General features: G+C 36.8%; 3 protein-coding genes and 2 long non-coding RNA genes across 13 annotated transcripts; 1 reads left to right on the top strand and 4 right to left on the bottom strand.

Annotated features, from left to right (window-relative positions):
* Positions 1–6,326: 6,326 nt before the first annotated feature.
* On the bottom strand, positions 6,327–86,646 carry LOC120427924 (CD81 antigen). Its single transcript, XM_039592865.2, has 3 exons — positions 86,461–86,646; positions 25,998–26,192; positions 6,327–6,596 (listed from the first exon to the last, which is right to left on the bottom strand). The coding sequence occupies exons 1-3, from the start codon at positions 86,524–86,526 to the stop codon at positions 6,342–6,344; spliced, it is 516 nt and encodes a 171-aa protein (XP_039448799.1). The 5' UTR covers positions 86,527–86,646; the 3' UTR covers positions 6,327–6,341.
* Positions 9,176–12,066, top strand: LOC120427927 (uncharacterized). 3 transcript variants are annotated; one of them, XR_005607012.2, is made up of 5 exons: positions 9,176–10,059; positions 10,131–10,365; positions 10,516–10,602; positions 10,662–10,776; positions 10,840–12,066. It is a non-coding gene; the product is annotated as an uncharacterized LOC120427927 (long non-coding RNA). The 3 variants fall into 3 exon arrangements; XR_005607011.2 differs by having other exon boundaries at positions 9,179–10,059; positions 10,131–10,322; XR_005607010.2 differs by having other exon boundaries at positions 10,131–10,602.
* Positions 41,712–43,760, bottom strand: LOC120427925 (uncharacterized). Of its 6 annotated transcripts, none has more exons than XR_008211690.1 (4): positions 43,315–43,756; positions 42,841–42,980; positions 42,583–42,784; positions 41,713–42,519 (listed from the first exon to the last, which is right to left on the bottom strand). XR_008211690.1 is itself a non-coding variant. In XM_039592868.2 (4 exons), the coding sequence occupies exons 2-4, from the start codon at positions 43,353–43,355 to the stop codon at positions 42,699–42,701; spliced, it is 267 nt and encodes an 88-aa protein (XP_039448802.1). In that variant the 5' UTR covers positions 43,356–43,391; positions 43,524–43,758; the 3' UTR covers positions 41,713–42,698. The 6 variants fall into 6 exon arrangements, 4 of the variants coding, with proteins under 4 accessions (XP_039448803.1, XP_039448802.1, XP_039448801.1 ...); XM_039592868.2 differs by having other exon boundaries at positions 41,713–42,784; positions 43,315–43,391; positions 43,524–43,758; XM_039592867.2 differs by having other exon boundaries at positions 41,713–42,784; positions 43,315–43,412; positions 43,524–43,757.
* Positions 56,114–61,852, bottom strand: LOC128092405 (uncharacterized protein K02A2.6-like). Its single transcript, XM_052706159.1, has 3 exons — positions 61,823–61,852; positions 61,114–61,286; positions 56,114–60,860 (listed from the first exon to the last, which is right to left on the bottom strand). Exons 1-3 carry the CDS (start codon positions 61,850–61,852, stop codon positions 57,671–57,673), a joined length of 3,393 nt encoding a protein of 1,130 aa, XP_052562119.1. The 3' UTR covers positions 56,114–57,670.
* A 31,068-nt stretch (positions 86,647–117,714) lies between the features above and the next one.
* LOC128093824 (uncharacterized) lies at positions 117,715–120,433 on the bottom strand. Of its 2 annotated transcripts, XR_008212774.1 has the most exons (4): positions 120,112–120,433; positions 119,906–120,040; positions 119,703–119,838; positions 117,715–119,388 (listed from the first exon to the last, which is right to left on the bottom strand). It is a non-coding gene; the product is annotated as an uncharacterized LOC128093824 (long non-coding RNA). The 2 variants fall into 2 exon arrangements; XR_008212773.1 differs by having other exon boundaries at positions 119,906–120,433.
* Between the last annotated feature and the right edge of the window lie 7,199 nt (positions 120,434–127,632).

The raw sequence follows: 127,632 nt of genomic DNA, 5'->3' as shown, positions 1-127,632 counted from the left end.
CAACTTATCTCAGTCCTGGGTATTAGGTGGTGATAGCCCTCGCGCTGCTTCCAACGATCCATTTCAGAATGGCAGAGATCCTAGCAGCCCAATTCCGAGGTCGTTGGGCATTGTCCGGCCCCGCCTTTACATAGAAGCAAGCACCAGACGGATCCTTGATCTATCTTAAGACTCCCAATCCCTTCTGGCAAATCAGGGATCAGAGCGTATTTAATATGAGAAGAATACAACATGTTTTATAACCTTCAGATGGCCGACTGGTTAGAGTCCCAGACCATCAATCCAGAGGTGTGAGTTCGAATCCCACCTGATTCAGTTTCGTTTTTGTTCAATTCCTGATTCCAAATTTCAAAGGTACCGACCGGGATTTGATCCCTGAACCTTCTGCTTATGAGGCAGAAGCCGTAACCATTAAGCCACGGAGCCGGTTCTGTCAAAAGCTTAAAACCACGTGCTCGAAAATTATCGAACAATAGAGGAGAAAAGCAACTCGCGACAAAAATTTGAGGCTAGGAATTTTGACAGGTATGATTTTCATAAAGTATTCGCCTCCTTTTCTCTCCCACAGAAAACTGGGGACAATGTAGCTGTCAAACTAGGCCAAACTGTTAAAGTTCATTTCAGACGTCACGATTTTCTCCTCAATAGAAATGAAGAGATTCGTTTTTTTAAGAATAAAATTTGATTTTCAATTGCAATGATGTCAGTTCTTTGGCAATGCGATGCAAAAATGGTGGTAAAACAAATCATATAACAAATCAACATATATGTTGATTAAAAATAATTTTCAAAACGAAGTTTAAAAGCGCTGTGAATGTTAAGAACCATAGAAAAATATAGCAGCAGACTTTCCATACTGCCCCTTTGTCTGCGTGTTTCACTCCCGGTTTGTTGATGCTAAGAATAAAACAAATTTTAATTAAATTCTTCCGAATAAAAATCAATAATGGTGTTGTTGCCACCTTTAGCAACACTTTCTTGAAATTATGCCAGAGTAGTGCATCACTCAAAAAAACATTCACATTGAAGTTACGTGAAAAGCTATGTGGTATTTTTCCACTAGAGTTTTCACGTAACTTCTACGAAGTGACGCTAGTAGAAATGAAATTTGTTTGGCCAGATCATTTCACGTTGTTTCTACGTGTTTCACACGTAAAAGCTATACGAATCATCCGATGATTTGTACATGTTTGTTGTAGTAAACGTTATATGATTTTTTTTTGTTTTAGGAGGTTATTTCATTATTTTTTCGAATATAAATAAGAAGAAAGTGAGTTCACTTCTGTTTTAAATTATTTTACTCAAACTTATTATATTTATCAATACATAATTTATTTCTGAACAATCTCACCGATGCAACGCAGAACACTTCTTATGCTTCCAAACAAAAAATGTCACGACGATGGGTTTGACCTTGGTCTTCTCACCGTTGATCTACGATTGGTCGAGTCCTTGGCCTTGTGGACGACGTTTAACTGCTGCTCCTGCTCTCTAGCGTTACAAGCGAGGGCATCAAACTTGTCATGGCCGGCATGAGGGTGACCGCAAAGCACCCAGTGTAGATTATCAGATTTAGGACGAACACTAGCTCCATTACCACTTCTCCAGGACACACTCGTCGATGCCTACGTCCGTGGCAGTTCCGGTGGTGTCACCACGGTAGCTCCGACCTTGATTGCCATTCCGTCTGAAGAAACCGGGATTGCCTTTGAGGAGTCTTTCAGGTCGCTAATGTTGGCACCGGCCCGAATTTCAGAGGCCACAGAGAAAGGATGTTGTTCTACCAGAGACCGGTTTCTAAAATAACATTAATTATTCAAAAAAAGAACCAAATTAAACATAATATTACTTACCAACTTTTACATTTTTAAAGAAACTTTACAGGAACATTCCGGCAGCAGGTCTTCACCGTACGCCGTCAATTTTCATACTAACATAATCACGTAGAAATTTGGCCCACTCGAGTGAGTTCGTTGGAGTTACATTTCAAAACACATCAAAGCTACATGAATAAACCTAGTGGAAAAATACTATAAGGTTTTTCACGTAACATCAACGTGAAGTATTTTTTTTTGCCGGTACACTTTCACATTATTTTTACGTGTGTCACGTAAAACGGACCTATGGATTGGAAAATTGGGGTTACGTGATTTTTCACGTAGCATCTACGTGTGGATTTTTTTTGAGTAAGTAGTATACCATCGCCCACTGAGAATTTTGGCTCGAGCCTCGACTCGATTCAGGCTCGATCTCGAGCCAGATCGACTCGAGACTCGAGCCAAAATTCTCAGTGGGCGCCGATACGCGGCGCTACTTCCCAGTCAAATCAATCCGAATTCTTAAACGGAATCTAATTAGAATCGTATACAAATTCCGTTTCAAACGCAACAACCGGTTCCGTGTTCGAACCGGTTGTTGCGTTTGAAACGGAATTTGTATATGATTCTAATTAGATTCCGTTTCAGGATTCGGATTGATTTGACTGGGTTGTTCTTGAGAAAAAAGTGATATAACTTGTTTTTGACAGTTGGACTTCTATTCTATGCTAAAATGCAAATATCTCGGCTTTGCGTGGACATGAATTGAATGTTAAAAAAAAGCAAAATGATCTCCGTTAAATTTCCTATAAGCTGAATGCACTAGTTTTGGCTGCAAATTTTTTTGGCTCGCTTTGGGGAGTGATTTTTGAAATTTTTTGGCTAAAAAATACAATTTTTTCTCCATAAAACACCGTACCATGCCCAACAACAAGCTTTTATGGACCATGGCTGTACAGGAATTTGTCCAGGGGACATTAAACTATAACTTGAAGCCCAAGGCAACCAAATTTGAATGACTTTAGTATGATTGTTACTCGCATTTCTGAAAATGCACTTTTTTCATTCAAGCTCCGCGCGCGAGTTGTAAACCATTTTTGGGAATTTTTCGTTGAATGAAAACATTGTTCCTGACATCCTAATCTATCATTCTTGGGGTGAGCACCGAGCATTTGACAACTTTTAATTTTTTTGGGACGGCCTACGAGTCAATCAACAGATTATTGAATTTTGGTTAATTTCAATCCAGTTTCATTTTAATAGTACTTATTTTTCAATCTTGTTATTTTTTACGGCACAGGCCGTTCATCAATGACAAATGCATTCGATGTGGTGAAGAATATCACTAAGAACAACATGGAATCATCAGGTGAGTAGATTTGGCTGTTGCATATGGATCATTTCCGTTTTTTCACTAACTGTAACTGCTGCACTAAAAATGGTATGAATATACCAAATTTTGGTATTACTTGAGCAAATACCAGCGACCAAAATGTGCTCTCGGTTGCCCAGTAATAGATGGTAAAATATGAAATCATACCAAAATCATGTATGTGGAAGACCACAGGAATACCAAAATCTTATTTTCCAAGGGCGCGGGAATACCTTAAATTAAAACCATGGCAATACCAAGTTTTGGTATTCAAGTAATGTTGAAAAATCCTGAAAAAACCTGAAAATTTCTGAAAAGTTGGCATTTAATGTCCTCTAAAACATATCAAAAAAATAAAAAAAAAATAAAAAAAATAGTGACAGAAAGTGAAATTAAGAATCATCAAAAAAAATTTACCATTCATCATTTTTTTCAGTGTAGTCCGTATCCATACCTACAACTTTGCCGAAGACTCCAAATCGATCAAAAAATTCCTTCGAAAGATACAGATTTTTGAATTTTCATACATCATTTTTGTATGGACCGCTGCCAAATTTGTATGGAAAATTATATGGACAAACTAATGATGCAAAATAGCTTCTCTGGGCATACCGAAGGCAGCTAAAAAGTTTCAGTCGGATTAAAAAATACAAAAAAATCGAATGACCGAAATCTGAGAGAACTGCTCAGATGTAAAAATGATAGAATTTGTTCTAGGAAGTAGATTTTTTCAGCTAATTCATTTTAAGATGTCCCCTATACAACCCTTTTAACAGAATTTAACAGAAATCACTGAGAAGAACCTCAGAAATGGTAATATCAGTAAAAAAATCACTTTGAAAGGAACACCGGATTCGAGTGGTATACATGATAGTTCGCCCGTAAGAAATACATTGTAGAAAAAGCCAAAACCGCGCAAGCATCTCTGATTAAATATAAATAAATAATTGAATAAATTTACGATGGTTCACTAACATCAGAATTTGAGGCTTAATTTTAGACCCCTGAACCAAATCATACACCCAAAATTCCGAGTCGAAAGAATCGTTCCTTCAAAATTTATTGAGGACTCAGCGCCAAAATCGAGAGAATAATGCTACCAACTCGAAAACGAAACTATTGGCACTACGCCCCCCGGGGCATGGCCTTCCTCTAACGTGGGATTTCTGCTCCAGCGCCTCTGACGAGACAGGAGAAACCGGGACCGACGTTTTACTTCACCATCCGATAGAAGCTCAGTGGATAAGGCGGGAATCGAACCCGCGTCTCATAGCATCATCGGGATCTACCAACTCACACCACCATAATAAACAAATGAGTTCATTCGTAAATTGAAACTAAAATCTCCAGCAAGTGTCATACATCGACATCTGACCACACCTTGTTCACCAATCTGTGGTGGCCGAGGCGTCATTGCGTTAGAATCTATGACATTTCCCCGAAACCCACATTCCCAAAGAGACATTTTTACCGAATGCCACATCTCCGAAAAGACACTTTCCCGAGATGTCATTTACCCGAAAATCATTTTCCCCGGTCAGGCGGGTACGGCCGTTGCCCAGAACCGCGCGCGACTGGGTTCGGGGAAGTAGGGATTATTATGTCCACAATTGAACGTTCAAAAAATTCCGAGCTTCACTTTAATTTTGAATATTTTCCTAGTCTGCAGAGTTAAAGGATTCGGACTCCGGATTCTGAGATTTAGTTACTCTAACTGCCTTCAAAATAGAACTGACTCCACCGAATCCAACAAAAAACTCCGACTATGTCAAATGATGTAGATAAGGAGAACATCTTGAGCAGAGTACATATTTTTAATGAACAGATCTAAATGAGCCAAATTGAGTTAAGAACGCCAATTTTTGTAGCTCACAGTGCCCTACACAGATACCCAAAATTCGATTTCAATCCTGAGATATTCAATAAAAATCGAAAATACTCCGTGCATTGTTGCCGCTCTTCATATGAAAGAAGTCTCAATCTTGTTGTGCTAACTTGACACACCCTGTAAATTGATGTAAGTGCGACAACTGGCCAAAGGGATTTCAGGTCTAAAGTGTTTGACACACGTACATGCCTGACTACCGCAAACATTTGTAAAACTTCGGGACAATGCACAGAATGGTCAACCAAACAAAACCTGTTTGTTATTGTTTACATTGCGTGCTCTCGTTTATTCAAGGCCAAACATTAAAACGCGATTTTCTCGGAACGTCAAAAAGCGACAAACGACAAGATAGCACAACAGCGTCGATTTAATACATTGATCATTTCGCAAAAAAATGCATTTAGTCGAAAATCACTCGATTATCCGAAGGCCTTATCAAAAGTTCATTTTGGATTATCGAATAACAAACATTTTTTTAGTCGTCCTTTTTTTATGCTGTCGAGCTTAAATATAGCCCCTAAGTTACTTTTAAGTATTTGAGTATTTTTTAATTTAAATAGCGGTGATGAAATATTCAAAAAAAGCATTTTGTAATTCAATAATTAACTACATAATTAGATTTGACTAAAAGGGTTGGTCGCAGAACTCGAATTGGACGTGAAAAATAATATTTTGTTTTCAAAGCCTTCACAAAACCAGCCAAAGTTCATAAAGACAAATCAGTTCAGTTAAACAAAATCTAGAACAAACCGAATCTTGCGCATCGAGTCGTCGCATAAAGCTATCGTTGCTGTTCAATCCTTACCACGTGGATAACCCGTTTTGGAAAATTGTCCTTTGCTGAAAATTGCCCCTACAAAAAAAATCTTTTTTTTATGGAACGTGGATGATCTCAATACCCCGAACTCTTTAAGTGTCCGCGTGGTTTATGAATAGCCTTCTACGGTTGTTTTTTCTTTTTTCATCTTAAAAAACACACGTAGGACGTAGGAGAATTTAGTTTAAGGTCATACTTTTATAAAAAAAAATCCCTAAATAACATTTTAGTTTATATCAAGGTAATCATTCGGGAAAATTGATTTTTCGTAAAGTAACCATTCGGGTATATGTAAATTCGAGAAAACGATAGTTCGGTAAAATGGCCGTTCAGGAAAATGATTTTCAGGGATGTGGAATTTTCGGAAAAATGATTTTCAGGGAAGTGGCACTTTCGGGGATGTGGAATTTTCGGGGAAATGATTTTCGGTACCAATCAATGGTACCACTATTCTCTCGTCTCGAGGCCATTATTCGCTCGGACCAGCGCTGCCCAGTTTTGGGTGTAGAAACTAATCATAATACTTACATATTTTTGAATCGAATCTAACGTAGCCGTTCTGGTAGGCAAAACAGAGTATTCATCTTGAACGGCATTCTTTACAGCGGATCGAACATACGTATCCAGTTTTGATGAGTTGTGATATGCCCAAGCACCAGCTGCTAACTCCGCTACCAACACAATCAACAAACAACTGAAAAACTGAAAAAAGTGTTCAAATGTATTTTATTAGTAGAATCATGTTTTAAAGAAGCTCCATTTTTGGGAGCGTTCTTTTATTACGTAACGCAGCTAGAGAAAATGGGGTGGACAACTGTGTTACACACAGAAAAAAATATGTGAATTTACATGACACGGAAAAAATGAATTACATGTAAACTCAGTTGATGTTAACGTAAGATTCGACGTAAACGGTTGAATCACACGTAAAATCATGTTTTTACGTATAATTTGTTGCAAATTTACATCAAATTGCATTTAAATTTAAATGTTTAATGACGAGCAAAAGTGTTACATCATAAATGATGTAACATTCGGAAATATTTTTTTGTGTGCAGTTACATGAAAAAAACAAATAGTTTTGCATGAGAAATGAAATGGGTAGGGAGGGGGTATGGAGAAGGTTTGGAAATCCCACAAGTAAACGCTTCAGTTTCGTCAAGGTATGATAGGTTTGGGCTCCCTGAACACGCTCTAAGCTACACAGAAAAAAAGTGTGAATTTACACGACACTGAATTCATGTTTCAAACGTAAACATGCTCGATGTAAATTTGAAAACCGATGTAAATCGTTGCATTCCATTTAAAGAGGTGTCTTGTAAACTGAAATTACACGTAACCCTCAAATCTCATGTAAATGATTATTATTTTGTTGATGAAACTAAAATTTGAAAGTATGAAAAACATGTAATTTTGAAACCATGTAAAATAAATCCAATTCCGGCACGTAAATTTCAACTTTGCAAATATGCTTGTTGTTGTTAATGACAGCTCGTTATTATTATCGAGTTGCGGGTGAGGTGCGGATGTTGTGAGCTAATATTTAAGTTAAATTTTAGTGTTGCAAGGTAAACATTAACATCAATTGAATGTGATTGGTTGCGTGGGTTTGTAAACAAAGAGTGTGTCCTGCTAGCGCTAGAGGATGTTTACATCTGGCACTGTTTGTTTACAAACCCACAACGGCTGTTTTGCATTGTTTGCTAGATTTGTTATGCTTTTCAATAGTTAAATAGTGGATTCAGGTAAACAAAAACAATAATTTGATTGAATGGTAATGTAACAAGCGATGTCCCGGTTAAATGGTTAACATTTGAGGTAAAGAATTATTGTTTACATTACAGATCGTCTGAAAAAGCAATCCCAAATCGAACTTGAAAGATCCCTTGACTCATCAGAAGGGGGTAATTCTGCTACTGGTTTTGGCAGCGGTTTAGCTGACACTTACCACACACTGCAGCAGGACTCTCCCGGTCATTGTTGCTGTCCATTTTGATGATCGGACGCACCTAAAATCCGTTGGAATTTGTTTGTTCATGTTGTCCGGATCCTCAAATTGCAGTTCTTAGGGTGTATCGGGAGTGCTAGAAGCGTCGACTGAGACCCGATCCATGCTGACCATCTGAAGTCGGCATGCGGACGGCTTCGGTGTGCAACACTTTGGTCGTGATTTGAGATTGCCGTGGAAGATTCCGTGATCTCTCCTTGTTGGTCTGGCCGGATACGAATTTTCTCCGAGATGAGACAATTTTTCACTTATTGTCTTAAAACGGAAAATTTGCACGTTCTGCTGAAATGATGCTATCGGTAAGTAAGTAGCACTTGTTGACTTTTACCAATTTCTCACTATTTTTTATTTGTTTTAGCAGGAGATACAGTTTTCAAACTAAATTGAATTTCATTAAAATGCAATCAGCTGTTTGGATAGAATTCGTTTGACAGACGGGACCTCAACTCTGAAGCGGTAAAAAATGTCGGAGTTTACACGGTAATGTTAGCATACCAAGAATTGTTATAAGTCTTAACTCCGACAAAAAGACTACGCCCATTCTTATCCAAAAGTGGGTACTGCTCGGCAGTTAGTGTTATTTGTTTTGTTTTGTAAAAATAATAATACTTATGATGAACACAATTGATAGAGTCTAAGAAGCCAATGCTAAAACCTTTTAATACGTTATAGAGTAAACTATTTTTTCGAATGTTTCTGTCTCTGAATTTGGCGTAATTTGCCGATCATCCGTATTCGTAAGGATGATTGAGTTTAAAATAACGTAACATTTTAAGCAAAACAATGTAAATGGGCAAATAAGGGTTGTACACACGCAGTGTATCTTGCACACATCAATGAATGTTTACATTTAAGGGTGCACAGCAACCAAGGAAGTTGTTGTCTTCTTATTCCAAAATTGTCAAACTTACGAACCCAATCCTGCAAGAATCTGATTGTAAAAATAGTCAAACTTTGTTGTCAATAACTACGAAGACAGTAATTTAGGGGATGAATTAAAAAATATATCGATAGTTCTCGTAGTTTTGAAGATACTAAAATTTCTGTAACAGAAATCTGGGTGCAAAAGCTATGGTTGATGTGTACCGTTAACAAATGAAGAATAATCTATATTGACTCATTTACAGCAAAAAGCAATTAAAATATTAAAATTAAAATTGCAAGCCAGAACTTCAATATTTCAATAAAATAGTTATTGCAGAATGCATTTTACACCCGAACAGTAAGTTTGCATTCATCAGCTTTAGAAAAAATCAAACCGTCTTCACGAAAAAAAAAATTTCGGCACAAAAAAAAACTTTTTGTGGTACTGTACATTTAAAAACACTTAAATTGAAAATATTTTTAAACGAACCTAAACATGTTAAAAATGATTTTAAATTCGGGCCGATTTCAAATGGAAGGGGGAGACAAAAACTTTAAAAAAATATATTTTTGCAACAGCCCAATTTTTCTGGCAAATATTTTTTTTTAAATCAAAATTAAAAAAAATCAGATTGTTCATATCATTCGAACTTCAAATAGGTTAGATTTTGGTAGAAAACAATCAATTAATCAATTGGTAGTGTTTTCAAACCAAAATGTATTGCAGTGCTCCAAAAAATATATTTCGAAGATAAAAGAGCAGCCTAATTATTCTGGCAAATATTTTTTTAAATCAAAATTTAAAAAAAAATCAGATTGTCCATATCATTCGAACTTCCAATAGGTTAGACTTTGGTAGAAAACAATTAATGTTTGGTAGTGTTTTCAAGCCAAAATGTATTTCTGTGCTCCAAAAAATATATTTCGAAGATAAAAAAAGTCACCTCAGAAAAGACAAAACATTAGATGTCAGCTACCCAGCGTTTCATATATTCTCTTTCATAATACATCAGAATCTAAAAAAAAAATTGTAGTTCCCATTCAAAATTTTACTTTTGTGCTTACAATATACATCCATGTGAGCATACCTGGTTTCTATAATGACGTTGCAAAGGTAAACTCCGACAGTCGGCATTCAGCGATAAGTCGACATCGATTTGAGTTTGGTGAGAAACGTCAAAGTTGAATCAAAACAAACGAAAATAAAAATGATAAAAAAGTGTGGGATCGAACGAATGAATTTTTAAAATTTTGTGTAACCGGCAGAGCAAAAATAGGAGAAAATTATGAATTGTATGTACAAAGAAGCAAGTTTGTAAGACAAAACATAATGATATTATTTACGCTTTATTTTTCTTTCAAAGGTACCGGTGTGTAAGATAAAGTTTGATTGATTGAATGATTTATGATCCTGGATGGACAGGGTCAAGCAGGCAGCGGATTAGGAAGAGCGCAGTTGGATGAGATGATGGCGGAACTCATGGACCCGAACGTTTCGTCGAGAATATTGAGCGCCTCAATACGGTTTTGGAGGCCGGAAATTGTTTCACCCCCAGGTTGTGCGAGATCTTTTGGCGTTGATTCCCTCCTTTTTCAATAGTTAGTGAGATCATTTCCCATTTCAATAAGCTGAAAATACACACATGCTTCATTCAAAGTTTAGTTTCCTAAAAATGCTCTTTGCTCTCATTCACACGCCTGTAGCATTATAGATCATTGATAGATACATTTTGCCATGTTGTGTTTCAGCAATTTCCTCAGCCAGTCAGCGGTGACGACGTCAAGTCTAATTCTTCTCAGAAGCTGATAAAAGATACTGCCTTGTTGTAGAAAAAGGTAAGTTAAAGTTCTCAAACAATGGTTTTATCTTGATCAACTTATTTATTTAACCGCAGATAAAAGCCTACACCTTATCCAAAGACCAAACTGACCAAGTCAAAAGCAACTTCCGGTGGGCTCGGGTGATAGCTGCAAAAGGCTTCCGTTGGCTCGACCTGATTTCTCATTTATGTGAGTTTTTATTTAGTTTAAATTTAAAGAAAAAGTTTCTAATGTGAGACCTTTCCATTTTAGGATTCACTCTGCCGTTGTCGGGCATTCTACAATTCAATCAACGAAAACCCATGACAATGGTTTGCCGGTCATCTTGAGTAAGCAATAATCAACAAGAATTGTGGCTTCCGAGATGTTTTGCGAGATTGGTCATATGATTACAGGTTTAGTAGACTTCAAGTGAGTAAGTTTCAGTTTAAAGTATAACAAAGTCATAGAAATCACAAATTCGCTTTCAGAGTAAAGTTTAATACTCCGTTCAATTTAGCATTTGATAAAGTTTCATTTTCTTTATTTGCCTTACGCAGTTTGGAATGGTAAACTAATGTAGAAAAAAGTGAGCCGTTCCAAACCAGGCTATAAAAGCATTTGAAATTTACATCATTTTCTGAATTCAACGGAGCAAAAAAAAATTTGGCTTTGGTAAAATTACATCGATTTCATCGGAAATTTACAAGTTTCTAAAGCAAAGTTCGTCCGCACGATTACGTCGGATGGCACTTAATTTTACAATGAAGTTCATGTAAATTAGCATCATTAATGACGTGCACTTTTGGTACATCATTAATTATGTAAATTTACCGAATTATTTTTTTCTGTGTACACTAGGGTGCCCAGAAAAAATTACCCCCTGCTCCACAAGCGGAAAACGGTTTTTTGGGTTGTTTTAAGCATCTGTGTAAATTTTGAGCGAAATTGGATGAGATTAATCCATTGAAACCCGAGCCCAAAGTTGGCGAAAAAAATGTTTTTCATACAAAAATGACTTTTTTGAATCGCTAATAACTTTTCAGGATCGAGTTTTACAGCTTTGGTATGTTCTACAAAGTTGTAGAGCATTAAATTTTCAATAAGAATCTCACTTTTGAGAATATTTGGATAGAAGTACCGCACCGTGCAGACCAAACCGTAAGAAACTTGGGTTTTCCATACATTTTTCCATACAAACTTCACCTCAGAGTATCAATGGGTAAATGATGACCGATTTTGCTCATTTTTTTTTTTTTTTTTTTTTTAATTAAATATACTTTATTGAATCTTTCTTATAATAATTACATTTGGTTTACATAATAAGTGGTCAGCTGTGGCTCTTCAGCTTTAATTTGCTTTTCGTGATTTAAACACTGTTCATTTTCATAACTTTAAAAATATATGATTTATCATTTTTGTAACACTAGGTACAATGAGGAAAAAAAAAATGTTAAGAAAACATAACCTAACCTAAAACTAACTTAAACTTACAATAAACTAAACCAATCCTTGAATCAAGGGGTATTCAGAAATAGCACATTTTTCCCTGAATTTCAAACATTTTTCTTGAATCTTCTGATCCAACATTTTTACTTCTGCTAATTCATGAACCTCACTTGATCTTGTCCAGCCAGGAACATTCAAAACCATTTTGAGTACCTTGTTTTGGACACGCTGGAGCTTCAATTTATGAGTTCTAGCGCAACACTCCCAAACAGGTACTGCATACTCAATAACGGGGTAAATTATTTGTTTGTAAACTGCTAGCTTATTTTTCAAAGAAAGCTTTGATTTTCTGTTAATTAAAGGGTACAAGCACCTGATGAGAATGCTGCACTTGTTCAATATTTTGTCTACATGCTGCCGAAACAAAAGTTTCGAGTCAAGTATGAGACCTAAGTAGACAACTTCCTTTGACCAGGGTATCGAAACATCATTCATTTTTATCAAAACATCATCCTTTGGGACAAATCTGGCCGATTTGGAAAGAGGAAAAATGATGGTTTGAGTTTTTGCTGCATTTATACGAATTTTCCAGTCGCCAAAGTATTCGGAAAGAACGTCAAGACCCTTCTGAAGACGGCCAACTAAATATCTGGTTATTTTACCCTTATAAATAACGGCAGTGTCATCAGCAAAAAGTGACAACACACCATTACCAGGAAGAGTAGGCAAATCAGATGTAAAAATATTGTACAGAAGTGGGCCAAGAATACTTCCTTGGGGAACCCCAGCATCAATGTTGAATAATCCAGAAGCAATCCCATTCAGAAAAACCCTGAACGATCTCTCCGAAAGATAGTGCTGGATAATTTTGATAAGATACATTGGAAAACCGTACAAATACAGTTTATGTATCAAACCATCATGCCAAACATTGTCAAAAGCCTTCTCAACATCCAACAAAGCCATAGCAGTTGATTTAGACTCAAGCTTGTTCTGCTTGATGATTTTGGTTACTCTCGTAAGCTGATGAGCAGTATTATGTCCCTTACGGAAGCCAAACTGCTCATTCAAAATTATATTATTATCGTTGGTAAAATCCAAAAGCCTTGAATAGATGACCTTCTCAAAGAGTTTGGACAGACTACTCAAAAGACTAATGGGACGATAACTTGTTGGCGATGTTGGATCTTTTTGAGGCTTCAAAATTGGTATGACTTTGCCCAGTTTCCAATTGGTGGGGAAGTAACCAAGTTGCAAACATTTATTGAAAATATTGGCTAGATGTTGAAAGAACTGATCACTCTGTTTTTTCAACACTAGATTAAAAATGTTATCAAAGCCAGGAGCTTTCATATTTTTCATTTGTTTTACTGCAACTTTGACTTCCTCACCAGAAACATGGGAATCTGCAGGAAATTCAAAGGTAGAGTTATTAATTGTTGAAATACTATTGGCAACTGATGTTTCTTTACGGCTGGTCATGGAAGCGCCAAGATTATGAGAACTAACAAAATGAAGCCCAAGTGCATTTGCCTTTTCCTCGGATGTAATCAAGGGAGAATCCTCAACAATAAGAGGAGGAATAGGCTTTGGTTTGTTTTTAAGAACTTTAGAAAGTTTCCAAAATGGTTTTGAATAATTCCCAAGCTGGCTTACATGTTTTGAAAATTCTTGATTTCTGATATTGTCAAGTCGGTCTTGTATGATTTTGTTCAAATTGTTCACTGAAATCTTTTTGTCATAGTCCCCAGTCCGTTGATATTGTCTCCTATAAACATTCCTTAGTCTTATCAAGTGTTTAGTATCTACGTCAATATCAGTTACCTTAAAATTAACAGGAACCTCCCGAACGTTGGCAGCCTCTGCTTGGTTGATAGCCTGCTGGATCACCTCCAGCGAACGATCAATATCGGCAGAAGTTTCCGGGTGTTGATCATAGTCGATGTTGCTGTCGACCACTTGCTGAAACTGCTGCCAGTCAACGTTGTGGTAATCTTTCCGGGTTGGTTGCCGCTGCGGAGTAACGGATGCTCCAACCTCCACAACCACCGGATAGTGATCAGAACTCAACTCTTCAAACACCTCAGGATGAGCCACGTTCTCAGCCATATTGGTAATGAAGAAGTCGATGATTGAGTGATTCCCAGACCGAGCCACCCTCGTTGGACGATCTGGACTCACAACGTTGTAGTATCCGTTTTGCAGATCGTTGTGCAGAATCACTCCGTTCCGATTCCTCCTGCTGTTGCCCCAAACTTCATGCTTCGCGTTGAGGTCACCAGCGATGATGTACTTTGCGCTCCGCCGTGTCAGCTTCTGGATATCGCTCTTCAGTTTTGCTGCTGAACCATCTCTGGAATTCACCTGACGTGGGCAGTATGCAGCAATGAAGAGTACTGGGCCAACCGAAGTGGGAATTTCCACCCCAACGGCCTCGATGATGTCCAGCTTGAAGTGTGGCAGCCGGCGTGGCTTGAGATCACGATGAACAGCGACAAGCACACCTCCTCCTCCAGAGGTGGTCCTGTCGAGCTGCGTCGCGATCTTGTAGTTTTGCAGATAAACTTTTTCACCGGGCTTCAGATGAGTTTCCGTGATGGCAGCTACGTCGATCTCCTTCTCGCGAAGAAAATCCACCAGCTCTAAATTCTTCCTCCTAATGGAGCAAGCGTTCCAATTCAGCAGCTTGAGGGACCTACGATCCATACTGGATGACGAACGAGGTCAGCACTTCAATCTGCTGGGTCTTGGTTTTGCATCCACGCAGTGCAGCGGACATCTGTTTGAAAATATTGAGGAGTTCGGTTGAGGTGTAAAGATCATTACCATTTTCCTCAACTGCTGGTTCTTGGGTTGGTCTTGGCTCCTGGCTGAAGCCCGGTGGTGACGGTCTCGGCTCCTGGCTGGAACCCGGCCGCGGTTGATTCATCTCAGCTCTCTTCCTGGGATCCAACGGCAACGGTGCCAAGTTCGGGACCTGGCGTCGCGGTTGAAGAGGTGGAAAGTTTTGCTCCACCAGGGCTGGAGGAGTTCTACGACGCTGAGGCTGATTCTTCGTCGATGCTTGCTGCCGAATTTTCACGAACTCAGCTCTCTTGGGGCACTTTCGGTCGGTTGACGAGTGCTCACCGTTGCAGTTGAGGCACTTAACCAGCGAATCTTGGATGCACTGGGATGTGATGTGCGCATCGGTACCACATTTGGCGCAACGACGCTTTAGGTGGCAGTTCTTACCTCCGTGCCCGAAACCCAGGCAGTTGAAGCATTGTGTGACGTCACGGTGCACTGGTCGGTATCGCTCCCACGACACGATAATGTTGAAAACCGCTCGGATTGCCTTCAGCTCAGGAAGCGTCGTCGATCCCTTAGCCAAATGCAGCAGGTAGAGCTGGTCACGGTACTTGATGTCTTTGTTGCGTCGGCTCATTTTGTGCACGGCCAACACATCCAGTTTCAAAACTTTTAGCTCGGCAGCTAATTCCTCCACTGGCATGTCGTACAGACCTCTGACGACGATTTTGTACGGCTTATCCATGGCGACATCATGGGTAAAGTACTCCGCCTCGTTTTCGGTCAAGTATTCCTTGACCAGTTGATAGTGCTGCCTGGATTGCACCAGCACCTTAAATCCGTCCTGACACAGACGAATGTTGCCTTGGACTTTCCCAGACTTGATGAGTTCAACCAGCCCCGCTCGAAAGTCGATCGTTGCTGCTGATTGCCGCACATAAAAAGGAGGCAGTTTCTCCTTTCGCTGTTTCACTTCATTCTCCTTTGCTTTCGCTACCTGGTCCTCGTCAGGCAGTCCAGCGAACTTGTTGTTCTTCAAAAGCTGCTCCTCGTGCGACGAAGAGTTCTCCTCCTCCTCATCCATCGGTACAGTACCGTCGCTCTTTTTCGTCTTTTTGCTGTTCGATGTCACTTCCAAAAGCACCTTCCTCTTGGAAATCCCAGGTTTTTGGCCATCAGTTGAGGCCTCAACCTTCCTTTTGGAAATTCCCACTTTTTTGCCTGCTTGAGCCGCAGGTAGGGCGATATTGCCGGCGTTTTGCGCCGGGACGCGACGAGTCATGTTGAATCAGACAACCTTCTCCAACGAATGCTCGGATAACAATGACCGATTTTGCTCATATTTGGCCCAGAGTCCTAAAATAGGTCAAGGAACAATATTCAGCTTGTGGAGCGAGGTTTTGAAAAAAAGTCCCATATTCTGGGCACCCTAGTGTACACTCAGAGTTGAAATTTAGTGATTTCCCAGCGAATAAATAAAATTTTAAAAATTTAGGGTATAAATGCTATGAAATTATCTTAAGTACACAGAAAAAAAAATCATGGTAATATTACATCTGGGAAGGGGTACATCTTTTATGTCACAAAAAAGATGTAATTTTACCTCTGGAAATGTGTAATTTTACCACTTTTCTGTTGTAATGTCTCTTTTTCAGTCTAAATTGAGGTAAAATTACATCATAAAAGAGGTAATATTCAACCTTCCAAAATTACAGCTTCCAAATTTACATTATTTTTTACTGTGTAACCACTAGGGAGGACCAAATCCGTGCTTCTTCGAGACTATCCCCTAAAATCAAAGATTTACCCGACGGGGGCGTCACTCCGCGATAATTAACTAAAACGCACAAAAACGAGCTCGAAAATCATTAACGCTACTCATCGTGCCGAGTTTTCACCAAACGCTACCTTAAAGCACACAGCAAAAAATTGTGTAAAAATGGAAGCTTTAAAATGGAATGTTTAAAAAAGGAAGGTTTAATATTACATCTGTTTTAGATGAATTGCAACTCAAAATTTTGCCAAACACATTTTACTCTCGAAATGCTTAATATTACCATGGAAGTTGTAATTTTTTGTCTACTTTGATGCGATATTGCACACAACAGTTTTCGAACATGAGCTTTGAACTTTGACAAATGTCAAATGTTGTTTGTTGTGGCAAGGCCAAGGAGACAAGTTTTTAAGTTTGCTTTTTTGACTACCGTTTTGATTTCTGCTGTCTTTCTGCGGTCTGGGTCAGTCTGGGAGGATTTTTGAACTCTCAGAAAAGGTAAAGAGTGTGTAAAATTCCGTGGCCACCCTGTTTGAAAAATGTCGCACGTCGTACAACTTGTCGCACGCTTTTGATTTTACCGTTTCGATATCGATTGGTCGAAAGTACGAAAACGGACGACAAACGTTCGACATGCATGACATCGGTTTTTCAATCAATTGACAGATTGACGATGTCGACGGAAGTTATCTGACAAGCAAAAACAAGTTCTGACTGGATCCAAGAATTAGATAAAAGTGTTGAAAAATACAAAATCAAATAAGAGCAAAACAAAGTAGGGGAGTGTGGGGTAATTTGGACACCCTAAGGAAATTGCTCTGTCGTGGGCTGTATGGATATTTTAAAGGAATGTGGATGACACCAGAGGATAATAGAGACCATATTTGATGGAAAAATGTCATTCATTTCGATAAATTTTGATGAAAAACCCATTTTTATCGCAAAAATCAAAAGGTGTTCAAATTACCCCCACATTTTTGTGTGGGGGTAATTTTGACATGCCTTGTGGGGTAATTTGGACATGCCTTGTGGGGTAATATGGACATACTTTGTTTTGTTTTGTTTTTTTATTTGGAGGTGGGGAAAAGCCCCTTTGAGTTGTGTCAGAGGACACTCTCTCAGAGAGGCACAAAACCACCTCGTCTTAACGCATCAACAAGTTTACAAACTCCAATGATACAAGACGAGCATACTTAAATCTAACAATTATTACAATTAACGATTAACATTTATGTCACTTTCCTTATAAATAATATCACAGATTTTCGGTACAAATTCCTAAGATGATTGAGGACTCGATTTTTGATAGTGTTGCGAGGGAGAGAGAAATCAAAAAAATCAGAACAGGAATTGAAAATACGACACATGCTGGATAGTGGCTCATGATGTCCGTAATTCGTAAGTGCTCGGGGAACACTCAGAAAGTAGTGGGTGCGGAGAGTGCGCCGGCGTATGTTGAAGTCGATGAGTTCCAAAACTGATGGGCAATCGATTGAGGACTGGAGAAGGTCGGTAACGAATGTTACTTTAGCCACATCACGTCGAGTAGAGAGAAGTTGTAACATTTTGCAGCGCTCGACGTAACATGGAGGATTCAACGGGTCGGCCCATAAAACGTGCCGTTGTGCATAACGAACAAATTTCCGTTGAACAGACTCGATCCGCTGGATACTGTTCTGATAAAAGGGCGACCACTCAACCGAGCAGTACTCCAAAGTGGAACGGACATAGGGAACAGTACAATGCCTTGAGGCAGCTTATTTGGCGAAATTTTTTAGCGATTCTAAAAATAAACCCTAGAGTTTTTGAAGCCTTCGCTGTGGTGTATGCTAGGTAATCAGAAAATGTTAATTTGCTATCTAGCATTACGCCGAGATCCTTAACGCAAGATGTCCTTGACAAGAGTGTGTTAGTAAGTTTGTAGTCGAATGCAATAGCGGAGCGTTTCCGAGTGAAAGTGATTACAGCGCATTTGGAAGCGTTCAACAACATCCTGTTGTCCATGCACCAGTTGGCGAAAATGTTAAGCTGGTCCTGCAGGAATAATGCGTCACACGCCATGGCGGAAGGCAATTATTATTGAAATTGAATGTACCTAAAATGTTTTTTCGTGGAAAGGTAGCTAAGGGGGTCCCTTTTCGATATCTGTGATCTAGAAAATATTTCACCTAGGGATTTTCGATTTTTTGTCATTTTCAGTTTTTTAACTGTATAAATGGAGGCGCACGATACTTTTGGTTAATTTGCGGTTGCACAGCACCTCCCAAATGCTTTTAATTGCAATGGATACTGATCAAAGAGGTCGTCCATGAAATATTTGACAATATTTAAGGCCCCACCCACCCTTAAACCCCCCCCCCCCGTCATCCCCCTTATTTATTTAACAAAGATAATAACATTATTTTTAGTATGAGGCGTCCATAAAGTATGGCACACTAAAATCAGCAAAAAATAACCCCCTCCCCCCTATGCCACACATTGTCACGCACCCCCCCCCCCTTGAAAAGTCCGGCACGTTATGTAATTTGTTTTTTTTTTACATTTTTACTTTTTTTAGTTCTGAGTTCAATCAATGCCTTGTATCATGTTTGTATTTATGAGTTAAGCTTATCAAACATCAAATAACTTTTTTGTAGATATTTTAAGCCTAAATTTTAATTTTTTTTCTATTTCCAGTACCCTTGGTATCCTTACACAGTTAGTTGCACATACCTAGCTCGACTAATTTCAGCACAACCGATTAGCAGAAAAAGAAACAAAATTTACGGTTGATTTGGCTGACGAGTGTTAGGTAGTGCGATTCTCGGCATACTGCAAAATAAGTTCATTGTGTTTTTACTGGATAAGGTACAACAAGTGCATTATTTATATAAAACATTTGAAAAATCAGGCCTAAATAAATTAAATTGTTCGCTCTACAGCATTGCCTTGACGTTGTCGATTGCGAGATTCCTACTCAAAACTAGGTGCCCGAAGGCTTAATTGTTAAGGCAATTGCAAACCTCTTTTTACACCTTGGCTTCCATCCACTCCGGGATTCGAACTGACGACCTTTAGATTGTGAGTCCAACTGCCTACAAGCGACTCCACCGAGACAGGACCCAGGGAGACGACTTCTACACCTGGACTGAGCTAACGACATAACCTTTAGGTTATACCGGGACCAACATTTACTTCCCCGTCCGACGGAAGGCGTGATCGGACAAATCTCGTCTCGAAATATGCCACCGGGACCATCTGGGATCGAACCCAGGCCGACTGGGTGAGAGGCAACCACGCTTAGCCCTACACCACGGTTGTAAAATATTTACATAAAGTAATTCGATGTTTAATAAACGTAACTCATAAATCAAACATGATACAAGGCATTAAGAAACAGAGTTGTTAATGATACTTACTTACTTACTTACTTACTTGAATCATTAATCGTGATTTCAACAATAACAAAAATTAAAAACATATCCTATAAAAATGATAAGCTGTAAAATTGATCTCAGAATTATAAAATAAATAAAAATGTACAAAAAAAAGTGGCATTGGGGGGAGGGGGTTATTTTTTGCTGATTTTAGTGTGCCATACTTGATGGATGACGCCTCATACTAAAAATAATGTTATTGTCTTTGTTAAATAAATAAGGGGGATGACGGGGGGGGGGGGTTTGTAAGGGTGGGTGGGGCCTTAAATATTGTGAAATATTTCATGGACGACCCCTTTGATCATCGAACACGGAACCGGTTGTTTCGTTCGAAACGGAATTTGTATACGATTCTAATTAGATTCCGTTTCAGAATTCGGATTGAGTTAACTGGGTACAGCTTCAACTTCTTCAGCCCACTGAGAATTCTGGCTCGAGCCTCGACTCGATTCAGGCTCGATCTCGAGCCAGATCGACTCGAGGCTCGAGCCAAAATTCTCAGTGGGAGGTCGAGGCTCAGGCAGTGGGCCAGCGAAGAATGATAGCGATAGAAAGAGAACCAAATATAACTATTTTTAGTTCGGGTTGTTTTGAAGTCAATGTTTGGCAGAAATACATTGGATATATGATTTACATTAAAAGAGAATTTACCGGAAGCTGAACCCGGGTAAAAATTCATCAGATTTGAGTTTCCATGCTCAACGTTTCCATTAGATTCATGATTTACATTAGATTTAGATTTACATTAGACTCATTAGAGGGGGGGTCTCGTGGCGCAGGGGTAGCGGCTTCGGCTGCCGATCCCGATGATGCTATGAGACGCGGGTTCGATTCCCGCCTTATCCACTGAGCTTCTATCGGATGGTGAAGTAAAACGTCGGTCCCGTTTTCTCCTGTCTCGTCAGAGGCGCTGGAGCAGAAATCCCACGTTAGAGGAAGGCCATGCCCCGGGGGGCGTAGTGCCAATAGTTTCGTTTCGTTTTCATTAGAGTAATTTCCATGACTTTTTGCTCTTTAATTAGTTTATTGTTTATTCGTCAAGCTTATGTAGACTACTTACAATTTTCTTACATACTAGATATTATTTCTATTGTACAGATTTTTTCGTAGTTCCGGTTTAGACATGTCGAAATGTATGTACTGTGAATTTTCATTATAAAAGCGCATCATTTGATTTAATGGCGAATTTTTTAAATAATTTGTCGTGTATGCAGTTATTCTAAAAAGTGGTGAATGTCTAAGAGTACGGCTTGGTTCATGAATACTATTGCGTATTACTGAAAATAATGCTGCTGACTGTATGCGTTGAGAAATAATGTCGTTGATGAAAGAGAGCATGGCAAATTTACGACGTTCTTGTAATGATTGTATGTTTATGAGCATGCAGCGTGCTTCATACGATGGGAGAGGAAATGCAGTCCAGTTAAGTTTACGTAGTGCGTACAGTAAGAATTGTTTTTGGACAGATTCAATACGTGCTTGGTGTACGGCATAGTATGGATTCCAGACGATACTACAGTATTCCAAGAGTGGCCTGACATACGTTATATAGAGTAATTTAATAGTATACGGGTCCTGGAAGTTGAATGCAAAGCGCTTTATAAAGCCTAATGTACTTTTTGCCTTGTTTATTATTGTGTTATAGTGTTCTACAAAAGTTAGTTGTGAGTCTAGGATGACACCTAGATCACGTACTACTTTGCATTTTTCTACTGGTTGGTTTCCTAATAATACTGTTATGTTTGGTGTTTCATGTTTTCTGCTGAAGGCAATGGAATTACATTTCTTTACATTCAATTGGAGTAGGCTTTTACTACACCATGTGTAGAAAAGATTAATTTCGTTTTGGAATACATGACTGTCATTGGCATTTCCTATTTCCATATACAATTTCATGTCGTCTGCATATACAAGTACGTTAATTTTTTTAAGAATGAAGGAAATGTCGTTTACATACAAGATGAAAAGAAGAGGTCCTAGATGGGATCCTTGCGGAACCCCAGAGGTGACGTGAATTGATTCCGATAGTACATTTTGGAAGCGAACAATTTGTTCGCGCTTAGTCAAATATGACTTAAGCCATTCCAAAAGATTCGGTTGAATTCCAATTTTCTGCAGTTTGAAGATTAATAATGGTATGTCGATTCTGTCAAATGCCTTACTAAAGTCTGTGTAAATTGCTTCTACGAAATTGCGATTATGCATTGCATTCAGTGTAAAATTTACAAATTCTAAAAGGTTGGTGCTAGTAGAGCGGCCTTTAAAAAAGCCGTTCTGTTTACATGTGATGCGGTTTTTTACTTGCTGAAAGATTTTTTCATTTATAATAGATTCGAAAAGTTTTGGAATGCAAGACAAAAGGGCAATTCCGCGATAATTACGTATGTCTGATTTTGGGCCTGACTTGAAAATAGGCACCAAAAAAGACTTTTTCCATGTTTGTGGGAATTTTCCAGTATTTATTGACATGTTGAAAAGATGATGCAGTGGATATGTCAATTCTTCTGCAAGGTTCTTTAGGAATGCAGGTGCTATTCCGTCGGGTCCTGGTCCTTTTGATGAGTCTAAGTCCTTCAATGCCTGGCGTACTTCCGTTTCTGACAAAGAATTGACTGAGACGTCATTTGGAAATTCCGGTATATATGAAAAGTAGTCGCGGTCGCGGTCTTCTTCGGAAAATGAGGTGTATACTTCTTTGAAAAATTTTGAAAAAAGATTGCAAATTTCTTTTGAGTTACTGCCTACATTTTCGTCCAGTTGCATTTGCGATGGGAAGTTACTACTTTTGGATTTGGATTTTACGTAATTAAAGAAATTTTTCGGGCATGATTTGACTTCAGATTCGACTTTACTATTATATTCTTCGTTGGCAGAATTGAGTGCCGAAAAAAAATGGTCGGAAATATTCAGATAGTTCAGAAGATTTGTGTCATTTGTATTGTTTCTGTATAGTTTGTAGGCTTTTTGTTTTCTATTTTTTAAATTTCTTAGTTGTGGAGTGAACCACACTGGGTAATCATTGCCTGTGTTATTACGTCGTCTTCTTCTAGTAGGTACGGTTTCAGATGTAATAGTGTTAATTTCCGTATAGAATTTTCCTACTAATTCGTCGACATTTCCTTCATTATTAAATAAATTTTGCCAGTCAATTGCAAGTAGTTTACGTTTGGCTTCTACAAAGTTTGTTTTATTGTATTCCAGGACTTCTTCATATTCCCAGTCAATGGGCAAAGTGTTTTATGGACATAAATTGAATATTCAATTGCTGTATGGAAGACTTCATTCTTCCAAAGGGGGGTTACAGATTCTTGTACATGAAAGTCTTCAATACAGTTAGTGAATAAAAGGTCTAAAAATGAATTTCTTTGGTTTTTTACATGATTGATTTGGAAAAGTCCATAATTTGCAATATTGTCAAAGAGAAAATGCAAAGTTTCATTTTCCCCAATGACTGGGAGAAGAATTGCTTCATTTTCTTGGTCAGATATAAATTCGACTTTGCTTTGATTAAAGTCGCCATAAATGTGAAGTTTTACTTCCGGTTCCATTTTTGATGTTATGATTTCTACTGTTTTAAAGAATAGTTCATACGACTGTTTATTTGCATGGTCCGGCGGAAAGTATACTGATGCAAAAATGTGTACTTGGCCTGCAATAGTGGCTTTGGCCCAGACTTGTTCAAATTGAATATGTTTTTCAGTTACAATTTCTTTTGGATTAAGTCTGGCATTTATGGCTAAGAGGACGCCGCCTCCTGACTTTTTCTGACTGAGATTTAAATTTCTATTGCCTAGGAATACAAAATAATTGTTTCCAAAAATTTCTTCAGGGTGGACGCTTTCGTCCCAGTTAGTTTCAGTTCCAAGAATAATGTCGAAAGAATGTGAGAGAATGTTTAAAGAAATTTCCTTCATTTTGCCTGGGCTTTTCATGCGATTGAAATTCTGACAATAAATTAGAATTTCATTCGCATTCTGTTGTTCCGTTGAAGAAATTTTTGGAGACATACTTAAATTATTAATAGTACTTACTGCCTCTTGCGAGGGTGTCATTTCTTCTTCCGTGTTAGAAGGCGTCAATGCTTGTAAAAATTCGACGATGTAGTCGGCAGGTAAAATTTGTTGGCGGCTTCGCGCGAATGCTGCAGGTATTGAAGTCTTCTAGTTGTTACATATTTCCTGTAGGTTTCCAGGTCGGTGAGGGTTTGCTTAGGTGAAATTCCAATTGTTGAGTTGTATTCCATGAAGATGTTCATAAGATGTTCAGGTTCAGTAGGCAGGCCATTGGATGCAAAAAAGACATGCATGCTGGTTAGTGTTAGTCCGTCTATGCAGACGTCCGGTTTTTGGTCCTTCAGATACGCCAAGTATAGTCTGAGATTGTCATAGACTTTAATTTCGCGGAGTCTGGCCAGCAGGAAACGGCCATCGCCGACTGCAGACTGTTCAGTTAGGCGTACTATGGGCGGCTTCATTGGGTCCAGACAGAACATACTGTCTGTTACTTCAGGAGTTTGTGATGACGTTTTTGCTGGCTGCGGCGTGGTGGCGTTTAGAGGTGGGACGATTGGCGTTTTTTCCTTCCGGTAGGGGTTGATGGTTTCCCCTTTTCGGAAGTTGATGAAGTTTGAATTCGATGTAGTTGGAGGTTGGCCAGAAAATTCGACCCTTGCCTGGTCTAGAAGTTCCTTGTCGGACAATTTGGTTGACGAATGAGTGAAAAAGTTGCTGCTACTTGCGTTGTCCTGGTCGAATTGATTGTCCTTTAAGTTAAAATGTGGCGTACTTGGGTTTCGGCCTGCGTCAGAGTTGCAGTTGGTCTGGTGCTGTTGCCGACGAAGATGTTGATGTGATTGTTGTTGCTGCAGGTGTTGCTGTTGCCGGCGTTGCTGATGATGTTGTTGTGATTGTTGTTGTTGCTGGTGCTGAATTTGTTGACGATGTTTTCGGTTGCGGCGACGTGCTTTTTCGGCTTCCTTTTCCTGAAGACGGCGAGTCCGCTGCCTGGCGTCGAAGTCGGTCCAGTCTGGCTTCCAAATTTTTTTGCTGCCGATAAGTCGCCAGCCAGATTCGATTTCCAGTACGGTTTGTTCGTTTAATTCTTCTGCCAGTGATTTTTGCCGGACTTCAATTTCATTGTCTTGCAGTTTATTGATGGATGAAGTGAGGGCCCTCACTTCATCGTGGACTGCTAAAATTATGTCCGAGGGGCATTTTTCTGCTGAGGCAATTGTTTTAATTATGTCATCCCGGTGGGATGACGTAATTTCCTGGATACGGCAGAATGATTCAGCGAGTTTTTGATTCTGGTCCGAGGTGGTGTCTTCAAATGCTTTTCTGACTTCGTTTAAGGGGAAGTCCATTGCCGGTGCCTGTGTTAATACTGCCGAAAGTATTCGACTTGCGATTTCTGCAGATTTCTTAATTTCTTCCTGCAGGCCTATGATTTTATTATGCAGTTCATTAAGGGCTTCTTGGTTTGTCTTGTCATTGGTCTTGATGTGAGTCAAGATCATATGACTGCCTTCTAAATGATGCTGCATTATTTTTCTAATGTCAATTTCCATATGTAGGTTATTTCGACAAAGGCTGCATATAGGAAGTACATGTAGTTGCAAGTCGTCTTCGGAGCCACGCTTGACCCCAATACAGGCTGCGTGAAATTTTCGATTACAAATGCCCGTACAGTTCCAGAGGTATTGTTGGTCGAAGGGTGAAGAGCACGTCGGCACATAGCACTGCATTTTGCTTACGTTTGTTAATAAGTGCACACGCGACGCGCGACAAAAAAATAAATATGTTTACGTTTACGTTTGTGGACTGGGTCAGTGAAGGTAAGTAAAAATAAAGTGTAGAGCGAATTAAAAAACGCGTCCGTCCGGTAAAAAGACTCAACTGCAACTCCATATTTCAATATTACATTGAGTGAGTTTATATCAGAAACAGCAATTACGTGTTGTGTAAATTTACATTTCTTTTTCTGTCAAGTTGAATAATACTTACAGACAATAACATGCACCTAGATTCTTTAAATGCTCCACAGCAGCCAAGGAATGCAACAGTTAGCATAAGTCCACCGACGACTAGTAAAATGTATAGACCAATGAAGTAATTGCTCTCATTCTGTGTCATTGAAATCAAAAACGAGGGATCTGTCAGCATCCAAATTGCCAGCAACACAATAGAAAATCCAACAAACTGTAATAAAGTAAAGTATTATGAATAAAACATTCAATTCCATTCCATTTTTAAGACTTCGGCACAAGTAGACTTTAGATTATGGTAGCGTCAAGATTTGAAATCCATACACTTAGTAACGGGTCCATCCATAAATCACGTGGGCACTTTTTCAAATCTCATACCACCCCTCCTACCCCTCGTGGACAATGTCCATACAAAACAAATATTTTTATAGGGATCATGGACAATCGCTAACAATCGATACTTGAAGGGGGAGGGGGGGGGGAGGGCGGGGCTAAATTATTCACGTGTTTTATGGATGGTCCCAACATACACACAAAAAAATATTTCCGAATGTTACATCATTTATTATGTAACACTTTTGCACATCATTAAACATTTAAAATTAAATGCAAGTTGATGTAAATTTGAAACAAATTATACTTAAAATCATGATTTTACGTGTGATTCAACCGTTTACGTCGAATCTCAAGTTTACATCAGCTAAGTTTACATGTGATTCATTTTTTCCGTGTCCAGTAAACTCACATTTTTTTTCTGTGTAACATACCGAACTGCTGCAATGTCGCAAACGCTTTTTTTGTTTTATTTTAAATTTTTTTGACTTAGGACTTACAGTATGGCCCATAAAATAATGCGACATGTGCATTTTTTCACAGAAAAAGTGGTGCCATTCTTAAATTTATTTCACAATATGATTTTTATGTATAATGGTGTTAGTTTAGTATGTTTTGAAGATATCGTCATGATAGATTTTGCAGTTCACCAAAACTGTGTACAGGCGGTCTACAATTATGAATGTATTTTTCGAACAATATTTACCCTAATTAAATAATTTATATTTCAAAAACGAAACAGTTTAAAATATCCAACTATGTGCCAAAAGCATAATTAGAAAAGTCCTTCTTGAATACGCCCAATCAACGAAGTTTTTTAATTTTGTTAAAATTGGTAATTTGTGTGAAAAATGCCATTTTGGTTATTATTTTGTGTGATTCTGTCAAAATAAATCAATAACTTAAAACCGTTTTCGATGGCTCAAAAGCGTGCCCAGCGGCTCAATATTGTTAAAAGTCACATCAGAGCATCTGTTAGCATCAATTACCATCATTAATAGCATTTGTTTTTTTTTGGTTGAAACATTGCAGACTCCAAAAAATCCCAAAAATTTATGCATTTCCAGAATCGGGATATTTTTGAAAAGTTCACTATTTTACAATAACTGGTAAATAGAATGCGTAAATTTCGGTGAAACTAACTCTTACAACTCTCAAAAACAGTAACCTTGAAGGCTGTATACTTTTTAGTCCATAAAAATACCATAATAGGCTATCCAGATCGACCAACATGAAAAATGTTTTTTTTTATATGGCCTGGGCGTAGAGCAAATTGGAAAATTTTAATTTTCAATGAGCTGTAACTTATTTTATGCTAAGGGAATGGTTTTAATGGCATTGATTGTTTGTTTTGAACCTATTTAACATGCACACATGCTTTTTTTCTGTTTGAGAATTAAGCCACTTAATCCTGATTACGAGAACTATTGTAGCGTGTTACCCATTTTAACTGTTATTAAGCATTTCCAGATCTATAACACAGTCCCTATTGAGAGGGAAAGTGCTGTTTCATCCAGATGCTGTAAATTCCTTTCCTTGTGCCTAGTGCGCTATGTATCGCTAGAACCGCGGTGACAATTTTTTCGTGTCATTTTTCAAGCTCTTCCCAGCAGCTATTATTTGCCGCGCGGGGTCTTATAAAGACAATTGTCTTTTGTGGTGCTATATTTGCGGTGTTCCCTTTGCTCTGATCTGGACAATGCGACTGGACTGCAGTGCAATACCGATCGGCTGGGCATTATTTACATGCGAAAACACGAGGAAAGTATTTTGGGAAAGAGGCGCAAAGGAATATCCCAAGATCAATCACATGCTTGAAGAGCACGTGAAGCAACCGTTTTATACTCATGCGGTTGCTGCTACCTCTGAACTTAAACCTAAGGCTGCCACCCTGAGAAGAACCCATGACATTCCGCTTATGAGATGAAACCCGTAACCATTCGGCCATTGAACGTTGGCACACATGCTACATACATCATAAATAGTAAAAATAGTCCCGATTTACACCTAATAACAATGTCGCATTTTTTTATGGGCCATACTGTATGTCTTACTCAAAGGTACTGGGGTGCCATTCCAAAAAACTTGTAAGATTTCAAACGCTTATATATTCCTTCCCTCAAATCTAATCGGCACGATTTTGGTTCCATTCGGTTCAAAAATTATCAAGCAATTTTCTATTAAATTTTCAATGTTGGCAAAATAGTTTTACTATTGAAACAATTCAATGTTATAAAAAGTTTTCAAAATGCTGAGATTTTGTAAGCAGAATGAGCGCTTCCCAAACACGGACGGGAATGTCAAGTACCTATTTTGAGGGGAAAATCGCCCGAGCACCGAGACGCGGTGTCGGTCGCGAAAAAGGAGGAAAAGTTGCGGGCCGAAAACATATATACAGCAATTCCATTTGAAAAGAGCCTAAACCGAAAAAAAAATTCTCCAATCGGGCTCAAAATTTTTCTGGGGGTTCCTCGGCCAAAATAATTAGACCCGTATTTTTTTGTTTGGCCATTAGGGTGACCTACATCTTGCTAGGGTGGTTCGAAAAATGGCCATTTTCGTCATTTTTCGCAAAAATCACTTTTTTCGAAAAATCATATCTCCGCGCCATTTCATCCGATTTTAGCTGTCTTAGACGCAAAAGAAAGATGATGAGTTTGGCTATTTGAGAAAAATAGTAAGAAGTTCCAAAAATCGAGCTTAACTATTGAAAAAGTCGTATGAAAACTTAAAATGGCGTTTTGACCGTGTCTGGACCAAAAAGCCTATATCTGAAAATATTTTTATCAGATTCCTCGGAAAATTTCACATAATATTTCAAAAAATTGGCGATGTCGAACCGTACGTTTCCAAGATATTTTTTTTTTTAAATAAAAACTGAGTTTTTCGACGCGACACGCGCGAAACCAAGAAAATTACGAAATCGGCAAAAAATCAACTTTTTTCACTAAAACTGCGATAACTTAAAAATTTCAGCGTTGACCTATACATGTCTGGGTATGTACCAAAAGTTGCGTCTTTCAATTACGAAAATTTTGATACTCAGACATGTATAGCCATTCCACTCAAACAGGAAGTCTCCAAATCAAAAGTGCTCCGATTTGGCTCAAATTTGGAGTGGGGGTTCCTTGGCCCAAATAATTAGACCCGTATTTTTTTGTTTGCCGATTAGGGTGGTCCTATCCGAAATATGGTGGTCCTAAAAATTGCATTTTTCGTCGATTTTCGCAAAAACCACATTTTTCAAAAAATCATATCTTTGGAACGGCTTAACCAATTTTAAAGCGCCACAATTCAAAAGAAAGGTTATTAGTTGGGCTTTCAAGGAAAAATATGTTGAGGTTCAAAAAAACTAGCTGTATAATTGAAAAGGTCTCATGAAAATTTCATTTGTCGATTTCAAGGTCACGGGACCAAAGAGCCCATGTCTGAAAATATTTTTCCCTGATTCCTTGTAATATTTTACATAACATATCAAAAAATTGCGGATATCCATTAACACGTTTCGGAGATGAGTGGTGAGGTGGTTGGACTTCTATTCTAGGCCAGAGTGTAACGCGGTCGGGCACGCGAGTGGTGGCGGCAATAAATATGTTTATTAGCCGCCAGTGATTGTTTCATTTCTATCCGGTGTATTTCCCTGGCTCGGTGTCTACATTGGCGACGAGGAGAAAACATATTCTGGTATGTAAACGCAATTTTATGTCTGGAGCGCAAAAAGCAGGAAACATTTTTTTTAATTGAGCAGGAGGAGGAGAAGGTAAGGGGAGCAGGGCCGAGCGTGTGTGTGTTTGTTGTTTGATTGTGAAATGCCCTCTGGTTTTCCACGGAGTGAACGTGTTTGTATGTGTGCTGCACGAGCGCACACTCAAGAAGGTTTGTTTACATGATACACGATTAAGGGGGTTCAGATTCAAGTTGTCAATAATAAGATTACCCAAAATTGGGTTAACGGGAGTTTTAATAGAAGTTTTAGTTAATGTTTAGTTGCGGTGATTAACAGTTAAAAATGTGGAAGATAATAGAGTTCTCTAATTGCGCAGGTATTGTGTGTAATTGTTATTGTAATGGATTGTTTATTTGCGACGAGAGCCTGTTAGTTTGTAACTTTTTTATCAGGTTAAGGAGTATGTATGTACATGAAAAGAAAGTGAGGTTAAATCTAGTTCGGCCAGCACAATTAAATGTGCGTTCGCGAAACGTCAAAAAGCTCTATTGACGTTTAGCAGTTAATTTCTATTAAATATTTGTTAAAAGGAAATGTTGTGGATCTTAACTGTATGACTTGAGTGTGTTAGTATTTTGCCGTTGAGGTTTAGTGCCGGATATTGGCTTAGAGCCGCGGGATGGCTTAGTGCCGGATATTGGCTTAGTGCCGGGGGATGGCTTAGTGCCGGGGGATGGCTTAGTGCCGGGGGTTGGCTTAGTGCCGTTCGGAGACTTGTGGATGATTACATGGAAGCCTGAAGAAGAGGAGGCTAGTGGATGTTCGCTCATGCCTGGTGGAGAGATGGCTTGTGAATATCCCGAGCATGGGTAAATAACAAGGGAAATGCGTAATAATACCTTTCTCTGGTATCAATACCAAATTTTGGTATTCCTGGACCCTTAAAAATTTGTCTTAAGGATTATGCAAGAGCAAAATGTGGTATCATACCAATTTAAGGTATTATTTTGATATTGCAAAATTGCAGAATTTGTCAATGGTCGAACACCACATTTTGGTATTATTTTGGTATTAAAGTGTTTTACCAAATTCCTCTGAAACTATGGGAAAATTTTGACCAATTTTGACAAAATAATTAATTTTGCGCTAAAATGATTTCTCAAAGCGAATGCTTTCATTGAAAACCGGAAATTTCAAACTTGATTTTAAACATTTTTGATATACCCCCTACAGAAATGACTTAAAATTGTGGAAAATTTTCTAAGTCAGGATGGCACATTTTGGTATTATTTTGGTATTAAGGTGTTTTATCAATTTCCTCTGAAACTATGGGAAAATGTTGACCAATTTTGACAAAATAATTAATTTTGCGCTAAAATGATGTCTAAAAGCGAATGCTTTCATTGAAAACCGAAAATTTCAGACTTGATTTTAAACATTTTTGATATACCCCCTACAGAAATGACTTGAAATTGTGGAAAATTTTCTAAGTCAGGATGGCACATTTTGGTATTATTTTGGTATTAAAGTGTTTTATCAAATTCCTCTCAAACTATGGGAAAATTTTGACCAATTTTGACAAAATAATTAATTTTGCGCTAAAACGAGGTCTCAAAGCGAATGCTTTCATTGAAAACCGGAAATTTCAAACTTGATTTTAAACATTTTTGATATACCCCCTACAGAAATGACTTGACATTGTGGAAAAATTTCTAAGTCAGGATGCCACATTTTGGTATTATTTTGGTATTGAAAGGTTTCATCAATTTTCTCTGAAACTATGGATTTTTTTAAATTTTTGACGAGATAATTAATTTTGCGCTAACTTGACTTGAAACCCAAAAATGTTAAAGCTGATTTAAATTTTTTTTTGTGATATACCCACTAATATTTTTTTCAAAAACGTTGAAATTTTTCTAAGTTGGGATAACCAAATACTTTGAAAAACGAGTCAATCAACAGATTATTGAATTTTGGTGAATTTCAATCCAGTTTCATTTTAATAATACTTATTTTTCAATCTTGTTAATTTTCAGAAGCTTCAAGAACTTCAAGTACAGCCGTTCATCAATGACAAATGCATTCGGTGTGGTGAAGAATATCACTAAAAACAACATGGAATCATCAGGTGAGTAGATTTCGTTGTTGCATAAGGATCATTTACGTTTTTTTCACTAACTGCAACTGCTGCACTAAAAATGGTATGAAAATAACAAATTTTGGTATTACTTGTGCAAATACCAGCGACCAAAATGTGCTCTTGGTTGCCCAGTAATAGATGGTAAAATACCATGAAATCAAACCAATATCATGTTTGTGGAAGACCACAGGAATACCAAAATATGATTTTCCAAGGGCGCGGGAATACCTAAAATTAAAACCATGACAATACCAAGTTTTGGTATTCAAGCAATGTTCAAAAATCCAGAAGACCTCAACTTGGTATTGAAATGATTTTATTTTGTGGTATTATTTTACCTTTGGAATAACATGGTATGGTATTGTTGTGCCCTTCCACATACAAGCTTTTGGTATGATTTCATGGTATTTTACCATCTATTACTGGGCAACCAAGGGCACATTTTGGTCGCTGTCATTTGCCCAAGTAATACCAAAATTTGGTATTCCCGTGTTATTTACCCCTGCTCGGGATCGACTGTAAGGCCTGAGGCTGTCCACTCATGCCTGGTGGAGAGATGGCTTGTGAATATCGACTGTAAGGCCTGAGGGAGAAGAGGCTTGTGATTGTCCACTCATGCCTGGTGGAGAGATGGCTTGTGGATGATTACATGGAAGCCTGGTGAAGAGGAAGCTGGTGGATGTTTGCTCATGCCTGGTGGAGAGATGGCTTGTGAATATCGACTGTAAGGCCTGATGGAGAAGAGGCTTGTGATTGTCCACTCATGCCTGGTGGAGAGATGGCTTGTGGATGATTACATGGAAGCCTGGTGAAGAAGAGGCTGGTGGATGTTCGCTCATGCCTGGTGGAGAGATGGCTTGTGAATATCGACTGTAAGGCCTGAGGGAGAAGAGGCTTGTGATTGTCCACTCATGCCTGGTGGAGAGATGGCTTGTGGATGATTACATGGAAGCCTGGTGAAGAGGAGGCTGGTGGATGTTCGCTCATGCCTCGTGGAGAGATGGCTTGTGGATGATTACATGGAAGCCTGGTGAAGAGGTGGCTTGGAGATGTTCGCTTTGCCTAGCATAGAGATGTCTTGTTAATATTCACTGTAAAGCCTGAGGTAGGGGCTGCAGGCTTGTATAGGATCATCAAAAAGTGAAAATAGTAAGATCTGTAATTCGTCATAAAATTACCGTAAGTAACAGTTACTGTTAAAGTTAGGAATTCAAGGACTACAAACTACAAGGATATTTCTAAGAAATTTTAATAGTGTCATTAGGGATCAATTTTTGCACAAGCAAATAGTTCAAAGAAACGATTGAAAAGTAGCAGGATATTGTAGAATATGCTTGATTTCGTTTGGGGCATGCGTGGTCTCTCTAGTATAAGAACAAACAACACCAAGCCTGCTCCGGTAGAGTCGCTGGTCGGCGACTGGACTTGCAAGCCAAAGGTCGTCAGTTCGTATCCTTGGGTGGAAGGAGCAAAAAGATGGTTGCGTGCTCTTCTCATTGAAGCCGTGAGAATCCTAGGTTCGAGCAGAAACTTGCAATAGACAACACAAAAGACCTGGGGGTCGTTAAAGGGGGTGGTTTGTTTTGTTATTTGGTTATTTGGTTTTAATTCTCAAAACTCAAAACTCATGAAACGAATACAAGAGGCAAGAAATGGAGTTTTAATGATGCAGAAGTTGTAAAGCCAAATCATAACCTGGTCTAAAATACCATAACGCAAACAGTGATTAAACCTACAAAATATCTTCTTTTTTTATTACTGAGTTTCATTAACAACAGGCCACGGGAGTAGGAAGATCTGCACGCACACGTAGTTTCGTTTGGAGAGATCTTACTGCGTATGGCCGACATTCACGTGAACAAAACACAGAGGAGAAGGATGAACCACTAACTATTGCAGCTCAGCGGCATACCGAGTATCCAGAGAGTCCCCTAGGTTGACCGGATCCTGTGGGTCGTGCGCGTTGCAAGATAGCCAGGCGGGCGGGGTGCCGACCTGGAAGGAGTTTGTGCGGCCCGGAGCCGAGTGGGCTGACGGCTCACCTGGAGACTGCTGATGAGCTGGGGGATTTCCGTGAGATAGGAAGGAGGATAGTTGCAAGGGGGATTGTTGTCTTCGTATTCAAGAATTGACATGCTTACGGACCCAGTTGCACTACAATTTGATTGTAGAAATAGTTTAGTGTTGCTCTAAGAGATTTTGCTGCTTTATGGAATTAATTAAAATCTTGAGTATGTGTAACAGGAGTCTTGGTGCAGGGGCTCTGGTCCCAGTCACGACGATCTAGCAGGATTCTGTCAGAACTAGCTCTGTTAGAATGTTTCGTGACAGGGTTGATTTGCACCCTGAAATTGTTTAATAATCGGTAACTCCCTAAGACAATCAATGAGAAATAACTCATATTGAGCAACTGGTTTTGGTATGCCATGTTTAAGTCATAGAATTGTGAAACGATAGTTGAGGATTATCTTTGTTCATTTATATGTGCCGGACTCGAAACAAAGGGAAGGAAATGCAACTAATTTTTTTAAACAGAGGCTGAAGCAAGTGTCTTATAAAATCCAATATTAATTGTATTCAAATTCTCATATAAAAATAATTTATCTGGAAAATTACTGCTTACAAGATTTTAGACTAATTAATATATTTAGTGAATTTGTTAGAGATGTAAAAAAAAAATAGGGAAAGGGGCAGCATTCTACTAACTTTCAATTAAATTGTTTTAAGTAAAGGAGGAGGTAGTACTGGATCGTTAGGAAAGCGGTTAACTGTAGTGAATTATACATTTTACAATTTCTAGATAAATGAATGTGTCGAAGCAACAATTGATTTGATAAGCTAAGAAAGAGGATTGAAATGACAAAATTACATTGAGTGGAATGACTTAGTTCAAAGTTCAAAGGACGTGACAAGAGATTATACTGTTAACATAAAGGCTCGTTTGACTCAACAGAAGATATAAGATTGTAATACTTTTGTTATAAAAAATACTACATTAAAAATAAATCCACTCGTGCGTTCAGATCAGGGCAGATATTAGGACAACTTAGTTTGCTACACTGTTAAATTCTCAATTGTAAAGTATCGATCATTTTCAAGGAAGAGAGGAATGTAGGAATCTAACCCCGGTCAACACTGGCTGACGGATCAACTATGGTTGACGTCGACAGATGAGTGGTGAGGTGGTTGGACTTCTATTCTAGGCCAGAGTGTAACGCGGTCGGGCACGCGAGTGGTGGCGGCAATAAATATGTTTATTAGCCGCCAGTGATTGTTTCATTTCTATCCGGTGTATTTCCCTGGCTCGGTGTCTACAGCCGGGACCGACATTTTACTTCCTCATCCGATGGAAGGTTGGAGCAGATGAGAATCGAACCCTATAACATATAAACTGGGTTTTTCGACGCGCCTCGCGCAAAAATGGGAAAATAACGAAAACGGGTAAAAAACAACTTTTTTTTTACTAAAACTGCGATAACTTGAAAATTTCAGCGATGACCTATACATGTACCAAAAGTTGCGTCAATTCAATTATGAAAATTTTGGTACCCAGACATGTATAGGTCATCGCTGAAATTTTCAAGTTATCGCAGTTTTAGTGAAAAAAGTTGATTTTTACCCGTTTTCGTCATTTTCCCATTTTTGCGCGCGGCGCGTCGAAAAACCCAGTTTTTATGTTTAAAAAAAATCATATCTCCGAAACGTGTTAATGGATATCCGCAATTTTTTGATATGTTATGTAAAATATTACAAGGAATCGGGGAAGAATATTTTCAGACATGGGCTTTTTGGTCCCGAGACCTTGAAATCGGCAAATGAAATTTTCATATGACCTTTTCAAATATTCAGCTTGTTTTTTTGGACCTCAACATATTTTTGCTTAAAAGCCCAACTAATAACCTTTCTTTTGAATTGTGGCGCTTTAAAATTGGTTCAGCCGTTCCGGAGATATGATTTTTCGTAAAATGTGGTTTTTGCGAAAATCGACGAAAAATGCCATTTTTTGAACCACCCTATTTCGGATAGGACCACCCTAATCGCCATACAAAAAAATACGGGTCTAATTATTTGGGCCAACCCTGTTTGAAAAATGTCGCACGTCGTACGAGCTGTTGCGCGGTTTTGATTTTACCGTTTCGATATCGATTGGTCGAAAGGACGACAAACGCATAGCATAGCATAGCATAGCATTGGTGTCTACCCGTAGCTGCTACTTCGTTATTGACCAGGACCCCCAAACATTGCTCCGTGGACCACAGATGAAAAGTAGGAACCAATCATCACCCCTTCGCAATTTTCAAAGGTCCCTATCATGCTGATCAATACCGACGCCGGCCACGACCAGAGGTAAGACACGGGGAAGTGGATGGGAATGTTAGTCCGATACTTGAGTGATGGGACCGCCAAATCGACTGCGTCTCCGACAAAGTATCACATGAGTTTTGAGGGGTTAGTAAGATGGGTATGAGGTCAGGATTCACTGTGGTAGGTGATGCGACCATAAGCAATTTGTTTATCGGTTGAAATTTTAAAAATCTTAGGCAGCCGGCTGCGGAAAGATAGCTATCTAGGGATTTAAATATAGTATTAATTCGACCGCGATTCTCCAGAAATTCTCCGTCGGCGTGCCTTCCGATCAACGGTGATGTAGGAAGGGCTTCATTTATTGAAATGATTATTGAAATGAAATAGAAAGGGCTTAATCCAGCAATACGACTTGCTAGTCTCAAAAAAATAGGTACGTTTTTATAGAAAACTATAAATAGAGAACAACACAAAAAAACTCATCGGCCAACGAACGCGAGTGGAAAAAAAAACAATGAAAAAAAGAAGGTAAAAAAAACAGAACTGCGCGTCCCGTAAAGCAGCACACTACTGATGCCATTATTTAATTATAATAGCCAATCACCCCATGCACTCGAACAGCGACACAAAAGAGACGGAAAATAACACGAAAAAATAACAGGACTGCGCGTCCACACAGGCACCGCACTACTGATGCCATTATTTAATTATAATAGCCAATCACCCCATGCACTCGAACAGCGACACAAAAGAGACGGAAAATAATACGAAAAAAACAGGACTGCGCGTCCACACAGGCACCGCACTACTGATGCCATTATTTAATTATAATAGCCAATCACCCCATGCACTCGAACAGCGACACAAAAGATACGGAAAATAACACGAAAAAAAACAGGACTGCGCGTCCACACAGGCACCGCACTACTGATGCCATTATTTAATTATAATAGCCAATCACCCAATGCACTCGAACAGCGACACAAAAGAGACGGAAAATAACACGAAAAAAAAACAGGACTGCGCGTCCACACAGGCACCGCACTACTGATGCCATTATTTAATTATAATAGCCAATCACCCCATGCACTCGAACAGCGACACAAAAGAGACGGAAAATAACACGAAAAAAAACAGGACTGCGCGTCCACACAGGCACCGCACTACTGATGCCATTATTTAATTATAATAGCCAATCACCCCATGCACTCGAACAGCGACACAAAAGAGACGGAAAATAACACGAAAAAAAAAACAGGACTGCGCGTCCACACAGGCACCGCACTACTGATGCCATTATTTAATTATAATAGCCAATCACCCCATGCACTCGAACAGCGACACAAAAGAGACGGAAAATAACACGAAAAAAAAACAGGACTGCGCGTCCACACAGGCACCGCACTACTGATGCCATTATTTAATTATAATAGCCAATCACCCCATGCACTCGAACAGCGACACAAAAGAGACGGAAAATAACACGAAAAAAAAAACAGGACTGCGCGTCCACACAGGCACCGCACTACTCCGATTGGTCGAAAGGACGACAAACGTACGACAAACACTTGACATGACCGACATTGTTTTTCCATCGATTTTCCTTCAATTTGAAGTCATGATTTTCGTCGACGCAGTTTGACAGTTCTCTCCAGTTGGACTTGTTTGGACTTGATCAAATCAGAAAAACTTTGAATCGATTCGAACCAGTTTTACGTTGCAGTAACCCAGTCAAATCAATCCGAATTCTGAAACGGAATCTAATTAGAATCGTATACAAATTCCGTTTCAAACGCAACAACCGATTCCGTGTTCGAACCGGTTGTTGCGTTTGAAACGGAATTTGTATACGATTCTAATTAGACTCCGTTTCAGAATTCGGATTGATTTGACTGGGAAGGTTTCGTGTGGATTTTGGCCGGTTGATTGGTATGTTCCCGAGCATGGGTAAATAACAAGGGAAATGCGTAATAATACCTTTCTCTAGTATCAATACCAAATTTTGGTATTCCTGGACCCTTTAAAATTTGTCTTAAGGATTATGCAAGGCAAAATGTGGTATCATACCAATTTAAGGTATTGTTTTGATATTGAGCAATTCTCTGAGATTTCGGTCATTCGATTTTTTCTGTATTTTTTAATCCGGCTGAAACTTTTTTGGTGCCTTCGGTATGCCCAAAGAAGCCATTTTGCATCATTAGTTTGTCCATATAATTTTCCATACAAATTTGGCAGCTGTCCATACAAAAATGATATGTAAAAATTCAAAAATCTGTATCTTTTGAAGGATTTTTTTGATCGATTTGGTGTCTTGGGCAAAGTTGTAGGTATGGATATGGACTACACTGAAAAAAAATGATACACGGTAAAAAAAAATTGGTGATTTTTAATTTAACTTTTTGTCACTAAAACTTGATTTGCAAAAAAACACTATTTTTAATTTTTTTTATTTTTTGATATGTTTTAGAGGACATAAAATGCCAACTTTTCAGAAATTTCCAGAATGGGCAAAAAATCTTTGACCGAGTTATGATTTTTTGAATCAATACAGATTTTTTCAAAAATCGAAATATTGGTCGCAAAAATTTTTCAACTTCATTTTTCGATGTAAAATCGAATTTGCAATCAAAAAGTACATTAGTGAATTTTTGATAAAGTGCACCGTTTTCAAGTTATAACCATTTTTAGGTAACTTTTTTGAAAATAGTCGCAGTTTTTCATTTTTTTAAATTAGTGCCCATGTTTGCCCATCTTTGAAAAAAATATTTTTGAAAAGCTGAGAAAATTCTCTATATTTTGCTTTATTGAACTTTGTCGATACGACCCATAGTTGCTGAGATATTGCCATGCAAAGGTTAAAAAACAGGAAAATTTATGTTTTCTAAGTCTCACCCAAATAACCCACCATTTTATAATGTCGATATCTCAGCAACTATAGGTCCGATTTACAATGTTAAAACATGAAACATTCGTGAAATTTTCCGATCTTTTCGAAAAAAATATTTTCAAAAATTTAAAATCAAGACTAACATTTCAAATGGGCGTAATATTGAATGTTTGGCCCGTTTGAAATGTTAGTCTTGATTTTAATTTTTTTTAAATATTTTTTTCGAAAAGATCGGAAAATTTCACGAATGTTTCATGTTTTAACATTGTAAATCGGACCTATAGTTGCTGAGATATCGACATTAGAAAATGGTGGGTTGTTTGGGTGAGACTTAGAAAACATAAATTTTCCTGTTTTTTAACCTTTGCATGGCAATATCTCAGCAACTATGGGTCGTATCGACAAAGTTCAATAAAGCAAAATATAGAGAATTTTCTCAGCTTTTCAAAAATATTTTTTTCAAAGATAGGCAAACATGGGCACTAATTTAAAAAAATGAAAAACTGCGACTATTTTCAAAAAAGTTACCTAAAATTGGTTATAACTTGAAAACGGTGCACTTTAACAAAAATTCACTAAAGTACTTTTTGATTGCAAATTCGATTTTACATCGAAAAATGAAGTTGAAAAATTTTTGCGACCAATATTTCGATTTTTTGAAAAAATCTGTATTGATTCAAAAAATCATAACTCGGTCAAAGATTTTTTGCCCATTCTGGAAATTTCTGAAAAGTTGGCATTTTATGTCCTCTAAAACATATCAAAAAATAAAAAAAATTTAAAATAGTGTTTTTTTGCAAATCAAGTTTTAGTGACAAAAAGTTAAATTAAAAATCACCAAATTTTTTTTTACCGTGTGTCATTTTTTTTCAGTGTAGTCCATATCCATACCTACAACTTTGCCGAAGACACCAAATCGATCAAAAAATTCCTTCAAAAGATACAGATTTTTGAATTTTCACATATCATTTTTGTAAGGACAGCTGCCAAATTTGTATGGAAAATTATATGGACAAACTAATGATGCAAAATGGCTTCTTTGGGCATACCAAAAACACCAAAAAAGTTTCAGCCGGATTAAAAAATACAAAAATTAAAATTAAAGAAAAAAGACCGATTCCGTAGAGAACTGCTCTATTGCAAAATTGCAGAATTTGTCAATGGTCGAACACCACATTTTGGTATTCTTTTGGTATTACAGTATTTTATCAAATTCCTCTGAAACTATGGGAAAATTTTGACCAATTTTGACAGAATAATTAATTTTGCGCTAAAATGATGTCTCAAAGCGAATGCTTTCATTAAAATCCGGAAATTTCAAACTTGATTTTAAACATTTTTGATATACCCGCTACAGAAATGACTTGAAATTGTGGAAAATTTTCTAAGTCAGGATGGCACATTTTGGTATTATTTTGGTATTGAAGTGTTTTATCAAATTCCTCTGAAACTATGGGAAAATTTTGACCAATTTTGACAAAATAATTAATTTGCGCTTCTCAAAGCGAATGCTTTCATTGAAAACGGAAATTTCAAACTTGATTTTAAACATTTTTGATATACCCCCTACAGAAATGACTTGAAATTGTGGAAAATTTTCTATGTCAGGATGGCACATTTTGGTATTATTTTGGTATTGAAAGGTTTCATCAAATTCCTCTGAAACTATGGGAAATTTTTTATAAATTTTGACGAGATAATTAATTTTGCGCTAAAATGACTTGAAACCCAAAAATGTTAAAGCTGATTTTAATTTTTTTAAAACGTTGAAATTTCTCTAAGTCGGGATAACCAAATACTTTGAAAAACAAAAAATATTGAAATTTGGTGAATTTCAATCCAGTTTCATTTTAATAACACTTATTTTTCAATCTTGTTATTTTTCAGAATCTTCAAGAACTTCAAGCACAGGCCGTCAATGACAAATGCATTCGATGTGGTGAAGAATATCACTAAGAACAACATGGAATCATCAGGTGAGTAGATTTGGCGATTGCATATGGATCATTTCCGTTTTTTCACTAACTGCAACTGCTGCACTAAAAATGGTATGAAAATACCAAATTTTGGTATTACTTGTGCAAATATCAACGACCAAAATGTGCTCTTGGTTGCCCAGTAATAGATGGTAAAATACCATGAAATCATACCAAAATCATATATGTGGAAGACCACAGGAATACCAAAATATGATTTTCCAAGGGCGCGGGAATACCTAAAATTAAACCATGGCAATACCAAGTTTTGGAATTCAACCCGCATAAAATTATATGATGATTTGCACTGTTAAAAACATGCAATTACAATACATATTATGATATTTATGGTAAGTTTATTGTTGACGTTTTCGAACTTTATTGGAATGACGATGAAGCTACTATAAAATTCATGGTTACAACTAATTGAAAGGTTTTGTTATCCCGCATAAAGATTTACTATAAACCAACAGTAGATTTTATGGTTATCACACGATAAATTCTATGGTTATTTTTACCATGATTCTACAGTAGCCTTTATGTTTTTTCACCATAGAATATATCTTATTTTGGGAATTTACTATAAAAAAGGGGTATTGTTAGGCACAGTCACCATAAAAATTTCGACTTTTCCCCATACAAAAAAAAACCAAATACTATACATTCTACCGTATTTTCATTGATGCCTTTTCCGTCAAAAAATTGACCCAAACCATAGAAAACATCATGCATCTATAATAAATACAGTAACCATTACTATGGTTTGCACAGTAAATTCACAGTTCTTCATGGATTTTCCCATACTAAATGATATTGTAAAAACTATAATCGGACAATGAAATAAATAATAACTACAGTAAGTTTTATTGTATTTTTATGTTATTTATTTTTTTCTCTCCACTAAATTGTACTGTAAAAAAAGAATATGGACAATGAAATATATAATTAAATACAGTATTTTTATGGTTCTTATTGTATTGGCCCAAAAAGCTAGCTGTGTACGTTTGTGTTCGTGTTGGTGCGTGTTACAAACTTTGGCTTTGGTTTCTCTTCCACCCAGTCAGTTCAATTCGAATTCTGAAACGAAATCAAATTAGATTCGAATTAGGTTCCATTTCGAACGCAACAACCGGTTCGAACACGGAACCGGTTGTTGCGTTTGAAACGGTTTCTATTTAGAATCTAATTAGATTCCGTTTCCAAATTCGAATTGAATTGCTGGGCTCTTGCAATCTTTTCCGTTCTCTTTCTCGCACTATTGTTTCGCCTTCCCGTTTCACTCGGCTTAGCTGCAATTTTTTCAGCGACAACCTCTATGAAAATCCGTCCGCCATCATCGAATCGGCCAGGTTCGCGCGAAGGCTCCGGTTGATTTCGTCCTCTTGTCACCACCAACACCACAGGAACTCCGTCTACGTTGTCGGTCTACCCTTTTCGCATCTGTAGCAACGCCTTCCAGGAAACGGCCAGGGAAAATTTGGCGATCCAAACAAGCAGCCTGCGGAATTTGAACAGTAAATACTCCGCTTTCTGTTTTCCCCCGCTCCTGCTTACCTGGTTGCAGTAGGATTGCCCTCTTGGTGATCAGTTGACCCGTGGATGAGATTGTTGCACTGTTTCCATTGATTTCATCCGGAAAGAAACTCCCCGGCAGCATTACTTGGCTCATCCTTAATCCACGATCGAAATAGTCCCTGCAATAACGAAAACAAATAATAAAAAAAATAGTCAGCAAAAAAAAAGTTTTTTTTGTTTGTTTATTCTCAAGCAGGCCAAGGAAAATGTCTGCAAGTGCTGCAAAGTGAGATTCCACGAACACGGAACCGGTTGTAGCGTTTGGAACAGGATTTGTTAACTATTCGAATTGAATTTCGTTTCAGAACTCAAGTTGAACTGACTGGGTTGTTACGTTTGAACCGGAATCCGAATCGAGAACCGTTTCAGAATTGAAAATACTGGGCCGTAGCTCTGTCCTCCTCCAATAGCGTAGAAAAAATGTCCCAAGAAACAACCACACTTCAAACTCACCCTGGTCCGTCACTCGGCAGAACCAACACCCGGAACGTCATGACGGCGGCCGGGAAAGTCCGCAGCTGGAGCCGGGCCTTCTTTTCCAAAACGAGCGCCTCCGTTGTGTTGAATCCCGGTAAAAAAGAGAAACACAAAAAGCAGGCCATGAAAAATGCCTACTGCTGGGATTCCGCCCTTTCAAGTTTCACAAAACAGCAAATACTCACCCAGATTTGCTCATTCCGCCATTTAGGAGCTGTTCCGGTACGGCCACCCGCACGATTTAACGACAGAGGATCCTTTTTCACAATCACACACTACTTCACGTTGAAAATCTCAAATAAATCCGCGGCCACCACCAACGTGATTGAACACGCACGCAAGTGAAAATTTTTGACAGCTCGCTGCGTTCGTCATGGTGCGTTCGTTTGGTGAGCGTTGCCAAGTTCAGTCATGGTGCGTTCGTTTAAGCTAAGTATGCAGATCGGAAGGAACGTGGTCAAGAAATCAGGGAATTAAGGAATTAGGAAATTTGTAAATTAGGAATAAGGAAATTTGGGAAACTATTAAATTATGAAATAAGGAATTAGGAAATAAGGAAATAAGAAAATTACGGAATTAAGGAATTAGGAAATTTGGGAATTAGGAAATTTGGGAATCAAGAAATTTGGGAATTAGGAAATTTGGAAATTATGATACTAGCAAATAAGTAAAATAAAAAAAATAAGAAAATTAGGTTATATGTAAATATGTTAGGAAATTAGGAAGTTAGGAATTTCGGAAGTTAGGAAATAAGGAAATTAGGAAGTTAGGAAATTCGGAAATTCGGAAATTAGGAAATTAGGGAGTTAGGAAATTAGGAAATCAATAAATTAGGAAATTAAATTCTTGAATTCTTAAATTCTTAAATTCTTAAATTCTTAAATTCTTAAATTCTTAAATTCTTAAATTCTTAAATTCTTAAATTCTTAAATTCTTAAATTCTTAAATTCTTAAATTCTTAAATTCTTAAATTCTTAAATTCTTAAATTCTTAAATTCTTAAATTCTTAAATTCTTAAATTCTTAAATTCTTAAATTCTTAAATTCTTAAATTCTTAAATTCTTAAATTCTTAAATTCTTAAATTCTTAAATTCTTAAATTCTTAAATTCTTAAATTCTTAAATTCTTAAATTCTTAAATTCTTAAATTCTTAAATTCTTAAATTCTTAAATTCTTAAATTCTTAAATTCTTAAATTCTTAAATTCTTAAATTCTTAAATTCTTAAATTCTTAAATTCTTAAATTCTTAAATTCTTAAATTCTTAAATTCTTAAATTCTTAAATTCTTAAATTCTTAAATTCTTAAATTCTTAAATTCTTAAATTCTTAAATTCTTAAATTCTTAAATTCTTAAATTCTTAAATTCTTAAATTCTTAAATTCTTAAATTCTTAAATTCTTAAATTCTTAAATTCTTAAATTCTTAAATTCTTAAATTCTTAAATTCTTAAATTCTTAAATTCTTAAATTCTTAAATTCTTAAATTCTTAAATTCTTAAATTCTTAAATTCTTAAATTCTTAAATTCTTAAATTCTTAAATTCTTAAATTCTTAAATTCTTAAATTCTTAAATTCTTAAATTCTTAAATTCTTAAATTCTTAAATTCTTAAATTCTTAAATTCTTAAATTCTTAAATTCTTAAATTCTTAAATTCTTAAATTCTTAAATTCTTAAATTCTTAAATTCTTAAATTCTTAAATTCTTAAATTCTTAAATTCTTAAATTCTTAAATTCTTAAATTCTTAAATTCTTAAATTCTTAAATTCTTAAATTCTTAAATTCTTAAATTCTTAAATTCTTAAATTCTTAAATTCTTAAATTCTTAAATTCTTAAATTCTTAAATTCTTAAATTCTTAAATTCTTAAATTCTTAAATTCTTAAATTCTTAAATTCTTAAATTCTTAAATTCTTAAATTCTTAAATTCTTAAATTCTTAAATTCTTAAATTCTTAAATTCTTAAATTCTTAAATTCTTAAATTCTTAAATTCTTAAATTCTTAAATTCTTAAATTCTTAAATTCTTAAATTCTTAAATTCTTAAATTCTTAAATTCTTAAATTCTTAAATTCTTAAATTCTTAAATTCTTAAATTCTTAAATTCTTAAATTCTTAAATTCTTAAATTCTTAAATTCTTAAATTCTTAAATTCTTAAATTCTTAAATTCTTAAATTCTTAAATTCTTAAATTCTTAAATTCTTAAATTCTTAAATTCTTAAATTCTTAAATTCTTAAATTCTTAAATTCTTAAATTCTTAAATTCTTAAATTCTTAAATTCTTAAATTCTTAAATTCTTAAATTCTTAAATTCTTAAATTCTTAAATTCTTAAATTCTTAAATTCTTAAATTCTTAAATTCTTAAATTCTTAAATTCTTAAATTCTTAAATTCTTAAATTCTTAAATTCTTAAATTCTTAAATTCTTAAATTCTTAAATTCTTAAATTCTTAAATTCTTAAATTCTTAAATTCTTAAATTCTTAAATTCTTAAATTCTTAAATTCTTAAATTCTTAAATTCTTAAATTCTTAAATTCTTAAATTCTTAAATTCTTAAATTCTTAAATTCTTAAATTCTTAAATTCTTAAATTCTTAAATTCTTAAATTCTTAAATTCTTAAATTCTTAAATTCTTAAATTCTTAAATTCTTAAATTCTTAAATTCTTAAATTCTTAAATTCTTAAATTCTTAAATTCTTAAATTCTTAAATTCTTAAATTCTTAAATTCTTAAATTCTTAAATTCTTAAATTCTTAAATTCTTAAATTCTTAAATTCTTAAATTCTTAAATTCTTAAATTCTTAAATTCTTAAATTCTTAAATTCTTAAATTCTTAAATTCTTAAATTCTTAAATTCTTAAATTCTTAAATTCTTAAATTCTTAAATTCTTAAATTCTTAAATTCTTAAATTCTTAAATTCTTAAATTCTTAAATTCTTAAATTCTTAAATTCTTAAATTCTTAAATTCTTAAATTCTTAAATTCTTAAATTCTTAAATTCTTAAATTCTTAAATTCTTAAATTCTTAAATTCTTAAATTCTTAAATTCTTAAATTCTTAAATTCTTAAATTCTTAAATTCTTAAATTCTTAAATTCTTAAATTCTTAAATTCTTAAATTCTTAAATTCTTAAATTCTTAAATTCTTAAATTCTTAAATTCTTAAATTCTTAAATTCTTAAATTCTTAAATTCTTAAATTCTTAAATTCTTAAATTCTTAAATTCTTAAATTCTTAAATTCTTAAATTCTTAAATTCTTAAATTCTTAAATTCTTAAATTCTTAAATTCTTAAATTCTTAAATTCTTAAATTCTTAAATTCTTAAATTCTTAAATTCTTAAATTCTTAAATTCTTAAATTCTTAAATTCTTAAATTCTTAAATTCTTAAATTCTTAAATTCTTAAATTCTTAAATTCTTAAATTCTTAAATTCTTAAATTCTTAAATTCTTAAATTCTTAAATTCTTAAATTCTTAAATGCTTAAATTCAAAATTTTTAAAGTTTTAGTTTTAAAATTGTTGAATTTTTAATTTTCAAGTTTTTTTTAATTAAATATTTAAATTTGTAAGTTTTTAAATCTTTTAATTTTTAAATTTTTGATTCTTTAATTCTAATTTTTTTTTAAATTTCTAGAATCTTAATTTTTCATTTTAGATTTTATTAATTTTTTTTTGAATGTTCTATATTTCCGATTTTTTAAACTTTTGGAATTTCGACTTGTATATTCGTTTTGTATGTTAACATTTTTGAGCTATTGAAATTATAAAAACTTTAATATTAAATTTAGTATTCAATTCTGCATATTTCCAAATTTCTGATTTTTGTTGAAATTGTCTTTATTAATTGAAAAAAATGTTATTTGAAATTTCTGAAATGTTTGTTTTTTCATATTTTTGAATTTGTTGTTTGGTTGGATTTAATGATTTCAGATTATTATTGAATTTTCAGTAAGAACATATCAAGAGTTTTAATATTTTAATATTTTAATATTTTAATATTTTAATATTTTAATATTTTAATATTTTAATATTTTAATATTTTAATATTTTAATATTTTAATATTTTAATATTTTAATATTTTAATATTTTAATATTTTAATATTTTAATATTTTAATATTTTAATATTTTAATATTTTAATATTTTAATATTTTAATATTTTAATATTTTAATATTTTACTATTTTAATATTTTAATATTTTAATATTTTAATATTTTAATATTTTAATATTTTAATATTTTAATATTTTAATATTTCAATATTTTAATATTTTAATATTTTAATATTTTAATATTTTAATATTTTAATATTTTAATATTTTAATATTTTAATATTTTAATATTTTAATATTTTAATATTTTAATATTTTAATATTTTAATATTTTAATATTTTAATATTTTAATATTTTAATATTTTAATATTTTAATATTTTAATATTTTAATATTTTAATAGTTTAATATTTTAATATTTTAATATTTTAATATTTTAATATTTTAATATTTTAATATTTTAATATTTTAATATTTTAATATTTTAATATTTTAATATTTTAATATTTTAATATTTTAATATTTTAATATTTTAATATTTTAATGTTTTAATATTTTAATATTTTAATATTTTAATATTTTAATATTTTAATATTTTAATATTTTAATATTTAAATATTTTAATATTTTAATATTTTAATATTTTAATATTTTAATATTTTAATATTTTAATATTTTAATATTTTAATATTTTAATATTTTAATATTTTAATATTTTAATATTTTAATATTTTAATATTTTAATATTTTAATATTTTAATATTTTAATACTTTAATATTTTAATATTTTAATATTTTAATATTTTAATATTTTAATATTTTAATATTTTAATATTTTAATATTTTAATATTTTAATATTTTAATATTTTAATATTTTAATATTTTAATATTTCAATATTTTAATATTTTAATATTTTAATATTTTAATATTTTAATATTTTAATATTTTAATATTTTAATATTTTAATATTTTAATATTTTAATATTTTAATATTTTAATATTTTAATATTTTAATATTTTAATATTTTAATATTTTAATATTTTAATATTTTAATATTTTAATATTTTATTATTTTAATATTTTAATATTTTATTTTAATATTTTAATATTTTAATATTTTAATATTTTAATATTTTAATATTTTAATATTTTAATATTTTAATATTTTAATATTTTAATATTTTAATATTTTAATATTTTAATATTTTAATATTTTAATATTTTAATATTTTAATACTTTAATATTTTAATATTTTAATATTTTAATATTTTAATATTTTAATATTTTAATATTTTAATATTTTAATATTTTAATATTTTAATATTTTAATATTTTAATATTTTAATATTTTAATATTTTAATATTTTAATATTTTAATATTTTAATATTTTAATATTTTAATATTTAAATATTTTAATATTTTAATATTTTAATATTTTAATATTTTAATATTTTAGTATTTTAATATTTTAATATTTTAATATTTTAATATTTTAATATTTTAATATTTTAATATTTTAATATTTTAATATTTTAATATTTTAATATTTTAATATTTTAATATTTTAATATTTTAATATTTTAATATTTTAATATTTTAATATTTTAATATTTTAATATTTTAATATTTTAATATTTTAATATTTTAATATTTTAATATTTTAATATTTTAATATTTTAATATTTTAATATTTTAATATTTTAATATTTTAATATTTTAATATTTTAATATTTTATTATTTTAATATTTTAATATTTTAATATTTTATTATTTTAATATTTTAATATTTTATTATTTTAATATTTTAATATTTTAATATTTTAATATTTTAATATTTTAATATTTTAATATTTTAATATTTTAATATTTTAATATTTTAATATTTTAATATTTTAATATTTTAATATTTTAATATTTTAATATTTTAATATTTTAATATTTTAATATTTTAATATTTTAATATTTTAATATTTTAATATTTTAATATTTTAATATTTTAATATTTTAATATTTTAATATTTTAATATTTTAATATTTTAATATTTTAATATTTTAATATTTTAATATTTTAATATTTTAATATTTTAATATTTTAATATTTTAATATTTCAATATTTTAATATTTTAATATTTTAATATTTTAATATTTTAATATTTTAATATTTTAATATTTTAATATTTTAATATTTTAATATTTTAATATTTTAATATTTTAATATTTTAATATTTTAATATTTTAATATTTTAATATTTTAATATTTTAATATTTTAATATTTTAATATTTTAATATTTTAATATTTTAATATTTTAATATTTTAATATTTTAATATTTTAATATTTTAATATTTTAATATTTTAATATTTTAATATTTTAATATTTTAATATTGTAATATTTTAATATTTTAATATTTTAATATTTTAATATTTTAATATTTTAATATTTTAATATTTTAATATTTTAATATTTTAATATTTTAATATTTTAATATTTTAATATTTTAATATTTTAATATTTTAATATTTTAATATTTTAATATTTTAATATTTTAATATTTTAATATTTTAATATTTTAATATTTTAATATTTTAATATTTTAATATTTTAATATTTTAATATTTTAATATTTTAATATTTTAATATTTTAATATTTTAATATTTTAATATTTTAATATTTTAATATTTTAATATTTTAATATTTTAATATTTTAATATTTAAATATTTAAATATTTTAATATTTTAATATTTTAATATTTTAATATTTTAATATTTTAATATTTTAATATTTTAATATTTTAATATTTTAATATTTTAATATTTTAATATTTTAATATTTTAATATTTTAATATTTTAATATTTTAATATTTTAATATTTTAATATTTTAATATTTTAATATTTTAATATTTTAATATTTTAATATTTTAATATTTTAATATTTTAATATTTTAATATTTTAATATTTTAATATTTTAATATTTTAATATTTTAATATTTTAATATTTTAATATTTTAATATTTTAATATTTTAATATTTTAATATTTTAATATTTTAATATTTTAATATTTTAATATTTTAATATTTTAATATTTTAATATTTTAATATTTTAATATTTTAATATTTTAATATTTTAATATTTTAATATTTTAATATTTTAATATTTTAATATTTTAATATTTTAATATTTTAATATTTTAATATTTTAATATTTTAATATTTTAATATTAAACAAAACACTTGATCAACATATCCTAATTTCCTATTTTGTGTTTGTAAAAGTTTGAGTATTGTAAATTTTTACTGTTACTAAATTTTTATAAAAATACATCAAGAGAAAACCAATATAAAAACCATGCAATTTTCTGTAACCATACGCTTTACGGTAGCTTATTTGTTATAACTTTATGAGACTTCCAATCCCGAATAAAATTATATGATGATTTGTATTGTCAAAACCATGAAGTTACAATAGATATTATAATATTTATGGTAAGTTTATGGTTGATTTTTTTTTACTTCATTGGAATGACGATAAAGTTATCGTAGATTTCATGGTTACAGCAAATTTCATGGTTTTGTTATTGGAAATGTTATAAATTGAAACAATAAAACTACTGTACATTTCATGAATACAGCAAATACTATGGTTTTGTTATTGGAAATCTCATAACGCATTTTTTTTTCCAAATTTTTGTTACAGTAAGTTTCATTGTAATGTTATAGTTGCATAGTGTGAACTTTTTTTGAACGATTTTTTTAAATAATGCGAATCATGTAATAAAAGTATTGAAAATATAAAAATATCTAGATATTAAAATATTAAAATATTAAAATATTAAAATATTAAAATATTAAAATATTAAAATATTAAAATATTAAAATATTAAAATATTAAAATATTAAAATATTAAAATATTAAAATATTAAAATATTAAAATATTAAAATATTAAAATATTAAAATATTAAAATATTAAAATATTAAAATATTAAAATATTAAAATATTAAAATATTAAAATATTAAAATATTAAAATATTAAAATATTAAAATATTAAAATATTAAAATATTAAAATATTAAAATATTAAAATATTAAAATATTAAAATATTAAAATATTAAAATATTAAAATATTAAAATATTAAAAAATTAAAATATTAAAAAATTAAAATATTAAAATATTAAAATATTAAAATATTAAAATATTAAAATATTAAAATATTAAAATATTAAAATATTAAAATATTAAAATATTAAAATATTAAAATATTAAAATATTAAAATATTAAAATATTAAAACATTAAAATATTAAAATATTAAAATATTAAAATATTAAAATATTAAAATATTAAAATATTAAAATATTAAAATATTAAAATATTAAAATATTAAAATATTAAAATATTAAAATATTAAAATATTAAAATATTAAAATATTAAAATATTAAAATATTAAAATATTAAAATATTAAAATATTAAAATATTAAAATATTAAAATATTAAAATATTAAAATATTAAAATATTAAAATATTAAAATATTAAAATATTAAAATATTAAAATATTAAAATATTAAAATATTAAAATATTAAAATATTAAAATATTAAAATATTAAAATATTAAAATATTAAAATATTAAAATATTAAAATATTAAAATATTAAAATATTAAAATATTAAAATATTAAAATATTAAAATATTAAAATATTAAAATATTAAAATATTAAAATATTAAAATATTAAAATATTAAAATATTAAAATATTAAAATATTAAAATATTAAAATATTAAAATATTAAAATATTAAAATATTAAAATATTAAAATATTAAAATATTAAAATATTAAAATATTAAAATATTAAAATATTAAAATATTAAAATATTAAAATATTAAAATATTAAAATATTAAAATATTAAAATATTAAAATATTAAAATATTAAAATATTAAAATATTAAAATATTAAAATATTAAAATATTAAAATATTAAAATATTAAAATATTAAAATATTAAAATATTAAAATATTAAAATATTAAAATATTAAAATATTAAAATATTAAAATATTAAAATATTAAAATATTAAAATATTAAAATATTAAAATATTAAAATATTAAAATATTAAAATATTAAAATATTAAAATATTAAAATATTAAAATATTAAAATATTAAAATATTAAAATATTAAAATATTAAAATATTAAAATATTAAAATATTAAAATATTAAAATATTAAAATATTAAAATATTAAAATATTAAAATATTAAAATATTAAAATATTAAAATATTAAAATATTAAAATATTAAAATATTAAAATATTAAAATATTAAAATATTAAAATATTAAAATATTAAAATATTAAAATATTAAAATATTAAAATATTAAAATATTAAAATATTAAAATATTAAAATATAAAAATATTAAAATATTAAAATATTAAAATATTAAAATATTAAAATATTAAAATATTAAAATATTAAAATATTAAAATATTAAAATATTAAAATATTAAAATATTAAAATTCTAAAAAACATTTAAACATTTAAACATTTAAACATTTAAACATTTAAACATTTAAACATTTAAACATTTAAACATTTAAACATTTAAACATTTAAACATTTAAACATTTAAACATTTAAACATTTAAACATTTAAACATTTAAACATTTAAACATTTAAACATTTAAACATTTAAACATTCAAACATTTAAACATTTAAACATTTAAACATTTAAACATTTAAACATTTAAACATTTAAACATTTAAACATTTAAACATTTAAACATTTAAACATTTAAACATTTAAACATTTAAACATTTAAACATTTAAACATTTAAACATTTAAACATTTAAACATTTGAACATTTAAACATTTAAACATTTAAACATTTAAACATTGAAACATTGAAACATTGAAACATTGAAACATTGAAACATTGAAACATTGAAACATTGAAACATTTAAACATTTAAACATTTAAACATTTAAACATTTAAACATTCAAACATTTAAACATTTAAACATTTAAGCATTTAAACATTTAAGCATTTAAACATTTAAACATTTAAACATTTAAGCATTTAAACATTTAACGGTGCACATCAACCAGAGCTTTTGCACCCAGATTTTTTTGACAAACATTTTAGTATCTTCAAAACTACGGGTACTATCAAAATATTTTTTTATTCATCCCCTAAAGTACTGTCCACAAAGTAATTTACAACAAAGTTTGATTAATTTTACAATCCCGTTATTGCAGCATTGGGTCCGTAAGTTTGAAAATTTTGAAATAAGAAGACAACAACTTCCTTCGTTGCTGTGCACCCTTAAACATTTAATTATTTAAACATTTTTGCTGACTAAAAAAGATAACAAATAAATCTCGCTCACTTTTGCAAAAGGTCCTATGTACATAAGAAACCCATGGCGCAATGTTTGTTATGAAAAATTAATCTAGAAATCAGGATCATAAATAAAACGAACGAACCATGACATTAAAACTTTGCAGCCGACGCTCATGAAACGAACGCACCATGATACCGAATCTGATTGAGCGAGCTGTCAACTTTTTCAATCGCACGCGTGTTCAATCCTGAATGTGTTGGCAGCAGTTTGCGTGCGCGTGTGCTTGTAAAAAACAACTTCCGGCGTCAAATCCGCCGGGGGACCGAACCAGAACAGCTCCAGGATGGCAGAATTTGAATATTTGGGTAAGTATTTTCTTATTCTTGAGATTTGGGAGGGGCGGAATTCCACCCGCAGCAGCAGCAGACATTTTTCATGGCCTGCTTGGACACCTTGCCTAAGTTAACTGCTTGTGTTTTTCTCATTTTTACAGGGACTTCTTCCAATTTACGGGATTCAACGCTACGGACGGAGGCGCTCGATTGGGAAAAAGGCCCAGCGCCAGCTGCGGACTTTCCCGGCCGCCGTCAAGGTGTAGCCTTCTATAGACGGAGCACAACACGCAAGGTGCTGAACGCGTTCCCGCGGTGTTGGTTGGATAGTTCTGCCGAGTGATGAACTCAGGTGAGTAGTTGCTCTGTGGTTGTTTCTTGGAAAATTTTCTTCTGTCCAATGCATCAAGTGATTTGTTTGAAATTTCTCGGCATCCATCGCAAATGTCAAACTATACACATTTATTGTCGGATATTTTCCGGAAGAGATCCGGATAATAGAATTCGGCAACAACTTTGTACTGTTTTGACGTTTACGGAAAGTGCCGAAAAGTTTGGTTATGTCAATGCTTCCAAAAACAGTTGGAGGAGGGCAGAGCTACGGCCCAGTTAGTTCATTTAGAATTCTGAAACGGATTTCAATTCGAATCGTTATCATTCAGTGTCTGAATCGATTGTTGCGTATGGAACAGAAATCGTAACGAAAAATTAAAAGTGAGAATGTGCGCGATACGATTCGAATCGAAACAGATTGTGGGGGTGGCAATTAGCTTCGCAGCACCATCAAACTCTAGAAATATTTTCCGTGACCTGCTTGAAAATAAACCATTTTTTGTTGTTTCGGCTAACTATTTTTTTTTCTTTTTCTCTTTTGCAGGGACTTTCTCGATCCTGTATTAGGTGTGAGCCAAGTAATGCTGCAGGGGAGTTTCAGCTCGGCCGCAATCATCCGAAGACAGAGGAACACCATCGCCCATGGGTCACTTGATCACCAATAGAACACTCCCAGCACAAACAGGTAAGCAGGAACAGGGGAAAACAAAACTCGAAGTATTTACAGTAACTGTTCAATTCCGCAGGCTGCTTGTTTGAATCACCGAATCAATCTGGCGTTTGCTGGCGGTGCGCTACTACAGATGCAGAAGGAGTGCGAAAAGGGTAGAAGGAGTTCGTGTGAAGATTCAGCATACAAAAGGTCAAAATCAACCGTGAGCGAACGTGGCATCTTCTTTCTGGGCCAGCAAAAAAAGTACAGTATAATTTAGTGAAGAGAAAAAAATAAATAAAATGAAAATACAATGGAACATACTGTAGTTATTATTTATTTCATTGTCCGAATATAGTTTTTACAGTACCATTTAGTAGGGAAAAACCATGAAGAACTGTAGATTGACCGTGCAATCCATTGTAATGCTTGCTGTTTTTATTATTAATGTATGATGTTTTCTATAGTCAGGACGAGTTTTTGGATGAAAAATGCAACATTAGATTAACAGTAAAATGCGTCGTATTTGGAAAAAAAATGTATGGAAAAATTTCGAAATTTTTATGGTACCGGTGCATAACAACCCCCCTTTTTTATGGTAAAATCCCAAAATACGACGCAAATTATCATAAAAAACGATGCTATCTACTGTTAAAACACTGTCAAAATGACAATATATTTTATCGTTTTGTAACGTTAAAATTTACTGTAAGTTCATCAGAAATCTTTATGCGGGAAGCAATGTTCAAAAATCCAGAAGACCTCAACTTGGTATTGAAATGGTTTTATTTTGAGGTATTATTTTACCCTTGGAATAACACGGTTTGGTAGTGTTGTGCCCTTCCACATACAAGACTTTGGTATGATTTCATGGTATTTTACCATCTATTACTGGGCAACCAAGGGCACATTTTGGTCGCTGTTATTTGCCCAAGTAATACCAAAATTTGGTATTCCCGTGTTATTTACCCCTGCTCGGGAGGTGTCGACGAACCTTTCTGCCTGCCCGTTCGATTGTGGGTGGTCCCGAGCAGGGGTAAATAACACGGGAATACCAAATTTTGGTATTACTTGGGCAAATAACAGCGACCAAAATGTGCCCTTGGTTGCCCAGTAATAGATGGTAAAATACCATGAAATCATACCAAAGTCTTGTATGTGGAAGGGCACAACACTACCAAACCGTGTTATTGCAAGGGTAAAATAATACCTCAAAATAAAACCATTTCAATACCAAGTTGAGGTCTTCTGGATTTTTGAACATTGCTTGAATACCAAAACTTGGTATTGCCATGGTTTAATTTTAGGTATTCCCGCGCCCTTGGAAAATCATATTTTGGTATTCCTGTGGTCTTCCACATACATGATTTTGGTATGATTTCATGGTATTTTACCATCTATTACTGGGCAACCAAGAGCACATTTTGGTCGTTGATATTTGCACAAGTAATACCAAAATTTGGTATTTTCATACCATTTTTAGTGCAGCAGTTGCAGTTAGTGAAAAAACGGAAATGATCCATATGCAATCGCCAAATCTACTCACCTGATGATTCCATGTTGTTCTTAGTGATATTCTTCACCACATCGAATGCATTTGTCATTGACGGCCTGTGCTTGAAGTTCTTGAAGATTCTGAAAAATAACAAGATTGAAAAATAAGTGTTATTAAAATGAAACTGGATTGAAATTCACCAAATTTCAATATTTTTTGTTTTTCAAAGTATTTGGTTATCCCGACTTAGAGAAATTTCAACGTTTTAAAAAAAATTAAAATCAGCTTTAACATTTTTGGGTTTCAAGTCATTTTAGCGCAAAATTAATTATCTCGTCAAAATTTATAAAAAATTTCCCATAGTTTCAGAGGAATTTGATGAAACCTTTCAATACCAAAATAATACCAAAATGTGCCATCCTGACATAGAAAATTTTCCACAATTTCAAGTCATTTCTGTAGGGGGTATATCAAAAATGTTTAAAATCAAGTTTGAAATTTCCGGTTTTCAATGAAAGCATTCGCTTTGAGAAGCGCAAATTAATTATTTTGTCAAAATTGGTCAAAATTTTCCCATAGTTTCAGAGGAATTTGATAAAACACTTCAATACCAAAATAATACCAAAATGTGCCATCCTGACTTAGAAAATTTTCCACAATTTCAAGTCATTTCTGTAGCGGGTATATCAAAAATGTTTAAAATCAAGTTTGAAATTTCCGGATTTTAATGAAAGCATTCGCTTTGAGACATCATTTTAGCGCAAAATTAATTATTCTGTCAAAATTGGTCAAAATTTTCCCATAGTTTCAGAGGAATTTGATAAAATACTGTAATACCAAAAGAATACCAAAATGTGGTGTTCGACCATTGACAAATTCTGCAATTTTGCAATATCAAAACAATACCTTAAATTGGTATGATACCACATTTTGCTCTTGCATAATCCTTAAGACAAATTTTAAAGGGTCCAGGAATACCAAAATTTGGTATTGATACCAGAGAAAGGTATTATTACGCATTTCCCTTGTTATTTACCCATGCTCGGGGTAGGGCGGCGTACGAACGTGCTCAATCCCGTTCTGCATACAGAAGTCCAGGAATGCGTCAGCGGTGAACTGGCGGCCGTTGTCGGAGATGAGCTTCTCCGGCATTCCGAAGCGACAAAAAATCTCTCGGAGCATCGCAATCGTCGCAGTGGTTGTGATGGTCCCGGTTGGTACGATCTCCGGCCACTTGGAGAACGAATCCACGACGACAAGGAAGTACTGGTCGTGGTAAGGCCCAGCGTAGTCGCTGGAACGGCTTCGTCGACTTCGGCCACGGTTGAGGAATGGCACGGGCTGGCGCTTTAGCAGCGGCAGCGCACTGGGAGCACCGCAGGACCAGATCACGGATGTCAGGGCTCATGTTAGGCCAGTACACGTAACTTCTTCCCAAAGCCTTCATGCGCTCGATGCCGGGGTGTGCGGTGTGCAGCAGCTTGAGGACCTTGGAACGGTAGATGGTTGGCACTACCAGGCGTTCTCCGAAGAGGATGCAATCGTGGACCAGCGAGAGTGATTCGCGGGCCTCGAAGTAGGGTTGAATTTCAGCGCGAAGCTGCTTCTTCGACTGTGGCCAACCGGAACGCAGATGCTTCTGGACTTGCTGCAAAATCGCGTCTTTTGCGGTTGCGACTTGCATGGTCCTGAAACTGAGAGGAAGGTTACAGGAATTTAGCGTCACACGAAGTACCTCGTCCAGATCTGCTTCCAGCGTCACGGCTGCGATCACGAAATCCTCCTCAGGCTTGGCACAGCGGTTGATCAGCCTTGAGAGGACGTCTGCGTTGCCGAATTCCGTCGTGCGCACGTACTCGATGTCGAAATCGTAGTTGAGCAGTGTCACCGCCCACCTCTGGAGACGGTTCGCAGCGTAGACGGGGATTCCTTTCTTGGAACCGAAGATGGCCAGCAGCAGCTTGTAGTCAGTTTGGAGCGTGAAGTGACGGCCGAAGATCATGCGGTGGAACCGGGTTACCGCAAAGATGAGGGCAAGACCCTCCTTTTCGATTTGGCCGTAGTTCGCCTCAGCCTTCGTCAACGATCTGGCCACGTGGTACACGGTCTTCCTTGAACCGTTGCGGAACACGTGTTGGATGCAGGCACCCAGGCCGACGTTGGACGCATCGGCGGACACCACGATCGGCAGTGACGGATCGTAGTGGGTGAGGGCCAGGTCGGACAGCAAAATCCGCTTGAAGGTCACGAAGCTGCGCTGACACTCGGCGGTCCACAGGAACTTGGTCTGCGACGACTTCAGGAGGTTGTCCAGGGGGTATCGCAGGTTCCTCATGTGCGGGATGTACTTGCCGTAATAGTTGATTGCCCCCAAGAACGCCCGCAAGGTGGAGACGTCAGTGGGCGCCGGCATTTCCGCGATGGCCTTCGTCTTCTCTGGATCAGGTCGAGTGCCGTTCTGATCCACGATGTGACCCAAGTACTTCACCGACCGTTCGAAGAACTTGCACTTTTCCAGCTTCAAGCGCAGGCCGAACTTCTGAAGACGACGCAGAACCTCCTCCAAGTTTCGCTTGTGCTCCTCGATGGTTCTGCCGGTGACGATGATGTCGTCCAGGTAGGCCTTGACACTGGGCAGGCCGGCGAGCGCTGTGTCGATGACCTGCTGGAATGCGCCCGGCGCCGGTTTTATGCCGAAAGGAACACGGTTGAACTGGTACAGGCCTCTGTGGGTGTTCACGGTCAGGTACTTCCTGGACGGTTCTGCCACGTTGAGCAGCAGGTAGGCGTCGCGCATGTCCAGAATGCTGTAAACTTGACCTCCGGCCAGGCTGGCGAAGATCTCGGCCGGTGTGGGCAATGGGTACTGGTGGGGCTCGAGGACGTCGTTGAGCCCAGTTGAGTAGTCGCCACAAATCCGCACAGACTTGTCCGCCTTCCGAACCACCACTATCAGAGCGGCCCATTCGGAGTACGTGACCGGCGTGATGATCCCACGTTTCTCAAGGCGATCCAGTTCCTCTTCGACGAGCTGCAGCGACCCGTACGCCACAGGCCGTTTGGGGCGAAACACCGGTTTGGCGCCATCTTTGACGCTGAGCTGTACGTCAACACAGCTGCACACGCTCGGTTGTTCAGAGAAGACGTCCGCATACTTCACCTTCAACTCGTCGATCTCGGTCCCCTTGAGCATCTTGATGGCCTGACACACGCTGCTGATCGGCACGTCCCAGAGACCGAACCGTTCGATCCAGTCGATGCCGAGGATGTTGAGGTTGGCGTTCGTGACGTAGATGGTTCCCTCTCGGTCGACGCCCTGGAGTGTCACGTAGGCTTTGAACTGTGACGTCAGCTGCAGCTGAGATCCCGAGGCAGTTGATGCTCGAGCGCTTGTGCTGATGTCGGAGGCAGAATCGATTTGGAGGTGTGCTTGCTGTCCGTTGATAGCAACTTCGACGAATTTCCTCCCAGAACTTGCCTGTACCTGCCGGCAACACACGATCCTCGTCGAATACGGCTTCTGGTTTCTGGATCCGCGGTTATCCTTCTTCCAAGGTCGTCCTTGCTGGCCCTGGGCTGCTGGCTTCCGCTGTGGCTTGTCGGCGTGTCCACCATTTTGTTTCGACGGTCGAACACACGCGCAGTAGCCATCTTTGTGGCCGATCTGATGGCACATCGAGCAGCGATGCGAAGAGTAGCCACAATCGCGAACAAAATGGACTCCTCCGCACAACCAGCAGGGCGTCTTGGGTAGATCCGTCGGCTTGAACCGGTTACCTTGGTTGGTGGGTTGATAGATGGCCTTGATCTCCTGCGTTTCCACCATCGACGTGTCTTTCCGGAGGTTCACGAGTCGGTTGCACTCGTCGACCAGCGACGCCAGGGTCACCTTCTCCGGCTCCATCTCCATCCGGTTGATCAGCCGCATCCGGATCTCCGCGTCGTTCGGTGACTGCAGGCCGCAGACGTAGACCAAACACTTGAACTGGTCCGCCTTCGTCGCGCCGATGTTGAACTCCTCGCAACGGCGGTTCACCGTCGCGGAGTAGCTGATGAAGTGGCCGCTTTTCACCGTCTGGAGACAGCGGAACCGCTTCCGGAACGTAGAGATCCCCTCGCCGAAGATCGCCTTCAGGATGTCGACTGTCTGCTCGAACGTCTTGTGCTTCGGCAAAGCCGGAAGGATGTAGTCCACGAACCGCTGGTGGGCCGCAGGAGACAGTTTTCGAAGCAGCAGTGGGACCTTACTTGCGCCGTCGAGAGCTGACGCGGAGCTGAGGTTGCGGAGGAGGAAGCTTACGAAGTCAACTGTCTACCTTAATCCGTAGTAGGTCCTCGGTAGAACGGATGCCTTGAACCTCTCGGTTTCCGTAGCTAGGCGGTGTCGTAGTCGTGGAACAATCGCGCCCGGTGGAATCGGTGGTTTCGATGCACCGTCCGACGTCGCAATCAATCCTTCCACTATTTGGGAATTTCCTTTGCTGAAAAACAATCCTGTGTCAGCCTTTTTGTAAATAGCATTCCCATCAAACAACTCCCGCAACATACCTTCCGATTCTCCGATTCCTGTTCCAGTAAGCCAGCTGGTGGCAGATCTTCCTTGGTTTGCCAAAGGTGTCCGTTTTGATCGGTGCTAGAGACGTGTTATCTAGCAGCGGCGGCTGCGAGTCTGCCAAGCCGTCCCTAGTGAATATTCCATCTTCTGGGGCAAACGAGCAAATCTGTTGTCGGGAAAATAAATCAAAATAAATGATTTAGTTTTAAATTCTAAATAAAGTTCATTACTCACCATCAATTTTGTAAAAAAAAACAACGCACTTTTTCATTTAAAAAAAAACAACAACCTTGCAAACACGTTCCGCCAGGTTCCGATTAGCAAGGAAAATGTTTGACGTTTGCGCGTTATGGAAAAATGAGAGAGTGTGAGTGGGCCATGAAGGAAGTATAGAGGTGTGCGTGTGCAACAAAAAAATCGAAACTTTTGAGGATTGTGTCTGAACTAAAGTGTCTGAACTGGCACTGGCGATGCCCGATTATCGCCCGCAGCCCCCCTAACGTTAGAGTGGGAGAGTGAGATTTTTGTAGGAAATTTAATTTCCTCTCACACACACACATGCACACATGGAAAGCCACAGTTTGCGCACCAACTTGGGAGGTTGGTTTGTCGTAGTGGTGCTCTGCATCGTAGTCTCGTGCGGTCCTGTTTAGTGCAATAAAAATCGCCGAAAATTCGTTCGATCGCGACCGTGTGTGGTACCTGCCGAATCAGGTCGTGACCGGGAACCATTTTCGAGTGTTGTCCTGACGCGGGAATCTGTGACCAAGCGAAAAAGTGGCCACAAAGTTCTGGTTCCCCGCGAGTGTAAACAAAGTGATCAGTGAAGTGGTGGCATCATCGGCGCAAGAAGGGTCATCGTCGTCATCACCCCTTTGTGCTACAAGCAAGCCACACAGTCGAGTGCCTCGATCGGGTCGCGCGCGAAGTGCGTCACATAGACGAACATTGAAGACGCGACACACATATTTCTCGAGCGTTGGTCGTCGAAAAAATGTGGAAGTTTTTGAGAAAAAGTGAAGTGCGCGGAAAAGAGCGAGCAAGCGTAGTAACTGCGGCGACAAGGCTACAGCTGGCCTTGCAGCGTAGGTGGTAGTCCACCGCGAGGCTAGGGCTCCTTAGACTAGCCACTTATGGAGCCCGAAAGTGGACTGAGGGCTACTGAAACCGCAAGAAGGAAAACAGACTGGAGGAATGGAACAACCCTTGGCATGAAAACACGGACACGAATCGGAACATGGAATGTACTGACGCTTGCCCAGGCGGGTAAGTTGGAAACGCTAGGGAGGGAGGCAGTTCGGCTCAAGCTAGAAATCTTGGGTCTGAGCGAAGTCCGTTGGCCGGACTCAGCAGAGCACAAGATGCCTACCGGGCAGGTTCTGCTGTACTCTGGCTTGCGAAGCGAAAACGCTCAACGTGCCAACCGGGTACGGGGAGTAGGCTTCCTGTTGAGCCCAAATGCACGTTCGGCGCTCATTACGTGGAAGCCAATAAACGAGCGGATAATCGTGGCTAGATTCAGGACGCGGGTCAGAAACCTGACTTTCGTTCAAGTTTACGCGCCGACGGATGCTGCACAAGATGCCTACCGGGCAGGTTCTGCTGTACTCTGGCTTGCGAAGCGAAAACGCTCAACGTGCCAACCGGGTACGGGGAGTAGGCTTCCTGTTGAGCCCAAATGCACGTTCGGCGCTCATTACGTGGAAGCCAATAAACGAGCGGATAATCGTGGCTAGATTCAGGACGCGGGTCAGAAACCTGACTTTCGTTCAAGTTTACGCGCCGACGGATGCTGCCGACTTGCAGGAAAAGGAGGAGTTTTACAGTCAACTGAGCGGAGTTGTCAACGAGATCCCGAAGGGTGACATCCGAATCTACGCAGGCGACTTCAACGCGAAGATAGGCTCTGACAACACAGACCTGGAGCGCATCATGGGGCCCCATGGTCTTGGAGAAATGAGCGAGAACGGTGAGCTGTTTACAGAGTTCTGTGGTAACCAAGACATGGTGATTGGGGGATTGCTCTTTCCCCATCGCTCAGTGCACAAAGTCACGTGGGTGTCACGTGATGGAAGAACGGAGAATCAGATCGACCACATCTGCATCAGCCGCAAGTGGAGAAGAAGCCTGCTTGATGTGCGGAATATGCGCAGCGCCGACATTGCATCCGACCACCACCTCGTTGTCGGCGAAATACGACTACGGGTAGCGCGTGTCGTACGGCAAGAGGAGAAAGTCGGTTGTAGGTTCAACGTGCAACGTCTGTCGAATCCCGAAGTAGCCAGGGCTTTTGTCGGCGAGCTCCAAACCCGAGCCTTGGAGATTCCGGACAGCACTGTTGAAGAGGAGTGGCAGTTCATCAAGGACGCCTTCGCTGTTACCGGCGAGAATACTCTGGGAATGCTGCGAACTCAGAGGAAAGAGTGGATTTCGAATGCCACCTGGGATAAGATAGAGGAGAGGAAGCAGGCTAAGGCTGCCATTGTTAGCGCAAGGACGAGAGCGACGAAGGCACGTACCCGCCAAACATACGCCGAACTGGAAAAGGCTGTTAAGCGCTCTTGCAGGCGGGACAAGAGAGCCTGGACGGATTCCCTTGCCGACGAGGGAGAGAAAGCTGCTAACAATGGCGACATGCGCCTCCTCTACGACATTTCGCGACGTTTGTGTGGTGCCAGGACGAATACGCGCATTCCGGTGAAAGACAGGAGCGGTCAGCTGATTACCGATCCAGCTGATCAGCTTAAACGATGGTTCGAGCATTTTGAGCAGCTGCTACAAATCTCGCATCCACGTCCAAGCCCTCAGTACCATCCGCAAAATGTTAGGCGGATCAACCGGGTGAACTCAAGTCCACCTACGCTCAGGGAGATTGAGGAAGCCGTGAAAGGTATGAAGTCTGGAAAAGCGCCAGGGATAGATCGGATCTCCGCAGAAATGCTCAAAGCTGACGCTCATTTGTCAGCTCGGATGCTGCATCGGCTTTTCAGCAAAATCTGGGACACCGCGACTTTTCCGGTCGACTGGATGCAGGGCATTTTGGTGAAGGTTCCCAAAAAGGGTGACCTCACCAACTGCGACAACTGGCGTGGCATCACGCTGCTGTGCATAGCTCTAAAGGTCCTATGCAAAGTGATCTTGTGCAGGATCAAATCGAAGATCGACGAGTCTCTTCGACGGCAGCAAGCAGGGTTCCGCAGTGGCCGATCATGCGTGGATCACATTGTGACACTCCGTGTCATCCTCGAACAGGTCAACGAATTCCAGGATTCTCTCCATCTGGTCTTCGTTGATTATGAAAAAGCGTTTGACCGTCTCGACCACGAAAACCTGTGGGAAGCCCTTGGGCGCAAGGGTGTCCCAGAGAGAACGAAGAAAGAAACGACATGCAGAACAAGCTGGATGACCTAGCTGCATGCTCCTCGGCGGCGGGTCTGAAAGTCAATGTCTCCCAAGACCAAGTCGATGGCAGTGAACACGGAACGAGCCCAGCTCTTCCAGCAGCTTCTGCTGCCCCTGCAGCAGGTTCAACAAGAGCGTGTTCCCCGAGGTTACAGGTGCCGGGGCCGGCGCCGCAGGTGGAGTATCTGGCATCGTGCAGAATCCTCGTGGCGAGAAAGGTGTCGTAACCTCAATCCACAGTTCACCTCGATTTTTGCGCTAGCGCGCCGCACTTTCGGGCCGAATTTTAATTCGCGCGGGACGGCCTCGTAGCCAAAATGCTGTGATCGCGGGAGCAAAAAAAAAAGTACCGCGACTACGTTTTACAATTAGATTTTTATTGCACGTCCGGCTAGTTCGGGCTCGGTCAATTAATGATAATTAAGAACAATCTTCTGTCTCTCTCGTTTACAATCTTCCGGTCAGCTGTAACTGGGTGGCAGCTGTCATGTTGACGTGTACCGTGCTAGACGGCACCAACATTCGGTAGGGGCGCATCGCGTGGCCCTAACAATTATAAAAGTATGAAATTGTATAATGAAGAATTATAAAATGATTAAATTATAAAATTATAAAATTATAAAATTATAAAATTATAAAATTATAAAATTATAAAATTATAAAATTATAAAATTATAAAATTATAAAATTATAAAATTATAAAATTATAAAATTATAAAATTATAAAATTATAAAATTATAAAATTATAAAATTATAAAATTATAAAATTATAAAATTATAAAATTATAAAATTATAAAATTATAAAATTATAAAATTATAAAATTATAAAATTATAAAATTATAAAATTATAAAATTATAAAATTATAAAATTATAAAATTATAAAATTATAAAATTATAAAATTATAAAATTATAAAATTATAAAATTATAAAATTATAAAATTATAAAATTATAAAATTATAAAATTATAAAATTATAAAATTATAAAATTATAAAATTATAAAATTATAAAATTATAAAATTATAAAATTATAAAATTATAAAATTATAAAATTATAAAATTATAAAATTATAAAATTATAAAATTATAAAATTATAAAATTATAAAATTATAAAATTATAAAATTATAAAATTATAAAATTATAAAATTATAAAATTATAAAATTATAAAATTATAAAATTATAAAATTATAAAATTATAAAATTATAAAATTATAAAATTATAAAATTATAAAATTATAAAATTATAAAATTATAAAATTATAAAATTATAAAATTATAAAATTATAAAATTATAAAATTATAAAATTATAAAATTATAAAATTATAAAATTATAAAATTATAAAATTATAAAATTATAAAATTATAAAATTATAAAATTATAAAATTATAAAATTATAAAATTATAAAATTATAAAATTATAAAATTATAAAATTATAAAATTATAAAATTATAAAATTATAAAATTATAAAATTATAAAATTATAAAATTATAAAATTATAAAATTATAAAATTATAAAATTATAAAATTATAAAATTATAAAATTATAAAATTATAAAATTATAAAATTATAAAATTATAAAATTATAAAATTATAAAATTATAAAATTATAAAATTATAAAATTATAAAATTATAAAATTATAAAATTATAAAATTATAAAATTATAAAATTATAAAATTATAAAATTATAAAATTATAAAATTATAAAATTATAAAATTATAAAATTATAAAATTATAAAATTATAAAATTATAAAATTATAAAATTATAAAATTATAAAATTATAAAATTATAAAATTATAAAATTATAAAATTATAAAATTATAAAATTATAAAATTATAAAATTATAAAATTATAAAATTATAAAATTATAAAATTATAAAATTATAAAATTATAAAATTATAAAATTATAAAATTATAAAATTATAAAATTATAAAATTATAAAATTATAAAATTATAAAATTATAAAATTATAAAATTATAAAATTATAAAATTATAAAATTATAAAATTATAAAATTATAAAATTATAAAATTATAAAATTATAAAATTATAAAATTATAAAATTATAAAATTATAAAATTATAAAATTATAAAATTATAAAATTATAAAATTATAAAATTATAAAATTATAAAATTATAAAATTATAAAATTATAAAATTATAAAATTATAAAATTATAAAATTATAAAATTATAAAATTATAAAATTATAAAATTATAAAATTATAAAATTATAAAATTATAAAATTATAAAATTATAAAATTATAAAATTATAAAATTATAAAATTATAAAATTATAAAATTATAAAATTATAAAATTATAAAATTATAAAATTATAAAATTATAAAATTATAAAATTATAAAATTATAAAATTATAAAATTATAAAATTATAAAATTATAAAATTATAAAATTATAAAATTATAAAATTATAAAATTATAAAATTATAAAATTATAAAATTATAAAATTATAAAATTATAAAATTATAAAATTATAAAATTATAAAATTATAAAATTATAAAATTATAAAATTATAAAATTATAAAATTATAAAATTATAAAATTATAAAATTATAAAATTATAAAATTATAAAATTATAAAATTATAAAATTATAAAATTATAAAATTATAAAATTATAAAATTATAAAATTATAAAATTATAAAATTATAAAATTATAAAATTATAAAATTATAAAATTATAAAATTATAAAATTATAAAATTATAAAATTATAAAATTATAAAATTATAAAATTATAAAATTATAAAATTATAAAATTATAAAATTATAAAATTATAAAATTATAAAATTATAAAATTATAAAATTATAAAATTATAAAATTATAAAATTATAAAATTATAAAATTATAAAATTATAAAATTATAAAATTATAAAATTATAAAATTATAAAATTATAAAATTATAAAATTATAAAATTATAAAATTATAAAATTATAAAATTATAAAATTATAAAATTATAAAATTATAAAATTATAAAATTATAAAATTATAAAATTATAAAATTATAAAATTATAAAATTATAAAATTATAAAATTATAAAATTATAAAATTATAAAATTATAAAATTATAAAATTATAAAATTATAAAATTATAAAATTATAAAATTATAAAATTATAAAATTATAAAATTATAAAATTATAAAATTATAAAATTATAAAATTATAAAATTATAAAATTATAAAATTATAAAATTATAAAATTATAAAATTATAAAATTATAAAATTATAAAATTATAAAATTATAAAATTATAAAATTATAAAATTATAAAATTATAAAATTATAAAATTATAAAATTATAAAATTATAAAATTATAAAATTATAAAATTATAAAATTATAAAATTATAAAATTATAAAATTATAAAATTATAAAATTATAAAATTATAAAATTATAAAATTATAAAATTATAAAATTATAAAATTATAAAATTATAAAATTATAAAATTATAAAATTATAAAATTATAAAATTATAAAATTATAAAATTATAAAATTATAAAATTATAAAATTATAAAATTATAAAATTATAAAATTATAAAATTATAAAATTATAAAATTATAAAATTATAAAATTATAAAATTATAAAATTATAAAATTATAAAATTATAAAATTATAAAATTATAAAATTATAAAATTATAAAATTATAAAATTATAAAATTATAAAATTATAAAATTATAAAATTATAAAATTATAAAATTATAAAATTATAAAATTATAAAATTATAAAATTATAAAATTATAAAATTATAAAATTATAAAATTATAAAATTATAAAATTATAAAATTATAAAATTATAAAATTATAAAATTATAAAATTATAAAATTATAAAATTATAAAATTATAAAATTATAAAATTATAAAATTATAAAATTATAAAATTATAAAATTATAAAATTATAAAATTATAAAATTATAAAATTATAAAATTATAAAATTATAAAATTATAAAATTATAAAATTATAAAATTATAAAATTATAAAATTATAAAATTATAAAATTATAAAATTATAAAATTATAAAATTATAAAATTATAAAATTATAAAATTATAAAATTATAAAATTATAAAATTATAAAATTATAAAATTATAAAATTATAAAATTATAAAATTATAAAATTATAAAATTATAAAATTATAAAATTATAAAATTATAAAATTATAAAATTATAAAATTATAAAATTATAAAATTATAAAATTATAAAATTATAAAATTATAAAATTATAAAATTATAAAATTATAAAATTATAAAATTATAAAATTATAAAATTATAAAATTATAAAATTATAAAATTATAAAATTATAAAATTATAAAATTATAAAATTATAAAATTATAAAATTATAAAATTATAAAATTATAAAATTATAAAATTATAAAATTATAAAATTATAAAATTATAAAATTATAAAATTATAAAATTATAAAATTATAAAATTATAAAATTATAAAATTATAAAATTATAAAATTATAAAATTATAAAATTATAAAATTATAAAATTATAAAATTATAAAATTATAAAATTATAAAATTATAAAATTATAAAATTATAAAATTATAAAATTATAAAATTATAAAATTATAAAATTATAAAATTATAAAATTATAAAATTATAAAATTATAAAATTATAAAATTATAAAATTATAAAATTATAAAATTATAAAATTATAAAATTATAAAATTATAAAATTATAAAATTATAAAATTATAAAATTATAAAATTATAAAATTATAAAATTATAAAATTATAAAATTATAAAATTATAAAATTATAAAATTATAAAATTATAAAATTATAAAATTATAAAATTATAAAATTATAAAATTATAAAATTATAAAATTATAAAATTATAAAATTATAAAATTATAAAATTATAAAATTATAAAATTATAAAATTATAAAATTATAAAATTATAAAATTATAAAATTATAAAATTATAAAATTATAAAATTATAAAATTATAAAAATTATAAAATTATAAAATTATAAAATTATAAAATTATAAAATTATAAAATTATAAAATTATAAAATTATAAACAATATAAAATTATAAAATTTTTAATAATAATAGGTAAAAATTATAAAATTAAAAAATTATTATAAAAAAAAATAATTATAAAATTAGGAAGAATTATAAAATAAATATATACAAATTATAAAATTATAATAAATTATAAAATAAATGAAAATATATAACAATAACAAAGTATAAATACATTATAAAATAATGATAATGATAAATTTTTATTTAATAATTATAAATTTATAAAATTATAGATTTATAAGATATATAAAAACAATAAAATTATAATAATCATAACATTATAATATTAGATATAATTATATAATATAATAATGATAAAAAAGAATAAAAGTATAATTATATTATATATTCTAAATAATATATAAATAGTGATAAAATATAAAGTTAATAAAATTATAAAATAAAAGAATTATCAAAAATTATAAATAATATAAATATATAAAAACTTATAATTCAAATATAAAGAATCAAATAAACATTATAATAGATATATAAATAGAATTATAAAATTATAAAATTTTCATAATTATAAAATTATAAAAAATATATAATATATTATAAATTATAAATTATAAAATTATTAATTATAATAATAAAATATATAAATATTATAAATTATAAAATATATAAAATTATATAATTATAAATTATTAAAATTATAAAATATAATGTAGAAAATTATAAAATAAAATATATATAAAATTATAAAATTAAAAAATAATAAAAAAAAAAAATTATAAAATAAATAATAAGATAAAAAATATAAATATTAATTAAAAAATTATAAAAAATATAAATATTAATACAAAAAAAAATAATAAAATATAATATAATATAAAATGATAAAAATTATAAAAAAATAAAATAAAAATAAAAATTATAAAATTAAAAATATAAAATGATAAAAATTATAAAATTAAAAATAAAAATAATAAAAAATAAAAAAAAAAAAAAATTATAAAAAAAAAAATAAAAATAAAATTAATAAAATATAATAAAAATAATAAAATTATAAATTTAAAATATTAAAAAAAATATAATAAAATTATAAAATTAAAATTTATAAAAATATATAAAATAAAAAAATTATTAAAATTTAAAAATTAAAAAAATAAAATTATAAAAATAAAATTAATAAAATTATAATAATTAAAAATTAAAAATATAAATTATAAAATAAAATATTATAAAAATAAAAAAAAAAAATTATAATAAATATAAATATTAATAAAAATTATAAAATTTATTTTTAGATAAATGTATAAAATTAAAAATAAAAAAAAAATATAGGTACAATTATAAAAATAAGTAAAATAATAATATTATAAAATGATAGTATTTATAAATTATATAAATTATAAACTTATAAAAATATAAAATTATAAAATTATAAAATTATAAAATTAAGATAATAAAAAAAAATAATAAAATAATATTATAAAAAAAAAAAATAGAAAAAATAAAATAGTATAAATAAAAAAAAAAAAAAAAGAAATCTAATTAAATAAAATTATAAAATTATAAAAATAATAAATGAAAAAAAAAAAAAAATAAATAAAATTAAAAAAAAATAAAATTATAAAATTATAAAATTATAAAATTATAAAATTATAAAATTAAAAAAAAAAAAAAAATAGAAAAAAAAATAAAAAAATAAAAAGAAAAAAAGTTATAAAAGAACAAAATTATAAAATTAATAAAATTATAAAAAAAAAAAAAAAAAAAAATGAAATAGGAATTAAAAAAATAAGAAAATTAGAAAATTAGAAAATTATAAAATTATTTATAAATAAATAAAATGATAGAAATTAAAAAATAATTAAAATAAATAAAATTAAAAAATTTTATTAAAATAATATATAAATGTATAAAAATTATAATAAAAGTGATAAAGATTATACATATTATATAAAAATTTTATTAAAAATATATTTATAATTATATATATTAAATTAAGAAAATTATAAAATTATAAAATTATAAAATTATAAAATTATAAAATTATAAAATTATAAAATTATAAAATGAAAAAATAAATAAAAAAAATAAAATAAAAAAATAAAAAAAAAAAAAAAAAATAAAAAATTAAAAAAAAAAAAAAAATAAAAAAAAAAAAAAAAAAAAAATAAAAATAAAAAAAAAAAAAATAAAATTTATAAAGGAATAAAAAAATATAAAATTATAAAATAAGTAAAAATATAATAAAAGTTATTATAATATAACATAAAATTATAAAAATAAAAAAGAAAAAAAAAGGTAAAATTATAATAATGTATAAAATATAAAATTATAAAAAATTATGAAAATTAAAAACTAAAGTAAATTATAATTAGACGAAAAAAAATGTATAAAAAATTAAAGTAAATTATAAAATTAGAAAATTATAAAAAATATAAATAAAAAAAAAATAAAAAAAAAAAAAAAAAAAAAAAAAATAAAATTATTTTTTAAAAAAAAAATAAAAAAAAAAGGAAATATATAAAAATAAATAAAATATAAAAAAATTATAAAATTAAAAAAAATATAAAAATTATAAAATATAAAAAAAGTAAAAATTAAAATAGTAAAATTATAAAATTATAAAAATTAAAAAAAAAATAAAATTATTAAAATTATAAAAATAATAAATTATAAAATTATAAAATATATAAAAATTATAAACATTATAAAATTATCAAAATTATTCAAAAAAAAAAAAAAAAAAAAATAAATTAAAAAATAAAAAAAATTAAAATAAAAAAAAAAAAATTAAAAAATAAAAAAAAATAAAATTATTTAAAAAAAAAAAAAAAAAAAAAAAACAATTATAAAAAAAAAAAAAAAAAATTATAAAATTATAAAATTATAAAATTATAAAATTATAAAATTATAAAATTATAAAATTATAAAATTATAAAATTATAAAATTATAAAATTATAAAATTATAAAATTATAAAATTATAAAATTATAAAATTATAAAATTATAAAATTATAAAATTATAAAATTATAAAATTATAAAATTATAAAATTATAAAATTATAAAATTATAAAATTATAAAATTATAAAATTATAAAATTATAAAATATAAAATTATAAAATTATAAAATTATAAAAAAATTATAAAATTATAAAATTATAAAATTATAAAATTATAAATTATAAAATTATAAAATTATAAAATTATAAAATTATAAAATTATAAAATTATAAAATTATAAAATTATAAAATTATAAAATTATAAAATTATAAAATTATAAAATTATAAAATTATAAAATTATAAAATTATAAAATTATAAAATATAAAATTATAAAATTATAAAATTATAAAATTATAAAATTATAAAATATAAAATTATAAAATTATAAAATTATAAAATTATAAAATTATAAAATTATAAAATTATAAAATTATAAAATTATAAAATTATAAAATTATAAAATTATTAAAATTATAAAATTATAAAATTATAAAATTATAAAATTATAAAATTATAAAATTATAAAATTATAAAATTATAAAATTATAAAATTATAAAATTATAAAATTATAAAATTATAAAATTATAAAATTATAAAATTATAAAATTATAAAATTATAAAATTATAAAATTATAAAATTATAAAATTATAAAATTATAAAATTATAAAATTATAAAATTATAAAATTATAAAATTATAAAATTATAAAATTATAAAATTATAAAATTATAAAATTATAAAATTATAAAATTATAAAATTATAAAATTATAAAATTATAAAATTATAAAATTATAAAATTATAAACTTATAAAATTATAAAATTATAAAATTATAAAAATTTAAAATTATAAAATTATAAAATTATAAAATTATAAAATTATAAAATTATAAAATTATAAAATTATAAAATTATAAAATTATAAAATTATAAAATTATAAAATTATAAAATTATAAAATTATAAAATTATAAAATTATAAATTATAAAATTATAAAATTATAAAATTATAAAATTATAAAATTATAAAATTATAAAATTATAAAATTATAAAATTATAAAATTATAAAATTATAAAATTATAAAATTATAAAATTATAAAATTATAAAATTATAAAATTATAAAAATAATAAAATTATAAAATTATAAAATTATAAAATTATAAAATTATAAAATTATAAAATTATAAAATTATAAAATTATAAAATTATAAAATTATAAAATTATAAAATTATAAAATTATAAAATTATAAAATTATAAAATTATAAAATTATAAAATTATAAAATTATAAAATTATAAAATTATAAAATTATAAAATTATAAAATTATAAAATTATAAAATTATAAAATTATAAAATTATAAAATTATAAAATATAAAATTATAAAATTATAAAATTATAAAATTATAAAATTATAAAATTATAAAATTATAAAATTATAAAATTATAAAATTATAAAATTATAAAATTATAAAATTATAAAATTATAAAATTATAAAATTTTAAAATTTTAAAATTATAAATTATAAAATTATAAAATTATAAAATTATAAAATTATAAAATTATAAAATTATAAAATTATAAAATTATAAAATTATAAAATTATAAAATTATAAAATTATAAAATTATAAAATTATAAAATTATAAAATTATAAAATTATAAAATTATAAAATTATAAAATTATAAAATTATAAAAATTATAAAATTATAAAATTATAAAATTATAAAATTATAAAATTATAAAATTATAAAATTATAAAATTATAAAATTATAAAATTATAAAATTATAAAATTATAAAATTATAAAATTATAAAATTATAAAAATATAAAATTATAATATTATAAAATTATAAAATGATAAAAATTAGAAAATTATACAATTATAAAATTATGAAAATTATTAAAAAAATTATTAAAATTATTAAAATTCATAAAATATATAAATACTAAAATTATAAAATTATAAAATTATAAAATAATAAAATTATAAAATTATAAAATTATAAAAATTATAAAATAATAAAATTATAAAATTATAAAATTATAAAATTATAAAATAATAAAATTATAAAATAATAAAATTATAAAATTATAAAATTATAAAATTATAAAATTATAAAATTATAAAATTATAAAATTATAAAATTATAAAATTATAAAATTATAAAATTATAAAATTATAAAATTATAAAATTATAAAATTATAAAATTATAAAATATTAAAATTATAAATTTATAAAATTATAAAATTATAAAATTATAAAATTATAAAATTATAAAATTATAAAATTATAAAATTATAAAATTATAAAATTATAAAATTATAAAATTATAAAATTATAAAATTATAAAATTATAAAATTATAAAATTATAAAATTATAAAATTATAAAATTATAAAATTATAAAATTATAAAATTATAAAATTATAAAATTGTTCGCGCGCAGTCACCCTGTGCGCAACGGACGGTGTTGGTGCGGCGTCCTATCCCCCGCACGAGCAGCTGTCAAACTCGCCGTCGCCCGTCGCTGCCAACTTGATCGACACAAAACCCCCGCTCACAGCGGAGAGTTCCCACACAACAACACTTCAGCACAGCACAGCCGCTGACCGGAGCAGTCGGCAAAACACGTTTACGCTACAAATAAAATTAGATTTAGTCGAGAGTAGAAAAATACAGTCCACTTTAGTTTAATCCAGTGCGCCGCGTTTTATTTCGCATGTTCCACTGCTCCCCGCGACCAACATTGGTCCTTCGAGCCGGATAAATTGAGTGAACCGCAAAATGGAATCACTTCGAAAACGTCGCGATGTGCTTTTCTCGCGTGTGAAGTGGGAGCAGTCGAACATTACCGCGTTGGAACAAAGAAAGCCTCCGATCGGAGAGCTGCAGGAACGCCTGCACAAACTTACGGACCTCAGTGACCAGTTTGACAAAGTGCAGAGCAATCTGGAAGAACTGACGGAAGTGATTAGTGAAATAACCTCAATTTTCAACTACCGGTTGGAATTCGAGGAACTGTACTACACAGTGAAAGCGCGCTACATCCGGATGCTGGAGGAACAGCAGCCCCCTCAAGGAGGCGGCAAAGGAACCGTCGCGGAGACAAAGGACGAACCGACTCGTACCCGCGTACTCCGCGACGGCGCGAAGCGCCGCGAATACGCATTACAAGGTGTTTGACGAACATCGCGCAACGCGCCCTACCGCGCCCCCCGCGACGCGCCGAACGCTGTATACACGACCGCCGATACCGATGCCGGACTGCGCGCGCGCCCGCGAGCGCGCGAAACGCGCCGCCGCGCCGAGCCGCCGCGCGAACTAAGAACTGCGGAACGCCATGAAGCTGCTGCTCGAAGCACAGGCCCAGACCCAGAGCACCATGTCGCAACTGGCTGGCCAAGTTGGCACGAACGCACGTTCCCGTCCTAACGAAGATTCTCACAGTTCCGGAGCCCTATTTCCGCTCGAGGTGCGCCTGCCGTCCTTCTCACTGTCGACGTTCACAGACGAGCAGAAGCAGTTGGCGTCCGTTCACGAAAGCACGGAGAAGGAACAGGAACGGAGGGAGGATCAACGAAGGACCGCCTCGTCAGCCAGGGCGATCCAGAGTTTCCACGCGAACATCCAGCCAACCTGCCCAAAGTGCTCCGAAGCTCACACCATCTTCCAGTGTGCCAGCTTCAGGGAGCTGCCAGCAAGCGATCGACGAGAGTTGGTGGAGCGAGCCAAGCTCTGCTTCAATTGCCTCAAGTCGACCCACGGAGTGAAAAGCTGCACGTCAGGACCGTGCAGGAACTGCAAACAGAAGCACCACACGCTGCTCTGCACGGGTGGTGCCAGCTCTGCCTCGGACTCCGGCCAGCCCCGCGACCAACCAGCAGCTGAGAAGAAGCAGCCACCTAAGAATGTGGACGCCACGAAGCAAGCGGATTCGGTGGCATCTTATGTCACGGATCTCCGGACCAGCCGTTCAGTGAACTTCATGAGTTTGCTGCCTACGGCTGTCGTCAAAGTGATGGGGAGAAACAACGTCTTCCACGAAGTGCGGGCAATGGTCGACTCTGCCTGCATGAACTCGCTGATCAGCAAACAAGCCTTCGAACGTCTTGGCCTGGAACGGCGCAACGCCAGCATTCTCGTGAGCGGCATCACCGACGGGAAGCCCAGCAAGACAACCGGAGCAGTGACGCTGCAGATCGCATCGCGATTCGACGACCGTGTCGTCATCGTGGTGGATGCACTCATCCTAAACAACCTGGATCCGGATCAGCCGAGTCAGCAGTTCAACGTCGACACGAATGCCTTGGCCGAGGCGCCGCTCGCAGACCCGAGCTTCAACCAGCGTGGAAAGATCGACCTCTTGCTGGGAATCGAGGTCTTCTTCTCCATTCTTGAACCGAGCAAGCTGTTCGACGGTCGAGGTACGCCCATCGCACAGAACTCCATTTTCGGCTACCTGGTCGGTGGCCAGTTCGACACATCGCATGCCGCCGAGGGCCGTGCGGTGTTGGGGCTCACAACTACAATGAACCTGGACCAGACTCTACGGAAGTTCTGGGAAGTGGAGGAGGTGCCCAAAGCCATGCAGTACACTCCGGACGAGCAGCGCGCTGCCGAGCATTTCCACTCCACACTCTCTCGCAACGAAGCTGGGCGATACGTGGTTCGCCTTCCCTTCGACAGTGCCAAGCCGCAGCTCGGCGAATCGGCTACCGCTGCCATCCGGCGGTTCAAGGCCATGGAACGAAAGTTTAGCCTCGACAGTGAGCTGCAACAGAACTACAAGCAGTCCATGACCGAGTACCTGGCGCTCGGACATATGGAGAAGGTGCCGCCTTGCGAGGTGGCAGTCGCACCGGAGAAATCGTTCTACCTCCCGCATCACGGCGTCTGGAAGGTGGACAGCAAGACGACGAAACTCCGCGTCGTGTTCGACGCCTCGAGCAAGACTGCTTCCGGGGTGTCCCTGAACGACCGCCTGCTAGTGGGGCCGAACGTGAACGAGCCACTCTTCAACGTGTTCACCCGCTGGCGCACCTACAAGTTTGCCCTTTGCGCCGACGTCGAGAAAATGTATCGGCAAGTGCTCGTCGCCAGAGAAGATGCCGATTACCAGCGAATCGTGTGGCGTGAAAGTCCGGAGCAACCTCTGGAACACTACCGCTTGCTGACCGTCACCTACGGAACGGCGAGTGCGGCGTACCAAGCCATGGCGGCCTTGCGGCAGGTCGCTGAGGACAACAAGGAGCAGCATCCGCTGGCAGCCGAGCGGATCCCCCTGAACTTCTACGTCGACGATCTACTCTCCGGGGCAGACTCGATCGACGACGCCAAGAAACTGCGCAACGAAATCACCCACGTCCTGGAGAGTGGTGGTTTTGTCCTGCGAAAGTGGAGCTCGAACGAACCGCAGCTGCTGGAGTGCGGTGCGGAACAAGACGAGTCCATTCCGTTCAAGCTACCCCAAGAAGAAGACGCCGTCAAGGCCCTGGGAATCAAGTGGACCCCCCAGGAGGACGCGTTCAGCTTCGACCTCAACTTCGACATCGACAGTGCCAACACCAAGCGCCAGCTTCTGTCCGACTCGTCGAAGTTCTTCGACCCATTCGGTTGGATCGCACCTGTGACCATCCGGATGAAGATCCTTTTCCAACACCTGTGGCTCTACGACCTAAGTTGGGACGATCCACTCCCAGCCTTCATCCTGGGAGAGTGGATTGCGCTGAAGGAATCGCTACACCACCTCAGACGAATTCGGATCAAGCGCTGGATTCCACACTCTGGAGGGAAGCTGCAACTCCACGGGTTCTGCGACGCCTCCGAGGCTGCGTACTCAGCTGTGATCTACGCCCGCACGGTCGCCGAAGACGGCACAGTCGAAATCAACCTCGTCGTCGCCAAAACCAGAGTCGCACCCATTCAACAAATCTCCCTGCCACGCCTGGAGCTGCTGGCGGCCGAGTTGCTGGTGGACCTGATGGTGAAGGTGCTGGAAGCGTTCACGCACTTGGAGGTCGAGCTGGTGGCGTGGAGCGACTCGCAGATCGTGCTACACTGGCTCTCGTCGCTGCCGAGGAAGTGGAAAACGTTCGTGGCCAACCGCACGTCCAAGATTCTGCAGTTTCTGCCGCGCAAGCACTGGCTCCACGTGTCGTCCAAGAACAACCCGGCCGACTGCGCGTCCCGGGGAATCACGCCGCTTGAGCTGCTGATGCACCCCCTGTTTTACGGCCCCAGCTGGCTGAAAGAGATCAAGGATTACTGGCGCATTGAACCATTGGGCGAGGTCGAAGAGGATGAGCTGCTGGAGATGCGGACTACGATCACCTGCCTGTTCGCGAGCGCCGTGCCACCGCCCTGGTGCGACCACGAAACGCTGACTTTCCTGCTCAACCGCTACTCGGATCTAGCTCACATTCGGCGCATCTTGTGCTGGATCAACCGTCTGCGGCTCAACTCTCTGGCTCGTCGCACCAACGCGCTCAAGCTGGAAGGACCGCTGACGCCGAAGGAGATCAACGACGCTTGCTTGCAACTGGCGCGAGCGGCTCAACACGACAGCTTCCAGACGGAAATCGATTGCTTGGTCAAGAACGCACCGCTTCCAGGCAACAGCAAGCTCAAAGCTTTGTTTCCGTTCGTCGATGCAGATGGCACTCTGCGGGTTGGTGGCCGACTCCAGAACTCCAACCAGCCGTACGACGTGCGCCATCCTGTGATCATCCCAAAAGAGCACCGGTACACGAACCTGCTGCTGTCAGAAGTCCACCTTCGCAACCTGCACGCAGGGCCAACTCTGATGATCGCCACACTCAACCAAAGATATTGGATCGTTGGCTGCCAAACGGTGGTGCGTGGCTACGTTGCGAACTGCACGCGCTGCTGCAGAATGAAGGCGAAAACCGCGACGCAGCTGATGGGAAGCCTGCCTTCCGTACGGACGAACCCGGCTCGTCCTTTCGTGCACTGCGGTGTGGACTTCGCGGGTCCAATCCTCGTCCGCACCTCCAACCTTCGGACGGCCAAGACAGTGAAAGGCTACGTCGCTGTCTTCGTTTGCCTCGCGACCAAGGCAGTGCACCTAGAAGCCGTCTCCGACCTGTCCACGAGTGCGTTCTTGGCCGCCCTCAAGCGCATGTTCGCCCGTCGTAGGATAAGCAGCGAGATATGGTCCGACCACGGAACCAACTTCGTGGGCGCGGACCGACACATCCGAGAGCACCTGCAGTCACCTGAGTTCAACCGAGCTGTCAACCAGTACCTGTCGGACCTCAAGGTGAAGTGGACGTTCATCACTCCATCCGCCCCCCACATGGGAGGAATCTGGGAAGCGGCGGTGAAGAGTATGAAGAAGCACCTCCGAGTGGTGCTTGGGAACACGGCGCTGACGTACGAGGACCTTTCGACCGTCTTGACGCAGATCGAGGCGTGCTTGAACTCGCGTCCCTTGTGCCAGCTCTCTGCGTCGCCCGACTCGTACGAGGCCCTCACGCCGGGCCACTTTATCATCAACCAGCCGCTCAACCTGCTGCCGGAACCGGACATCAGCCACATCAAAGAAGGCCGTCTGGACAAGTGGCAACGGATTCAGCGCCACGTCGACGAGATCTGGGCACGCTGGCGTGACGAGTACGTGGCCACCCTCCAACCGCGGAACAAGTGGCAAACGGTGCAGCAGAATCTGGATCCGGGACAGCTGGTCCTGATCAAGAACGAGAACACGCCACCTGCGGCCTGGGAGCTCGCAAGGATCGTCGCAGCACATCCGGACCCGTACGGCGTCGTTCGCAACGTCACCGTGCGCAGAGGAGAGAAGGAGTATCAGCGGCCGGTGCACAAGCTGGTCCCGCTTCCGATGGATTGAGGCATCCGCCTCAAGGGCCGGGAGGATGTTCGCGCGCAGTCACCCTGTGCGCAACGGACGGTGTTGGTGCGGCGTCCTATCCCCCGCACGAGCAGCTGTCAAACTCGCCGTCGCCCGTCGCTGCCAACTTGATCGACACAAAACCCCCGCTCACAGCGGAAGTAACCACACACACAACACTCTCAGCACAGCCGCTGACCGGAGCAGTCGGCAAAACACGTTTACGCTACAAATAAAATTAGATTTAGTCGAGAGTAGAAAAATACAGTCCACTTTAGTTTAATCCAGTGCGCCGCGTTTTATTTCGCATGTTCCACTGCTCCCCGCGACCAACAAAAATTATAAAATTATAAAATTATAAAATTATAAAATTATAAAATTATAAAATTATAAAATTATAAAATTATAAAATTATAAAATTATAAAATTATAAAATTATAAAATTATAAAATTATAAAATTATAAAATTATAAAATTATAAAATTATAAAATTATAAAATTATAAAATTATAAAATTATAAAATTATAAAATTATAAAATTATAAAATTATAAAATTATAAAATTATAAAATTATAAAATTATAAAATTATAAAATTATAAAATTATAAAATTATAAAATTATAAAATTATAAAATTATAAAATTATAAAATTATAAAATTATAAAATTATAAAATTATAAAATTATAAAATTATAAAATTATAAAATTATAAAATTATAAAATTATAAAATTATAAAATTATAAAATTATAAAATTATAAAATTATAAAATTATAAAATTATAAAATTATAAAATTATAAAATTATAAAATTATAAAATTATAAAATTATAAAATTATAAAATTATAAAATTATAAAATTATAAAATTATAAAATTATAAAATTATAAAATTATAAAATTATAAAATTATAAAATTATAAAATTATAAAATTATAAAATTATAAAATTATAAAATTATAAAATTATAAAATTATAAAATTATAAAATTATAAAATTATAAAATTATAAAATTATAAAATTATAAAATTATAAAATTATAAAATTATAAAATTATAAAATTATAAAATTATAAAATTATAAAATTATAAAATTATAAAATTATAAAATTATAAAATTATAAAATTATAAAATTATAAAATTATAAAATTATAAAATTATAAAATTATAAAATTATAAAATTATAAAATTATAAAATTATAAAATTATAAAATTATAAAATTATAAAATTATAAAATTATAAAATTATAAAATTATAAAATTATAAAATTATAAAATTATAAAATTATAAAATTATAAAATTATAAAATTATAAAATTATAAAATTAATAAAATTATAAAATTATAAAATTATAAAATTATAAAATTATAAAATTATAAAATTATAAAATTATAAAATTATAAAATTATAAAATTATAAAATTATAAAATTATAAAATTATAAAATTATAAAATTATAAAATTATAAAATTATAAAATTATAAAATTATAAAATTATAAAATTATAAAATTATAAAATTATAAAATTATAAAATTATAAAATTATAAAATTATAAAATTATAAAATTATAAAATTATAAAATTATAAAATTATAAAATTATAAAATTATAAAATTATAAAATTATAAAATTATAAAATTATAAAATTATAAAATTATAAAATTATAAAATTATAAAATTATAAAATTATAAAATTATAAAATTATAAAATTATAAAATTATAAAATTATAAAATTATAAAATTATAAAATTATAAAATTATAAAATTATAAAATTATAAAATTATAAAATTATAAAATTATAAAATTATAAAATTATAAAATTATAAAATTATAAAATTATAAAATTATAAAATTATAAAATTATAAAATTATAAAATTATAAAATTATAAAATTATAAAATTATAAAATTATAAAATTATAAAATTATAAAATTATAAAATTATAAAATTATAAAATTATAAAATTATAAAATTATAAAATTATAAAATTATAAAATTATAAAATAATAAAATTATAAAATAATAAAATTATAAAATTATAAAATTATAAAATTATAAAATTATAAAATTATAAAATTATAAAATTATAAAATTATAAAATTATAAAATTATAAAATTATAAAATTATAAAATTATAAAATAATAAAATTATAAAATTATAAAATTATAAAATTATAAAATTATAAAATTATAAAATAATAAAATTATAAAATTATAAAATTATAAAATTATAAAATTATAAAATTATAAAATTATAAAATTATAAAATTATAAAATTATTGGGACCGTGGTGTAGGGGTAAGCTTGATTGCCTCTCACCCAGTCGGCCTGGGTTCGATCCCAGACGGTCCCGGTGGCATTTTTCGAGACGAGATTTGTCTGATCACGCCTTCCGTCGGACGGGAAGTGAATGTTGGCCCCGGACTAATCTAAAAAAAAAGGTTAGGTCGTAAGCTCAGTCCAGGTGTAGGAGTCGTCTCCCTGGGTCCTGTCTCGGTGGAGTCGCTGGTAGGCAGTTGGACTAACAATCCAAAGGTCATCAGTTCGAATCCCGGGATGGATGGAAGCTAAGGTGTAAAAAGAGGTTTGCAATTGCCTCAACAATCAAGCCTTCGAACACCTAGTTTCGAGTAGGAATCTCGCAATCGAGAACGCCAAGGCAATGCTGTAGAGCGAATAATTTGATTTTGATTTTGAAAATTATAAAATTATAAAATTATAAAATTATAAAATTATAAAATTATAAAATTATAAAATTATAAAATTATAAAATTATAAAATTATAAAATTATAAAATTATAAAATTATAAAATTATAAAATTATAAAATTATAAAATTATAAAATTATAAAATTATAAAATTATAAAATTATAAAATTATAAAATTATAAAATTATAAAATTATAAAATTATAAAATTATAAAATTATAAAATTATAAAATTATAAAATTATAAAATTATAAAATTATAAAATTGTAAAATTATAAAATTATAAAATTATAAAATTATAAAATTATAAAATTAGATTCTACAAATCTTAAACTCCTAAATTTTCAAATTAATTATTCTTTAAATTTTTCATTTTATAAACTATTTTTAAAAATATCAGAGAATTTATTTTTATTATAAAATTATTCTGATATTTTAAATTTTAACGATTCTAACATTCAAACATTTCAAAATTGTTCAAAAGCTTAAAATTTATTGCTTCATTACAAGGACTTAAGTGTCCCAAGAAACACATCTACTTTAAATTAAAAAAAAAACAAGATTCTCCATACATATGTTGATTTTTATCTGAAATTTAAAATGCTTGATTTTTTTTTGTCTTAAAGTATTTTTTGTCTTTTTTCTTAAAAATTTTCATGTTTAAATTGGTTACATTTTTTATTTTTATTTTTTAACATTAAAAGTTGAATTTTACAATTAACGTTATTAAATTTACAGTTCTTCAAAGGTTTTTGAATATTCCACATTTACATAATTTATGAATTTTCGCAGAATTTTTGAGTATGATATCTGTCATGAGATTTCTTTTTTTAACAAAACTTTAGTTATGTTTTGGATGATTCAGCCGAATGACGTAATCTTTTTTCAGGTAACCAAAAATATTTTAATCAGATCCTGCTGACAACCCAGCGTCTCCGTTTTGTCCCACGGAACGGAAGCTGTAACGATCGCAAAAACACCTGCACCGGACACTTCTGGTAAACTGATGTTGTCCCGTACTACGGTGGCCATCAATCCGTGGGAAATAAACGGAAGCAAACTCGAAAAGATGGCTGACAAAGTCCGGCCAAGATGCCGAAGTGACGAGATGAGCTGAAAGGCCAACCGGAAGACAACGCCAAAAAACCACTTAAAGATCGCGATACACAACATCTAAAATTAATGAATGTATATGAAATTTAGTGAAAAAGTTTAATTTACAGAAAAAATACAATACATCTAAAAATAATTTAAAAATAAAAAAATGTATATTTTTACTGCAACCTAACCTAATAAAAACGAAAAAACAGCACACGACACAGGCACGACAACCTAAATAACAAAACCGTGCGACGTCGGTCGAATGTCGTACGACAATGTCGAACAATTTCGATGATCGATCGCACGACAAATACGACATTTTGGTGCAAAAACGTATGACATTCGCGCGAAAGTCGCACGACATTGTCGTGCGACGTCGTACGATTGCACGGACGGCAAACGACGGACTTTTCAGTCAGGGAAGGAACCCCCACTCCAAATTTGAGCCAAATCGGAGCACTTTTGATTTGGAGACTTCCTGTTTGACGTGGAATGGCTGTATAATTAAACATTAATTTTCTCTGTAGCAGCATGATAATATGCTAGTTCCGCGATTATAAAAAAAAAACTTCTTAAAATTAATCAGCTAAAAATTAAATAAAACAGACATTGTCTCGACAGCAACATCAGATGATTGTCTTGAGAATAAATTTGAAGACCTTAAAATTAAATTGACAATTATCAAACGGGAATTGTCTCTACAGCAGCATCCGATTGCTTGCCTTGAGAATAAAACTATAACCCTTAAACACATTATGCCATTGGTCGCAACGCATGCTTAGAGTGTATCCTAGACCTTATACCTTCCCAAAAACCGTCCAAATCCAAGCGAAACTAACTTGGGGACACCGTGGAGATTTTCCCTTGTCCCCTTAAAAAAATGGAACATCAACACTTCCCGTCTTCCAAATCCCTTTCCTTGTCCCTGGTGCGCGGTGGAGATGGGAGCGGCCGGCAATGGACGGCTGTCATGGTGGTGAGAATCTGGTTCAGGTGAAATTGGTTTTATTCCCAATTATCAATCCTAGGTAACTTGGGCTTAGACAATCATCACATCACATGGCCGAATCCAGTCTGCAATCCGCTAAAATCACCGTCTCCTAGCGAAGCGAAGCGAGCGTTCGATGAACAAAAAAAATAGTAGTATTCAACAAGTTTCATAAAGAGGATTTACATTTAGTCGTACATTTATCCAACGAGGTTCACCGAGTGAGTGCTGAATAAATCAAGTTTTGCAACGAGTTCCATACAACTTTTTTTGCATTCCGAAAAACACCCATTGAGTGAAATTTTAAGTCAAATGTTCATGTATTTTGTCAATAAATCGTTTAAATCAAAAATTGTTGGGAAGTGTTACTTTTCGAAACAAGTGCTGAAAAGTTCAACTTTTCAGCATCCATTTCAGTGCTGAAAAGTAGAACTTTTCAGCATTTATTTTGAAAAGCGTTGCTATTCGATTCTGTTATTTTTGGTAGAAAAAAAAGTAGGCTATTTCGTCGTTCAAGAATGACAGGAAAAGTAAGTAGTTTCATGACGGAATTGCAAAAAAGAACTTTACGACACCTCACCCCAACTACAAAGTTAGACAGAGTTACCACTGCCACTTGATTTTTGGTTCCACTTTGTGGTACATCGCAGGTATATCGCACGCCTGCGGCCTGCTACAAGCAAACCTTTGTGAGCCAAACAATGAAATGAGATTTCTTTTGACTGTTCACTCTGGGTTACTATGTGTCCCAAACTTCCATTGTTATACCATTCCCCTTACCTCTCATTTAACACATTCCATGTATCGAGAAATTAAAAGTAATAGTGTGTGCATGCAACATGGAGTTAAACTCTTTGAAAAGCCTTGGTAAGCTTCACATGAACTGCACAGCAAGTGTAACTCTATGTTGCAATTTGACAACTCGATAATAATTTTTTTCTGAACTTTTTTTTTTTGTAAGCATCAAATACATACATCAAAGTTAAAAATAGGTGTGGTGATGTGCGATAAACTCCGCGGAGTAACTCGATAACAAGTTTAACTCTATGTTACCAAACATTTTCATTAACGAACGAGCTGATATTGGATGCTAGATGGAAAAAACACAATTTACTTCTAGCGGATCTTAAAACAAGATTTTCATCACTGAGAGCTGAACTTATTTCAAATGCTGTTAGTAGTTTATGCTTACCCAAAACAATAAATTGACCAAAACAACTAAATATTTTATTACACCACAGCATCCGTGCAAAGCCATTTCGAGGATCTCGATATATGTTTGCTATCTTTGAACTTCAGGAAATGCAAGAAGTGTTTATTATTGAGATTTGTTTAAATCATAATACTATGAACTTTATGAACACTACACTCACGGCGTCTTTTTCAGGGGGGTAGTATTTTTTGAGAAATAGCAAGAAAACTGTCATATACATATGAAAGTGTGGAACATCCCCGTTCATTTGCGGGGTGAACGAAAATCTTTGGTCGGGAAAAATCAAAGTTATCCTCATTTGAAGTTTTTGAACTTTTTTCCTATGGGGCGAAATTTCGTCTATTTCAATTTAGTATTGTTATAAATCTACATGGGCATGATTTATGGTTCAGATCATATAATTTCTTATGGGAAATGATGCAAGGAACATTTTTCCTGAAGCACGCAAAGTGATTGAAAAAAAGGGAAAAAAGTTATAAAGGTTTTATTGAAAATTTGGGAGATTTTCTGATAAAATTTCACACCCCTTTCCCAAAAACCGCAATGTTTTTGATATTCAGATCATTATTTTGATTAATTCTTTTTAGAGAAATGTTTCTGGGCCCATTGAGTATATAAAGCACTACAGAAAAGTGTAATTGGTTGGGTTTATGCTCAACTGTAAGCTTCTTTTATGGATTTTGGATTTCAACCGAATCAACATATTTTTGTTTGTTTTTGTTATAAAATGTACCGTTTCCATTAGATTTTCACATTTGTATTAGTCTTATTAAACCTCACAAGAGATCTCGTACTTATTTTGAGGTCAGGTGATAATATTGTAAATCAAAATCAAATCAAACCATCCACATTAACGACCCCCAGGTCTTTTGTTGTCTCTATTGCAAGTTTCTGCTCGAACCTAGTAGTCCGAAGGCTTGAATGGGGAGAGCACCCAAACCTCTTTCTACTCCAAGGAACCTTCCACCCCAGTGTTTGAACTGACGACCTTTGGATTGCGAGTCCAACCGCCGCCAGCGATTCAACCGGAGTTGGCTTGGTTTGGTGTGTTGTTTGTACTTATGGCATGGAGACGACTCCTACACCTGGAATGACTTAACGGCCAAACAACCAAGGCCGGGACCGACATTTTACTTCGTCATCCGATGGAAGGTTGGAGCAGATGGGAATCGAATCCAGAATCATCCGCTTACAAAGCGGACAGCGTAACCATTCGGCCACGCACTGTCACTGTGAATAAAAAGATCATTTATTTGTGTGTTTTTTTAGCAAAACAATTTAATTGTTGTATTGTTCGTTGTTTCAAATTTGGATGCCAGACTTGTTTAGTATGTTAAGCTCAATTATTTGAGATTAAATTAATAGATTTACATACATTTAAACTTTTTAATGATTTTTACGCAATATGTATGTTATTACCAATAATTGCAAGTTCAACTCTGTAGTTTGAATACAAATAATATAGCTCAAATGGAAATACAAGTTAACAAAAGGCATAGAAATAGAAACCCTGTGATTGTATTTACACTGCATGCCTCAATTAGATACAAAACATATCATGTGGACCATGTACTCACAAAAAAAAGTGAAATTTTAATGTAAACGGTACATTTTATAACCAAAACACACAAAAATATGTTGATTCGGTGAAATCCAAAATTCATAAATGTGACATACAATTGAGCTTAAACGCAACCAATTACACTTTTCTGTAGTTATTTATATACTCAATGGGCCCAGAAACATTTCTCAAAAAAGAATTCATCGAAATATTGATCTGAATATCAAAAACATTGTGGTTTTTGGGAAAGGGGTGTGAAATTTTATCAGAAAATCTCCCAAATTTTCAATAAAACCTTTATAACTTTTTTCCCTTATTTTCAATCACTTTGCGTGCTTCAGGAAAAATGTTCCTTGCATCATTTCCCATAAGAAATTATATGATCTGAACCATAAATCATGCCCATGTAGATTTATAACAATACTAAATTGAAATAGACGAAATTTCGCCCCATAGGAAAAAAGTTCAAAAACTTCAAATGAGGATAACTTTGATTTTTCCCGACCAAAGATTTTCGTTCGCCCCGCAAATGAACGGGGATGTTCCACACTTTCATATGTATATGACAGTTTTCTTGCTATTTCTCAAAAAATACTACCCCCCTGAAAAAGACGCCGTGCACTCTTACCAAAAATCATGATTTTCCCACTTTTTCATACGATTTTTTGAAGTCAGGTACTACAACAATAAAAATGGTTATATGGGTTGAACTGAAAAATTCGTATGAAAAGTGGGATATTGAACTCACAAAATCATGATTTTTGGTTAGGGTGTCAACCGAGAATCAACATTACACTGAAAATACGCCACACGTTTCATTCAAAGGCCCTAACTCTTGAATGATTGAATAAAGCCACATCATAGATTTAATTGGTTTGTGTTTCAACATCAATTTTTTTTTTTTTTTTTGTAAAATTTGGTTTATTTTGCAGCTTAAAAGAATTACCTACATAATTGTTCAAACTTCGCAGTTTAAGTGAAAATCAAGAGCGTTCACATCGATTCTTCCATTGACTGTATCAATGAAATGGATGTAGCCATTGATTAACTGAAGGAATTTTCTCCTCCTTGATGGTCCGATGTTGTGGAGCTCTGGCTTCAGGACGTCATTGATGGTTAGTGCTCGCATTCGCTGGAGAATTGGCGCTGCCACCCGCTTCAGATGAACCCACGCGGCTGCAACACGTGGACATGTGCTGAATTTGTGTTCAAGTGTTTCAGCTAGTGCCCCGCAATGGAGACAAGATGCTCCATTCACTCGTCCAATGGTATGCATAAGCTGTCGATGTTCTGTTTTTCCATTGACCAACAGGTACAGGTCACTCCGAACTGCCGAACTAATGTTTCTTGTTGAGATATTAGTCCATATCCTGCTCCAGTCAACCGTAGGGTTTAGCCGCACGATTCTGGGAGTTTCAGTTTGGTTTATAAAGAAACTGTGAATGAGACTGGTGGAGGGATTTTGTTGGACTTGGTTGGGCAAAAGGGAAATATTTTGGAGGATAACTTTGAGGCAAGGACAGTCTGCTGGTGGGTTGGGATTTACTTGGGCAATGAAGGATGAGTAAAAGGGAATGGAGCCAGTCTCTTGTAGATGTCTGCCGACCAACAAGGCTCTGCTCTTTAGTGCAGGGAGTTGTAGTTTGAGACCACCTTGATCTCGACTTCGTGCTAACTGTTGAATCGCAACTCGAGCTGGCAACCCTTTCCACAGGTACGTACCCATTGTAGCTGTTATTTTTGCTACATGGTACGCGCATGGGGAGAGAGTTGACGAGAGGTACCAAATTCTCGAGGTGATGAACGTGTTTAGCAATGTCACCTTCTGGAGCAGCGTCAGAGTTCGCATCGAATGTAGGTAGACCTGTTGGGCAAATCTGGACACTGCAGCATCCCAGTTCAGCTTCACCATCGCTCGAATCGAGTTGGTGTAAATAACACCGAGAATTTTGATTTTGATCTCCGTCCGAAGGCCGGGTACCAGCAGCGGGGCACCGTCGATGAGACCAACGTCGATGGAGACAGTTTTCTCCATGTTTAGTCTCGCTCCAGAAACGATCTCGAAGTTGGAGAACAATTCTCCCATTTGTTGTATTTTCTCCACACTGCTGGAGATCACGCTGATGTCGTCCGCGTAGGCCACAAGTAGATCATCCCCACACACACGCTCGAGTCTGCTTACTAGTGGATGTAGATACAGAACGAACAAGTGCATCGAAATGGGATCACCCTGGCGCACGGAACGCTGGATCGGGAATGCGGGAGAGAGGTGGCCGTTTACGAGGAGACGAGAGGTGGAGCGGTCCGCAATACATGCAAGAAGGTCTACGAAGCGACGATCAAAACCGAGCGAGCGCATGGTTTGGTGAAGGAAGGCTGTACGTACCCTGTCGAATGCATGGTCGAGATCGTACGAGATGATTTTGGCTTTCTCTCTTCGGCTAATTAGCTGTGCGAGCCGATCCTTGATCGATAGTGTGGCCTGGAAAATGTTGCGCTCGGCGTTCGAACACTTTTGCCCATCGCTGAGAATTCCGTGTAGTTTCATCACATCGTCTAAGCGGGCTTTCAGCATCCGAGAGAAGATCTTGTAGTCTACGTTCAGTAGAGAGATCGGCCTGTAAGAGCGAGCAGTGTTGCTGTTCCCTTTCTTTTTAACTAGAACAACCACACCTTCGACAAACTCTGGCGGAAAATCACCACGTAGAGCTTCGTTCAGGACGAGGTTGATTTCCCGATGGATGACGTCAAACAACCGTTGGTAGAACTCCTTAGGAATTCCATCTGGTCCAGGTGATTTTCTTGGTGCACTCGACTTGATGGCTGCGAGGATGTCTGCTGTGGTGATTTCTCCCGTACAAGCTTCGTTCGTTGGATCGGCATTCGGGATGATCTGGCAGCACTGGAACTCGTCGACTGCTTCTCTCTCTTCGTGGACTTCGGCGTAGAGCTCGGAGAAATATCGGTGCAAGTGTTCTTCAACAGCTGGTGAGCCGTCGATCAGATCTCCTTGCTCAGCGTGCAGTTGTGTGATCGTGGTAGTTTTTTTCCGTCTCTCGCCCAGCTGGAACATGGACAGCGGCTCGCCTGCGACGTAGGTATCGTTTACCCTCACACACATTTGCGAGAATTGTCGTTGTAGTGTGAGCATCTCTCCCTTGATACGATTGATAGCAACCAGTGCCACCGGGTTCTGATAGTACTGATCATATGCTGCTCGCAGCTGCGCGTACAGTCGCTGATGCTTACCGTTGAACTCGTCGTATGCTTCTTTGGCTTTCCAGCGGAAAAACTTTTTGATCTGTGGCTTCGCGAACTCCAACCACCATCTCATCCACGACGGGAAGTTTCGGCGCTGGCGGGTCCAGTATTGCCACCTGTTCCGGAACTCTGCGATGTTTTCTGGTGTAAGAAGATGGGGGCGTAGGGACCAGTAGCCGCGACCAGGTTCATGGCCGAGGTGAGGAAGACAAATTCTCGCAGTGACAGCTTTGTGATTTGTGAATGAGCATACGTGGGTGTCCGATTTTCTCAGCTGATTTCTAAGCCCTTGGGTGACGTAGATTCGATCCAGCCGGGACGCTGAGTTGTGTGAGATGTACGTGTATCCTTGTGCTTGTGGTTGTAGCTGCTCCCATACATCGAACAGTTGTAGTTGGCGTACAGCTGTTTGTAGTGCTGGACTCAAATTGTACCCCGTTGCATCACACTGCCGCAGAACACAGTTGAAGTCACCCATTAGCACTGTGTGCGAAGTGCGACGGCGGAGGTAGTATGCGAGCGTGTTGTTAAAGAACCGTTCTCTGTCTGTTCGCTGTGCTGTTCCCGATGGAGCATAGATGTTACAGAGTGTGGCACGCCATGGCGGAAGGCAATTATTATTGAAATTGAATGTACCTAAAATGTTTTTTCGTGGAAAGGTAGCTAAGGGGGTCCCTTTTCGATATCTGTGACCTAGAAAATATTTCACCTAGGGATTTTCGATTTTTTGTCATTTTCAGTTTTTTAACTGTATAAATGGAGGCGCACGATACTTTTGGTTACTTTGCGGTTGCACAGCACCTCCCAAATGCTTTTAATTGCAATGGATACTGATCAAAGAGGTCGTCCATGAAATATTTGACAATATTTAAGGCCCCACCCACCCTTAAACCCCCCCCCCCCTCATCCCCCTAATTTATTTAACAAAGATAATAACATTATTTTTAGTATGAGGCGTCCATAAAGTATGGCACACTAAAATCAGCAAAAAATAACCCCCTCCCCCCTATGCCACACATTGTCACGCAACCCCCCCCCCTTGAAAAGTCCGGCACGTTATGTAATTTGTTTTTTTTTTTACATTTTTACTTTTTTTTAGTTCTGAGTTCAATCAATGCCTTGTATCATGTTTGATTTATGAGTTAAGCTTATCAAACATCAAATAACTTTTTTGTAGATATTTTAAGCCTGAATTTTCATTTTTTTCTATTTCCAGTACCCTTGGTATCCTTACACAGTTAGTTGCACATACCTAGCTCGACTAATTTCAGCACAACCGATTAGCAGAAAAAGAAACAAAATTTACGGTTGATTTGGCTGACGAGTGTTAGGTAGTGCGATTCTCGGCATACTGCAAAATAAGTTCATTGTGTTTTTACTGGATAAGGTACAACAAGTGCATTATTTATATAAAACATTTGAAAAATCAGGCCTAAATAAATAAAATTGTTCGCTCTACAGCATTGCCTTGACGTTGTCGATTGCGAGATTCCTACTCGAAACTAGGTGCCCGAAGGCTTAATTGTTAAGGCAATTGCAAACCTCTTTTTACACCTTAGCTTCCATCCTCTCCGGGTCTCGATTGACGACCTTTAGATTGTGAGTCCAACTGCCTACAAGCGACTCCACCGAGACAGGACCCAGGGAGACGACTTCTACACCTGGACTGAGCTAACGACATAACCTTTAGGTTATACCGGGACCAACATTTACTTCCCCGTCCGACGGAAGGCGTGATCAGACAAATCTCGTCTCGAAATATGCCACCGGGACCATCTGGGATCGAACCCAGGCCGACTGGGTGAGAGGCAACCACGCTTAGCCCTACACCACGGTTGTAAAATATTTACATAAAGTAATTCGACGTTTAATAAACGTAACTCATCAATCAAACATGATACAAGGCATTAAGAAACAGAGTTGTTAATGATAGATATTATAAACTTAAATCATTACTTACTTACTTGAATCATCAATCGTGATTTCAACAATAACAAAAATTAAAAACATATCCTATAAAAATGATAAGCTGTTAAATTGATCTCAGAATTATAAAATAAATAAAAATGTACAAAAAAACAAGATTAGGGTACAAAACGTGCCGTACTTTTCAAGGGGGGGGGGGGGAGGCGTAGTCAGTGTGACAATGTGTGGCATTGGGGGGATGGGGTTATTTTTTGCTGATTTTAGTGTGCCATACTTGATGGATGACGCCTCATACTAAAAATAATGTTATTGTCTTTGTTAAATAAATAAGGGGGATGACGAGGAGGGGGGGGGGGTTGTAAGGGTGGGTGGGGCCTTAAATATTGTGAAATATTTCATGGACGACCCCTTTGATCAGTATCCATTGCAATTAAAAGGATTAGGGAGGTGCTGTGCAACCGCAAATTAACCAAAAGTACCGTGCGCCTCCATTTATACAGTTAAAAAACTGAAAATGACAAAAAATCGAAAATCCCTAGGTGAAATATTTTCTAGGTCACAGATATCGAAAAGGGACCCCCTTAGCTACCTTTCCACGAAAAAACATTTTAGGTACATTCAATTTCAATAATAATTGCCTTCCGCCATGGCGTGTGTGGTGTCGTTGATTTGGAGAGCGATCAACCTGCCGTCCAAGCTTTTTTCAACGTGAGAGTAACGGATATGCTCTTTGAGCGCAATTGCAGTGCCGCGTCTAGCATGATCGACGTTGCAGATCACGTTGTATCCAGGCAAGGTAAGCTACTCGTTCTCAACTTCCTGCAAACAGAGGATGTCCAAGTTCATAGTCCGTGTGAATGTACAAAGGGCGTCGATTTTGGTGGTGTTGGTTATTGTGTTGATGTTGATGGTTGCAATATTATAGCTGTTGTAGTTGGCCATATTTACAACACCATCCCCTCATCAACACTCACAGCACCGTCACGTTTGTGCTTCTTGGATTTGGATCTCAAGCTTCTGGTGGACGTTGAAGAGGTGTCAGTGTCGTTGCCGTCAGTCTTGCTTCCCTTGCCTTTGGATTTTTGGGGTTGAGGAGTTAGTTTGGTGAAGACAAGGCGATCTTTTGGAGGCAGCATAAGGTCGTCATTCAGTCTGGGTTGGCTGGGACCAGCCCCTTGGTTGAGTTGGGAGCCCGTTGGCAGGCGTGGTGTTGACTTGGGGGTTGGCTTGGTCACCTGTTTTGGTTGTTTTGCTGCATCAGCGTACGTTTTTTGCACCATCAGCTTTTTGTTGTTCACACACGAGATTCCGTTGTGTGCGAATTCGTTGCAGTGGCGACACGTGTGTTGTTGACCGTGGTATTGGAGCTGTGTCACGAGTCCACCGATACTCACGTACGAGTCGATGTTTCGCTCCACAAACATCTTGACCACACGCACACCAGTGGGGATGGCCCTGAAAAAGTATTTGTCTTCCCAGTAGAGGTCACGGACAGAAAACACTTCCCCGTAGTCGCTCAAGAACTCGATGATCTCGTCATCGGACACTTCGTCGGACAGGTCAAACAGCTTCACATCTACAGCTCCATCTTCCATGGCAATACGGATTGAGTACGACTTGCCCTCGTGCTCGATCGCGTGTTTGCCGTCGTGTTGGTCCACAATCTGCTGCGCCAAGTCGTTGTCGATGACCTTGACGAAGGCACAGCCGTGTGTTCTGCTACACTGCAGTCTGGTTACCTCGTCCGGTTTCAGGCCAAGCTCGTTCCCGATGAAGTTATGAACATCCTCGAAAGACGGCTTTTTCGGCATATTCGAATAATCAACGCGGAACGTATTCTCCCGGCGACTCATCTGTAACCGTTGTTACAGGTTTCCTTAACTTATAAATAATTAAATGCGAACGTTCACGATCTTCAAGGTTATGGTTAGTAGGGAAAAGGGAAACAAATAAAATTATAAACCAGCTAGTAGGGATTTGGTACAAAACGATTGAAAAACACAATTTGTTAACACACTGATACAACACAACAACAAGGTGGGACCAATATCAACAAGAATAAAAAAAAAACTACAGAATCCATCTCCGGTGGGTGGAAAATGGAACGACTCCAGAGGGTGGTGTGACCTCCCTCTGTGACGTCATGCCGTGTCACTGGCATCGGAGGCTTGAAGGAATCTGGGGAAGGCCGCCATCGGTCTATTCCCCTCAGGCAAGTGTGCGATCAAGACGTTAATTCGTAGAGCTAAAATTAGTAGTGAGTGCAAGGTGGAAATTGTGCGCGAAGCACCCTACATCGCCAGGTACGTTTACGCCCTGCAGTACGGCTCTGCAGCAAGGACGATGTGACTAGCTGACTTACGCTAAAGAGTACAGCTAGAAATCCACTCACTACTCCCCGTCCACAGGACCTTTTGTGTTGCCGTTTAACGGCCATTTTGTCGGTCAGCAGGAAGCTGGTCCGACATCCCGATCGCACACTTTCGGCCTAGCAGCAGTAAGAGCGGAGGAGCCAGCTGCTACGTCTAACCCGTCAAGGATCGTCGTTTCGCTCTGGCCAGGGTGGCCATCAACACCAAGGAGCACGCTCGGACCGGAAGGTCCTAATTCCCAAGGAGCGTTTTCCCCTCTCGGGTTGGCCGGATTGGGCAGGTCCCAGGTCGCCCGATTGCGTCAAAGAGGGAAGGCCTGAGATTCCAGCCGTGCTCTACACCAACACCACCACCGTCGACACTGTTCCGGAGAACCGGTGTCCACCTGTACGCGAGCGCTCGCCGGCCGAACGGATTCGGCCCAGAAGTCGTCGTCGTTAAGGTAGCAGCGGTACGTACCGGCAGCGTCTAAACCCACCCCCCCCCCCTCTCACACACACACATACACTTACAATAAAACACTTTAAAACGAATTACTATTTATTAAATTATTGAACCCGACCTGTAAAGAAAGTGAACGTTTTAGTCCTTGTCCGCGATCTCCTCTGTTTGACTACCGTAGCGCAGCCGACCCTAAGATTAACCCTTAAGTGCCTCATGCCCGAGTTAGCCGTTGCCTAGTTTTACAATAGTTTCACTTGGCACCCAACACAAAATCGCGAAAATCAACAGAGGATCGATTCCAAATTTTTAATCAAATTTTTAATTCGAGCGGGAGGAGAATACTCATCAAACTTCATTCGATGAGTAGGATCCGTCTCTAACTTCCACTTAGGTTGCCTAGAAAATATATTATTTAATTTTGTCTGTGTTAAAGTAGTGGTATTTGAATACGAAAATATTTATTTAGAAGTTTAAAATTGATTTAATGAACATCCCTAGAATAACAATTTAAATTGAATAGCATTTCATTAACAAAAAGGTCCTGAGCGATACATACTGAGAAATCAGCACACGAAGAGCAAACATAAAGACAACAACAAAATCTTGCATTGCACTTCGCGACGAGCACCGATCGTTTAGCCGCCGATCGGCCGTCGGTAATTGATATTGTTTATTGTACACACTAGTCCTACTCACGCGAGTACGAACGATGAAAGAGAAGAACAAAACAGAATACAGAAAGATGGAGTGGCAAGAACAGGAATACGACGCGGACTGCTCGGACGTGGAAGGTTCGTCCGAGATGGCTTGTCCAGTCGACCCTGGCCACGAGAATTACCCTCTTCACAGGGCAGTACAAGACGTGGAATTCAGTCTGGAGTTTCTCGAGCAGCTGCGCGCTGAAGGAACCGCGAAGCCGGTGGACGTCGCCAAGATTACCCGGTTGGTCATCATGTTCCGGCGTGAGCTGAACTTAGCTCTTGAGGCCGCCACCTCAAGACAGCCGCCGACATCGGTGTCGGCTTCGTCCGATGATCCACCCACGGAACAGCGAGGTCCTTCTTTGACCTCAGGTTCCGATTCCGGGGATCGGGACGCACGGGCGGTACGATTCGCGTGCCAGGCCCAAGGTAGGAACCGTCGGTCGGATACCGGCGAGGGACGATCGTCTGATCCAGGCAAGTCGTCTTCCCTGGAGAGATCGCCGGCCAGGAAGGCCAAGAAGAAGAGTAAGTCGTTGGAATCGGCGGGAATGTCCCCGAAGAAGCGACCGGAACTTAAGAAACAACAAGGAAAGAAAAAGAAAACGAAGAAGGAAAAGGAAAGGTCGTCTGATTCGGGTGTACATTCCCCGAAGAACCGACCAAAACTCACGAACGCATCAGAACACCGAAAAACCAAGAAACCCAAGGAACCCACTAACGAAATCAAGGAACAAGCCAAAGAATACGTCAACAATCTGTTGAACGGAACCGAAGATGAGGACCCGGATTACGCCAAGATTAGGGCAATGATTTCGGAGTTGCTCGTCGTTGATCCCGATTACCCGATTGCGGAAGAACTGGAAAGGTTCTCCGCTAAATTTATTCAAAAACTTTATTAAATTTCTCAATTACATCTAAGAACATCCGTCGTAATCCTCCGGGTTGGCCATAGGTTGGCGTGACAGGGCGTTAGTAGTTGGCGAGGGGTTAAATTATCTTCCCTCGGAACTCGTCAAAGCCCTCGACTGTTCACCGACTGGCCAGATCCAGGAGCGATTGCCGGATTGTATCTGAAAGATGGAAAAAGCAAAATTATTACACCGTACTATAAATGTTGCATTTGTGTTAATTTATTGAAATATTTGTTAATTTATTTGTTTGTCTGAAATATTTTTATATTTGTTTGTTGGAAAACATTTTGTGAACTTTTTACTCATAAGACTGGTGGGTATTGAACACCCCTAGTCGTGATAAATGAGTCAATCAGTTTAGTAGTGGTACCGCTGTAAACAAAGAAAGCGTGCCAACTATGCTTATGTTGGGACTTCATAGTTGCACTGGCAGTTCGACAGAAGGCTAAGGGATTATCAAGTTTGCCCTTTGCCTGAGTGTCGACTGTGGAGCTGTCGCGAGTGAAGTGCCTAACGACCTGCATGGTCAAAATTGAAATGGTTACGATCATTAAATCACCATTTTTATGATCTTAATTGATCAAATTTTAGTTGCAACTTTTTAATGTGTTAACACTTACCTGATGTGCTTCTTGCTTGGCAAGATGGCCATCATGGTGATCCCGGGATTATTGGGGTTTCTGCAGTCTGTTCTTCCTCGGGAAGAACCAGATCTGGCAGCAACACACCCGCCACTTTCACTCATTCACTGAGCTGAAATGTGAAGAAAACGTTTTTAACGAAGAGGTTCTTCGTGTGAATCAATGAAAGTACGTACTTACCAGAACATACCGTTCGTCAACTCGGTGGCTATTGGCCATAAACCACCGATAAAAATGTTCGCGATCACATATCGAACCGAACTACAGCTAACTGCTTTGTTTACAAACAGTTATGCTGATGACAGTTCGGTGAGATGAAAGTGACGTTGACGTTTTGCACTCTGTCAACTGCAGGACAGTGTGCAGCAGGGGTTTAGATTATTTTGATTTGAATCACCCCTCATGGATCGAAAGTGATCTAAAATGTAAATAAATCGTAGATATTGCATGTTTGTAGTTTTGCTGCGCAGCATAAAATAGAGTTGTATACCCAATTTTCGGGATAATTTTTATTATTATTTTAAATTTTTTTGTTTGCATGCTCAGTTTAATTTATTCATTTTAATTCGTTATTCATTTTGTGATTGTTATTATTTTGATCGATTTTCAACTACTACGCGGTAAAACAAGTTCTACTTAACCATTTTATAGCTTTCAAAGTTGAGTGATAGTTTTTCGTTGGTTATAATAATTGAACTTAACCAGTTCAATTATTAACCGAAGTGGGGGATAGTGTAACCGTTGTTACAGGTTTCCTTAACTTATAAATAATTAAATGCGAACGTTCACGATCTTCAAGGTTATGGTTAGTAGGGAAAAGGGAAACAAATAAAATTATAAACCAGCTAGTAGGGATTTGGTACAAAACGATTGAAAAACACAATTTGTTAACACACTGATACAACACAACAACAAGGTGGGACCAATATCAACAAGAATAAAAAAAAAACTACAGAATCCATCTCCGGTGGGTGGAAAATGGAACGACTCCAGAGGGTGGTGTGACCTCCCTCTGTGACGTCATGCCGTGTCACTGGCATCGGAGGCTTGAAGGAATCTGGGGAAGGCCGCCATCGGTCTATTCCCCTCAGGCAAGTGTGCGATCAAGACGTTAATTCGTAGAGCTAAAATTAGTAGTGAGTGCAAGGTGGAAATTGTGCGCGAAGCACCCTACATCGCCAGGTACGTTTACGCCCTGCAGTACGGCTCTGCAGCAAGGACGATGTGACTAGCTGACTTACGCTAAAGAGTACAGCTAGAAATCCACTCACTACTCCCCGTCCACAGGACCTTTTGTGTTGCCGTTTAACGGCCATTTTGTCGGTCAGCAGGAAGCTGGTCCGACATCCCGATCGCACACTTTCGGCCTAGCAGCAGTAAGAGCGGAGGAGCCAGCTGCTACGTCTAACCCGTCAAGGATCGTCGTTTCGCTCTGGCCAGGGTGGCCATCAACACCAAGGAGCACGCTCGGACCGGAAGGTCCTAATTCCCAAGGAGCGTTTTCCCCTCTCGGGTTGGCCGGATTGGGCAGGTCCCAGGTCGCCCGATTGCGTCAAAGAGGGAAGGCCTGAGATTCCAGCCGTGCTCTACACCAACACCACCACCGTCGACACTGTTCCGGAGAACCGGTGTCCACCTGTACGCGAGCGCTCGCCGGCCGAACGGATTCGGCCCAGAAGTCGTCGTCGTTAAGGTAGCAGCGGTACGTACCGGCAGCGTCTAAACCCACCCCCCCCCCTCTCACACACACACATACACTTACAATAAAACACTTTAAAACGAATTACTATTTATTAAATTATTGAACCCGACCTGTAAAGAAAGTGAACGTTTTAGTCCTTGTCCGCGATCTCCTCTGTTTGACTACCGTAGCGCAGCCGACCCTAAGATTAACCCTTAAGTGCCTCATGCCCGAGTTAGCCGTTGCCTAGTTTTACAATAGTTTCACATCACGGAACTTGCATGGGTTTAAGCGTAACGAAAATTTGCGATTGACTTCCTTGTCTTGCTCTAGCGAAAGCTCGACTGCTCGGCTCGGAAGTTGAGCGCTAACTGAAACATCAATCCAAACCACTATCAAATGCAAATGTTTGGGAGATTGACTTTTTGGTATTTTTGACACAGTATTTTCATTCGGGTGGCTCAAGTTTTTCAAGTGTTTTGCTCATGAATTTGCATCACTGTCTTGAACTATTTAAAGTGATGAGGAAAACACTTGAAATTGATCTTCAGATCTACTCAAAACAGGCTGTTGCCCAGTCAAATCAATCCGAATTTTGAAACGGAATCTAATTAGAATCGTACACAAATTCCGGTTCAAACGCAACAACCGGTTCGAACACGGAACCGGTTGTTGCGTTTGAAACGGAATTTGTATACGATTCTAAATAGATTCCGTTTCAGAATTCGGATTGAGTTAACTGGGTGGGGTTGGTCCTTCTCACCGTGAAATCCTCCTTCGATAGAACCTGAGCAGCGTTTACCAGACCCCAACACGAACCGGTAGGTGCGGCAGGCAGGGGGGGGTGTACACGTCCAGTGCACACTCGGAGTCGGTTTCCCAGGAACAGCAGCGGCCAATTCTTCCCAGAGCCCACCGAGGACTCGTTAGACCACACCGGATATCGCACAGTAACAACTCGCGGGTTTTAGATTAAAATAACCGTGTAAAAAGTCACATTTATTAACACTAAATTTCTAACAAAAGTACAAGTTAATTGCGCTCGTAGCGCGGGCCAGAGGCCCTCCTGTTGGCGATCTCCTATCGGCTCAACTTGGTGTATTGGACTGTGTGTGTTTAAACCTAATTCTCCTGCAGGTCATCTTTAACCCACAAGTCGATCCATATCACGCACATTAGCACCAAAATCCGGAGATAATGAGCTAATCCTAGGTGACGTCATTGATCTCTCCAGAGAGGATCGAAGGTATCAAAAGTGGTGAATATAACTTTGACCAGGGGTACATCCAAGGGTGGATGCTACTCCCAAGCATCCTCACCCACCCTGAAATTTCTAAAATTTCAGAATAACCAAAATTCCCATGTACTGACTGTCATGATCGGGGACCACGACTAGCCAAGTACCCAAAATTCTCCAAAGTGGTGTTTTCCTAACCATGTGTCGTTTGTGTAAATTCCATACCATGGCAGCTTAAGGGTTACCCCGAAACCAATACCAATTGTCGACCAAACCATACCAAATGGTGATGTGCTGCCTGCTTGCCCGGGATGTTGTTGTTTCCTTGTACTGCTGACCAGCTCCAGCTGATCGTGTCCACGCTGAGTTGGTCTTCCTGGTTGGATTCGTGTCCTCCGTGAGTGTGAGTGTTTCCGAACCTCACCCACCATTGACCATCGCCTAGTACTTCTGCATGTATCCTACACACAGAAGTGCAGTTCGCCGTACTCGATCCTGGATGTGAGCGTGCCCCTGGCGAACCCCAACTGCAAACAGCAGTCGCGCAAACCGTCGTGTTGATCGTTGCGATCGTGTCCAAACCATTCCTGTAGTGTGCATACCAGCTCACCCACCTTCGACAAACCGTTGCTGATGTCGTTGTAATTCGATCCTATGTGGTTGTGAGATGCATAGTTGAAGTGGTCTTACCGATCGTTTGTGCTTGCCACGCAACTATTGTGACCGGAATCATAATTGGAAGCAGACCGTCCTGGAATTGTAAACCTGCACACCTGCACATCTGCCGCGATACCTGCGTGACCTTGCCACGTCGAACTTGGAGTGATGACGTCCTGCTGTCCATACACAACCTTGCCTGATCGTCCGCCTGGAAGATCTTGGTGTTCAGCTTCCCGAGTGGATCAAAAATAAAAAACCAATTGTGTTGTGCTTGTGACGATTTGCATCGTCCGTTAGGTGTGAGACTGTGCACAATCTCTGCACCTCCGTGTGACCGCCCGTGGGTCCCTTGTGAAGCCCTGCTTCAGCTTTCCGGCTGTGTGTACGTGGAGCCCGTTGCCCCGACCTTGGTTGGAAATGTGGAGACCTTCTCCAGCTGGTGATTTCCTTCGGTGTTGACCGTGGGAGGAGCCCGATGCTCCGACCTTGGGTTGACGTGGAAGAAGCCCGATGCTTCGACCTTGGATAGTCCACGTGGAGCCCTGCTCCGGCTTGGCCGTAGGTGGAGCCCTATGCTCCGGCCTTGGGTTGGGATGTGTGGAGGTTTGCTTCAGCTTGGCCGTGGGTGGAGCCCGTTGCTCCGGCCTTGGGTGGGAATGCTCCAGCTTGACCATGTTTGAAGCCCTATGCTTCGGTCCCGGTGATTCCTTGGAGCCCTGCTCCGGATAGGCCGTGGTTGGAGCCCATTGCTCCGGCCTTGGGGTGGTGGTTTGATCCAAATGGGTGTTGAACATGCATGCACGTCACCGATGACGTCACGCTCCGAGAAGTAATGAAGATCCTTGGTTAGGGTGACCGTTCCGTAGGTCTGACGTCCCAGTGACGCCTTGTTGTAACCTGCAGTGCATCCGAGACTGCTTCCTTCGTAAAACCATTGCTCCGTTGTCCCAGACGGAAGATATTAGGCTGCTCGTTGGATTAGGAGACCATGTCTGTCGGCAGTTGAGTTGGTAGTTGTTTCCAAAGCCCGTGCTTCGTGGAGTTTGCAGTGCACCGTTGACTGCTTCCTTCCTTGGTAGCCAACGTAACGTTCCTCGTCACGCTGTGGTAGGTGTGTCTCGCCCCGATGACGCAACACTCGGCGACCATTCGCCGGTCCGAGATGGTTGGCGACGTCCCGTGACGTCACGCTTGTGTGTGGTTGAATCCCTATCAGCCCTCATGTGTATTGGTAGCAATCGACAGTTGGTTTTGGTTTGTGTAAGCTTGCCAGAGTTTGATCCCTAAGTGTAAATGTTATTGCTTACAAGTGTGTATGTGTTCCTGGCCCTATCCAAGTGCCTTTTGCGACTACCTTTCCTACTGCCTCACAACAAACCGATCGTTGATGACGTCATGGTCTAGACAAACAATTTTTGATTCCTCCACTGCTTTGCCGTGGGGTGGCAGCCTTTTGTCCTCGCTGCCCGGGCTGGCGATCCCTTTGTTAACCGCGATCAGCTGATTCGATGGGGTTGACGTCATCAGCGAGTTGCGTCGTCATCTCGGGAATCTCCGTTCCGAGACGTGCCTCCAAATTGGTTGATGATGCAATCGAGAGAAGAGGATTTGGTGTAATATCCAGAGTGTAATGCCTCGGCAAGGCATATACCGTGCAACGTGCTATTTACCTTAAAGAAAAATCCATGGTGCCACCTCTTCGACTCCGATGCATGGTTGGTTGAGTGGGTTGCCAGCGTGGGTGGTCTGGCAGGTTGTAGCCTCATCCTTCGTGGGGTTGTTGTGGTGATCCTGTCGGGTGACGATCGCGTGGTGGACTCGTCAGAGCGAACCATTTCGCAGCCTTCCGTGGGTTGGTGAATAGGGTGGTGTTGTCCACGTGATGGGGTGTGGCTTGATGATAACAGGTAACCTCGGGTAGGCCCCGTCCACCGCTGTACCAAGCGGTTCACCACGTGGTAGTGCTCCATTGACGTCATCGATTCCTCGCCCGAGGAAGATGGCATTTTCCAGGTCGTTCGCGTTCGGAATGAGTTGTAGAACGCAGATTTGTGTGAGTATGCGGTGATTGCCCAAGCTTCGGCGGAAACATATACTGATCTTTTTCAAATTACCTGAGAGAACAGGAACCCTCGCTGGATCAGTCGTTCCGGGTGAAGTTTATTGATGAAATCCGAGCTTGCCAATCCGTACGCTCCTTTCACGATGCTCCAGGTCGTTGGTGATTGTTGAGACCGAGCCGTCGAATCTCGTACCAGGTAGCAACCGTTCCACACGTGGTTACTCTCAAACGGACAATGGCGGATGTCCGTTGAAGATTGTCGATGAATGGCGAGTCCATTTTCCATTGATTGGTTGGTGGTTCGAATAGCCAATACGAACCAGGCGAATTCCGGAAGTGCGACGTTCCCGTTTCGCACCGTAGATGTCCATGACCACCACTCCCAGTGGTCCGTTACCGTCACCGTTGACGATGGGTTGATTGATTGCCGTCCAAGTGAATTCGGAAAAGGTGTGGGTGTTAGTAAAGCGACTGGATGTGATGCTTCGGCTGGACATATTGTTCTTGGTTCTACTAACCTGGCTAACTATTTCCGGTACCGATGTCCAGTCCTGAAGTACGCCAACCTCCAATGTGTTGAGATGGCAACCACTGCCCCATTACCTTTGCGCGCTACTGCGCCAACAGAACTGTCAGCAGCTGTTCCTGTTTACTTTGTTTACAATAAAATCTTAGTCTATTAACAACCGCTCTAAACGTAACACACGTGTTTTAATTACCCTCCTGTAAGCCATCCGAACCTCTTTTAGGTTATGGGCCCAGCCCGTTGCTAATCCGGGTTGTCGTTTTCCTTAAACTTGTCGGGATGTCGGAGGACGCGGTTGCGCGCGAGGATCGCTACCATGTCGCGCTGTTTGACGGCAGGAACTTTGCCGCGTGGAAGTATCGGGTTCTGGTACTCCTGGAGGAGTACGAGCTGGACGACTGCATTCTACACGAGGTTGGAGAGCTTCCTGAGCTGATTCCGAAGACGGAAGATTCGACGACGGTTTCGGCGGACAAGGAGAAGAGAACAGCTGAAGAGAAGGCGGAAGTGCAAGCGTTTGTTGATCGAGCGCATCCACGATTCCCAGCTCGAGTACGTTCAGGACAAGCAGTCGCCGAAGGAAATCTGGACGACGCTCAAGAATGTGTTCGAGCGGAAGAGCGTCGCGAGCCGTATGCATCTCCAGCGGCAAATCCTGAGCATGCGATTCGACGGTGGCCGTTTGACGGACCACTTCTTGCGCTTCGACAAGCTGGTGCGTGAGTTCCGTGGAACCGGGGCCGTGATGGACGATATTGACGCGGTTTGCCACCTCCTACTGACGCTCGGTTCGGCGTTTGCTACCGTGGTGACGTCGATTGAGACCATGGCGGAGGAGAACCTGTCGATGGAATTCGTCAAATGTCGGCTGCTAGACGAGGAGACGAAGCAGAAGGGTTTGGGCGTCGATTCGCTCACCGCCGGGAACGAGGCCGCTGCTTTCTCCGGAATGAAGATGCAGAAGAAGATCCGCTGCTTCAGCTGCAAAAAGGAAGGCCACAAGAGTGTAGACTGCACGGAGAAAAAGAAGAAGAAACAACAGTACTACCAAAAACAACACGGTGCGAAAGCAAACGTTGCTGGCACGAGTGAGCGGAACAGTGTTTGTTTTGTGGGCGTGAGCGGCGGCGAGCCGCAGAAAGTGCAGCGGCGGGTAAAGTGGTTCCTTGACTCCGGGGCGTCGGACCATCTGGCGCGAGAGAAAGAGTTGTTCGTCGAGCTGCACAAACTGCCCAAACCGATCGAGATTGCTGTGGCCAAGGACGGGGAGTTTATTGTGGCCGAACACGCCGGCACTGTGAAGATGTTTTCTGTTGTGGGTGGCCGGTCCGTCGAGTGCATTGTGCAAGATGTCCTTTTTGTTCCGCAACTGCGCTACAACTTGTTTTCCGTGGTACGGATCGAGAAAGCCGGGATGCGGGTTGTTTTCGACGGTGGTAAAGCGCTGATTTACCGCGGCGACGAAATTGTTGTGTGTGGTGCTCGACGTGATAAGCTGTACGAGCTGGATTTTCGTCCTTTCGATTGCGAGAAGTCGCTGTTGTCTTGTGGCCGCGTTCAGAGTGAGTCTGTGTTGTGGCACCGTCGATTTGGCCACCTCAACGAGAGAAGTTTGACAGATCTCGCGCGAAACGACATGGTGTCAGGGCTGACACTGAAAGTCGACAAAGGAGTCGACCAAACGATTGTCTGCCAGTCGTGCATCGAAGGTAAACAAACCCGCAAACCTTTCACCCCGCGGGGTGGTAAACATTCGTCTCGAGTTCTCGAACTAATACACTCGGACGTGTGTGGTCCTATTTCGCCGCATGGATTGGACGGTAATCGATTTTTTGTGACTTTCATAGACGATTGGAGTCACTTTACCGTCGTGTTCCTGATGCGATCGAAGGACGAAGTGCTGGGCTGTTTCGAGCAGTACGAGGCGCTGGCCACGGCGAAGTTCCAGGCGAAGGTTTCCCGTTTGCGGTGCGACAACGGTGGCGAGTACACCGGCCGGCGTTTCAAGCAGTTTTGCCGTACGAAGGGGATCCAGATCGAGTTCACCGTTCCGTACACACCGGAACAGAACGGGACGAGCGAGCGCATGAACCGGACGCTGGTCGAAAAGGCCAGGACAATGCTGCTGGATTCGGGACTGGACAAGCGTTTCTGGGGGCAAGCGGTGCGAACGGCGGCATATTTGCTGAACAGAAGTCCTACCAGCGCAGTTGTTTACAAACAAACACCGTTCGAACTTTGGGAGAAGAAAAAGCCGGACGTTTCGAAGCTGCGAGTTTTTGGGTGCGAAACGTTTGTACATGTGCCGAAGGAACTCCGGAAGAAGCTGGACCCGAAGTCTTGGCGTGGTTTCCTGGTCGGTTACGCTGCGAACGGGTATCTGGTCTGGGATCCGGTCAACAAACGAATTGTCACTGCTCGAGATGTGGATTTTGTCGAAGCCAAAACGACCGTGAAGAAGAACGACCAGCATGAAGTGGAGCAGTTCGTGGTGTGCCCGTTTCCTGACGAAGCTGAAGAACCTGTCGCCCCTGTCGCGCCGGCCGAGCGCGAAGGAGAAGAAGAAGTGACGTCCGATGAAGAGTTCGGCAGTTTCGACGACGACGAAGAAGCTGACGGCGATCAAAAAGAACCGGACGCGGGAGGAGTTCCCGCCGCAGAAGAAGGTCCTGTCCGAGAAGATCCTGAAGTCGGCGCTGACGCTGATCCAGGTAGACCGCCGAGGGATCGTACAGCTCCATCCTGGCATCGTGATTACGATATGGATTACGCTGGTTTCGCCTTGTGTGCTGTAAGTTTCCTTGACAACATTCCACAAACGATTGCTGAGCTGAAGAAACGGGACGACTGGTGCAGATGGAAATCTGCCATTGACGAGGAGATCGATTCGTTGGGGCGCAATAAAACTTGGACCTTGACGAAGCTCCCCGCTGGTCGCACGCCGGTCACCTGCAAGTGGGTGTTTCGTGTGAAACGCGGTGACGGAGTTGTGGCCGACAAATACAAGGCGAGACTGGTGGCTAGAGGCTTCAGCCAGAAGGTGGGATTCGACTACACGGAAACGTACTCCCCGGTGGCGAAGCTGGACACGCTGCGGCTGGTGTTGGCGCTGGCACACCGGCAAGAGATGCACGTTCACCAGATGGACGTAAAGACGGCGTTTTTGAACGGGATCCTGCACGAAGAAATCTATATGACGCAGCCTGACGGGTTTCAGCAGGGGAAGGACCTCGTTTGCCGACTGCATCGCTCGCTGTACGGGCTCAAACAAGCGTCGAGGGCGTGGAACGAGCGTTTCGACGAGTTCATCCAGAAGCTGAAGTTCGTCCGTAGTGCTAACGACCAGTGCCTGTACGTTCGAGGAACCGGAAGAGAGCAGATCATCGTAGTACTGTATGTTGATGACATTTTGGTTGTTGGGTCGTCGCTGAAGCTGGTGAAGGTCGTGAAAAAGTGCTTAAACGGAGAATTCGAGATGACGGACGCCGGCGAGGTGGGACAGTTTCTTGGATTGACCATCGATCGGCAGCCAGGGGTCATGCGAATCAGTCAGCGGCGGTATTTCGAGAGTTTGCTGCAACGGTTCGGCATGATGGAGTGCAAACCGACGTCGACGCCGATGGAGAATCGTTTGCGACTGGAGAAGGGAGTTGAAGCGCAGCGTACCACCAACCCGTACAGAGAACTCATTGGCTGTTTGATGTACGCGGCACTCACCACGAGGCCGGACCTGTCTGCTGCAGTAAACTACTTTAGCCAGTTCCAGGCATGCCCGAATGATGAGCATTGGATCCACCTTAAACGGGTGCAGGTATGTCAAAGGAACGCTGGATGTCGGGCTTGTCTATCGGATCGAGAAGGAGGCGCCGTTGCTGGAAGTCTTCTGTGACGCTGACTGGGCGAACGACCTGGTCGATCGACGATCGGTGACAGGGTGCATTTTCAAGCTGTTCGGCTGCACGGTGAACTGGATTACCCGGAAACAACCAACTGTTTCGTTGTCCTCGACGGAAGCTGAACTTGCAGCGTTGTGTACCGCCGCTTGCCATACTCTCTGGATGGTGCGGGTGCTCCGCGACTTGGGATTGAAGCCGGACAGGCCGGTTCCCCTGCACGAGGACAATCAATCAACAATTCGGATTGCCGAGGATGCGCGTGATCACGGGAGGCTTAAGCACATCGACACGAAGTTTCATTTCTTGCGAGATTTGATCAACGAGGGAGTGTTGGAGCTAAAGTTCGTGCGTTCTTCGGCACAGCAGGCCGACATGATGACCAAGGGCCTTCCGGCGACTTCCTTCAGGGAGTTGTGTACGAAGATCGGGCTTGGAAGGTGCTGTGGTTGAGCAGGGGTGTTGAGATGGCAACCACTGCCCCATTACCTTTGCGCGCTACTGCGCCAACAGAACTGTCAGCAGCTGTTCCTGTTTACTTTGTTTACAATAAAATCTTAGTCTATTAACAACCGCTCTAAACGTAACACACGTGTTTTAATTACCCTCCTGTAAGCCATCCGAACCTCTTTTACAATGATGGCGTCCATTTCCGAAGGTCCTTTTGTCCTTATGACCTTTGTCCTTCCGCGAGAAGATGGCGACCTCCACCATCGCTGCTGCACCGACTCTCCAACTTGGCGCGATCCTTTCCGCGGGTATCCGTACCCCACCTGGTCCAGACTGTCCGAAGGCACCCATCCGGTTCGAAGGACCAAATGTTGGGGTTGGTCCTTCTCACCGTGAAATCCTCCTTCGATAGAACCTGAGCAGCGTTCACCAGACCCCAACACGAACCGGTAGGTGCGGCAGGTAGGGGGGGGGGGGGTGTACACGTCCAGTGCACACTCGGAGTCGGTTTCCCAGGAACAGCAGCGGCCAATTCTTCCCAGAGCCCACCGAGGACTCGTTAGACCACACCGGATATCGTTAATAAATATCGTACAAGTTAATTGCGCTCGTAGCGCGGGCCAGAGGCCCTCCTGTTGGCGATCTCCTATCGGCTCAACTTGGTGTATTGGACTGTGTGTGTTTAAACCTAATTCTCCTGCAGGTCATCTTTAACCCACAGGTCGATCCATATCACGCACATTAGCACCAAAATACGGAGATAATGAGCTAATCCTAGGATTAGCTCATTATCTCTCAACTTGGTGTATTGGACTGTGTGTGTTTAAACCTAATTCTCCTGCAGGTCATCTTTAACCCACAAGTCGATCCATATCACGCACATTAGCACCAAAATCCTAGGATTAGCTCATTATCTCCGGATTTTGGTGCTAATGTGCGTGATATGGATCGACTTGTGGGTTAAAGATGACCTGCAGGAGAATTAGGTTTAAACACACACAGTCCAATACACCAAGTTGAGAGATAATGAGCTAATCCTAGGATTAGCTCATTATCTCCGGATTTTGGTGCTAATGTGCGTGATATGGATCGACTTGTGGGTTAAAGATGACCTGCAGGAGAATTAGGTTTAAACACACACAGTCCAATACACCAAGTTGAGCCGATAGGAGATCGCCAACAGGAGGGCCTCTGGCCCGCGCTACGAGCGCAATTAACTTGTACTTTTGTTAGAAATTTAGTGTTAATAAATGTGACTTTTTACACGGTAATCCTAGGATTAGCTCATTATCTCCGGATTTTGGTGCTAATGTGCGTGATATGGATCGACTTGTGGGTTAAAGATGACCTGCAGGAGAATTAGGTTTAAACACACACAGTCCAATACACCAAGTTGAGCCGATAGGAGATCGCCAACAGGAGGGCCTCTGGCCCGCGCTACGAGCGCAATTAACTTGTACTTTTGTTAGAAATTTATTGTTAATAAATGTGACTTTTTACACGGTTATTTTAATCTAGAACCCGCGAGTTGTTACTGTGCGATATCCGGTGTGGTCTAACGAGTCCTCGGTGGGCTCTGGGAAGAATTGGCCGCTGCTGTTCCTGGGAAACCGACTCCGAGTGTGCACTGGACGTGTACACCCCCCCCCCTACCTGCCGCACCTACCGGTTCGTGTTGGGGTCTGGTGAACGCTGCTCAGGTTCTATCGAAGGAGGATTTCACGGTGAGAAGGACCAACCCCAACACAGGCACTATTCAAAGTCAACGTGATTTTCCACTTGAATTTAATGTGTTTCACTTAGAGAGCCTGAAGTTTATTCTATAGAGAACGGCCATCTCAAAACAAAAGTACCAATCGAAGCACGAGAACTGTCAAACGGAGGTACCGTAAACCGGGGTGAATTTGATGGGATTTCAATTTGTTTTTGGAATATTTTTCAATAGGTAAGGTTTTACTCAAGATTATTATTTTTTAAACATGTACTGGGGTAGGCCACAAAAAGTCCATGCACTATTTCGGAAAAAAAGTTTCTTTCAATAATGTTTAGAAAAATAGTTACGTTAAAAATTCTGTAACCGTTGGTTACAATTCTTCAACGAACCTTCACTTTTCTACTTGATCCCGTACATCTCCCCGCACCAGCAGCAAGTCAACAGGAGGAGGAGTTGCAATTGCAGTGGCGCGCCGTCTCGGAATTGAAGTCGTTCACATTACGAACCAGAACTGGGGCTGTGTGGAGCAGGTGTGGCTAGCACTGAACTTCGGCGATCACAAGTTGTACGTCTGCGCGGTCTACTTGCCACCTGATCGGTACCGTGACACTGTCTTGTTTCAAGCGCATGTTGACTCTGTCAACACCGTCACTTCTGACGCTCGACCCGGAGATGACATCCTGGTAATCGGCGACATGAACTTTGACAAGCTTCGGTGGCTGCACTCTCACGATGGATTCCTGTATCCTGATCCACGCCTCCAGGCGAAATCCGTTAACATCACCGATCTGTTGGACGTCTACAGTACCGCCACGCTGGAGCAGATAAATAGCTTCCCAAACGAGAACAACAATACGCTTGACCTCTGCTTCGTCAGCCGGCAGGACGTTGCGCCTCCAATATATGTCGCCCCAGCGCCTCTAGTTAAGACCGTTCCCCATCACCAGCCCCTGATCTTGTCCCTGGACGTACTCCGCTATCCCGCACGCACTGTGACATTCGAACCGATCCGGTACGATTACCGCAAGGCCGACATTAACGGAATCGCTGAGATATTAACGAGCATTGACTGGACTAATACGCTAGACCCAGACGATGTTAATGTGGCGGTGCAGACCTTTTCTAATATTCTCTCGTACGCAATTGACCGTCACGTACCCAAAAAATCAATCCTGCCCCCGATCGCATCCCGTGGCAGACCAACGAGTTGAAGAAGCTGAAATCCAAAAAACGAGCCGCTCTCAAAAAGTTTTCCCGAAGGCGCACACTACCACTCAGAGATCACTACCTTCGACTGAACCAACGGTACAAGACCCTAAACAATCACTGTTACAACCGCTATCGATACCGGATCCAACAAAAACTGAAATCTAATCCGAAGGCCTTCTGGAAACACTTCAATGACCAGATGAAAGAAAGTGGTTTGCCTTCCTCTATGTTCCTTGACAACGAGACCGCTTCAAATCCCGATACCATCTGTCAACTGTTTGCAGAGAAATTTTCCAGAATGTTCATCAATGAATCCCTTTCACCGCACGAGGTCGCAGCCGCCACAGAAAATGTGCCACCCTGCGGCAACGTTCTGGACCGACTCGTACTCGACGACCAACGAATCATGAACGCAGCTGCCAGATTGAAATCAACCTCATCAGTACGACCTGATGGAATCCCCTCTAGTATCCTGAAAAAGTGCATCCAATGCCTGCTGTCTCCACTACGATTCCTGTTCCAGCACTCTCTCGACGAAGGGGTTTTTCCGGACCTGTGGAAAACTGCTTTCATGTTTCCAGTCTATAAAAAGGGAAACAAACGTGACATCGACAACTACCGGGGGATCTCGGCGCTTTGCGCCGTCTCCAAACTGTTCGAGCTCGCTGTGCTCGACCTGGTGTTTTTTCACTGCAAGCAACAGATCTGCGCTGAGCAACATGGCTTCATGCCGGGACGTTCGACTACATCGAACTTGCTGACCTTCACCACCTTCCTGACCAAGGGGCTAGCTAGTCGAAGCCAAACCGACGTAATCTATACTGATCTCTCCGCAGCCTTCGACAGGCTCAACCATGACATCGCGATTGCTAAGCTCGAAAAACTAGGGTTTAGTGGCAGTTTGCTCGGTTGGTTTCAGTCCTATCTTTCCAGACGAACAATCAGTGTGAAGATCGGCGAATGCGTCTCGCTGCTATTCCTTGCCTACTCCGGTGTAGCGCAAGGAAGTCACTTGGGGCCTCTTATTTTCTTGCTCTACTTTAACGACAGCAATTTTGTACTGGATGGACCAAGACTCGCTTATGCCGACGATTTGAAGATCTTCCGGTACGTGAACTCAACGCATGACGCTGAACTACTTCAACAGCAGCTGGACAAATTCGCTGACTGGTGTGCCACTAACCGCATGACCTTAAACCCTCTGAAGTGTTCCGTTATATCGTTCACCAGGAAGCTCAGGGCGATCACGCACAACTACACGCTCCTCGGAACAACCGTCCCGCGGGTCGAATGCATAAACGATCTCGGAGTGCTGCTAGACGCGAAACTCACGTACAAGAATCACGTCGCATACATCGTTGCAAAAGCCTCAAGACTGCTTGGTTTCATATTTTGTTAATTTAATCTAATCGGTTTTATCGGTGAAATCTGACGCAAATTTTAGAAGAAAGATAATGACTTGATCACACACACATACTTCCTCAAATGGCCCTTCGCTGACTTAGTTTTCCGTCCTTTATATCTTCTTCTATGACTCTTAGTCGACCTATCCACCTAAAAATTTCATTATCTTTCTTCTAAAATTTGCGTCAGATTTCACCGATAAAACCGATTAGATTAAATTAACATCAGTCCTCGGTGACCAAAACAATATGGGTTTCATATTTTGTGCGACCAAAAAGTTCACCGACGTCTACTGCCTGAAGTCATTGTACTGCGGCCTCGTCCGGTCAACCCTGGAATACAGTTCCGTGGTGTGGAATCCCTGGTACCAGAATAGCTCGGAGAGGATCGAGAGCGTGCAGCGGCGATTCATTCGTTTCGCACTCCGCTTGCTTCCATGGAGAGACCCCCACCGTCTCCCAAGCTACGAAAGCAGATGTCAGCTTATCCATCTGGACTCTTTGGCTGTTCGTCGCAACGCCGCACGTGTAACCGCTGTTGCCGACCTGCTCACATCAAGGATTGATTGCCCCTCCCTACTCGGTGAGCTGAATCTGCAAGCTAGATCTCGTGTGCTGCGCGGAGGTGCCTTCTTCCGAATCCCACTTGAAGCTGCCAACTACAGTGCACACGGCTCCATCATCGGACTTCAACGGACCTTCAATCGAGTAGCCTCAATTTTTTATTTTAATGTGTCACGTGATGTTTTGAAAAAGCAATTTTTGGAGTTTTTTAGATGTAATTAAATTATTATTGTGTAACATAGTCACAGTATCATTGGGGTCATTGGTGGCCTGTTGATACTTAATAAACAAACAAACAAACATACAACATCACACAATACATGGCAGTAGAAGGGATTTCGTGCCGCTGTAACGAGATAGTCCTTGACAGCGATAGGGCAGGACTACTCGAATAGGGTGGAAAAGAAAATGGAGCTTTTCCCCTCCCGTTTGGAATTCGAGCGGGAAATGGCTTCTTGGCCCGCCGATGATTAGCATCGGGCTCTTTTGCCATTCAGGCGTCCGTGTGTTTAGTCGTGTCCGTTGTACCAGTACCGTCCTCTTTATGCTGTGTACGTTTCGCCTTCCGGAAGTGGAAGTGCCCACACGGAAGTCTAGTTCGGTCGGCGCGACGGCACACGGGTATCCGGTGAACCTAGCCTTGTGAGTTCGCAGGAGCCATCGGCTACGTTTTACGTCATGCACCGACCCGAATCTCTGGCGCGCGGCGCCATAACCCGTCAAGGAGATTATCCCCTCTCGGCACGCCCAAATCAGTGGACTCTGGGGCTGCCGAATCCGCCACTGAGGGAAGACGCCTGCCGCAAGTAGGACCAGCAACGCCCGCTGGCCTACCTCTGCGTTCCAGCCCAATCCAGCAGCAGCTTAAGCCATCCGGAAGTCGACGACCAACCAACAGCTCAAGAACCCCCCCTCCCCCCCATTACGGGATCGCGGCGGCACAGTCGAGGGCGCTCCTGTGACCGGCCTTGGAGCAGGTGAACGCCGAAGGCGTTCGAGGATTGGAGTGGAGTCAGCGAAGCCTCGCTGCGAGTCCAGCTGCTGAACGGTACGTTGCCCCTGAAGTGCCTTACATTCCCCACACACACCTACACCCTACACTTATCCAGAAAATACACGTTTTGATTAGAAAATTGTGGTTCTTGATTCCTTATTTCATCCGTGTCTCACTTGAATCGCTGAGTAGAAATGCCGACCCTGAGTGATGAGTAGTTAGTAGCTTAGGTCTACGACTACCTGTAAGTAGATGATCTCTGCCCTGAAAAAGGAATGAGCTAGTCCACCTTGATACTGAAAAGTCATGAGTTTCAATTGGCTTCCTAGCGGAAAGCACGAAAAGCGATCAAGTTTGACCGGGTGGTGTAAAAATCTAAGGATTTTTCCTTCGGGAGGTGGCAGGGATCCGTGCTAGCACGGCTTTCATCACCTGCACACTTTCCCCGCCCCGACCAAAAATCTGTGTTAGTGCCTTAAACGGTCTTAAATCAATTGAGCGTTTTTGCGCTTACTCAACGCTTTGTTTAGCCGTTTTCGGCTTTGAAAAATTCGTGGTTTTGGGCAATTTGTGTTGTTCGGAAACCGATTGAACTCACATGGAACATATTACATAGATTATGAACCCACACATGCATCCCTGTAATCAATAACACCAAACAACAACACACATGAACCCACCACCTAGACAAAATTAAAATTTTACGACTTGCACTGCAGTCGACACATCTCGCTCCATACACAATGACACGAAGGAAAAGAATAAAACTAAAGAAAGTGGAATGGAGGAGAGTGGAATGGCAGGGTGAGGAGTACGACGCAGACTTCTCGGACGTTGAAGGTCTAGCCGAGATGCCCAGTCCCGTCGGCTCTAATCATCCTAATTACCCCCTGGAAGAATTAGTAAAAGATGTAGAATTCAATCTTGAGTTCCTCAAAGAACTTAGAGCTGAGAGAACTTTGCTACCGCAGGACGTTGTTAAGGTGAAGCGCATCATGCAACTCTTCCGGCGTGACCTAGTTCGTAGGCAAGAAATTGAAGAAGAAGCAGTCGCGATCTTCGCCGGATTCGGGCAACGGAAGTTCCCCGAAGAGTCGGCCGCGGTCTGTGAAATTTAAGAAAAACCAAGGACTAGAATCGAGTAGGTCGTCAGACTCAGCCATGGGCAGTTCGGCAAGGAACCTGCCAAAGCCGACGAAATCGTCGCAGGTCAAGCATAAGGCCAAACATAAATTTAAAGAATTTGAACATGAAATTAGGAAAATACAATCATCTGTGATAACTTTGCTAAACGGAAATGGAAATGATTTGGAAACGGAAATAGACCCTGATTTGGAAGAGATTGTCGGATTGATTTCGGAGATGGGGAAGAAAGATCCGGATTTGCCAATCGAGGAGAGGTTGTGCGAAGATTTTAATAAGTTTTATTAGTCCCTTTTATTTGTAGTTACATTCCACACTTCGGATTTACGTCAGAAATCCGACCGAGGGTTGGCTGTCCACGGGAGTTGGTGAAGGGTTAATATACCTTCGGAGCTCACGATCGGATCAACCGTCCTCTTTATGCTGTGGATGATTACGGCGAGAACGAAGTGATGGAATGGCGAACCTCCAATTAAAAGAGAAAAATAAAATATTATTAGATAACCGTACTATTGAATGTTTAATGTTGTGTCAAAAATGTGTAAGCGTTTTGTAAAATTTTGTATTTGTGAAAAACTTTTTGAACTCAAGGACTAGTGGATTTTGAACACCCCTAGTCGTGAAAGTAAGTAAAATTATGTTTGAGGTTGAGACTGCATAGTTACACTGGCGGATCAAGGGACGGTGAAGGAGTGATAAGTTTTTATCCTTCACCCGAACACGAAAACTGTACAGTCGACCGAACTGATGAATGAAAAGTAAACATTGCGTTATGCTTTGACAGTTCGGCGACGTGTCAGTCGTGACGTTTTTGCATCTGTCATCTGCAGAGACAGTTTGCTGCAGGGGCTCAATTTGATTTTGAATCACCCCTCACGGATCGAAAGTGATCTAATTTGTAAATATTATTTTGTTGCGCAACATAGATATAGAGTTGTCTACCCCAATTACGGGATGAATTTAATTTAATTTTTAATTTGTTTCTGCATGTTTTATGTTAATTTATTCATTGAGTTGTAGTTTGTGCATGTTTTGTTTATTTTATTTATTATTTGAGTTGTTTTGTGGAGGTTCATAATCTCGCGCGTTGTAGAGTAGTTGTACCTGAGAATTGTAGGTTTCTTTGCTCACACCCACGAATCCAGTAGAGACGATGATGGTTGAATAAAGCGTTGTTGTAAAAAAATGCAAAACCTCGTTGAGCTTTCACATTTTTTTCACCGGAGTGGTTCTACTTTTCTACTTGATTCCGTAGATACAACATCACACAATACATGGCAGTAGATGGGATTTCGTGCCGCTGTAACGAGATAGTCCTTGACAGCGATAGGGCAGGACTACTCGAATTGGGTGGAAAAGAAAATGGAGCTTTTCCCCTCCCGTTTGGAATTCGAGCGGGAAATGGCTTCTTGGCCCGCCTATGATTAGCATCGGGCTCTTTTGCCATTCAGGCGTCCGTGTGTTTAGTCGTGTCCGTTGTACCAGTACCGTCCTCTTTATGCTGTGTACGTTTCGCCATCTGGAAGTGGAAGTGCCCACACGGAAGTCTAGTTCGGTCGGCGCGACGGCACACGGGTATCCGGTGAACCTAGCCTTGTGAGTTCGCAGGAGCCATCGGCTACGTTTTACGTCATGCACCGACCCGAATCTCTGGCGCGCGGCGCCATAACCCGTCAAGGAGATTATCCCCTCTCGGCACGCCCAAATCAGTGGACTCTGGGGCTGCCGAATCCGCCACTGAGGGAAGACGCCTGCCGCAAGTAGGACCAGCAACGCCCGCTGGCCTACCTCTGCGTTCCAGCCCAATCCAGCAGCAGCTTAAGCCATCCGGAAGTCGACGACCAACCAACAGCTCAAGAACCCCCCCCTCCCCCCCATTACGGGATCGCGGCGGCACAGTCGAGGGCGCTCCTGTGACCGGCCTTGGAGCAGGTGAACGCCGAAGGCGTTCGAGGATTGGAGTGGAGTCAGCGAAGCCTCGCTGCGAGTCCAGCTGCTGAACGGTACGTTGCCCCTGAAGTGCCTTACATTCCCCACACACACCTACACCCTACACTTATCCAGAAAATACACGTTTTGATTAGAAAATTGTGGTTCTTGATTCCTTATTTCATCCGTGTCTCACTTGAATCGCTGAGTAGAAATGCCGACCCTGAGTGATGAGTAGTTAGTAGCTTAGGTCTACGACTACCTGTAAGTAGATGATCTCTGCCCTGAAAAAGGAATGAGCTAGTCCACCTTGATACTGAAAAGTCATGAGTTTCAATTGGCTTCCTAGCGGAAAGCACGAAAAGCGATCAAGTTTGACCGGGTGGTGTAAAAATCTAAGGATTTTTCCTTCGGGAGGTGGCAGGGATCCGTGCTAGCACGGCTTTCATCACCTGCACACTTTCCCCGCCCCGACCAAAAATCTGTGTTAGTGCCTTAAACGGTCTTAAATCAATTGAGCGTTTTTGCGCTTACTCAACGCTTTGTTTAGCCGTTTTCGGCTTTGAAAAATTCGTGGTTTTGGGCAATTTGTGTTGTTCGGAAACCGATTGAACTCACATGGAACATATTACATAGATTATGAACCCACACATGCATCCCTGTAATCAATAACACCAAACAACAACACACATGAACCCACCACCTAGACAAAATTAAAATTTTACGACTTGCACTGCAGTCGACACATCTCGCTCCATACACAATGACACGAAGGAAAAGAATAAAACTAAAGAAAGTGGAATGGAGGAGAGTGGAATGGCAGGGTGAGGAGTACGACGCAGACTTCTCGGACGTTGAAGGTCTAGCCGAGATGCCCAGTCCCGTCGGCTCTAATCATCCTAATTACCCCCTGGAAGAATTAGTAAAAGATGTAGAATTCAATCTTGAGTTCCTCGAAGAACTTAGAGCTGAGAGAACTTTGCTACCGCAGGACGTTGTTAAGGTGAAGCGCATCATGCAACTCTTCCGGCGTGACCTAGTTCGTAGGCAAGAAATTGAAGAAGAAGCAGTCGCGATCTTCGCCGGATTCGGGCAACGGAAGTTCCCCGAAGAGTCGGCCGCGGTCTGTGAAATTTAAGAAAAACCAAGGACTAGAATCGAGTAGGTCGTCGGACTCAGCCATGGGCAGTTCGGCAAGGAACCTGCCAAAGCCGACGAAATCGTCGCAGGTCAAGCATAAGGCCAAACATAAATTTAAAGAATTTGAACATGAAATTAGGAAAATACAATCATCTGTGATAACTTTGCTAAACGGAAATGGAAATGATTTGGAAACGGAAATAGACCCTGATTTGGAAGAGATTGTCGGATTGATTTCGGAGATGGGGAAGAAAGATCCGGATTTGCCAATCGAGGAGAGGTTGTGCGAAGATTTTAATAAGTTTTATTAGTCCCTTTTATTTGTAGTTACATTCCACACTTCGGATTTACGTCAGAAATCCGACCGAGGGTTGGCTGTCCACGGGAGTTGGTGAAGGGTTAATATACCTTCGGAGCTCACGATCGGATCAACCCGAAGACCCGGATGATTACGGCGAGAACGAAGTGATGGAATGGCGAACCTGCAATTAAAAGAGAAAAATAAAATATTATTAGATAACCGTACTATTGAATGTTTAATGTTGTGTCAAAAATGTGTAAGCGTTTTGTAAAATTTTGTATTTGTGAAAAACTTTTTGAACTCAAGGACTAGTGGATTTTGAACACCCCTAGTCGTGAAAGTGAGTAAAATTATGTTTGAGGTTGAGACTGCATAGTTACACTGGCGGATCAAGGGACGGTGAAGGAGTGATAAGTTTTTATCCTTCACCCGAACAATGTCCGTGGAGCTGTCGCGAGTGGAGTTCTCAACGGCCAGAATAGAGAAAAGGTATACCTGTTATGTTTATGCTGGCGGTTCATAGCTGCACTGGCATCCGATGAGACGACCAAGGGGCAATCCGTTGTGCCCTTGTGTCCGAGCGCCGGATGTGGAGTGGTAGTGCCACAAATGAAGGCCAGTAGTGCCAAACCTGAAAAGTCACGGTTAAGGCGACCATAATTAGTGATTTTAATTGCAATTTTAACGTGTACACTAACCTGAAGTGCATCTTGCCTAGCCAAGATGGCTTCCACGGTTCATCCCGGGAATTTAGTGGGTTTCTGCAGGCTCATCTTCCTCGCGAAGATGACGCACTGGCAGCAAAACGCCACGAAAGTTTGTCCTTTAATGGGCTAAAAACAAAGGAAATTTTGAACGAAGATTTTCTTCGTTATGTTCATTCACCGATTTTGTAAGTATTTACCAAAACATACCAACATTACATGACGAAATCTGGCCAAAAAACCGAAAAACTGTCCACGAAAACTGTACAGTCGACCGAACTGATGAATGAAAAGTAAACATTGCGTTATGCTTTGACAGTTCGGCGACGTGTCAGTCGTGACGTTTTTGCATCTGTCATCTGCAGAGACAGTTTGCTGCAGGGGCTCAATTTGATTTTGAATCACCCCTCACGGATCGAAAGTGATCTAATTTGTAAATATTATTTTGTTGCGCAACATAGATATAGAGTTGTCTACCCCAATTACGGGATGAATTTAATTTAATTTTTAATTTGTTTCTGCATGTTTTATGTTAATTTATTCATTGAGTTGTAGTTTGTGCATGTTTTGTTTATTTTATTTATTATTTGAGTTGTTTTGTGGAGGTTCATAATCTCGCGCGTTGTAGAGTAGTTGTACCTGAGAATTGTAGGTTTCTTTGCTCACACCCACGAATCCAGTAGAGACGATGATGGTTGAATAAAGCGTTGTTGTAAAAAAATGCAAAACCTCGTTGAGCTTTCACATTTTTTTCACCGGAGTGGTTCTACTTTTCTACTTGATTCCGTAGATACAACATCACACAATACATGGCAGTAGATGGGATTTCGTGCCGCTGTAACGAGATAGTCCTTGACAGCGATAGGGCAGGACTACTCGAATTGGGTGGAAAAGAAAATGGAGCTTTTCCCCTCCCGTTTGGAATTCGAGCGGGAAATGTCTTCTTGGCCCGCCTATGATTAGCATCGGGCTCTTTTGCCATTCAGGCGTCCGTGTGTTTAGTCGTGTCCGTTGTACCAGTACCGTCCTCTTTATGCTGTGTACGTTTCGCCTTCCGGAAGTGGAAGTGCCCACACGGAAGTCTAGTTCCGTCGGCGCGACGGCACACGGGTATCCGGTGAACCTAGCCTTGTGAGTGCGCAGGAGCCATCGGCTACGTTTTACGTCATGCACCGACCCGAATCTCTGGCGCGCGGCGCCATAACCCGTCAAGGAGATTATCCCCTCTCGGCACGCCCAAATCAGTGGACTCTGGGGCTGCCGAATCCGCCACTGAGGGAAGACGCCTGCCGCAAGTAGGACCAGCAACGCCCGCTGGCCTACCTCTGCGTTCCAGCCCAACCCAGCAGCAGCTTAAGCCATCCGGAAGTCGACGACCAACCAACAGCTCAAGAACCCCCCCCCATTACGGGATCGCGGCGGCACAGTCGAGGGCGCTCCTGTGACCGGCCTTGGAGCAGGTGAACGCCGAAGGCGTTCGAGGATTGGAGTGGAGTCAGCGAAGCCTCGCTGCGAGTCCAGCTGCTGAACGGTACGTTACCCCTGAAGTGCCTTACATTCCCCACACACACCTACACCCTACACTTATCCAGAAAATACACGTTTTGATTAGAAAATTGTGGTTCTTGATTCCTTATTTCATCCGTGTCTCACTTGAATCGCTGAGTAGAAATGCCGACCCTGAGTGATGAGTAGTTAGTAGCTTAGGTCTACGACTACCTGTAAGTAGATGATCTCTGCCCTGAAAAAGGAATGAGCTAGTCTACCTTGATACTGAAAGTCATGAGTTTCAATTCTTAGTTTATATTCCGGGGTGACTTTGATAGTCATAGTTTTCTATGTTAAAATCGACTGTTTGCCCAGTTCGGTCGGTTAGTTTTGTTCGCGAGTTTTAGATTAGATTTTTTCGGTGCAATATTTTAATTGGCGCCGTCAAAAATGTCTCATTCAGTGCGTGTGAATGATTGTAGTGCGGGAATGGTAAAGTTTGGAAAATTTCCGCAGAATTAGTGTGTTTTTTGAGGAAATAAATTTGTATTTCCGAGTGATTCCAAGATGGAAGCTTTTATAAGCAGGGCCGTGGATGCCATGTGTTAGTGTATTGGTAGGATAAGGTTACAAAACGGAAAAGAAATAGGCCTTGCGACAGCTTTGCGTCTCTTTCGTGGTTGTGCAGCGCGGAGTTGTGTGTTGGAGCGAGACGGGAAGCACGGTGATTCGGACGGCTGGCATTGAGCTTTGTTCGTGTGCGTGCCGTGTTGTCGGTCACGCTCCTGATGATGAGAGCGAGAACGCTCGATGTCATCATCGTGATCTGTGCGAGGCGTTGATGATGGCCAGGAGAAAGTGTTGCTGAGAGTGATGCGAGAGTCTACAGTTTGGCAGCAGCTTTGGTGAGCCCGTTTTGATTTGAGTTGTATTGTTGATTTGATTTTGGTTGGCCGCGGTGGGTTTTCTTGAAGTAATTCGTTGGCTGTCAAAAATTGATCGCGGTAGATCGCGGTGGATATTTTTCTACCACAGTTTTTTTGTGTGATCAATGTGGTAGATGCTTTGGTGGATTTTTGACGGTTCCAATTATTTCAGGAAGGTCCACCGCGGTTGGCTGGAATCGGATTAACAATACAACTTTGGTGTTTTTCTGTCTAATTAGATAACGTGATGAGGAAGGGATGAATGAAGGTTGAGCGTGTGCGGGTGTTTGTGTATTTTTTTTGCTGTAACGTAACTTTAAGCAAAACTCTACACTGAACATTTCAAGTCTCTAAAACAGTAATTTAAATAATTAGTTTTTTGTGTGATTGGCTGAGTGAATGAATGATTGAAAGAGTATGTAATTTGCTAATGATATATTTGTTTTCAGGGCAAGCTTACTGCTGATATATGAACGAACAGGTAGCGTTTCTCGGGGTCGTTAGATCGATTTTATTTTAATGAAATTTAGTCCGATAGATTAGTCCAATTTGCACCGCGTCGGGTCAGTTTTGTGTTGCGCGTTCGTCGCCGTGTTTGATAAACGATATAGCCGTTTTTCCGTGTATTATTTCTACGATTTGACAGTATGTGTTTTGTAGGTTCGCTATACGCTTGTGAGGTATAAATTTAAAATTTTAAGAGACGTTTTCCGTACAACGCATGAAAAAATAACTCTCAGCATTATAGCTCGGAGAGCACGATAACGAGTATTTCTCCTACGCGGTTGTTAAGCCCTTCTTGTAGCTTCGTAACTCATCAGTTATCGGTCGCTAATCTTATAGTTATTCAAAAGTTGAAATCGTCTATGATCCACTCGAATTAAACACTAAACCCTATTTAATATTTAACCTGTTAAATACATTTTTTGTGGTTTTATCTTTCCACAGCCGGCTGTCTAAGATAATCCAGTATTAACAGTTCAATAGGGCGAATCTGCGTTTGTAAACAAGCAGTCTATCCCCCTCTTACTTAACGTGAACTGTCACTTGAGCGAAAGCGATAGACTGCTTGTTTACAAACGCAGATTCGCCCTATTGAACTGTTACTGCGGAATCCATCTAAACGTAAATAAATCACAAATAAACGGGAATAGTCTCAACAGCAGCATCCGATTGCTTGCCTTGGGAATAATATATCAACCCATTAAACAAAACTTATCGATTATTTGGGTCACATCATCATCTTCTATGATGAATCATGACCATTACCCTTCCCTACTAACAAAATCCCAAGTAGAAGTAGTTTTCCGGCACACGTGGGGGTGTGGATATCGTATAGAACCAACCCTTGGTAGCAGCCTGTGCTAACTAACATTCCCGTCCCAATCCCCCCGAGATCTACAAACTGACATGGCGAGCGCCGTTGGTGGCCAACGACTGTTACCTATAAGCTCCAGATATAGTTTTGATGATCTTGATCTTTTATCTTTTCAGCGCATTCATGCATGCTGTTGATAAGGGAAACATCACTAGATCGTTGACGCGTATGATCGCTTGTGCTGATAAGATATTACGGTCCTGTTCAGCAACGGAGAAGGACAACCATGGGTGGTCTCTCATGCTCATGCTCATAGTTTTCCATGTTAAAATCATATTTAAGATGTTCAAATTTTATTTGTACGCTAAATGTACCATCACTAAAGTAGCTGATATAGTTTATAAGAAAAAAAAAAATCAATGTTTATGATTAGTTAACTATGTTTATAAGCTTTTTAACAAAATACATATAAATTTGGTCAGTCTGCGATCAGCAGTGAAGCGAGTCAGACGTGCGTCCCTCACAAACCAAAAAAGTGCTAAAAAGTGCAAAAAATGCCTCACGGCAAGAAAAAGAGGCGGTCCTCACCAGCAGGATCGGCAGATTTGAAGAAGCTAAAGAATGCCGAAGCGCTACCTGCAAAGCCAGGCAGTTTGAGCAAGGACGCTCAAAATTCGTCTGGAAACCAGTTCGCTACCCTCCCTGTGGACGTGAGCGAGAAGGAAGAATTTGAACGACGGGAAAAGTTGCCACCCATTTTTGTGAAAACATCGTCATCGGATTCGGTGCGAAAGTGGCTGACCGGGTTTATCAAATCTGGTGCTTTACGAGCTTCCATTCGCTTGTGTACTGATGGACTCAAAATTCTGCTACCTACCAGAAAGGATTACAACTACGTTCGGGATTTCCTGAACAACACAAAGATTGAATACTACAGCCATGACGATCCAGGTAAACGCCCCATGAAGCAGGTCCTCCGAGGCCTGTACGACATGGATGTGAGTGTGCTGAAAGAAGAGCTCAAAACTCTTAAGTTGAACGTGATCGAAGTCTTCAAGATGACGAGACACAACAAGGACATCAAGTATCGTGATCAACTGTACCTGGTTCATCTCGAGAAAGGATCGACAACGCCGTCTGAGCTGAAAGCAGTTCGGGCAATTTTCAACATCATCGTGTCTTGGGAACGTTATCGTCCAGTGCACCGTGACGTGACACAGTGTTCGAACTGTTTGCAGTTTGGACATGGTGGAAGGAACTGTTTCATCAAGAGTCGTTGTGCAACCTGCGGAGGTGAGCACAAAACTCAAGCTTGCGAAACAATCAACGAGAACATCGAAGCCAAATGCTTCAATTGCGGTGGCGACCATTCGACCAAGAATCGAAGCTGCCCAAAACGTGCTGAGTTTGTGAAAATTCGGCAGCAAGCGACGACGAGGCACCAACCAAATCGTCGCAAAACACCACCAACTTTCACGGACGTGGATTTTCCTGCTTTGGCGTCACCTGGAGCGGGATCTGTTCGAGTGGTTCCAAATCTGCAGCCATTGCCGTTGAATCAGCGGCAAAAAGTTGCAGAGAATACAACACCTCCTGGCTTCAGTCAGCAACCAAGGGAAAACCAACCAGCATCAACGGATGAAGGCAGTAGTGACCTGTTTTCACCACAAGAACTTATGAACATTTTCATCGAGATGACAACAACACTGCGTGGTTGCAAAACTCGTGCGGAACAAATAAGAACGCTTGGAGGATTTATCTTAAAATACAGTTCGTAGTTTACTCGTTCTAATGATTTTGAATATTTCAATGAATTTGCTTTTTTAGATTTAAGTTAGGATTAGTTGTTAAAGTGATTTTTTTTCTTTTTTACCCAAATGTATTCGATTCAATGCAAAAATGTAAAACAATTTGAAGTAAATAAATGAATGTGAACAGTTAATAAGAAAACGAAAAATATAACAAAGATGAAGAGCATGTAGCCATACCACTTAGAATGTAAATGAAATGTAATTATTATAAGAAAGTTCAATAAAGACATATTTAATTTCAAAAAAAAAAAAAATTTTCATATAAATTTGGGTAAAATTGTTAAAAAGTCGGAATTTTGTCTGAAAGTTGGTAAAACTGGTTTTGTTTATGAAATTATCGATTATATTGCATTTTATACTGAATTCGAAGCAAGAATCACAAGTTTTCACATTTTGTATAAAATTTGTTCTACTGAAAATTCATATAAATCTGGAGATTTTTTGAGATTGCGTTTCACAAACACATGTTATTTATGATTTACAAACTTATTAATCCTTCTCCTAGTGGAAAATTGTCCAAAGAATTCGAAAATGCATTCCGTTTTCCGATTCAAAATCATGTTCATTGAGAAAATTATGACACTTTGGGAAGTTTAAAATAATTACTTTCATCAATATTTTCTTAACTATAGTAAACTAACTTTTTGAACTTTTCAAAATTTTATGAAAAGTTCTTTTTGAGGTACTTTGAACACTTCTCTACCACGGTCAGTATGATTCTAAACCATTCCGTACGTATTTTAATTGAACTGTTCATTTTGTGGAAAAATCGCAAACCTATCAAAGTCACCCCGGCTATCAAAGTCACCCCGTTTTACGGTACCAATCGAGCAGAAAAAAATTCAGTTAGCGTTCAATCGATGGGAAGTATTGTAATGGAGCACCCGCAGTCGAGCAGTTTTTGACAGTTCGCTCCATAAGACTACTTGCAACGCGGCTCTACTTTGTTCTAGCTGTTTCATTTTTCAAATAGAACTGAAACAGACCACTCGCAACGCGGAGTTGTAGTTTTATTTTGGTTTTATTTTTCGAGTAGTATTTTGAAACCGTAATAATACTGCTCGACGAGTTTGTATCAAACGTGAGACGATTTGGAACTGGAATAGAACTCAGTTTAAAAAAAATCAGATATATAGAGATATCCACGTATTCTTACACACACACACACACTATGATGCTGTGTTGATAATCATACGCACACAATTAAAAGCATTTTTTTGAAACAACATTTCGAGCAGCGCGTTGCGAGCACCGTGTTCTACCTAAGTAACCATAGTGAATTAGTCCTCAAGCTGTAAATCAAGAACCACATTACCGACATGGATGAAAATTTGGGAGGATGTAGGGCTCGAAAAATGCAATTTTATGGATAAATAAACGATTTCAATACTTCAATTTTTGACCGAATTTTCATTTGAAAACCGCCTGATCAGGCGAAAACACACTCCGAGGCCCCATAAAAAATGGATAAATTCAAATTTGGTATGGAACCGGTTCAGGTTCAGCACATCCCCTTTCAAATGCGCCCAAGAGAGCTTAAATCCATAATGTGGGCTCTGAGAAACCCCCTACCACAAAATTGAGCACTTTTTTACCGCACACGGACGTCACGCGTGCTCTTCAGTAAATTAAGCGCCAAAATTCGGATATTGGAGATAGACCAATTCTGTCATTGTCAATCGATGGGGCGTCAAAAATCGATCGTCCATGATTTTTTGCAGATTTTTCGAATGAATATTTCTGATTTGGGAACGAAGCTTGATTTGGCGTCGGAGCCAAAAGCAAACCCTATACCTTTCTTTAGTAAGAAAGGCAAAAATGGAAATTATCTAAAATCTGAACGGTAAATCCGAATGAGGTCAAATTTGTTTCAGAACCTCGAGTATGGTCTAGATTATGATATGGAGAAAAAAAATTAGATAAAATGCCAAAGGAATAGTTTTGGCATTTGGTGAAAATTAGCTTTTACCTTTTTTAGGGGGTTTCCCCCTTCATAGTGAATTAGTCCTCAAGCTGTAAATCAAGAACCACATTACCGACATGGATGAAAATTTGGGAGGATGTAGGGCTCGAAAAATGCAATTTTATGGATAAATAAACGATTTCAATACTTCAATTTTCGACCGAATTTTCATTTGAAAACCGCCTGATCAGGCGAAAACACACTCCGAGGCCCCT

Source organism: Culex pipiens, chromosome 1 (genome assembly GCF_016801865.2).
Source record: "Culex pipiens pallens isolate TS chromosome 1, TS_CPP_V2, whole genome shotgun sequence".
In the NCBI taxonomy this organism is placed as follows: Eukaryota; Metazoa; Arthropoda; class Insecta; order Diptera; family Culicidae; genus Culex; species Culex pipiens.
Note: the sequence above shows the minus strand (reverse complement) of the source record. Positions and strands in the feature narration are given on the sequence as shown.

Coding starts and splice junctions, on each gene's coding strand:
- LOC128092405 (XM_052706159.1), bottom strand. CDS start 61,852: ATGGTTCCCGGTCACGACCTGATTCGGCAG. Junction 61,287..61,822: donor GTCACGACCTGATTCGGCAG/GTACCACACACG, acceptor TCCCGACAACAG/ATTTGCTCGTTTGCCCCAGA. Junction 60,861..61,113: donor AGGAATCGGAGAATCGGAAG/GTATGTTGCGGG, acceptor TGACTTCGTAAG/CTTCCTCCTCCGCAACCTCA.
- LOC120427925 (XM_039592866.2), bottom strand. CDS start 43,463: ATGGCCTGCTTTTTGTGTTTCTCTTTTTTACCGGGATTCAACACAACG. Junction 42,981..43,314: donor CTGCCGAGTGACGGACCAGG/GTGAGTTTGAAG, acceptor TCGTTATTGCAG/GGACTATTTCGATCGTGGAT. Junction 42,785..42,840: donor GGCAATCCTACTGCAACCAG/GTAAGCAGGAGC, acceptor CAAATTCCGCAG/GCTGCTTGTTTGGATCGCCA.
- LOC120427924 (XM_039592865.2), bottom strand. CDS start 86,526: ATGGCTTTGCACGGATGCTGTGGTGTAATAAAATATTTAGTTGTTTTG. Junction 26,193..86,460: donor TGGTCAATTTATTGTTTTGG/GTAAGCATAAAC, acceptor ACTTTATTACAG/TTTGTTGGATTTTCTATTGT. Junction 6,597..25,997: donor CTAGGTGCATGTTATTGTCT/GTAAGTATTATT, acceptor CACTTTTTTCAG/TTTTTCAGTTGTTTGTTGAT.